Source organism: Lemur catta, chromosome 12 (genome assembly GCF_020740605.2).
Source record: "Lemur catta isolate mLemCat1 chromosome 12, mLemCat1.pri, whole genome shotgun sequence".
In the NCBI taxonomy this organism is placed as follows: domain Eukaryota; kingdom Metazoa; phylum Chordata; class Mammalia; order Primates; family Lemuridae; genus Lemur; species Lemur catta.
The window spans coordinates 79,905,101-80,049,279 of record NC_059139.1 but is presented as its reverse complement, the minus strand read 5'-3'; the positions used below and the strand labels follow the sequence as shown (position 1 = coordinate 80,049,279).

Genomic DNA, 144,179 nt, shown 5'->3' with positions numbered 1-144,179 from the left:
AAGGTTGTCTAATTCACAACAATGTGGTAAGGATTAAATGAGATCATATGTTACATTACTTGGAACAGAGTTTGGTTAATTGATTTTATATCAGGTGCTCAATAAATGGTGGTTAACAACAATAAGAACAACAATAATATTGCTGTTGTCAGGAACTATGAAGGAAGTGTCTAAGATTTTATACCATTTGCAACTTTGACAAGTCAGCCTACCGTGGTTTAGTAGATCCATTCTGGAAAAAGACATAACACGCCTGGGTCAGAGAAAAAGAACTTTATTACTCACAGCACTAGCAATAGTCAGAATATCAGTATTTTTTGAAACCAGTTCCTTGAGCCCCAGTTCCCACAGGGTGATTCAAAGAGGGCAAGGTGACACCTACATATGCAGTGAGTTGCATTACTAGAAAGAATCCTGCAATGACTGAGTTTATGTCTCCCCCAAAATTCACGTGCTGAAATCCTAACTCCCTAGATGATGATGGTATTGGGAGGTGGCGCCTTTGGAGGTGATTCTTTGGGAGGTGATTAGAATGGGATTAATGCCCTTATAAAAGAGACTCCAGAGAGATCCCTCACCCTTTCTGCCACGTGAGGTTACAGTGAGAAGACGGCCCTTTATGAGGAAGCAGGCCCTTCAGACACTGAGTTTGCTGGTGCCTTGATCTTGGGCTTCCCAGCCTCTGGAACTGTGATAAATAAATTTCTGTTGTTTATAAGCCACCCAATTTATAGTATTTTGTTATAGAACGCCAGGCAGACTAAGACAGAAGGAAAGTTTAATTTTTACTTGGAGCATTTGTGTTGTAAGATTTACAGTATCTGTGATGTGTTGGTGGGGAACCAAGTGTTCCTGGGCCCACATATGCAGAGTCTTAATAGATGATGTGCAATTTATTATGTATAATCATTATCTATGTCTTACTCACAGTTAAGTGTTCCCTGATAACTGCGGCAGCTCTAACTCGAATGTCTGAAGAATGATACAGATTAGTATAGATTCTACCACGTACATGTAAAACCCAGCACAGCTCTCCACTGCAAGAAGATAATGTCTCCTTACCTTAAATTAAATGGATATTTAAGGCTCAAAAGAATAAGGAGAGGCCAGGCGCGGTGGCTCACGCCTGTAATCCTAGCACTCTGGGAGGCCGAGGCGGGTGGATTGTTTGAGCTCAGGAGTTCGAGACCAGCCTGAGCAAGAGCAAGACCCTGTCTCTACTAAAAAAAAATAGAAATTATCTGGCCTACTAAAATATATATATAGAAAAAAATTAGCTGGGCATGGTGGTGCATGCCTGTAGTCCCAGCTACTCGGGAGGCTGAGGCAGGAGGATTGCTTGAGCCCAGGAGTTTGAGGTTGCTGTGAGCTAGGCTGACGCCACGGCACTCACTCTAGCCCGGGCAACAGAGCGAGACTCTGTCTCAAAAAAAAAAAAAAAAAGAATAAGGGGAAAGGAGGATTTGGGAGTGTCCAGGAAGAGAGAGAAAGAGAATATACAACAGGAAAAGAGCCAAAGTTACTAAATCTTGTTTATTTAACAATAAATAAAGAGACATAAAGTTTCCTCTAAATGTGCAACAGCTCTGGCTCTCTGCTCAGGTCTCATGGCATGAGCTGAACTTTGCTCCGTCAATTGCTGTGCGTAGAATTACAGTGAACTTTAGAGCCAAACAGACATTCCAGCCTTGGCTGCTTACTCAGCTATGTAAATGTACGCAAGTTTCACAACAGTTTTGTTCCATAACTGATAAAATAGAGATAATAATAGCACCTATCTCACAGGGTCATTATTAAGAGGAAATTCCAAAAAGTGCTTACCGTAGAGTCCCGTACACATGGTCAGTAAATGGTAGCTGTTAAAAAAAAAAAAGACTTTGGTAATGATTGTCTTAATGAAATATGGGGGGGAAAAAACATGCCCTGTCCTCCATCCGTATTTCTCTCCAGACACATGTGGGGCACAAGGCGACTCCATAAGCCTTGTGGCGAGCTTAGACTTGTCATCATAATGATGTGGCATTGAAGACAAAGTGCCACCTCTGTAAGTAATGCATCTGCCCATTTCCTGGACTCTGTATAGCCGTAGAGATGGTTCCCAGCTCCAGGAGATGGGTGTAGAATGCAGCAATCAAATTACAGAAAGTCAGATATTCATCTTGGTTCCCCCTCTTACGATGCTGACTCTACACGTCAACAACATCTCAACAAAAAGTTACAATATTTAAATAAAGCGTGTCTATAAATTTCCTAATGAGCACAGTTCCTGGCACATGTTACATATTCAATAATTATTCTTTTCTTTCCCTCCCTATTATGTTAAGGTGGAACCGCTGTGTTCTCCAGGTTATTGTCAAGCTGTTGCTTTTGGGGGGCCAGAGAGGAGCAATTATTTCAGCAAACTTTAGTCTTTAAACTTTAGTGAGCATAAGAATTACTCACAGAAATTGTTAAAATTGCAAGATTTCCAGGCTCCACCCATAAAAATTTTAGCTAAATAAATCTGAGGTGCTTAGTAATCTGTATTTTTAACAATCTCTCCAGGGGAGTCTTCAAATGTAGGCAATGGGGTGACCACACATTGAAAATTGCTGTCTCAAATGTATCAAGTTGTTTGGAACTAAGCTATCTCCTATCCCTTATTTCTATTTCCTTTTTACAATTTTACACAATAAAAAAAAAATTGCTTTTAAAAATGAGATGTAGGCCAGGCACAGTGGCTCACACCTATAATCCTAGCACTTTGGGAGGCCGAGGCAGTAGGATCACTTGAGGCCAGTTCAAGACCAGCCTGAACAAGAGCGAGATCCCTGTCTCTAAAAAAAATTAGAAAAATTAGCCAGGCATGGTGGCGCATGCCTGTAGTCCCAGCTACTCAGGAGGCTGAGGCAGGAGGATCACTTGAGCCCAGGAGCTTGAGGTTGCTGTGAGCTATGATGATGCCACGGCACTCTAGTCCAGGTGACAGAGAGAAACTCTGTCTCCAGACAAAAGAAAAAAAAGAGAGAGAGAGAGAGAGGAGACATAGAACAATGGCAGAGAGGATCATGGTTGGGGAGAGGAGGGCAACACTTCTACTTCAGAATCCTTATTCTGTCATCAGGGCCTAGAGCTGGCACTGCAAATAAAAGACGAATTTTCCAGTGATTAGGGGATCCATCTTGGCTTGAGAGAAGAGAAATGGAGGAATTTTCTGACTGTAAAGGCACAGAAACACATGAAAGAAAAAGTTTGTCAAAGAATAATGAAAAAGACTTTCTCCAAATAAAAAGAACATATCCATTAACATGGTCAGCAAGGATTCAGGTAGTTATACAGATAAATTCAGAAGTGGTTTTTATATGTTTTCAGGAATGAAAATTGACCCTCAGGTTCTAACTGTGTTAAACCACCTCAGTAACACCTGAACTGGGGAAGAGAAAAATCACATGCAGATAAAATTGACAATGCTTCGTTCGCCCTCTTCCATGGTGGCATATTGCACGTGGAAGTGCCTGGTGGGGAATGACTGTCAGTTCTTTTCTACAATGCAGGTTTTGGAACAAATGGAGTATTGTGGCCTGTGCCCAGCTGCCGATTTCTAAGAAATGAAGTATTTCTATGACAGAGACTCTGTTCTTAAAGGAAGTTCCCTGTTCATTATTCAGATCCATGCACATCCCTGGAACAGGTTCAGCAACAGAAGTTCCTGTACTTTAGGATGGGGAAGTATAAATAACCTTGTAAATCTGAACACCCAGATCATCTCACAATATTGAGAATGTTGCAGTGTAGCTGGGAATCAGGTTTCAAGTTGTTGTACCATTTATTGGGGAAAAAAAGCATACTTCTTTACTAATTCATCCCTCAAAGGTCTAATGAATTTAATTGCTCCTATTTTGAGCCTGGCTTCACACAGCACACCCAATTAACCTGGCTATATTGAAGGATTTGGGGCGAGGGGGAAATCGTTAAATCAAATAAGAAGGCAACACTCAGGCAACACAAAACTGAAAACATTGTTACTTTTTCTGGAGTCAGCTTTTGAGAGAAGTGACCTGGAGGCCTGAAGTCTCCAGTTCATCCTGAATTTGGAGATGAACATGGAAACAGGGATATGGAATGAATGACTTCCTGAACCAGGAGGAGAGAAGCTGATCTACAGCCCAGAGAGGGGAGATAGTCTTTCTACTCTGTCTCTGAAGTAGACAATATCACACTGCCCCTACCTTCCTCCGCAGCCTTCCCAAATTCCATCACAGAGGACAGTTTGTGCAAGATAAAATTCAAAGTTTCCTACAATATTTTTAAATGAAGCAGAATACCGTTTGCCAATCATTGTCAATCTATAAAACAGTTGTGAATTTCCATGCATACCTATTCTCCTTTGCCCTCACTTAGGTGCGCTGTCTAGTCATCCGTCCACCTCTCTCCCACTCTCAGACTTCTCTGAATAAGAGGAGATCACTCTCCCAACCCTTTCCACCACGGTCACTTACACATCTAACTTCCTATTCCCTCCATCCAAAAATGATCAGAGGAGAATGTTGAAACTCAGAAAGCTGGAACTGCATCTTTGAGGTGCACCACAATTACTCTGTGTACTCACGAAGAGCCCTGGGTGTGAAAAAACCAGACCACAATAACCAGCTGAGACTTCAGAAGTGCTTATCACAAGCTTGGTCTCGTTCTGACTTATTTAATCCTCACTTCAGGCCTATGTTTATTATACCCATTTTGCAGAGAAGTAAATCAAGGGGGAGAAAGGGTAAGCAACTCGTCCAAGGTCACAGTAGCAAGGATCGGGGCCTGAGAAGTATGGTTATAGACTCTATGTTTCTAGCCACTATCTAGACAAGAAAATTAACCAACAGTGTACGCTGGACCCCACTCTCCTGGCCAGACCTTAAACGGACCACGTGACTTGAATAAAAGGGGAGGCACAGAGCACTGCTGTGTTACTTTGTCAAGAAGACTAGCCTCTCCCCGACCTGAGAACATTCAGAAGTAGCTGACAATAATGTGTGACTCCTGTCAGACTTGGGCTCTGGAAAATGGGCCTCATTCTCTTCTGAAACCATGGGACTGTAAAAGAACAATTGTCGCTGTGATGAGCAGGCCTACCTCTAAGAAGAGGAAAGCTTCATTCCCCTTTTAGGTGTCAAGACCTCTATCCCGTGTGTCAGTGGGGAGAAGGAGTCACTGTTTTCTGTCCTGGCTCTGTGGTCTTGAGCCTGCTCAGCTTCAGTCCCCAAAGGATGGTGCCAAAGCCCCAGCTCCACCCCGCTCTGGGTGGGCAGTGGTCTTCCTAAACTGAAAGGACTTGACACAGATGGACGAATTTTCCTCCTATGAGCAAACAAGACCCTCAAGGTCCTGGCTGCGGCAATGGGAGCGGCTTAGCAGAGAGAAGGAAGACACACCTGTTAGGACCTGGTCCAGATGGCTCTTGGGCGCTCACCTGGTGACATTCTCAATCTTCTTTCCTATAGTCCATTCGCTGGGCAGCTCCTGAGCCATGGGTTCCCCTTCTTTGATATATCCCAGGGTCACATTCCACGTGTAGGAAAGTGTGATAGGCTGTAAGTTAGACGGTTTTAATCACTTCAGAGATATAAACTCTCAGAAAAAATTATCAGTTGTTGCTTTCCCTTCTCCTTTTCCTCTCTCTTCTCTGTCTTTTTTTCTCCCACACAGTGAAAGCTCAGGGCAACTTCTGCTATCTGAGATAGCAATTCACTTTGCTTGTCCCTCCGCCACAGTCTTTTAAGAATAGTTCTTCTGATAATTTTTAAACTTAAACACAAGGCAAAGTTTGCTTATATTTGACAAGTAGAAGACCATTTTTTGCAAAAACAAAACCAAACAAAAAAATGCATATTTATGTATGTTCATGTTAACATGGCAAAGAAAGACGACAAGAACACGCCCCAGGCCAAGAACATTTGTCATCTCAGAGAGGGGAAGGGGGAATAATAGCAGGGGAATGTCAGAGGTGGCAATTACATTATGTAGATTTTATTTATTCACCTTTTTATTATTTCATTTGTTAGAGTAAACATATTTTATAAATTAAATCAAAATAAAGAAGGAATTTTAAAAGGAAAAATTGGACTTCCACTTCCAGGAAGCTGGAGTAGATACACTTTTCCCTATTTCTCTAAGTTCAACTAAAAACCCTAGACATTATCTGTAAAATGAAAATAAGTAGACTCTGAAAGGCAGAGAGAAAAGGCAGACCGTCTAGGGACAGCAGGAACCCAAGGAACAACTTAGTGTTCAATTCCCTGGGTTTCTTTTTACCTCGGATATCCCAGAGTTGGAGCTGAAGAAGTTAGCCGCCCAAAAAAGTCACTGTGTGCAGACAAAAAAGACCCAACAAAAGCCTGCTCTCTCTAGCCAAAGGTCAAGGAAAAGGACAGCACAGCAAGGCAGAAAACTGCTCTCTTCTAGCCAAATGCCACAGAAAAACTGTGGCCCCAGCCCTCACCACACCAGCTAATGTCGAGTGGGGAGCCTAGACTTCCATCCTCACCGGGCTGTAATGGGGTTAGACTTCATTCCTGCCAGGATGTAACAAGCCCCTCCCTATATGATGTCTGTTGGGGCCACATGGGGAGCCTGGAACCCTACCCTCAAAGGACAGTAATAAGACACTCCTCCTCCCCCCAGTGGCTATGAGGCTAACCCCCTTCACAGCGTCAGTGGGGCAGTATCAAGGGAACTTCCAACCCCTCTCAGGCAGGGAGGTATCAGTGGAGGCCAAGTGGGGAGCCAGAACGTCCACCTCTACCCAGCAGTAATGAGGAGCAGCCCTAGGTGTCAACAAAGGCTAAGCGAAGAACCTGAATTTCTAACCCTACTCAGCAGTAACAAGATGGCAAACCCTTTCTACTTCTGGAGCAGTGTCAGAGAAATCCAGATAAAATGGAAGGTTTAAATAAGATCCAAAGCCTCATAACAAAATACCCCAAATGTCCAGGTCTCAATTGAACCAGGAGGATCTCAAAGTGAATGAAAAAAAGCACCAAACATGAAGATAACAGAGATGTTAGAATTAGCTGATAATATTTTAAAGCAGCCACCATAAAAATGTTTCAGCAAGCAATTACAAACATGCTTGAAACAAATAAGAACTTAGAAGTCTCAGCAAAGAAATAAATGATATAAAGAAAAATGAAATGGAAATTTTAAAACTGAAACGTAATGACTTAAATAAAAAATTCAGTGAATGGGCTCGGTGGCAGAATGGAGGGAAAAGAAGAAAAAATTAGTAGGCTGGAAAATAGAGCAATAGAAATTAGCCAATCTGAACAATGGAGAGAAAATAGACTTAAAAAATGACATTTGAGGTGATATAGATATCCCAGTTACCCTGATTTGATCACTATGCATTGTATGCATGTATCAAAATATCACTTGGGCCCCATAAATATGTACAATTATTATGTATCAATTTTTAAAAAGAGAAAAAAATGAACAGAGCCTTCTCCTCTTGAGTTTTCTAAATTATATTTGAGAGTTAAAACAAAAATTACAACACTGGTATGATTCCAAATGTATTAGAGGAAATACTTAAAATAATTATAAATGAGGAAGGATAAAGTAATACAAAGTTTCTATACTTCACTCAATCTAATAAAATGATAGCACCGATAGACTGTGATAAGTTATATATAAAATGTTAATACCTATAGCAACAACTGAAAAAGCCATACAAAGAGGCACACTCAACAACACTATATATATAGCAAAGTGGAATTCTAAAACTTATTCAAGTAACCCATAGGAAGACAGGGAAAAGAAAACAGAAACAAACCAAACAAAAACCAGAGAGAACAAAGAGAAACCAGAATATAAGATGGCAGACGTAAGCCTTAACATATTGATAATTACGTTAAATTTAAGTAGTCTAAATATATCAATTAAAAGAGATTAGCAGAATAGATTTTAAAAACATGACCCAACTATATGCTTTCTACAAGATGCTTACCTCAAGTATAACAATATAATTAGATTGAAGGTAAAAGGAAGTACCATTGAAAAAGATATATCATTTAAACATTAGTCAAAAGAAAATAAAAGTGACTCTATTAATGGCAGATAAAATAGACATCAGAGCAAAGAAAATTCTCAGAGAGAAAGACACTTTATAATAATAAAAGGTTAAATCCACAAAGGAGACATATCAATCTTAAATGTGTGTATATCAAGAAACAAAGCTGAAAAATACATGAAGAAAAATTTACAGAGCTGACAAAATAAATAAACAAATTCACAATTATAGTGGAAGACTTAACTCCCTCCTCTCAACAACTTATAAAGCAGCTAGACAAAAAATCAACAAGGATTTGAGGAGAACCCAACAATACCATCGATCAATAGGATCTAATCAGCATTTATAGAATACTTAAACTGGCAACAACAGAATACACATTTTTTTCAAGTGCCCAGAGAACACATACTAAGCTAGAGCATATCAGTGGAGGCCCATGAATGTACTCAGGTTCATCCTGAGTCATACAAGAGCCCTCAACATATTTAAGAGGATGGAAGCAGAATGTATTCTCTGTTTACAATGTTATCAAATAGAAATTAATACAGAAAGGTCTCTAAACACTTGGAAACTAAGCAACATACTTCTAGATAATCCACAGGTCAAGGAGGAAGTTTCAAAGGTAATTTTAAAAATACATTAACCTGAGATGGGCATGGTGGCACATACCTATAGTCCCATCTACTTGGAGGGCTAAGGTGGGATGATGCCTAGAGCCCAGAAGTTTGAGTCCAGCCTGGGCAACATAGCAAGACCCCATCTCAAAAAAAATACATTGACCTGAATGAAAATGGAAATACAATATACAAAAATTTGTAGGACACAGCTAAAGTAGTGCTGAGAGAGAAATGTGCAGCACTAAATGCATACCTTAGAAAAGAAGATCTCAAACTAATAATCTAACTTTCCCCATTAGGAACCTAGAAAAAGAAGAGTAAACAGACCCAAAGCAAGCAGAAGGAAGGAAATAATAAAGATATATAATACCTAATCTGGTAAAAAAAATTGCTTAGTTTTTTGATAAGGAGAAAAATACTATTTTTGAAAAATGAGATTAAACTGTAACATTGAAATTTTGGAATGAACTTAAGCCAAATTCTGAGGATTTGGGCCTGGCTTCTAAATTTATATATACATTTCTAATCTCTATAAAAGCTCCAGCATAGAGCCATATTGGTTAAGGAAATCAACAAGTGCCAGGCAAAAAACTGAGTTGTTCTCATTTTTTGTTCACTCTTATACATGAAATTCACCATATGGTTACTATATCTTACTAGGCCAATCTGTTTTAAATGATACTTAAGTCAAAGGAACCATCATATAAATTTTTTTAAACTATGATATATAATGAGACTCAGAATAAGCATGAGAAGTAATATATTTACCTGAGCTCTATTAATCAGAAGTTTATTGGATCAAACACCTTGGATGTTTGAAACATCTGTTTTCCTGTCTGTCCTAAAAACTTTAATTTTTTAAAGAAATTGCACAATACATGAATATATTCTAATTTTTTTCAGTTCAAACTATATAGAAATATGTAGAAGAAGAAGGTAATCATGACTAACAGTTTGATATATATCCTTCCAGACAATTTTATATCTATTTACATAAATATAAACATTTATGTTTACAGATCTACATATAGAAAAATAACCATTGGAATTTTTTAACATAAATGGAATTAGGTTTTTTGGGTTAGTTCTACTACTTTTAAAAAACTTTTTGAAAACTTCACATAATATCATGGAGATCTTTACATTGCCAGTACAGGATATTTACGTGTTAGTGTAGTTTTTTTCACTATTTAAATATATCACATGATTATCTCATAATCCAATCACTCCCTTAATGAATATCTTTTCGTACTTTTTGTGCATGTGTATGTGTATTTTTCTAGGAGAAATATATAGAAATGGAATTTTTTGGTTGAAGACTATACACATTTAAAGTTTTGATGCATTGTCTTTAGTCAATCACAAACTCTCAATAGCGTGTGAGCCTCATTTCCCCGCATCTGGAATCCAGCATCGCTAAGCCTGGACCACACGCCAGAACATCTCCCACCTCCGCAGAGTCCTCTCAACGTGGTCTGGGGTGTGGTTTCCTCTACCGACCCCATCTTGTCCTCCTTCGGTCTTTCAGGGAATTTTCAAAATTTCTTGTCCATTAATGGAAGTCGTTCTTGTTTTCCAACTTTACTATGCATTCATTTATTTTAAAAATACGTATTCTGTTATCTAAAAGGATTTGGAAAGGTAGGCATCTGTGCTCAGTCTGACATCTTGTTCTGATCTCTTTTTGCTCTACAGAAAAGGGAGATGAGTGGTTTCGAAGAGTCACAGGAGAGAGACTAGCTAAGAATCTTTACACAGAAACTCTCTAGGAAATTTTCCTCTTTTGGAAATCTCTGAACCCGAAATCTGCCTGTGGGCTCTGTGAAACATCATCTGTAATGTTAGTTTTTCTGTTGGACGCCTCCAGCTGTGGGTCATGGGGCAGAGGACATGGATTTTTATATCATCCCAATGGATTAATGGCTCAAAATCAAATCCTGGCAGAGTATCAAAGGCTCACATCAGAAACAAAAGGGTGAAAGTTCCCTCTTTTGAAAATGTAAAACTTTGGGTTTGTTTTTTTAAATGCTGAATATATTTATCATACTCTTTTAGTCTAAAAATCCAAAAGAAAACCACATGGTGTGAAAGTAAAAAAGAAGGCCTCCAAAGAATACAGAATGATTTTGGAAGCAATAAAATCTACTTTAAAAGATTAGCCTGTTTAAAGCAGCGAGATGACCTCATGTTTCATATCAAATTCTCAAATCTGGACGTGCCCATTGTGTTTTCTATTTAAAGCCCTGTATGAGAGTTCAAGTAAATGTTTTGTCCAGCTGGTTTGTGCCTTGAACTGCTTCTGCTCTGATATGGTTTCATCTACTTGAATCAGGCAGGAAGGTTTTTGGCCACAAACTCCACATTGAAGGCTAGAGCTCAACAATGTTGTAAGCCCAAGGGACTCTTTTTCTAGCTTCCTGGTTTCCCCAGTTTGAGCAATCTTTTTCTTCTTTCTCCTACCTATTGAAAACTTTCAAATTATTTATTTAAATTTAGGCACAAATGGCTGACAGTAGCTTAAACTTTTGTTCCTTTCAAAATACCTGCACTTTAACATGGATGCTCTAACTGTGGAACCCGGGTGTCAGTGAGTAGGTAAGACGCAGATGAGATAGGACTCCTTGGGCACCCGGACCTCCCAAGTACTCAAGTAGGTGTGGTGTAGCCTCCTTCACCTGCTCACTTGGGCACCACTTCCACCTTCTCTGCAGGACTCTCATCCCATTGCAGCCAACTGGATGATGGTTTGGAGCCTCTTAGGTTCAGAGAAGAAGTAAGAGTCACCAGTGCTTGGTGTATTAAGTTCTTACCTACAAGCTCCTCAAGGGCCTGCATGGGTGGAAAGTGTTGAGAGCAGGTGGGACTGACTCCCCCATTCTATTCTTCAATCAAAGCCATTCCTTGTTTTTCCTTTTCTTTTTTTCAGTTTAAAATGTTTAAAAAGGGGGTTTTGTAGTCAAAATAAGGATGGAAAACAATGGTGAAGGAGGTAAAGTTCTTTGGAGTGGAAAAGATCTGGGTTCTAATCCACGTTTTCTGGAGCTCAGATAAGTTCAATGTGCAGTGGCTAGTGTAAGTCTCAGTGCCACGTCTAGCCAGAGAATATTGCATCCTACAGCTGCCTCCCAGCTCAGGCTGCACATTTGTAGGAGGCAGGACCTATCAATTCCGCCCTCAGGGGAGGAAAGATAATGAAGATGAGAAAGACTCTCAGTGAATATGGAAAATCAGACTGTTGTAAATGACATGTTGTATTTCAGCTAACTCTCCAAGCCTCAGCTTCCCCATTTGTAAAATGGCAATGCTGGTGGCAACCTCACAGGGTAGTTGTGAGGACTGAGTAACTAATGTCTGCAAAGCTCTGCCCAGTGTTTGGTCCAGGATCAATGTAAGCACTGGCCGTTATCATGAAGTATGTGCCATTCTGAATCTGTCTCCAGTCCCAGCATGCATGACCCACTTGTATCCCAGCTGGACAGGAAGCATTTGGATGGCATTATATTTCTTATCCTAAATCAATAAACTCCCATCTTCCTGCAGCACCCCCTACAGTGTCTGACATATAGTGCAACAAGTTCTTGTCAACTGAGTCACAAATATGGCAGCTGATCATGGGCTCTTTTCTTCTGCAATCCATGAAATTGTGTCACCCGTTGTCCTCGTTTCTGTTTGCTCTTTATATATATATAGAATGCTACCTTTACTTCTAAGTACTTTTTGATTTTTTTTAAAGAAGTTTCTGCAATTTGATCTTTTGATCTACCTACATAAAAACATAAAGGTAAAGAAGGAACAGAAATCAAGTTCTTTTGTGGTTTTTTAAAATTTATTTCAAGCCAAACAATAAAAGCTTATATTTTCTGCTCTTCAACTCTAGGATATTGGAAGAATCTTTTGGTTTCATTTTGCTTTTTTTTTTTTTTTTGGTCATTTTGCTTTATATTCACTAGTTATGAAGAAAGGAGAAAAACACATTCTGTATATCCCTGAAGTGCTGCAGAAACGGTCTTATTTTTATAAGATTAAAGAGGTAAACATCAGTAAAGATCAACTGCATAAAGTGTATTCAGTAGCGGAGGGACATTAAAAGGATTGCATTATCTTCCACCAGTGGGTTGATTTTGAGTTAAAAATAGATCTGATATAAGACTATTTGTAATTTACCAGCTGGTAAAATAAATAATTTAATTAAAATTTTGAATGTGCATAATAAATATTGCAATTAATACTCAATAACAAAGGAGTTTTCTTATTTAACATATACTTTAAAACAAATAGAAATAAAGTGGTACAGTCACTCTGGAATACAGTTTGGCAGTTTCTTTAAAACTAAGCATGTACTTAACCACGTGCTCTGGTTTGAACGTATCCCCAAAATTCCATGTGTTGGAAACTTAATCCCCAAATTCATATGTTGATTGGAGGTGGGGCCTTAGAGTGGCGATTAGGATTAGATAAGGTCATCAGGATGTGGCCTCCATGATCGGACTGGTAGCTTTATAAGAAGTGGAAGAGAAACCTAAGGTGGCACCTGCGCTTGCCCTCTCACCATGTGATATTTTCACCATGTTATGCCGTTGTAAGAGGGCCCTCACTACATGCTGGTGCCATGCTTTTAGACTTTCCAGCCTCCACAACTGTAAGAGATGAATTTTTTTCTTTTTATAAATTACCCAGCCTGAGGTATTCTGTTATAGCAATAGAAAATGAACTAAGATACCATACAACCCAGCAATTGCTCTTTTGGGCATTTATCCCAGAGAAATGAAAACCTATGTTCAAACAAAAACCTGTACATGAATATTCATAGCAGTTTTATTCATATCCTCCAAAAACTGGAAACAACCCAAACATCCTTCCTTGAGTAAGTGGTTAAACAAACTGTGGTACATTCATACGATAGGACACTGCTCAGCAATTAAAAGGACAAACTATTGATACAGGCAACAACCTGGATGGATCTCACAGGCATTAAGCCGAGTAAAAAATGACAATCTCAAAACATTACATAATGTATGACTCCTTTTTATGTAACACCCTTGAAATAATAAAATTATAGAAATGGAGAACAGATTAGTGGTTGCCAGATTAGTGGGTAGGGAGGGAAGACATTGCTATAAAAAGATGGTACAAGGGAGCCTTGTGTGGATGAAATAGTTTTGTATCTTAATTATGGTCATGGTTACACTAATCTACACATGATAAAACTGTATTAGAAATATGTACACACACACAATTAAGGGCATGTAAAACTGGTGAAATCTGAATAAGCTCTGTGTAATTTACCATGGTCACTTTTTTTGTTTTGATACTAAGCTATCATTATGCAAGATGATAGAAATGGAAGAAATTGAGTGAAGGGCACCTGGGACCTCCCTGTATATATATATATATATATATATATATTTGCAACTTCTTGTGCATCTATAATTATCCATAATAATTATAACAGTTATAATTATTTTAAATTAAAATTTTAAGCAAAAACATAAAGAGCAGTAAATAAATAGAATTTCTGCACAAAATACATCTCCATTGTATCCATTAGTTTTTTCTGGTAGACATATGTAAAAAGGGAGCTGTATGGCACTGCAAATGATGTGCAGAGAGAGAGATTTGAGGGAGCTTTGGGATTCAAAAGAGTAACCCAGAGGACTTTCTGTTTGACTTAGCTTGTTAACACAGATGGAGTGGAGTTTATCGTAAAAACTGTGTTCTCCAAAATAGTGATCAAACTTTAACTCCAAATATCTTTATTTATCTCTTGGACATCTAAGAGAGTTCCCCAGCACAGCTGTTAAAGAACACACATGCTTATCTATACTTTTAGAGAAAGAAAATGAAGCATAAAAGTTCTCACTATATGCGTACTATATCCTACAGAATTTCTGTTATCCCAGAAATTCTTAATTCTCCACAATTCTCGGTATTTCTTTAGCTTCTATTTGGTCATCAAAATAATCTCATGAAGTATGTAGAGGAAAAAAACAGAAGCAGAAAAGCCTAAGGCTGGTGACACTACTACTCTTCTGTGAACTGCCAGCAACAATGCCCAGGTGTTCGGCATGGCCCCGGGAGCCCAGTTATCCCTCAAATATTAGACCAAGTGGACCCACAAATATGGAGTGACTTGACAACTCCTCCAAAGCACTGTGCTGATACAAGCATTGTGTTGTTGGTTCATTTCATCTACCAACATTTTATTCTGCAACAATCATATGAGGTCGGCATTTTATAGATAAAGACTTCAGATAACTTATACATCTGTCCATGAAGTCCATGAAGTCTATAGATGACTAAGCATGGGGCCACCCCTGGCCCGGCCACAGTCACAGCCAGTCGGTCCTCAGCTTCTGGAGCCGCACTGTGTGGGTGGGAACCTCAGCTCTACAGTAGCTGTCCAGGGCCTGTCACATGCCCTCTCTCTGCCACAGGTTCCTCACCTGTACATTAAAGATAATAATAACAACAATCAGGATATTTTGAGAATCAAATAAGTTAACATATGTCAGTCATGTAGATCAGATCATCAAACTACCTCCTGTGGGCCAAATCCCACAAATCCCCCTGTCTGTTTTGGGAAATAAAGTTTTATTGGAACACAGCCACACTCATTCCCTAAATATTATGTGCGGCTGCTTACTCATTCCTACAGCAAAGTTGAGTACTTGCAAGAGAGACCATATGGCCCATAACACTGAAAATATTATCTGGTCCTTTACAGAAAAAGTTTGCCAACACCTGATTTAGATGAGGACTTGGCAAAACCTAAATGCTCAGTAAATATTGACTGTTGTTGTTACTGTTATTATTGAAGTTCACCCTGATGTCTTGGAGAATAGACCAGTCCCATCCATTAAGGGCTGCTGTAGTTCATACTTGGGATAGTTTATCCCTCAGTCATAATTCTGAAGCCTCTCACTTAGAAGATCCATACGTGTTTTAGGTCTGTGTCATGAGGATAGCGGCCTTGTAGAATAAGGTTTCTACTTTCAGAGAAAACTACAGTGTCACTTTAATTAATCATGTATAGCTGACCTATCAAAAAGTCTTGGGTTTGGCATAGTTGCAGCACGGCTTTTCTAGGTCAGACAAACAAATGTGTTTGCTAGGAACCCATGAAGCAATGGAGTGATTTCCCCCGATCCTAGGTCATTATGGGCATGTTCTCTGGGAATAGAGAAGGTTATTACCTAAAAAGGCTTTGCTATTTCTGGAGGCCAAGTCTAAAGATAAGGAAGAATAATGGGCTGGGCTCGATGGCTCACTCCTGTAATCCTAGCACTCTGGGAGGCCAAGGCGGGTGGATCCTTTGAGCTCAGGAGTTCGAGACCAGCCTGAGCAAGAGCGAGACCCCTGCCTCTACTAAAAATAGAAAGAAATTATATGGACAGTAAAAAATATATATAGAAAAATTAGCCGGGCATGGTGGCGCATGCCTGTAGTCCCAGCTACTCGGGAGGCTGAGGCAGGAGGATCGCTTGAGCCCAGGAGTTTGAGGTTGCTGTGAGCTAGGCTGATGCCACGGCACTCACTCTAGCCCGGGCAACAGAGCGAGACTTTGTCTCAAAAAAAAAAAAAAAAAAAGAATAATGGCAGATACCATAAACTAATCTGGATTTTCAAAAAAATAAAAGTAATAATCCTTTCACTGACCCAGGTAGAACTCATGGTTTAATTTGTGTCAGTCCAAAATACAAGGGTAAAATGGATCTATTCTCCACCAAGCACACAGAGTGATCTTTGAAAACACAAATCAGATTGAAAATACAAATCAGATTAGGTCCTTCCCTTGACTAAAATCTTCAAGCAGCTTTTCATGTTAACATAAAATCTAAATGACATGATCCTGCTCTGCCTATTCTCTGACCTTAATCTGCCGCCATTCTCCTCTCGCTCATTTGGGCCAACTGCATAAGCCTTCGTTCATTCCTAGAACATGCCAAGCATGCTCCTGCCTTAGAGGGTTTGCACCTGTTTTCCTCTCTTTTCTCTCTGCCTGGAATACTGTGTTCCTCCATCTTCACAGGGCTGGCTTCTGCCCGTGTGCTGGGTCTTTGCTCAAATGGCACTTCCCCGGCCAACTTTTTCTCAAGATCACACACTCATGTTCTCCATCACATCTTCCTGTTTTACTTCACTCATAGCCCACATTGCTAACTGAAATTATCTTGTTTCTTTATTTGCTTACCTGGTAACTGTCTGTTCCCCTCCACTAGTAGTACATAGTTCTGTGAGAGTCTGGAATTTCCTCTCATACATAGTAGGTAGTGAACAGAGTTGAATGAATGAATTAATGAATGAATGAATGAACCAGCAAGGGTTTTATGCACTAACTTAAACAAAAGTATCTGAAGTAGAAAATAAGAAATCTTTAGGGAAAATTAATTTAGGTCAAGGAGCAGTATGTGACGAGCTTGCAATAAGGTGACGGAAAGACTGTCAAACAGAACTATTTAGAATGTGCTAGGCATTCTCCTACGTGGGTCCTTTCTCCTGCCATTTAGGCAACCTACTTAGAAAGTCTGCGGAGGTACATTTTAACTAGCAATTACATTCTTCCTTCGTCAAACTGCCTTCTAGCAGACAACTGGAATTCCCCTGAGTGCTGCGGTCACCTAAATGCCCGGGGGCAATTGTTCTTTTCAGCCTCTTTTGGATCATGGTCAAAAGGTGAAGTCCCTCTTTCAAAAGAGAGCAAAAATCACATAAAAACACTGTCTGAACCCTCTGTTTATAGTTCCATTTTTAGCTTTTTAAAACACATGAAAAGTTAGTAACATACAACAGCTCAATAAGGAAAATGACCATGCACCTAAAAGCAGTTCTCCAATATTTTCACAAAAAATAAAAATAGACTTGGTATGTGGAAGAAATGATGCCATTTGTCCTTGGAAAGACCTCTAACAGGAGTTCCTTTGTACTAGTACTAAAATTAGACAAGCATTCTGCAACAGAAGGACAGCTCTAAACAGCCCCTTAGATTACCTGCACAGGTGAGCTAAGGCTGCTGTTAACCAAGCGCTGGGCTCTTCCAGGCAAAAACTGTCTGGCACATTAGGCAATAGCACATGGATGTTATAATTTAAAATGTATTTGTATTTGCATACAATGTAAAATGTATACAGTTTATACACGCGAAAAGTTCTAGATTAGCTTTAGAAATGATAAAGAGGTGAGAATTAAAATAATTCATTGAATTTAGGGAATAACTACATGTAATACATTGAAATGAAAGATGCCTAGCCTGAACACAAACCTTAGTTTCTAGCCCAGACATTATTTTTTCAGTTGTAAAGTCAAAACCTGTTTCATCCATTTACTCAGCAATGACTTATTAAGTACCTATTATGTACTAGGTGAAATTCCAAGTTCTCACAGAGCTTAGGGACTAGTGGAGGCAGACAATTATCAAGCAAGCAAATAGATTTAATTGCAGATTAAATCTGGAAGTTCCAAACATCAAGAAAAATATTTGAAATAATAACAGTCTTGACCAATCTTTAGTATTCTTCGTGTATATTATTTAACATCTATCTGGACAGACCTAGGAAACATTAGTAAGAATTCAGAATCTCACATAGACACAGATTTGAGTGAGAATTTGAATGTGGGGCACAGGAGAGGTGTGTCTTCCAGTAGGATTATGGTTTTTCTGAACTGAAAGAGGATTGGGCCCAGATTTTATGGAAGCAAAGTAAAATATTGGACGTTTGTTCTAATCAGGTAACAAAATGCATTTTTAAATGGAGTTTTATAAAACAAAATAGCTTTGATCTATTTGGTGGATTAGAAAGATTAGTGTTGATGGGGCGACGTGTTGTGTCGTTCTCCACAGAGAGCAGGTCCTGAGAGGATGTCTGAGGAAGGGCACACACATGCAGGAAAATTCTGGGCCTCATCTGCTGACTGCCGTTTCTCCCCAGTGCTGGGAACCTTGCTGAGGGCTGTACATGTGTTACCTCATCTAAACCTTGCAAACAGCCTGACCAGGCAAGAAAACAAACAGAAAATCAGAGAGTTGAGTAATTTGCTCAAGGTTCACACAGCTAGTAGGTCAGTGGGAGAGCCTGGATTTGAATTTAGATCTGACTCTGGATCCGTAAGCACTTAACCACTTCCCTGCGGCCTCTCTCCGCTGCGAAATGTCATTTACATATGAATCCGAATCTAGAGGGTGTTGTGGTCCATTTGGCTGATTTCCTAAAGCAAAGTGCTGGGAGCCAGGCAGGAGTGGGGAACCTGCGGCCTTTTAATTTCAAGATTGTTCTTTTTTAAGCACCAAAGGAGGGAAGAAAAGCTTCATCTTTCTCTGCTGCACCCCTGTTAATAAAAGGATTTGTTCTTAAAATTTGGATTCAGTCAAAACGCTGCACTTAAGGACCTAAAAGGCCACAGGCATTTGATGGGCTTATTCTGACAATGCCTAGCAAAGACATCTGGTCCTAGTGCTGATGTTTTTCACTGTAGGTCTTACTGCAAATGAAATGTCACTGAAGAGCATTCCCTGTAGCCAAGGAGGGCTTAAGGGCAGTTAGGAGGCATTTACACTAAGGAGTCTTCTAATTTAAATTTTTCTAGTAAATATTTTAAATAAACAGAAAAGTAAAGAAAAATAATAGATGGCTCTGTGACCACCTCCAAGATTAAGGAGATGCTAACTGTTGGGGTGGGGTGCATTTTTATGCATTCTAAGATTTCTTTCTCGTGAAGGACCTCAGCTATAGCTTCAATCCTGGTCTCCAGCTGATGTCTCGGTTACTCTTGAAGAGTCTTCCCTCACAGGCAAGCTTGGGAACTGAAACTACTCATATCCCTCGCTCTCTTCTTCCTGTTGAGAGCATGCTGTGCATGCTCTCAGTTGCTTTCTGCATTTCAAAGGCCCCTGTGTGGGAGCCCCGTGGGAGGTCCAGTCCCTTTGGTGACTACATGAGCACTCCTGTCTATTTCTGTGGCTCCAGTATTTAGAATTACAGATCTGAGCCACATTTTCATCATCTATTTACCTAGTAATAAATGTGATATTTTCTTGTCCATCTGTCTGACTCTGACTTTCTTTTATTTGGTACAGAACTTAGGTGGAAGTTCCTTTTATTAATAGCACATTGGGAAAAATCTGGTAAAACTTTCCTTTGATTTGGTTTAATTTACATCTTGAATGGAAGGTTATAATGGCCCAATGGGCTACCAGTTTGAGCTTTGGTTTGGACCTATTTATTCCCCAAGAATGGCTGAGTGAGTGAGGGGGTATGGGTATTAAGTTGGACTTGTTATCAGAATCACTATAGGATAGTGTCACTCCTTTCTTTTACTAAGGTTTTTATATGCTACCTTTTGGGTTAGGAAAGGAACCAAATAGAGCTCTTAGTGTATTTGGTGAGGCTGATAGAAACATTTTAATGCAAAATGGATTAGCTGGCAAGATGGCCCTAGGCAGAAAGTTGCAGGTGGATGGCTCTTCTTGGAAAGAACTCTGTAAAACTCCACAGACACAACATGGGACATTCAAAAGGAGAAGGTGATTGGGGCAGTTCATTCAGCAGGATCGAAGGGATCTGTGGGGAGACACCTACACATGGGGAAGGGCAGGAGAAGGGAGCCCTGGGACTCCACGCTTACACCACAGACACTGCAGCCCAAGCTGTGAGGGGGGGTCCCTCCACCACCGCAGACCTCTGGACTGATCAGGCAGCTGCTCAGAGTTTGTGCAGAGACATTGCACTGGCGAGCAGGTGCAGCAGGAATCTGGTGGTTGCCAATCCCAGGTTTCTGCAGCTGACGTCATCCTGAGCACTCAGGTGCACAGCACCAGGTCTGCTCAGGACTCAGCTTAGCAGCAGCAGCCTTTGCATCACCCCCACTGGACTGGGCAGGGAGCAGGCAGGCCAGACACTCTCCCACGCCATGCCCTGTGACTGGGAGCCAAGCACCCCTCCCCCTCAGCATGGGATCTTAGCAGAGGAGCTGCCTCAGATGCCACAGGCACCACCTGGGAAGCCTTGGGTGACTGCCTCAGCAGGACCTAGGTGGGCAGAAAACCCCACCAGTCCGATGGCCCAGGTCCACCTCTGTAATCCCTGGGCCTCTGGAACCAACTCACCTGTGCAACTCAGCATCCACAGTACCCACACTGTCAGGGCAGCCCCATCCCTCCGTGGCTCTCCCTCCATGATCCCCAGATCCAGCTCTGAGGCTCTTGCTGCATCTGAGCCCAAGGCTCTGCCCCTGTGGTTCCAGAGCTCCCACCAGACCTGTAACATGGCCCCCAAGATTCTAGTGTTGTGCCTAGACCCTAAAACCCCACACTTGAGTCTCCACCACTGCTGCTGGGCCTGCAGAACCACCTTGAGGTCCAGCACCCCTTCAGGGACACCCCCCACAAGCCTTAAGCCGCCATTATTCCTGGGCCTGGTTCAAGAAAATGCCCACAGCCCTGACACCCATGACCACTGCCTAGACAGCCTCACCCAGCTGCCACTATCACCACTGTGGGGAGACCCTGGGCAGAGCAATCCCACACAATGCTAGCCTCTATGGAGAGGGTCTCACCCAGCCCCCAACTCAAACATCCGACAGTCTGGGGAAAAATCCACCACCCCACACAAAGACTATCCAGCACCGGTTTAAACTGTGACAATCACAGGGAAACAGGACAAAACAGAATAGCTGCACTACAGGCTCTCAGTGTGCCTGCCTCTCCCCTGCCAGATCTGCATTCCAGAGTAGGACATAAAAGCACCATCCAGGGACCTCAACTTCTTCTCACTAAGCAGGAGAGTTCCCAAAAAACCTATTAGCCATGAGCCAAGAGACAAGGATTCATATGAGAAGAAACCAATAAAAGAACTCTGGCAACATGAAAAAATAAAACAGTTTAATACCCCAAAGGGATCACCATGGAGCTACAGTAGTGGACTCCAACCAAAAGGAAATTGTTAAAGTGACAGAAATGGAATTCAGAGTATGGATGGCAAATAAGATGAATGGAATTGAAGAAAAAGTTGAAAACCAACAAAAAGAAGCCAAAAAATTTTTCAGAAAATCAATGAAAAAAAGAAAAAGTTGTTAAAGAGTTAGACAACATAAGAAAGTATACAATAGAATTTAAAGAAATGGACAAGAGATTTAGGGAATTTCAAAACACAGCAGAAAGCTTCAACAACAGACTAAACAAGGAGAAGAAAGAATCTCAGAGCTTGAAGACAAGGCTCTTGAGCTAATCCAATCATTCAAAGAAGCAGAAAAGAGAATAAAAAAGTCTCAGCAATCACTTAGACAGGTATGGGACTATGCCAAGCAAACTAATATACAAATTATAGGCATCCCTGAGGGAGAAGAAGAAAGAGCAAAAAGCATGGAAAATCTATTCCAGGGCATTATTGAGAAAAACTTCCCTGTTATGACCGGATATCCAGACATCAGATACAAGATGGTCATCAAACACCAAGAAGATTCATAGCAAATTAGCCATCTGCAAGACAAATAGTAACCAACCTGGCCAAAGTCAAAATGAAGGAGAAGGCCGGGCGCAGTGGCTCACGCCTGTAATCCTAGCACTCTGGGAGGCCGAGGCAGGTGGATCGCTCAAGGTCAGGAGTTCGAGACCAGCCTAAGCAACAGTGAGACCCCGTCTCTACTAAAAGTAGAAAGAAATTATCTGGCCAACTAAAATATATATAGAAAAAAAAATTAGCCAGACATGGTGGTGCATGCCTATAGTCCCAGCTACTCGGGAGGCTGAGGCAGTAGGATCACTTAAGCCCAGGAGTTGGAGGTTGCTGTGAGCTAGGCTGACGCCAAGGCACTCACTCTAGCCAGGGCAACAAAGCGACACTCTGTCTCAAAAAAAAAAAAAAAAAAAAAAAATGAAGGAGAAAATTCTACAACCAGCACCATGAAAGCAACAAATAACCTACAAAAAAAAGCCCATCAGGCTAACTACAGACATCTCAGTGGATGTCTTACAGGCCAGAAGGGATTGGGGCCCCATCTTTAGTTTTTTTAAACAGAACAACTACCAGCCTAGAATTTTGTATGCTGCAAAACTAAGTTTCATAATTGAAAGAGAAATAAAGACTTTTCTAGGCAAGCAAACACTGAGGGAATTTGTCATGACCAGACCTGCTCTGCAAGAAAAACTCAGAACTCCATTATACATGAATCAGCACAATAGATATCCACCAGTGTGAAATCACCCTATAGCTAAAGCTCACAGCTCATATAAAACAATGTGGATACAACTGGAAATCATTATCCTAAGTAAAGTATCTCAGGAATGGAAAAACAAACACCACATGTACTCTGTAATAATTTGGAACTAATCAATGGGCACACATGGGCACAGAGAGAAGTAAAAGGCACTGGAAATCAAAAAGGGGGAGAGGGGAGGAAGAAAAGGGGAAAAACCTGCCTAATAGGTACAATGAACACTATTCAGGTGATGGGCACACTAATAGCCATGAGTTAAGCATTATAAAAGCTTCCATGTAACAAAAACATTCATACCTCCTTAATATTTTGAACAAAAATAAAGTCCAGTGAACGTAGACTTGATAATTATAATTTGAAATTAAGGGGGAAAGAAAAGCCAAATATGGTAAGACCTAGCCTCTATTTTTTCTAAGTTAATGTTCCTCAGTTCAGTTTTGGCCCAACACATTCACCTCCTGTTAAAGAACAGCCACTCCTCCTGAAGGTGACGCTCAGTTTAGGGCCAAATACCTCGTAACAGGATAAGTGACATTCAACTTAATAAGGGAGCCATTGGCAGAGAGGAATGGGAGAAGCAAAATATTCCCCAGAAATGTAATCACACGATGGTTTGCTTTAAAGAAACATATCCTTATAAAACTATTAAACATGCTTTTGCAACCAAGATTGGCTTGTAATTTGCGATCACCATTGGTGTGTAGGCCCTACATATTCTGCATAGGGCTGTCTTGGTAGCTGGTGCATTTTTCATTAAAATATTTCTGATCAGCCTCACCTAAATACACTAAGAGCTCTATTTCATTCCCATCTTAACCTAAAAGGTAGCATATAAAAACCTTAGTAAAAGAAAGGAGTGACACTATCCTTTAGTGATTCTGATACCAAGTCCAACTTAATACCCACACTACTCACTCAGCTATTCTTGGGAAATAAACAGGTCCAAATCAAAGATCAAACTGGTAGGCCATTGGGCCATTATAACCTTCCACTCGAGATGTAAATTAAACCAAATCAAAGGAAAGTTTCATCAGATTCTTCTTAATGTGCTAAAAGGAAGAAAAAATACCATAACAATTCTAATAACTTATTATCCTATTATAATATTGCCTTTGTATGCCTGGGACATAGTGAACACTGTACACAGTGATACTCTCCAAAGATTCCTGTGAGTTTTGACTTAGTATTTTTATCTTTTCCTATAAATTCACTAATCAACATTATCAAAAGGAAATACATGACATTGCTCAATGCTAAGAGTCCAGGGAGCAAAGTTAGGGCTGGAAATAGTGACCTGGTTTCACTAGAAATTGTAGGAAAGTACTGGTTTATAGGTCACTGTTTTTTGAACCAGAAGCGTCTGACTAAATTAGGTTACAGCCTGCAGGCCCTTCACCTGTCTCTCACATAAATAGCATTTCCCAAGGGTGCCCCCAGCCCCACTCATTGAATGACCCAAAGACATTTCAGGCCATATAAATTACCTTTTTTTCTGGTTTTGTGAGAAATTTAGTTCCCTCAAGTGGGTTTGATATGAAAATTTACTCAAAGCCAAAGATGAGTAATAAAATGGCCTCTAAAAGGATGCTTCTATGTCTGAGATTCCGGAATTCTATGATTCTGGAATATGGTGTCAAAATTAATGGATCTGTTTCACACAAGCAAGCAGATCTAGGATTAGAAGTTTGTCATAACTTGAAGACAACCCAAAATTTATTTTCAGGCTACATGGATCTTTCGGAGTTCTTGATTTCAGACAACAAAACTCATTCAAGCTAGTGTAAGCAGAAAAAGAATTTTGTTAAAGGTTTTAAGTAGTTCTCAGAATCTCAGTGAAGGGTAGAGAATCAACCGTGGGTGCTCTAGACCAGGAGCCAAGTGCAAGTTACACAGCAGGATGGCTCCAGGGGACACCCCCATTGCTGCTGTCCCTGGGCATAGACAGCCCAGCTTTCTCCCCCAGTGGTAGACGCTAGAACCTACTGCTAGACCCCCTGGGACTGGTGTCTGAAGGGTGCAGCTTCTCCCTCTAGTTGCCACAATGGATTCTGCAACGTGCCCCACTTACCTTCTCATGGAGTTCTCAACTAGTGGATCTAATTGGCAGAACCTGAACCCTAGATCTTCAAATCTAAGATGTCAAGAGAGTTTGTGACTTCTTTGGAGAACAAACTCTTAGAAATTAGGACATGCTACCAATATAAAGTAGGCTCCAAGGTGGCCAAAAACACGACAGTGGCACTTCAGAGAAGTAGTATGACCCCAGCTTCCCCTAGGTGCCTGGAGAGCCTGGGTCACATCTTTCCAGGGGAGTTAATGCCCATGGACTGACTCTGACCAAGGGGACGTGGGGAATGGGAGGGAGGTGGCAGATAAATTGTTCTCCCTTCCTCTCCCCTGATGGGCTGCCTTGAGATGCAGTAGTTCATTTGGCCTTCCTGAGCACATCCCACGAGATGGCGCATTAACTATACTTGCTACCAACAACAGGCTGATTCCCTCATGTATGCCCCTGCCTTACTTCCCATTTCTCTCACTTTTGCTTCCTGGGAATTGCACCTTCCCCCAAAATGGCAGCATATAAGCCTTTCTCTTAGGCTCTGGTCTCTAAGGGTACAAGAGCATCATATTGCAGATGCAAGGTAATCTCACTAGAGCTTTTGCATGGTCTCTGTGACCAACTTCAATTATTTTCCCTAGAAAACTAGTTATAGAAGTTCATACCGATTTGTAAGCCCACATTTGCCATCACTGTCACTCATGCTAAAAACTTCTTTTCTACTATCTCTAATTTATTTTTGCCTTATGCGCAAAAAAAGAATTATTCATTGGGGGATCAGGCTGTGAGAGTGGGGCTGGATGAATTAACTTGTCAATTCGCTCAGATTCACTGAGAGTCTCCTAGATGCTTTAACAAATAGCTTCATGCTTTGTTATAGACGTGCTGAAATTTCTTCCAGTTTCTTTTGCCGTTGTATCTAGTTTCTCTGTGCTCTCCCTCAGGTTGTTTTCTTTTTTAAGAAGCTGTTTCCCCTTCCATTACTATTACAATTAATTACCTGTAGTCCTTAAAAACTAAACTTGGGTGTCACCCTTTTAAGGAAGCCCTCTTAAAGACCCCCTACCACAACTCTAATCTATACCAAACTGTAAATTCCTATAATACTCTGTGCATTGTATTAATACTTACATGGGCCACACTGGACTCACCTATTGATCTGTTGGCCTGTCTTCCCTAAGAAGATAGTAAGCTTCTTGAGAGCAGGGATCATGTCTCATTCGCCTTTGGAGCCCTAGCATTAAGCACTGTAACTGGCACATAATAATCATTCAGTAAAAAGCTGTTGAATGAATGAATGGATAATGTTTGTGGACTAACTGTCTGAACCATTCCAGTCAGGGTCCCTGTGCCGTGTTGTGGCAGTACTTGAAAAAATCCCCCATCCAAGCCTTTCCCTGGGTGGAAGGGCTGCTCCATCCTTCCACCCACCTGCGAGACACAGTCAATAACTGCACTGAGCCATCCCAGTTGAAAAACCCTGTAATTTCCCTAGGAAAGGAATAGCCTATGAAAGAATTCAACATCATGTTTTTTGTTTTTTTTTTTTTTTTTGAGACAGAGTCTCACTTTGTTGCCCGGGCTAGAGTGAGTGCCGTGGCATCAGCCCAGCTCACAGCAACCTCAGACTCCTGGGCTTAAGCGATCCTACTGCCTCAGCCTCCCGAGTAGCTGGGACTACAGGCATGAGCCACCATGCCCGGCTAATTTTTTTGTATATATATTTTTAGTTGGCCAGATAATTTCTTTCTATTTTTAGTAGAGACGGGGTCTCACTCTTGCTCAGGCTGGTCTCGAACTCCTGACCTCGAGCGATCCACCCGCCTCGGCCTCCCAGAGCTAGGATTACAGGCGTGAGCCACCGCGCCCGGCCAACATCATGTTTTTGATTGGTTCCTGAGTGAGTGAATGAGGGTGATGGGACACAAAATTGCTACTAGAAAAATAATAACAATAGGTGAAATGTAATTTCAACTAGGACTTGCCTCATAGATAACCAGTGTTTTTGTCATCTCCGTCCCATTTCACCAATGGATAAAAATAGTTATTAAGAAATGACATTTAAGGCCGGGCGCGGTGGCTCACGCCTGTAATCCTAGCTCTGGGAGGCCGAGGCGGGTGGATCGCTCGAGGTCAGGAGTTCGAGACCAGCCTGAGCAAGAGTGAGACCCCGTCTCTACTAAAAATAGAAAGAAATTATCTGGCCAACTAAAAATATATATACAAAAAAATTAGCCGGGCATGGTGGCTCATGCCTGTAGTCCCAGCTACTCAGGAGGCTGAGGCAGTAGGATCGCTTAAGCCCAGGAGTCTGAGGTTGCTGTGAGCTAGGCTGATGCCACGGCACTCACTCTAGCCCGGGCAACAAAGTGAGACTCTGTCTCAAAAAAAAAAAAAAAAAAGAAATGACATTTAACCACTCCCATATTTGGCAGTTCTCTGTCCCACGTGTCTGAAGTTGGTCCTTATTTTGAACTTGTCCAAATATGTCCTAATTTTTAGTTTAGAAAATATATACTCTTTTATTTGTTCATGGATCCATCTAACCAGTATTTACTGATGCCTACAATGGGCGTGTCTCAGACATAGGGATGCAACAGTGAACAGAACAAAGATTATCTCTAGTGGAGCTTGCGTTAGAATAGAGGGAGTAGTATAAATATTATAATCTGTATTCAGTAATTCTTTCCCTGAATAAACATTTGTTAAGTGCTCCTGTGGACTTGGTGCAGGATAGCAGAGATACAGGGGTGCCCCATGGAGCTTACTCTCTAGAGGGGAAATGACATTGATCAAATCATTGCACAAATAGGTAACAAATGGTGACACCTGTTATGAAAGAAAAAATAAAATTAGAGGGGATCCAATCTAGATGGGGATAGAGGTGGCCGAAGAAGGTTTCCTTGGGAACTGACATTCGAATTGTGTTTGGAAGGATTATGACTAACAAGATGAAGGGAGGATTAGAGGCTCATTCCAGATAAAGCTACTAACATGGGCAACGGGTGTTCTGGGAGCTGAAAGAAGCCCAGGGTAGCTGGCGAACCAGCAGAAGAGAGAGAAGCAGGAGGGTGGTCAGGGACCAGATCACGCAGGGTTTTGTAGGTCATTTAAGGAGTCTGTTCAAACATGTTAGGGAGTAATTAATTACAGAAGACTGAATGAGGTTGTTGGTAAAAATTTGTTCATGAACTTCAAAGTTAGTAGTCTCTATTCTCTTACATTCTCGTATAAGTAATTGAGGTTTGTTTTTTAACTATTTGTACAATATAAAAACTGGTAGTATTAAAAACTATTCTAACAATTTTCACTAAAAAGGAGTCTTAAGTTTAGTATAAAATTCTGGAAACTGGAGTCTATTTAAGAACTAAATGTCAGTTGAGTACATTTGAGAGTCATAATATGAAAGTAAATGTTTTTATTTATCTTCCACGGTTTCAATTGGTATGCTCTTTCCTACCCCTATTGCTGACATATCATAGCAAGAACGTTCTAATTTTCATGCATAAAAGATGAAAATTGTTTTCATTTGCAAAGAATCAAATATAGACCTGTACGTTTTTTTACTGTTTCTCAAGTGACATCTGGTGGATAAAAACTGAAATGCAGTTTTATGTAGTTTAAGAAATGTGAGATTCTCAAATTCCATTGGTAGGAAATCATTAAAGAATTTGAACCGAACTGGTTGAAGATTAATTTTGTTATATTTTTGGCACTACATTATTCATGGTAAGTAGGCGATATGATGTGGGATTTAATGGAGAGAACTCTGTCGTGTTGTAGTAAACTTGATAGGTTTTGCATCCTGCTCAAATCTTTGGTAATCAGTAGCTAAACGGCCTGAATTTGTTTTTTAAGAGCCTCTGATATGGTATGGATGTTTGGCCCCTCCAAATCTTATACTGAAATTTGACCCCCAGTGTTGGAGGTGGGGCCTGGCGAGAGGTGTTCGGATCATAAAGCTTGGGGCCCTCCCCAAGGTAATGAGTGAGTTCTCCCTTTATTAGTTCACAGGAGAGCTGATGGTTTAAAAGAGCCTAGCACCTCCTCCTCCCTCTCTTGTTCCCTCTGCCTCCACGTGACACAGCTGCTCCCCTTCACCTTCCGCCTGGATTGGAAGCTCCCTGAAGCCTTCACCAGAGCAGATGCTGGCACCAAGCTTCTTGCACAGTCTGCAGAACCGTCAGCCAAACAAACCTTTTTTCTTTATAAATTACCCAGCCTCGTGTATTTTCTTTACAGCAATGCAAATGGACGAACACAGCTTCCAAAGTGACAAAAAAAATAGATTAGCTACCGATGGGACAAGATCAGATTAATACCTAACTTCTCAGTGGTAATATCATAGGTACAAAAAACAAGAGAACAATATCGTCAATGTTCTTAGGGGAATTTTCTTTCTGTCTAGAGTTCTTTGCTGAGCCAAAGTCTACTTCAGATGTGAGCAAAATAAAAGCATTTTCAGACATGCATTAAAGTTAACCTTGCATGAGACCTCTCTGAAATACTTAGTAATTAAAATGCCATCTTTATCATACAGTAATTTGTCACATGTTTCTGTTTATGGATGGTATGTCTGTATGTGTGTGTGTGTGTGTGTGTGTTCTGATACATATTTAGTAGAACATTTCCTTCATTGTTATTGGTTTATTTTTCCTGAAATTTTCAGGATATTTTTATTTTTTTTATAAGCTATAGACTAGCTTGTCTATTTAAAATGCATATTTATGTTTTTGTTATATTCTTTCACATATTCAAAAAAACATAACAGTGATCAGGCAGACAAAATCCTTTCTAGAATGCAGCTTACATTTCAGTTTTAGTTCCAATTTTTTTTGTCATGTCAAATTGAGTCTTTATTTCTGTTATGTTTTTTAATTTGTTTGTATAAGATGAAGGCAATTGATTTTTGCACAATAATTTTGTACCCATCTATCACACAAGTTCTCATATTGTTTGTAATAGATTTATAATGAGTTTCTTGGGTTTTCCAGGTGTAAAATTATATGTAAATAGTGATCATTGTACCTTGTTTCCAATGTTTATACCTCTTTCCCTTGCATGATTGCATTGATTAAACCTCCAGAACTATGCTAAATAATAGTGATTGACTATAGACATAACTGTCTTGCTGTTGATTTTAATGAAAATGCTTTTAGTGTTTCCTCATTAAGCAAAATGCTGGCTCTGGGGAAATATCCATCTTTCCTCTTTTATTAAGATTTTTAAAAAATCAAGTATGGATGTAGACATTTATTGAATGCCTTTTCAGCATATTTAGAGAAAATCATACATAATTTATTTCTCTTTTAATCAATTTTATTAGTCAGAGTTTGGTTGCAGAAAACAGAAAGGGATTTAATATAGAGAATCAACTGCTTATAAGTCAGCAGAGAGCTGGAGGAGGAGGCCGTCTGCTAGTAACTCCCAGAACCACACTGCAGAAATGGCCCACCCACTGACCCGTTCCCTCTGTCACATGCAGGAAGTCATGCTCTCATTCCATAGCTCCTGAGCACACCATCTTAATGTGGTCTGGGAATGAGAACCAGCCACCACAATTCTTAGCTGCAGGAGCACACCTTATCTGTCAACTCTGGGTCAGGAAACTGATACAAGGATTGTCAGCTCCAGAGTCTCACAATATTTGCTACAAGCTACTCCAGCAAAATGGATGCTTCAGTTGTCACATGAGATCAAGTTTCACACAAGTGCATCTGTCTGATTGGGAAACAATTCACGTTGAGGACCTTTTGAACCTTCCAGCCTCTGCAGCATAGGATGGCACACTAAAGAGAGATCGGGATAGATGCTGAGTGAGCCAGCCGACTGCTCCCAACCCTGATGTGATGAATAATGTTGAATCACTCCTGAGATCCCAGGGGAAAAAAATCTTTTTCTCTTAATTCTTTTAAGATGCTGCTGGATTCAGTTTGCTTAAACTTTGGTAAACAGTTTTTTGTATCAATATTCATAAGTGATTTTTGTCAGTAGTCTTCTTTTTTGTGCTATTGCTGTCAAATTTTGGTAACAAGTGTATGTTACTTTCATTATAAGAATCTGGAAGTTTTCCCTTTTGACTCTGCTCTGGAACAATGTAAAAAGCAATGGAGCCTATTTATTCCGTAAAGATTTGGTAAGATTAGTCTGCAAAGCTCTCTGGGTCTGATGCTCTGTGGAAGACTACCTCTTTGACAGCTTTTTCCTTTTTCTTTTTCTTGTGTTTTTAATATTAAATGTTTGATGTTTAGATTTTTAATTTACCAATTTCAATAAATTGTATATTCTTAGAAAAATGATTTATCTCATCTGGACATTCAAATTTATTTGCAGGCAGTTGAGCAAAATAATCTCCTATGATTCTTTTATCTTCTTTAATTATTGATCAGGTTAGCTAGTAGTTTATCTGTCTTATTTTGTTGAATTTATTCATTGGGGTCCTCATTTTTCTGGTTTTGATTTTATTATTTTCTTTTGTATTTCTTAATTCATTTTCCTTCTCTTTCTTTTTTTGTGTTTTTTTCCTTCTATATTTTTGAGCTGGGCAGTTAATTCTTTTATTCTTATTCTTTTGTATTTATTAATATAACTATTGAAAACAGCTAAATTTCTTCTGAGGATTGCTTTAGCCTATATTCCAGGGATACTAGTATGTAGTATTATCAATGTTTTCTAAGTAAACTGCAATTTTACTTTTAATAGCCTCTTTGACTTTAGAATTTTAAGAGCGTTTTAAAATTTCAGGTAAATGGGGGCTTTTTGTCTTCTCTGTCAATTTGCTTTGTGATCAGTGTGTTGTATCTGCATTATTTCTGCTTTTTCACATTTACTGAGGTATTTGTGGCCTAAATATATGGTCAATTTTTATGAATGTTGTATGAGTGTTACAAAGAAGTCCCTGTTTTTAGTGCATAGAATCAATATATGTAAATTGGTTCTACCTTATATAGCACATCATTTAGTCTACTCTTATAGTCTCCCCATTGCTTGGCAGCCTTAAAGGAGAAGAACAACAATCCTGTGGTAGGTGTCTGAAAGCTACATTTCTAAGTTCTGCCAAGGAAGTGAACACCCTGCCTCCAATATTAAGAATCCTTGCAGAAATGTTGATACGGAGAGAAAATAAATCAAGGAGGTATTATTTCTTATTTGTTTACACTGACTGGCAGCCAGGTCAAATACATGCTTAAATTTGCATCTTTATACAAAACCAAACCCTTTCCCCCACCTTTTTTCTTTCTCTTTGATTCCACTGAGATTTCTGCCAGGTACCTTCCTCAGACTGATGTATAACACCCGCTGAGCAGTCTCTCAATACAACCGACTTCCATGCCCAAATCAGGGTGGGACATTCACTTCCTTGTATTTCTCTGTCCTAGGCAACTTGGCTTGGTATCTGCAATTGTTCCTTAATAACAGCCTAAAGCTTGTTGATCTTTCTTCCAATATGAGCCAAGCCGTAAAATATTGCTGTGTTCCAAATTGTGCCCATCACTAGACATTTACTTTTTGTTATATTTTATAGGCATCAGTTAATGTTAAACTGACAGTATCAGTTGGGATCATCTTAGCCTACACATAAGAAAAATCCAAAAAGAGTGGTTTAAAAAATAGTTGATTGTTTTTCCCACATAAAAAGCAGCTCAGAGGTAGCCAGTATAGCTGTTCAAATTAATACATGATAATTGTAAAAAATTCCCAGCATTACAGATGTCACAACCATTCATTGGTGTTTTATCATTTTCTTGATGTACAATGCAACTTCTATATTTATATATGGGCATCTGATTTGTATTTAAAATTCTCAACCAAAAGTAAGTATTTAATTAAAAAGTTATTTTGTATGTATAAGCTAGAACTTTCTGAGAATTTTCCTATAAAATCCAGGAAAATAAATAGATGATATTCTGTATGCATTTAATTTTCTAAATGTAAAATAAATAACCCTACAATAACTTTTCTGAAATTAATTTTTTTTTTTTTTTGAGACAGAGTCTCACTTTGTTGCCCGAGTTAGAGTCTGAAATTAATTTTTAAATGAAAGGTTTATGTTCATCATATGGGTTGGAATTCTCAGAGAGAATTGCTCTATTGGGACTAAGTGGGGTAGTCATAAAACTATCTTTCACAATGAAGATTTTTTTATTTCCTCAAGGCTGGTCTCAGGGATGTAAACCTGCTACTACCAGCAAGAGAATAATCAGCATCCATTCAGACACAATTGATTGCCTTCTTTGTTCTCTAATGGCCTCTAAGAAATAATTATTTTTCACAAAATAAAAAATAGAGGTTTTTGTGGTTTAGGAAAATAAGTATTAACTATAAAGGCGGATTCAGGCTTGATGGTTGGCTCTGCTGTGTTATCTTATAAAGGTCATTAACTAAGGCTCTCAAACATGATTTATTTATGTACACCAAAAGGAAATTATGCATGTTAATAGGAATGCTTGGCACACAATAGGCAATCAAAAGAGATTATTATTTTTTAAATAAATATTTACATTTTTTCCTTTTATCTAAGCCTGCTCTCAAATTGTCTTAACAGCTACATTTGAAGTAGATTCACTTATGTTGCTGCAAACAATCGATCTTCTAAGCCGATCCTTGAGGAATTATGGTCTGTTAGAGAATATCTGGTTAGGAAACTCTTATTTTACCAAGGAATTGTAAAATAAAAGCTAATGACTAGGACCTCTTTAAATAACTCTCTCTTCTTAGTATTCAGAAATATAGTTTAGTTTAAACAATAGAACATTTTGTTCAGAAATAGTAAAAGGTTAATAGGAGTTCGATTATTTTTATTTGAGGGAGAAAATTGTGGAGGGAGCTATCATTCCATATATAAGTTCTATTGGTTAGCTTGTGCTGTGATTTCAGTAGTCAGTATTACATAATTTAGTCTTGCCCTGTCAGTTTATACTAGTGAATTCTACAGTGCACTATAAAATCATCCAATTTTTAGTGTGTTTGAAAGAGTAACACAAATATTTTGTTATAATTAAGTTCATTTAAAAGAATAAATCTGGTGGCCGCAGCTCTGTTTCTGGTGGCTCGTCCCACTCGCTCACTCCAGCGCAGCCACTCTCGCCCTTGGCTGCTTCCTGGATCTTGGTATTTTTTGTAGCCTCCATCCTGGTTCTTCCAAAGTGCCTGTACCCAAAACAGGAAAGAAGGGACACGTGAATAGAGTCATTGGTCACCAATTCATCCCACATAGAAGAAAAAGCTTCAGGTGAGGAAGCATAGCCCAGGTGAAATACTGAGGGGAAGGTGCCAGAACCTACCCTTACCAGAGATCCCGTGGGAAGAAGTTGTGGAGCAGAATAAGAAGAAGCAAGCTTTTGGCAGAGACTGCCCACCCCCCCAGGGATTTGGAGCTGGCAGAAAAAGCAGGTGGGAGTGTTTGCTTTTCCTCCCCTCCCACCTGTGAAAGTCTTTCTACCCTGAGGAATCCAGGTGCTGCTGCCATCAGCGAACTGAGAGGCTCCTGGAAGCAGAGCACTGAGCTGGGGACTTGCTTTCCCCCACCACAGACCTGAGCTGAGATGCCAGGCACCGTGTGGCCTGTGCACACACACAGGGTGCCTCTGTGCTCCTGGGGAAGTCACAGCCCATCAGTCTCCCGGTCACAGGATCCCACACTAACATTCCCCAGCATCGGCTTGGATTGTCACAACTGCAAAGGAATAGGGAGTCGCTAAGAGCGGCAGCATTCCTGGAGTTCTGACCTGTGGGCCAGGCTGCCCCAAGGGGACTAGGAAGTGCTACAAATGCTTTTTAGGACAGAGGAAGGTGGAACATAGACTCTCCTGCGCCAGAGAGCCCCTGGCTCGTGATCCAAAGTTGTCTGCGCCCCTTGCACCATTCAGAGACTTCTCCTACTCCCCTTCCCTGCCTACGGCTGCCTGAGGCTGTGGGTTCCACGGGGGATGATAAAGCCGAGGCACCTGGCAGTGGTTGCCCCACCTGTGAGAGAGCCCCTGTCATACCCAGGCTTCCATGGGGCTTGGGGGTCAGGTCTTTCCCTCTAAAAAGCCACAAGTGCTTTCATGCGCCCCAAGGACAAAATCTACCACCTCCTCTGAGGAGGGCAGGGCAAGCAGTCCTTTCCCTGGGCTGCCTGTCCTTTCTGGGAGGAGCCTACCCTACTAGAAGGCAAGTCCCTGGCACAAACACACTTCCCCTGCTGGACCATTTCAGCCACGGCTCACACAGCCAGTTTAGCAGCCCTGCACACAGTGCTGCCTCTGCCACACCTGCTGCAGCTGGGCCAGGGTGGGAGCTAGGATCCGAGCATTTTTCTGCCCCTAACGGACAGAGACTGCTGTCATTATTGAGAGAGGGAGATGGGAACAGCTTGTGTGTCCCACTCCTGCCTACCTCTGCCAATCTTGTCACAGGCTCACAGTGCATTCGTCCTTCTCCTGCCTGAACATTCTTCTAAAGCAAGAGAGCACCCCACCCCTCACTATCACAGCCAGCGCCTGAACCCAGAGATGTTTGGGGGCAAGTTTGCCAGCTGAGTCTCAGTCTGGTCATCCAGGGGCCTGGGAACTGGAAATTACCTAACCTACTCCACCACCACTGACACCTGAATACTCTTTGGGGTTCTGAGGTCCAACCAACCCAAATTGCCAGCAACACCACAGTGGCTACCTACCTGCATGAGCTGAGAGGCAGAGTACCTCTCCCTCTCTACAATCATCAGCAGAGTTCCCGGCAGAGGAGAACAGGTAAACCACAAAGCTATCTGTTTTGAGCTAAGGGAAGAGGTTCCAGACAAGAAAGAATCAACATAAAAACTCTGGCAATATGACACCCCACTAGCTCGCTAGCAATGGGCTCCAACCAAAAGGAAATTTTTGAAATATTGGATGCAGAATTCAAAATATGGATCACAAGTAAGCTCAATGGGATTGATGAGAAAGTTGAAAACCAATACAAAGAAGCCAAGAAGATAATTCAGGACATGAATTCACTAAAAAGATAGATACCTTTTTAAAAATAACAGAACTTCTGGAAATGAAGGAGTCATTTAGGGAATTTCAAAATGCAGCAGAAAGTTTTAACAACAGAGCAGGCCAAGCAGAAGAAAGAATTTCAGAGCCTGAAGCCAAGGCTTTTGAATTAACCCAGTAAGTCAAAAATAAAGAAAAAAATCAAGAGAAATGAATAAGTCTCTGAGAAATACAAGATTATGTAAAACACTAAAACATAAAAATCGGAAGTATTCCTAAGGGAGAAGAAGAAATAGCAAAAAGCATGGGAAACCTATTTGAGGGAATAATGGAAGAAAAGTTCCCTGGTATTGCTAGAGATTTAGACATCCAGATACAAAAAGGTTACCACATTCCTAGAAGAGTTAGCCTGTCCTTTGAGGTTTTGAAGCCAGGCATTGACTTCTCTATAGCTTATGAAAGTCTTCAATGGCATCTTCTTCTGACTGAAGGCTGTTTGAAAATCTGTTGTTTAAACTGGGTGCAGTGGCTCATGCCTGTAATCCCAGCTACTTGGGAGGCTGAGGTGGGAGGATTACTTGGGGCCAGAAGTTTGAGACCAGCTTGAGCAACATAGCAAGACACGCATCTTTAAAAAAACAAAAAAGATGAAAAAAATTAGCTGGATGTGGTGGCTCATGCCTGTAGTCCCAGCTACTCAGGAGGCTGAGGCAGGAAGATTGCTTGAGCCCAAGAGTTTGAGGCTGCAGTGAGCTATGATCGTGCCACTGCACTCCAGCCTGGGTGACAGAGCAAGACAGGAAAGAAGGAAAGGAAAGGAAGGAAAGGAAATGAAGGAAAGAAAGGAAATCTGTTGTTTAGTGTAGCTACTTTCATCATTATCTTAGCTAGATCTTCTGGAAAACTTGCTGCAACTTCTCCATCAGCATTTGCTATGTCACCATTCATTTTTATGTTATGGAAACAGCTTCTTTCCTTAAGCCTCATGAACTATCCTCTGCTAGCTTCCAACTTTTGTTCTGCAGCTTCTTCACCCCTCTTAGCCATTACAGAATTAAAGAGAGTTAGGGCCTTCCTCTAGATTAGGTTTTAGCTTAAGGAAATCTTGTGGCTGATTTGAGCTTCTACCCAGATCACTCAAACTTTCTCCATATCAGCAATAAGGCTGTTTTGCTTTCTTATCATTTGTGTGTCCACTGGGGTAGCACTTTGAATTTCCTTCAAGAACTTTTCCTTTGCACTCACAACTTGGCTAACTGGCACAAGAGGTCTAGCTTTTGGCCTCTCTCAGCTTTGAACATGCTTTCCTCACTAAATTTACTGATTTCTAGCTTTTGCTTTAAAGTGAGAGACCTGCTACTCTTCCTTTCACTTGAACACTTCAAGGCCACTGGAGGGTTATTAATTGGCCTAATATCAATATTGTTGTCTTTTGGGGAATAGGAAGGTCCATGGAGAAAGAGAGAGATGAAGAAACTGTGGGTTGATGGAGTAATCAGGGCACACACAACATTCGCCAATTAAGTTTACCATCTTGTGTGGGCATGGTTCATGGTGCCCCAAAGCAATTACAATAGTGACATCAAAGATCACGGATCATAAATCGCCATACAGACATCATGATAATGGAAAAGTTTAAAATATTGTGAGAATTACCAAAATGTGACACGAAGACACATAGTGAGAACATGCTGTTGGAAAAATGGTGCCAATAGACTTCTTTGATGCTGGGTTGCCACAAACCTTCAATTTGTTAAAAAAAAAAAAACACAATATCTGCGAAGTACACTAGAGTACAATAAAATGAGGTATGTTTGTACTTAAATTACTGGGAGATACCACTTTTCACCCCTCTAGATTGTCAAGAATCCAAAATCTTAAACAAATACTGTGCTGGTAAGTAATAAAGAAATAAGCACCCTTACACATTGTGAGTGGGAGTGCCATATGGTACAACTCCTATGGAGAGAAATTTACCAATTTCTAACTGCGTTGCATTTGTATCTGTCCTTTGACTTAGCAATTCCACTGCAGATATATTTCCCCAAATATGAAATACTTATGAATCATTATTTGCAACAGCAAAAGATTGGAAATAACCCAACATCTATCAATAGGTGGTAGTTGAATAAAATAATGGAGTATTATGCATCATTAAAAAAATGAGGAAAAGTTTTGTGAACTAATATGAAGCAAGTTACAGGATATATTGTTAAGTGAAAAATTTGAAGTATATTACATATAATATGTGTTACCAGTTGAATTGTGTTCCCCAAAGAGATATGCTGAAGTCCTAATCCCTAATACCTGTGAATGTGACCTTATTTGGAAATAGGGTCTATGCAGATATAATCAGGTTAAAGTTAGATCATACTATTAATAGATTAGAGTGGGCTCAATCCAATGACTAGCATCCTTAGAAGAAGAGGGAAATTTGGGTCAGGCTCAGTGGTTCATGCCTGTAATTCCAGCACTTTGGGAGGGTGACACAGGAGCATTGCTTGAGGCCAGGAGTTTGTGACCAGCCTGGGCAACATAGCAAGACCCCATCTCTACAAAAAATAGAAAATTTAGCTGGGCATGGTGATACACATTTGGAATTCCAGCTACTCAGGAGACTGAGACAGGAGGATTGCTTGAGTCCAAGAGTTTGAGGTTACAGTGAGCTATGATCATGCCACTCCACTCCATTTTGGGTGACAGAGCAAGATCCCATCTCTAAAAAAGAAAAAATAAGAGGAAAATTTGAACACAGACACACAGATATGTGTCATGCAAACGAGGAGGCAGAGATTGGAGCAATGCTTCCACAAGCCAAGGAATATCAAGATTGCTGGCAACCATCAGAGGCTATGAGAGAAGCATGGAACAGATTTTCCCCTCTAAGCCTCAAAAAAAAAAAAAAAACAAAACACCAAAACTGGTTTTGGACTTCTGGTCTCCTAAACTGTGAAAGAATAAATTATAAACCACCCAGTTTATGGTACTTTGTTATGGCAGCTGTAGGAAACTAATAAAATATGCTACATATGTTTGTAAGAAAAAAGGAAAAATAGGAATTTATATGTATTTTTATTTTTTTGCAAAAAGAAATGTAAAAGAACAAAGTAGAAATTAATACAAATGGCCACCCATAGAGGATTAGTTGAAACGGCACAGAAAGGATATGTTTGAGAGCAAGACTTCTACAAACATATTTTGTCATATAGTTTGTACAATGTTTAACATACTTTTATAAAGTCAACCAAAAAGAAAAGAAAACAAAAAGGAAACCCTGAAATTGAACACAAACATAACCAAAAGAACTAAACTGTATATCAAATTGATTCCATAATCACACAGAGGTAAGGGTGATTCCAGAAAGTTTTTGAACACAATATTCTGACTTGATATCCTGTGTAGGATATGTTCTAAGGACCAAAAGAACTGAAACATGATCTTAAACTTCACCCAGTAGGTTCATTTTTAATGATAATATTAGAATATTTGAATTTGAAACTACATGATTGTTCCAAGAGGAAGCAAATAAGTAAATATGTTGATATTCTATGGAAACAAGATTTTCGGTGTAAAAGAAATGCAAATATAAAGGAAGTTAAGGAAAGCCAAACCTGGGATGTTAAGTTAGAATTGATACAAAACATCAAAAATGAAACTATACAATAAAAACATATTTTGTAGCTCTGACCAGTGAAAGGGCCTAGCGGTGAGAACACAGGCAGCTGCCTAATCTACAGGTCACAAAGGCTTGCTCTGGTTTTCTGCTTTTGAGATTCTTCACTATTTTTTGGAATTTTCCACCCTAATAAATCATTAAAAGCCTTAAACGTAGTGGGTATCTTGCCTGTTGTTTCTATATTCCCTTACAGTATCTGGTCCTGTGTTGTCCTTTACAGAGACCACTCACTTCAAATTATTAATTGATTTATTTTTTCCAGAGGCTGAAAGATTATTCTGGACTAAAAATTATAGGAATTCAAACAGTGCTGTAGCCACAGGGCTCACTTTGGGTGAAAGGTAAATATGTAAATTAGAGAAGTTTTACCTTCTCAGTAGACCCAGGCAACTTACTTCCTCCTTTTACACAAGGGGGTGGGTGGGAGGAGAGCAGCCATCTTCTCTTTCCTAATCTACCGACCACCTTGGGCTGCAACCCACGTGTGCAGGACTTTCCGGCCTCCCCCATCTCCCTCTGTTAGGAAGAGTCCGTGGCCCTATCAAAGACCAAACCTTCGATTCGCCCTGGACCCCAACAGTCTTGCCTTCAAAACGGCTAGGCTGCCTCTCTCTTCTGCAGCATCAATCTTTTGCTCTCCGCTGGAACATTCTCAGCAGCATAAAAACACCTTCTACTAGTCCCCACCTTGAAACACAACCCAACAATAACAAAGACCCTTCTTTGATCTTGTTAGAACCGGTTCCCCGTTCGGCCCCAGGAACAGAATGGCAGAGTCCAAGGCTGCAAAAGGCAAAGGAGTTTATTGGCTGGCTCGAGTCAGGGTCCAAGTCCCAGAGCACCAACGCAGTGGTCTCTTTACGAACTAGGACCCCGCTCAATGGGACATATGCCCTTTTATACTCTTTGCTACAGCTTGTTACAAAAGATTGTCCAATATTGATTGCCCCAACCCCCACACACACACACACCCTGCACAAGCCCTTTACGTGCGATTAGGAATGTTGCCCTGGCTATTAGGCTGTTTACATGCTGATCATGCCTCGGCCCCTTTATCAGTAAGTTACTTTGCAGTCACCCCCCCAGGGCCTGGGCCTTGTTTACCAAGCATTTGAGCAAGCAAGCACCATTCACAGAAGCGGAATTTGGCCGTTAGCTATAAACAAATTGTTTTGCTTTTTAACACACTTAGTTCAATGAAATAGCACAACACATTTGAAATAGCACAACACACTTGTAGGGGCTGCAAATTATTTCTGCTCTTCAATCTCACATCTTCCTCCAGCTACCACCCTCATTTCTCTGACTACCTGCTCCACTGAATCCATCAAGATCACTGTTAAAAGATACCATCTCTACCTTCTCACCTCCATCATGTCTTCAGCACAGCCAGCCAGGCTTTGGTCCTCCCACCCCATGAGCACTTGCCAAATGCAGCCCTTATGTCTTTGTTCTCCTCTCACTCAGCCTCTGGACACGGAACATTCTCTCCTTGAAACCCTTTCTTCCACTGAGTTCTGGTTTTCTTCCCTTCTCACAGACCTCTCTTAGTGCCCTCGTCTTCTTGTCTGTGGTCACCTATTTGAGGGCCCTAGTCCTAATTCTCAGATTTTAATTTACACTATCCCTGGATGATTTCATTCAGTCTTATTTCAAAAATCTTCTACATGTAGATGCAAGCCAAATTCACATCTTTAGTTCCAATCTCTCTCCTGGGCTTCAGAGGCATTTATCCAGCTGCCTATTTAATATCTCTGCCAGGATGGTCCTACCTTTGTGATCTTGTGTTAAGTTTATCCACGAAATGGAGATGATAATAGTACCAACTTCACTGTTATTTGTGAGAATAAAGTGCACTCAAAGCGCTTATAACAGTGCTGGCACAAAGTAATTGCTCAGTAAATATACTACGTGTTTACTTGTTTAAATTCCCTACTAGAAGTCACGCGAGAAGGAAATGCGTGTGTGTGTGTGTGTGTGTGTGTGTGTGTGTGTGTCTAAGTCAACAATGAATTCCCAAGGCCTAGAACAGTGCCTGGCGCATGGTAGGAGCTCTATATTGATTGAATAAATGAATCAATTCCTTTAAAGGAGGAAAAGGAAGTACCTACAGAAACCAGCTCAGCTGCCCCAGGTTGCCTTGACTGGAGGAGTCGTCAGTGGCTTTTTTCCAACTTCCCAACATTACCTTTGCAATCTCCCTTCTTATTGACCAAGCCCTAGGAATGTAACTGTGGCATTCCTGCCTCTAATGTCTGTTCTGTGGGGCATGCTGGTGTATTTTCTTTGAAGATGTAAAATATAGGGTTTTCTGGAACTTAAATTGATAATGTTTTTTCATTTAGACTCAGTTTCAGCAGCTCTTAGTGGAAACCTAGAAAGCAGTTTTATCACGTAAAAATATATAGATTGGGTATGACACGAATAAAATTTAAGAAAGACAATGCAAGACAATAAATTTTCTTGGCAGATATGGGACTAGGAGGGCAGAGTAGGCAGCTGCCAGCAAAAATGCACAAAGCCCTGTCGGGGCCGAGCGACGCCCCCGGCCCGGCCCCGCCCCGCCGCGCCCGGCCCCGCCCCGCTGCGCCTCGCCCCGCGCCCGGCCCCGCCCCACATCGCGCCCCCTCCCGCGCCCGGCCCCGCCCCGCCCCACATCGCGCCCCCTCCCGCGCCAGGCCCCGCCCCACATCGCGCCCCTCCCGCGCCAGGCCCCGCCCCGCGCCCCCTCCCGCGCCCGGCCCCGCCCCGCTCTCGGCCCCGCCCCACATCGCGCCCCCTCCCATTCCCGGCCCCGCCTCGCGCCCGGCCCCGCCCGGCCCCGCCCGGCGTCCCGGCGGAGCCTCGGGGAGCGGTCTGCGGAGGCGCAAGCGAGCCGGGCGCGAGCCCCAGGCCCGGGTGGGCGCCGCGGCTGGGGCGGCGAGGCGAGGAAACATGGCCGCCCTGACGACGGTCGTGGTGGCGGCGGCAGCCACCGCGGTAGCCGGGGCTGTGGCGGGGGCGGGCGCGGCCACCGGGACGGGCGTGGGAGCTACGCCGGCGTCGCAACAGGTAAATCGAGGAGGGCCGGGAGCCGCTGTGGCGGTGGGCGTGGGGCCGCGGGGGTGCAGGCCCCGAAGGCGGGACGGGTCCGGCCCCGCTGAACAGGTGTTCCCGGCGGCGCCGCCCGGGGGCGGGAGGCGCCGTGTCAACCTCCCTTTGCCCGCGGCCTGGCGGCGCCGGGCGTTGCTCTTTGTTGGCTCGTGCGTTTGAGAGCTTTTACAGAACCACCTCCATGTGGGTTTGGAGTCGAGGAAGACCTGCGTGGAAATCCTGGCTCTGCCTCTTCCTAGCCGTGTGATAGGAGTATATCCTCCCCGCGACTCCATTTCTTCTCTAAAAATTGGGACTATTGACGCGCACCTTCCCGAGCCGCGACCGGGTCCGGGGAGCGCCCGGCGCAGTGCGTGGTTGGAGAGAAGACTCGGTGCTCAGTCATTGGTGGCATCTCCGTTATTGTACCGGCTCTGGGAACACAGGAGCAATAAAATATGGGATGGTACGAGGCAGAGGTGTTTCCACAGATCGGCTTAGGACCCCCTTCTCCGCGGTGAGGACCAGATATCTTTGTTCAAATGCCTCAGCTCAGTGAGACTTTCTGTCATCTCCCTAAACGGAATCCGGCTACCCAGCACCCCTAGACTCCTTTTCTGATTTTATTTTTCCCCATAGCACTCATTACCATATGATACATTACATATTTTATTTGTATTTTTTTAATTGTCCTTCTCTTCTCATCCTCCACCCCATGAGAATGTAAGTTTCATGAGGGCAGAAATTTGGGTAAGTTTTATCCAGTATTGTATTCCTAGCAGCAAGAACTGTGCCTGTTGTGTAATGCCTGCAACATAGTAGCGTCTCTGAGTATTTGCGGGTCAGTCCAAACCCGAAGGAAGGCAGGTGTGAGCTGGGTACAGGCTCTTTTTCCTCCCCTAAGGGAACATAGTGTCTTTACAGTTAAGGAAATAACAGCTCAGGCAGGTTTTCTCTCACATCTTCTGTAATTCTCTTTATTATGCTAACTCTGGCCAAGTATCTCAGGAAAAAATATAAAATGTATAAAAATACGTAATATATAAAATATTTTTTTAAGCACCATATTTAAAAAATGTGTGACCCCAGTTGTTTAGCCATCTTGTTGGCTTTCTCCATGAAACCTTACTGGCTTACTCTAGTTCAGACTGATTTGTTCCCTAAATTCTTATAGCCGTGTTTACCGCCTGACTTGCATTTCTTACACGTTGCCTAAAATTGTTATTGGTCTACCCCTTTATCACTCCACTGTGGTGATTCTCAGAGGTGGTTTTTGCCCTTCCAGGGTTTGGATCAGAATCACCTCTGGAGCTGTTTGAAACATAATGTCAGTCCCCTAGACCTATGGTCCCCAACTCCCTGTCTGTGACCTGGTACCAGTCCACGGCCTGTTAGAAACTGGGCGGTACAGCAGGAGGTGAGTGGAGAGGCATAGCAGGAGGTGAGTTGAGAGCCAAGCTTTGTCTGTGTTTACAGCCACTCCCCATCGCTTGCATCACTACATAAGCTCCACCTCCTGTCAGATCGGCAGCAGCATTACATTCTCATAGGAGCACAAACCCTACTGTAAACTGCACACGCGAGGGATCTAGGTTGCACCCTCCTTATGCGAATCTAATGCTGATGATCTGAGGTGGAGCTGAGGCAGTGATGCTAGCACTGGGGAGCAGCTGCAAATACAGATTACCATTAGCAGAGAGGTTTGACTGCGCAATAAATGTAATGTGCTTGAATCATCCCAAAACCGCTCCCCAACCCCCAGTCTGTGGAAAAATTGTCTTCCATGAAACCGGTCCTTGGTGCCAAAAAGGCTGGGGACCACTGCCCTAGAGAACATTTAGCAACGTCTGGAGACATTTCTTGGTTGCTACAGTGGCATGGGGCCAGGGTGAGATGCTGCTAGCATCTCATAGGTAAAGACCAGAGGACAGCCCTCCACAGCAAAGAATTATCCAGTTCAAAATGTCAGTAGTGCTGAAATTGAGAAACACTGCTTTATACCAACTCACCACTTTAGTAGAGAAGGCAGGAAATAGCTGAAAATCACAACAGTAGTGAGGTAGAATTCCTGAAATGTGTTTGGGCTTAAAAAAAAAATTAGGATCACCATCTGCTATATTGTGATAATTTTGAGGAGTTTACGTGTTATCCATCTTTGTAATTCCCCTGACATACCACATACACTTATACATACAAATACTACAGCCTAACACCAAACTTGAATATTTGTCATATGACTAAATGAATGAATATTCTTATTAATTCTTAATACTGAAACCAACTTATGTTTTCTTGAGAAGAGATTAATTTTCTTGATGACAATTAGAAATGTCCACCAAAATATCTAAAATTTCTGTCATCTAGGGCTTCCATAACAAAATGCCACAGATTGGGTGGTTAAAACAACAGAAATGTATTTATTTTCTCATAGTTCTAGAGGCTGGAAGTCCAAGATCAAGGTGCTGTTAGTGTTGGTTTCTGGTGAGGCCTCCCTTCCTGATTTGTAGACAGCCACATTCTCACTATGTCCTCACATGGCCTTATCCTCTGTGTGCATGAGAGAGAGATCTCTGGTATCTCTTCCACTTTTTAATATTGGTATATTATTTGTTCATAATCCCTCTTAGCTATTGCCCTTTAAGACTGATGACCACAAATCTCTTTACCCTCCTCTTAAATGCCATTTCCCTCTTTTTTTTTTTTTTTTTTGAGACAGAGTCTCGCTGTGTTGCCCGGGCTAGAGTGAGTGCCGTGGTGTCAGCCTAGCTCACAGCAACCTCAAACTCCTGGGCTCAAGCGATCCTACTGCCTCAGCCTCCCCAGTAGCTGGGACTACAGGCATGCGCCACCATGCCCAGCTAATTTTTTCTATATATGTATTTTAGTTGGCCAGATAATTTCTTTCTATTTTTAGTAGAGACAGGGTCTCGCTCTTGCTCAGGCTGGTCTCGAACTCCTGACCTCAAGCAATCCACCCGCCTCGGCCTCCCAGAGTGCTAGGATTACAGGCGTGAGCCACCGGGCCCGGTTGCCATTTCCCTCTTATTCCCAGCTACTGTTGTCTTGATTATTTTAGTTGTTGAATTATGACTTTTCTGAAGTATCTCTACGAGCATCATACCAGTGTAATGCTGGTATTGTACCAGGATAGGGCTGTGTTTTCTGTTTAATTTCTAATGACCTTCTGTCTGATGACCTGAATTGTGGACTTGGCTGCCTGGAGTAGCCCTTCAGTAATAACTACATTCCTTCTCTGACTGATCACTCAACATGGTTTTCCTCTAGAAGGTCATGCACATGCATAGAGCTGTGTGTATGTCCAGGTGTGGAAGGCTGAATATGGTTTCCCAAGGATATTTACTGCCTAATCCCCAGCACCTGTGAATATGTAACTTAGCACAGTGAAAGGGACTTTGCAGATATGATTAAATTAAGGATCTTAGGGAGATTATCCTGGCTTATCTGCGTGGACCCAGTATAATCACAAAGGTCCTTATAAGAGGGAGGCAAGAAGATCAGAATCAGTAGTAGGACATGTGATGATGGAAGCTAGAGGATGGGGTGATGTGAGGAAGGGACCACGAGCCAAGGAATAAAGGTGGGGCCTCCAGAAGCTGAAAAAAGATAAGGAAGTGGATTCTCCCCTGATGCCTCCAGAAGGAATGCAGCCCTGGTAACACCTTGATTTTATTTATTTTTTAATTAATATTATTTTTAATTGATAAATCATAATTATATGCATTTATGAGATACAGTGTAATGTTTTGATATATGTATACAATGTGGAATGTTTAAATCAAGCTAATTAACTTATCCATCACCTCACTTATTTTTTGTGGTGAGACATTTTAAATTCAGTTATTTTGAAATATACAATACATTATTATTGATTGTAATCTACGTGCTGTGCAATAGATCTCAAAACTTACTCTTCCTGTCTGCCTGAAACTTGGTATGCTTTGACCAGCAACTGCCCATTCCTTCCCTTCCATCCACCTTCTGGTAACCATCGTTGTACTCTCTAGTTAATTCCACATACAGTATGAGTGAGATCACTTGGTATTTGTATTTCTATGCCTGGCTTATTTCACTTGGCATAATGTCCTACAAGTTTACACCTTGATTTTAGACTTGACCTCCAGAACTATAAGAGAATAAATTTATGTTGTTTAAGCCACTAATTTCATGGTAAACTAATTTGTCTACAGCAATAGGAAATACTAGGAACGACCTGAGACGCCCTTATGCCCTCATCTTTGGCTGACTTTGAAACTCTGTGCAGGTAAAAAGAAAGAGCTAAGGTAGAATTGTAAACTACCTGCCTGAGTGTTGGAGGTGTGCCTTAGCATGCACAGATCCCCTTTCCTAAAGGTAGCAAAGGTTAGGAAACTTACTGGTTTAAGCATGTAAGGAAACCTCTGACCAATTATTAGCCGACAACCAAGCCAACCCAACTAAGCTAACTAAACAAACAGCAACAATAATAAACAGCAGCAAAACAAATTCTGGGGAGTAGAGAGAATCTTATTTTCAGAGTTGCCACATTATATTATTTTAAATGGTCAGGTTTTAACAAAAAAAAATTATGAGACATGCAAAGAAACATAGTATGGTTCACACAGGGGGGAAAGAGCAGTAAAAAGACACTCTCTCTGAGGAAGACTAGATATTGGACATACTAGACATAGACTTTAAAAGTTATTTTAAATATGTTCAAAGAATTAAAGGAAACCCATTTCTAAGGAACTAAGAGCAAATATGAGAATGATATCTCACCAAATAGAAAATATTGATAAAGAGACAAAAATATAAAAAGAATCATATAGGAATTCTGGAGTTAAAATATAAGAACTCACATAAAAACTTTATTAGCCGGGACTCAATATCAGATTTGAGCTGGTAGAAGAAAAAATTAGCAAACTTAAAGATAGGTCAATTCAGAACATCCAGAGTGAAGAACAGGAAAAAAAAAAAAAAAAGAAGAAAAATGAACAAAGCCTCAGAGATCTGTGGACATCGTTAAGCATATTAACATATACATAATGAGAGTCCGTTAAGGAAAAGAGAGACAAAGGGGTGAAAAGGACAAAACGATTGAAGGAATAATGGCAGAAAACTTTCCACATTTGATGAGAAACAGTAATCTTCACAGTTTTGGAGCTCAATAAACTCTAAGTAGAATAAACTCAACTTCATATCTAGACACATCATAATGAAATGATCAAAAGGCATAGACAAAAAGAAAATCTTGAAAGTGCCACTAGAGAGGTGATTAATTACATATAGGGATTCCTAGTAAGATTAAGCAGCTGATTTTCTATCAGAAACCATGGACACCAAAAGGCAGGGGGATGACATAGTCAAATGCCAAAAGAAAAGGACTGCTAGCCAATAATTCTTTGTCCAGCAAAATTATCCTTTAAGAATGAAGGAGAATTTAAGACATTCTGAGATAAACAAAAAACAAAGAATTCATCACCAGCAAAACTGCCCTATAACCAATATTAAAGGAAGCCCTTCAAGCTGAAATAAAAAGACACTAGAGAGTAAATCCACATGAAGAATAATATGAATAAGGAGTACTGGTAAAGGTAAATGTATAGGTAAATCTAATGGCCAGCATAAATGTAATTTTTTGTTTGTAACATTTTTCAGAAAATAGAGGAGGAGGGAATGTTTCTCATTAGAATATTTCTTATTCTCTAAGGCCTTTATTACCCTGATACCAAAATTGTATAAAAACATTCACAAGAAAGAAAAATACAGACTAGTATCTATTGTGAATACAGATACAAAAAATCCACAACAAAATATTAGCAAAGTAAATCTATCAACATATGAAAAGGATTATACACATGATCAGTTGGGATTTATTGCAGACATGAAAAGTTGGTTCAATATATAATGTATTAATAGAATCAAGGACAAAAACCACATGGTCATCTTAGGAGAAGCAGAAAAAACAGTTGACAAAATCCAACACCCTTTCATGATAAAAACAGTCAAAAAATTAGCAAAAGAAGGGAACTTCCTCAACCTGGTAAAGGCATCTGTGAAACAATTTCAACTAACATAATACTTAATGATGAAAGATGGAAAGCTTTCCCCATAACATCAGGAATAAGACAAGATTGTCCACTCTTGCCAGTTTATTCACTGGAAGTTCTAGTCAGGGAAGTTAGGCAAGAAAGCAAATAAAAAGCATCCATATTGGAAAAGGAGAAGTAAAATGATCTTTATTCACAGATGACATGGACATTATCTTATTTATAAAAAATCCCAAAGAATCCATAAAAAACTGTTATTAATAGAACTAATAAATAAGTTCATCAAGGTTATAGCATACAAGATCAGTATGCAAACATCAATTGTATTTCTGTATACTAGCAATGAACTATTCAAGAATGAAATTAAGGAAATAATTCCATTTACAATAGTATCACAAAGAATAAAATACATAGGAATGAATTTTTACAAAAGAACAAAATTATACTCTAAAAACTTCAAAACATTATTGAAAGAAATTAAAGGAGATGTACATAAATGGATATTTCATGTTTATGAATTTGAAATTTTAATTTTGTTAAGATGGCACTATTCCCCAAAACTGATTGACAGTTTCAGTACTATCTCTATAAAAATTTCAGCTGACTTTTTTTTTTTTTTGCAGAAATTTACAAGCAGATTCTAAAATTCATGTGGACACTGCAACATACCCAAAATAACTAAAATAGTCTTGAAAAAGAACAAACTTGGAGGGCTCACACTTTTTAGTTTCAAAACTTACTTCCGGCCAGGTGTGGTGGTTCACACCTGTGATCCCAGCACTTTGGGAGGCTGTGGCAGGAGGATTGCTTGAGCCCAAGAGTTCAAGACCAACCCGGGCAACATAGCAAGTCCCATCTCTGCAAAAAAAGAAAAATTAGTCAGACATGGTATAGCTGTAGTCCTATCTACTCAGGCGGCTGAGGCAGGAGGATCACTTGCGCCCAGGAGTTTGAGGTTACAGTGAGCTCTAATCATGTCACTGCACTCTAGCCTCGGCTGCAGAGCAAGACCCTGTCTCAAAAACCAAACAAAAAAACTTACATCAAAGGTACAGTAATCAAACGCTGTGGTATTGGCATAAAGATAGACATATAGATCAATAAGAGTCAAGAAATAACCTACACTTACGGGCAATTGATTTTCAACAAGGTTACCAAGACAACTCAACAAGGATAAAGTACTCTTTTCAACAAATGGTGTTGGGACAATTGGATATCCACATGTAGAAGTTGATCTCCTACCTCACACCATATATAAAAATTAATGTGGATCAGAAACCTAAATATAAGATATAAAAGTCTTGGGATAAAAATTAGGCTTGAGTCTTCATAACCTTTGACCAGGTTGGGTTCTTCTATATGACACCTATAGCACAAGCAACCAAAGATCAAATACATAAATTGGACTCCATCAAAATTAAAAACTTATATATTTCAAAGAACTTTATCAAGACAGTGAAAAGACAAGTCAGAGAATGGGCAAAAATATTTGCAAATCATAGATATGCATTTTTTTTTTTTTTTTTTAGGCAGTGTATCGCTCTGTTGCCAAGGCTGGAGTGGTACAATAATACCTCATTGTAGCATTGAACTCTTGAGCTCAGGTGATTCTCCTGCCTTAGCCTCCCAAGTAGTAGCTGGGACTACAGGCACATGCCACCATGCCCAGCTGTTTTTTGTTGTTGTTTTTTTATTGTTGTTGTTTTTGTTCCTTGGGGGGGTAGAGACAGGGTCTCTCTCTGTTGTCCAGGCTAGTGTCGAACTCCTGGCCACAAGTAAGTGATCCTCACTCCTCAGCCTCCAAAGTGCTAGGATTACAGGCATGAGCCACCATGCCTGGCCTGGAAATCATATATTGAAAAGGATCTTACATTGAAAATATACATTAAAAAACAAAATTATACCAAATTTAAAGAACTAATTGGCTTTTATATGTGATTCATGAATTGGGTCAGCATCCCATTCTATAAAATAGAATAACAGCTCCCACAGGGCATGGCAGAACAATGGATTTTGTAAGATAGGAACAAAGAAACAGAACAATAGAAAAAAGTGATTGGTTATGCTGTCTGTGATTGGGCCCTTTCTGATTAGTTGCTGTCAATCTCCTATTTTCAGGATAAATTGGTCTGTTTGGGAACCTACCTCTTAATGTTTCAGTTTGATTATGTGTTACTTATCATGTGACTCTGTTTTGATTGGCATGTCTGTTGAGGCCTAGTTCAGGAGCATAGTCCGAAACAATGGCCTCCCATAAAAACTCTTTAACATATATTAATAACCTTTAATAATTTAACAATAAAAAGACAACCCAATTTTAAAAATTAGAAAGGAGTTAAATAGACATGCCTGAAAAGAAGTGGCCAATAAACACATGAAAAGATGCTCAACTTCATTAGTCATTATGGACTAATGCAAACCACTGTGAGATACCACTTCACACCCGTTAAGATAGCTATAATAAAAAATAGATAATAACAAGTATTGATGAGGGTGTGGAGAAATTGGACCCTCCGTACCTTGTATAAATGCAAAATAGTGCAGCCACTGTAGAAAACAGTTTGGCAGTTCTTTAAAAAGTTAAGTGCTTGAAAGACATTATCAAGAAAGTGAAAAGGCAACTCAGAGAATGGGGGAAAATATTTGCCAATCATATATTTGATAAGGCAGCAGTCCCCAACCTTTTTGGCACCAGGGAGTGGTTTCATGGAAGACAGTTTTTCCACTGAAGTGGGTGGGAGTAGAGCTCTGGTAGTGATGTGAGTGATGGGGAGCGGCTGTAAATACAGATGAAGCTTCACTCTCGCTCCACCACTCCCTGCTGTGTGCCGCCCCCCCCCCCTTTCCTAATTTTCATGGAAGACAATATTTCCCAAGTGGGGATCGGGGGGTGGAGTTGGCAGTGGAGCTCTGTGGCCCATCCCTAACAAGCCACAGACTAGTACTGGTCCGCAGCCCAGGAGTTGGGGACCACAGTGATAAGGGACTTGTATCCAGAATACATAAAGAATGCTTCTAACTCAAGAATAAAGGGGCAACTCAGTTTTTAAAATGGTGAAGTAAAAAAATAGAGTTACCTTATGATCTAGAAATTCCACTGCTAAATATATACCTAAGAGAATTGAAAATACATGCACACTAAAACCTGTACATAAATGTTCATAGTATAATATTATACTATTATGCATATTGGCCAAAGAGTGGAAATACCTCAGTTGTCCTTCAGCTGATGACTGATGAGTGGATAAACAAAATGTGGTAGATCCATATAGTGGAGTAGTATTCAGCCATAAAATGGATTGAAGTATAGATTCACAGTACAGCATAGATGAATCTTGAAAACATTATGCTAAGTGAAAGAAGCCAGACAGAAAAGGCCATATATTGTGAGAGCCTATTTTTATGAATTCTCCAGAATAGGCAAATCCATAGAGTCAGAAAATAAATAGGTTAATGGTTGCCAGGAGCTGGGAGGAGGGCAGATGGAGAGTGACTGCTAATGGGTACAAAGTTTCCTTTTGATAGGGTGAAAATATTCTGGAACTAGATAGTGGTGATGGTTGCACGACTTTGTGAATATACTAAAAACTACTGAGTTGTATACTTTAAACAGATACATTTTATGGTATGTGAATTATATCTCAACTTAAAACATGATCTTCTTACTTTTAATTCCCATCATCGTTGTAGTCCTGGACACGATCATTTTTTGCCTGTATTGCTGTACCAGCTACTTCACTGATCCTCCTGTCTTACCGTACCCTATACCCACCCCTCCCACCAATTTATTCTCCAAAACACAGCCAGAAAATTTTTCTTAAACAATTAAATGTGTCATGGCATTGTCTTGCTCAAAACCCTTCAGTAAAATCCAGATGCTCTCTAGATGACCTAAAATGTCTGTGTGATCTGGCACACCTCTCTCTCTACTTTCATCTCCTACCAAGCTCCCCACCTTTACTAATGTCACCTCACAGTTGCCCTTTCTCTGCTTGAACTAGCCAAAGTCTTTCCTGCCCTCCGGCTTTCGCATAGCCTGGTCCCTCTGCCTGGAACAGCCTTCCCTACTGCTTCTGTCATGGCCTGCTCTCCATTCTTTCTTAAAGTCATTCCTCCAAGTAAACCTTCTGGGGCCATTCTAACTGAAAAAGCAAACCTTTGACCCACTTTCTCCATCTCAGCAGCATTGTTTATTTCCTTAATAGCACTTACTGCAGTTGATAGAGTTTTTGTTTGTTGTATTGCTTGTCTACTTCTCTTTAAATCTGTTTTCCCTCACTAGACTTTAAGGCAGGGGACATATCATTGTGGGTCATCATTGTTTCCCCGGTATCTAATGCAGCTCCTGTCACATCAGAGTGTTCAACACATATTTGTTAGATGACCAACTGAATGAATTAGATTATTTTGTAGATAATCCCTGGACATTTAACATTTCTTACTTAGTTTAACATTTTAAGATAGATTGTCTTTCTTTCAAAAATGTGCTTTTAAAAATGAAATAAGATTGGCCCCAAAATTATCTTCCAAGAAACTCCAGTATTGACATTTTATCTCTCTAAAAAAAATTCCATATTCATCTGTTTATTTATCATTATTGATGATAAATTCTTTTTTGCTCTCTATGCAGAATGATGGCTGTTTTAGTACTTCAGGTGGAATTCGTTCTTTTCACCTTCAAAATTGGAAGCAGAAAGTTAATCGAACTAAGAAAGCAGAATTCATACGCACAGCAGAAAAATTGAAAAATCAGTAAGTATAAGAATATTGTTTTCAAATAACATTGCTAATCATTATATAATAGACAATGCAAAATTAATTCCATTCCACTCTACCATATCAAGTTACGAAATTCTAGTCACTAGCCTGTCAAATATAACAAGAAAAATGTGGGAGATGTGAAATGGATGGTTGATAATAAGCTATTTAATATAAAGTTAATTATGAGTAGAGTTATTTCAATTTTATTTTTACCATTTTGAATCTGTGTATTTCAAGGGAAACAAATCAGCTATTTCTTTGGATTTTGTGTATCAAAAACAGATTGAGTACATTTTCATTTTACAACTGTATATAGTTCAGTATTTGGTATATGTTTTTGAGTAAGTGAATAGTTTTTTGTTTTTTTATTATATATGTATGAAAGTGCTTTACAAATGATGTGCATATGTATTTAAATTGTTATTATTCCTATTTTACAAATGAGGGTGTTGAGGATCATAGAGGATAAATATCTTTCCATAGGTTATATGATTAGTAAATGGTTGATTTAGGGATCTTAGGCTGCCTCTAACCACTGTGAAAGCCATTGTTCTTTTTATTAACCAGTGCTGCTCTTCATTAAGCCTGTTTGAGTACGTAGATATGATCTCACTGAGGAAAGCAGCAAATAGTTTTAATGAAAAGGCTGTACTCTTGAGATTTTTTTTTGAAATGGCTCCTTGGTTTTTGCCCTTCTCAGATCCATTTTGCACATTATGTTGAGGCTAATTGAGAACTTTCCATTTATTTTAAGTTTTTAGTGTATATGAATTTTTTTCTTTAAACAACAAGTGATATTTATGGAATGTTCAATGTTGTCTGCAGCCCTATGATATGATAAATGAGGAATGATAAAAAGAATTAAAACTCAAAGCACCCCACTCTAGCCCACAGTTGAGAGCTTTATAAAAACACTTGTTGAACTTACGAAGAATCAATTTGCCAGAGAACTCAAGAGAAAAGGAGCCTATTGTAAGGAATGGTCTCTGGACCAGAATTACTGACAGTTCTCTGTTTAGAAATTCTACCAATAAAAACGTGTACTGTTTGAATTTTGAAAAGTCATACCATATTGTAGCTTTTGGAGATTGAATTCTCACTGCATATGGATAATATTTATATCTTTTTTCCCAGCTTTATTGAGGAATGATTAGCAAATAAAAATTATATATGTTTAAAGTATACAATGTGATGTTTGGATCTATATACACATTGTGAAATGATTACCACAATCAAGCTAATTAGCATATCCGTCACCTCACACAGTTACCTTGTATGTGTGTGGTGAGCATGCTTAAGGTAAACTCTCTTACTAAAGTATTTTCATTATGCCAAGTAAAATAAGCCAGACACAGAAAGATAGACACAGCGTGATCTCACTGTGCAATGTAACTCAGAAATACAGAGTAGAAAGATGGTTACCAGAAGTCTTGGGGTAATGTGGTGGGGGTGGGAATAATGAGGAAATGTTGGTCAAAAAGTACAAGTTAACAAATTATAAGATGGGTAAGTTCTCAAGACCTAATGTACAGCATGGTGACTATAGTTAATAATAATGTATTATATACTTGAAATTGCTAATACTTACATCTTTAATATTTAGAATGTGAGAAAACACAATTTTGTTTTAATTTCCAAAATGCATTACTCTAGATAGAATTAGACTCTAGATTTAGGGATTCTAGTTTATGTTTCTTTCTAGATAGGGTAATGTCCACCAAATGGTTACTGTCCATACATACAGCAAACCAATGTGTTTGTTTTACAATTCTGATTAGGCTTTTCTTTGTTAGGCACTGGAAAAATTCACTGAAAGAATATTAGAAAAACCCACTGGGGCTGGGTGTAGTGGCTCATGGCTGTAATTCTATCACTTTGGGAGGCTGAGGTAGAAGGATCACTTGAGCGAGGAGTTCAAGACCAGCCTGGGCAAAATAGCAAGACACTGTCTTTACAAAAAATTTTTAAATTAGCAGGGGATGGTAGCATGTGCCTATAGTCCTGCCTACTTAGAAGGCTGAGCAGGGGGAGAACCACTTGAGCCCAGGAGTTTGAGACTTCAGTGAGCTGTGATCATACCATTGCACTCTAGCTTGGGTGAGAGAGTGAGAGAGACTCTGTCTCAAAAAAAAAAAAAAAAAAAAAGACATTGGAAGAGTGTATCCAGCAATTCTCATTAAACACAAAGGAAAGAACACAATTTGTAAAATTTATAATATCATTTTTAGGGCAGGTAATATATTCACATGGTTCGCAAATCAAAACATGTCAACTGGTACCCAGTAGAAAGTCTGTTTCACTCCTGACCCCAGCCACTCTTAGTTTCTTATGTGTCCTTCCACAGATATCTTGTGTGTTTATAAGGAAATAGAAATACGTATTCATATTTTCCTTTTTTGCATAAATGGTAGCACACTGTACACCCTGCTTTGCATCTTTTTTTTTTAATTTAAGAGTATATCTTAGATACCAAGGAATTGTTGATTTTGTCAGCATGATTAGTGGCATTGTAGTTATGTAAGTCAAATATCTGTAATCTCTAGAGATGTACATGGAAGTATGTTGGGGTGAAATTGCATACTGTGGTGGATTTACTTTAAAATACTAAAGCAAAGCAAAGAAAAGATAGATGAATACATGAAACAACAGCCAAAATCGAATCAGGGTGATATGAGGGGCATAACATATGAGAGTATATGAAAGGGATCAATTTCTCATTCTCTACTTTTGGATATGTGTAACATTTTCATACAAAACTTTGTCATCAAAAGAGAGTTATTTCAGGGATCTTTCCCTATCAGTACACAGAACCCAGTACCACTGCATTGTATTCTAGTGTATGAATTTAACATGATTTATTTAACCTGCCCCAAATTGATGGATATTTAGGTTACATTCAATCTTTTGTTATAACAAACATTGCTGTGATTAATTGCAGTATTCACATAGGTCCACATTATTTTGAACATGTGTGAGTATATCTTTAGGATGAATTCCTAGAAGAAAATGCTGGGCCAAAGGTACATGAGTTTGCAAACGTGATAAATACTGCTAAATTTCCCTCCATAGACAATTTACAATTCCACCAACAATGTATGAGATGACCTGTTTCCTCACAGTTTTATCAACAGCATATGTTATTTAAACTTATTTTTTTTGTCAATCTGATAGGTGTACAATGTTACTGTGGTATAATTTTAATTTGCATTTCTTCTGTTCTGAGTGAAGTTGAGCATCTTTTGATACATTTGGCAATTTGTTTCCATTAGTACATTTTGAATGTCTTTATAGGTTAATATTTTTAATCTGGGAATAGTGACTCATAGCTTACTGTCATAGCTTATTCTGTGTCCATGCAAACGTTTGATTTGATCATTGTAATTTCCCCTACCCTGACCAGAGCCTAAATGGGCTTCCCAGTTCTCAGCACAGGACCCCAGGAATCACCCCCAATCCATTAGAGTTGCCAAGAAGGCTGAAATCTATTTGACATTTCATTTTACCCCTCACTTCCTTTCACAAACAACACAGCTTCCTAAACACACATACTAAAATATGAGCTCCTCAGCTTTTGAGGCAGCCAGGTAGTGCCTGAGGCAGTCTCATCTGTTTACCCCAATGTGCCTTATAGATACCAAATTTTTCTCTATGTGTGACAAAGTGAAAAGGATTGGGAAACTCTGCCTTAGATAGTTGCCCTTCTGGTTGTATGAAATTAAGTTAATGGCCAGAGACACTCCTCCACTCATTAAATCCAGTATTAATGGAGAAGTATTCATATTAATTTCCACCTTCTGGGAGAAGGAAAAGGAGGGCTGAGAAAATTAATTCCTTTGCCTAACCAAAAAAGTTCCTTAATAGTATTTTGTTTTCTTTTGTTTTAGCCAAGGACTTAAACTAAAACTTAGAACTCCTTACTGGTGGATGGACTAAATCCAAGGAGCAAAGTTGAGATGAAAGAAGCTTTGAAGTAAATGTAGACAATATCTCTTAAATATACTAAATTTCCTGTCTTTGTAGCTAGTTTGCTTTTCAAAGTTTTAGTTTTATTAATAACAGTAATTTGCATTTCCATAGCACAGTTGTACTGTGCAAAGATTCATCTCATATATTATCTCATTTGATGTTAATAACAGCCCTTAGGTGGTGGAGAGCTGTTATTTTTCATATTTTAGTGATGAGGAGGTTCACACCAGGAGGGGTTGAACATCTTGACTGAGGTTACGAAGTGAACGGTATCTACTACTGAGAGCAGTCATCAGCACTGATGGCCATTTCAGCCTCCAGTGAGACTGAGTTGGAATTGATAGCAAAAGACTTACACATTTTCAAAGCAAGTGCATATCCGCATTTTCTTAAATTAACATTTTATAATTAAAATAATAGTTCAAATTATAGTTGATTTTAGTTGAACTTAACTCTTTTCTAACTACTATTTTGACTAATATTTTGACTCCTTAGCCTTCTTAATCTAAGTAATTTTATTTCTTAGGTGAATTAATCCAAATATAAATATACTTATTATGAGTGTCTTCATATTTTAAACAATTAGAAACATATTTAAATTATATTTATACTATCTGTTTCTTTTCCTGAAGAGTTATTAACATAGAAAAAGATAAACACAGTCATTTCTACAACCAAAAAGGTGACTTCAGAATGGAGCATAGTATGCTGGAAGAATTGGAAAATAAATTGATTAACAGCAGGAAAACAGAAAGTAAGTGGAGTTCATGATGAACTAAATACTGTTGAGTGATATAAGTTGTAGTTTTGCCCTGTGCTTTGTCTTTGTGTATTTACTGTGTTATTAATAGATACTGTATTAAGGTATTTTAGTTGGTAATAAATTTGTCTTTTAGGGACATGTGTTTATTCTTCAGATCACTATTTAGTCACCCTAACCAGATTGTTTTCTATTTATATTTCCTCCAATTTAGTAAGAAAGGGTTTTGGTTTTTCGGTTGACAAACCAGTAAATGCTATTAAAATTTCTTAAAATAAAAGCACATTGACTTCTGGGCAATCTGATCTTAGCTCATCACTCTGGCATTGTTGACTGAGCCCTGCACTCAGTAAGCATCCGTAGATTCAGAGCGTGTACTTAGTAGTTGTATGAAGCAATCAAGTCACATAATTGCTTAAACCTGAGTTTCCTTGTCTGCACTTTGAAACCTACTATTTCTACCTCAGGAGAGCTGTACTGTGCATCTGATGAGATAATATATAAGAAAATGCTTTATAGATTGTACAGTGAACATGTTTAGTTTGTTATGAATACTAATTAGTGTCAACAGTGTATACTAAATGTTAACCTTAGTGAATTCTATGAGAATACTTTGTTTCATTATAGAGTCAGATTCTCTATGCTGTAAAATCCTTCTTATAATGAAAAAGCTACTTAGCATTACTTAAAGGAAAAATAATGGTTATTAACTAAGATTTATAAAATATTAAGACTTCTTATGTAGAGGTTATACTGCTTTTGGTACTCCCTTATCACCAATTAAAAGAAATTCCTAATAATTTTTTTCTTTCAGAATATAAGGTTACACTTTTTTTTTTAAAGTCGTCGTTTTCCCTCTTCTATTGGAATAACAGCAGATCCTAATATGAATACCAGATTTGCAGTTCTTTCTTCTCTTTGATTCATAGAAAAATCTAAACATCCCTGATGTAATATTTCTCAATTTCCCTCAGTTCTTTTGCAGACAGCTGGGAGGCTGATCATTCTCTCAGTCATGCAATTAAGTAAAGTATCTTATTTTTTTTAGGTCACTTGATTTTCCCTTTATTAAGGGAACTTTATTTTTACCTTTTTATTGCCCTTTGTTCTCCAGTTTTACCTTTCTTTAATAAACTTTATGCCTTATCTAGGAGAGGAAGGAATGCATTATCTTAGCATAAAGATATATGCTTTATATATTACAGCTCAGAAGTAATAAACAACCTATTCATTACCTCAGATATCATGCCTCAATTTTAGCCTGCATTTATGTCATAATGTACTTAAATGGTTTGTCTATACAGAGTGTTTGTTCTAAGTGAATAAATAAAATAAAAAGATTATTTACTCTGTAGTGATATTGCTGTAGCTGATCAAACTAAAGCAAAAATAAAACAACAAAAAACTTTGCTAATTTCTTAGCTTTACTAGAGAAGTTTTTTGACCTAAAGTTTCAACAGCCAGCAAGATGCTATAAAATAAATTGAATAAAGTTTCTACTTCTATGAAACTCTTGAATTTTAATTTTTAAAAAAACAGAATAAGCCAAAGTCACATATACATATTTAGAGGTTTATTTTGGGTATTAGCACTGGCTGCAAGCCTGTAGGTAAACTTTTTTTTAAAAAAATAATTACTTTTAAGGACTTTTGGACCAAGCCTGTGGTGCTTCACACTCATTTGTGGAAAAGTTGCAAAACCAAAAGAGAGAAGGGTGCATAAAATACTCAAAGATTATAAAATAATAATACTATTATATGAATATATGTATGAATATTTATATCAGCCTAATAAGTTAAACAAATATTAAAGTAAGATTATTACATCAGAAAACAATATGAAAGAAGAATCTTATCTTTCTGCTGCTGATAAAGACCATCTAAAAATGCCTTTGAGACTCTCATCTGTTTTTCAGGCTTTTATTGTGGGACTAACATTTCACTCCAGGCTGGTCCTTTGGTTGAGCTTGGCATCCTGTGGCATAGATACCATTGAATGGGACCTGATGATGTTACCAGAGGGTATCACTTGACCCTGTCTTAGAGGATGTGGTTAGATGTAGTCAATGGGAAGTTTTTCAGTATTTATAGAATTAAATAGTTAGTTTTAGTATTCCCACAATGAAGATAAAATTCTATTTCCATAAATTATAACAAATTAAAAAGAAAAGAAACACTGATAAAGACCAAAACAGACTAGGCTTAAACTGCTAATCCATGCATTTAAAACAATGTCGAATAACTCATTCTCTACATGAAAAAAACAGACATTTCCTTGGCACAGGTTATAGTAAGATTTAACCCATTGTGCTTTTAAATACTGGAGGAAATTGAGAGATGCTTTAACTAGAGCAAGGGTACTTAAAGTATTGTTTTGACATAAATAACCATCTTTTGTTCATTTTGTTGTTCTTGGTGGTCTTTTGCTAAGTGATTGTGATCAGTCCTATGTGTAGAATTCTGAATTGTAACCACATTTGTCACAGAATTATTTTAAAAGTACATACTTCTTCCTTATAGGAGCAAAAATCCAGCAACAATTGGCCAAAATACATAACAATGTAAAGAAACTTCAGCATCAGTTAAAAGATGTGAGGCCCACACCTGACTGTAAGTAAATTTAAATGTTACAGTCTTATGTAATAATGTTTTCTACGTGACATTAATAGAGCTAAACCCTACTGTATTGGATAGGGCTTAATAAGGATACATTGGAGAACTGTAATATCTAGCATTCATATTGGGTTTTTTTAACCTTTAAAGTGCTATCAAATCCTTGCAAATTATAAGGTAGGCAGAACAGATACTAGTACTATTTATGGAATGGGGAATCTGTGTACAGAAAGGTTCAGATTCAGCTAATTAAGGAGAAAAAAAGACTTATTTCCTGATTCCTAGTCCAGTGTTTTTCCTATCATTTGCTTTTTGAAATAATTACCTTTTAGAAGCAATTCTAATACATAGAGAATGGTTAAACTGATTTGGAGAAAATACTGTTTTTGGTGGGGGAAAAAGACCTAAATTATATCCCTACCTCCTTGCTTACACCAACATTCATTCCTGAAGGATCAAAGCAATAAAGTGCTGAAAACATATGGACTTAGGATTCAGACAGATGAGTCAAACACTTTATCTGTCACTTGTTAGTTATGCAATTTTAGGCAAGTTACTTGATCTCTCAAGCTTTTGTTTCCTCAGCTCTAAAATGGTGATAATCATAGGACATATTTCATAGAGTTGTTGAGGAGATGAAGTGAAACAATGTACATAATATAGCACTTGTGCAGTGCTTCTAACATAGTACTAAAAATGGTACATATGAATATTATAACTGTTCATAAAATTAATAAATAAAACCATAAAAATAGTAGAAGAGAATATGGGTTTATATTTTATAACAATATTATATCCTATAAGAATGATAAATATCAGAAACCATAAGGGAAAAAGTGGACATATTTGACTACTTTTAAAAAAACTTAAAAACCACAAGCTAAGTTGAAAGACAACTTAGGAATGTACATAATAGCAAGGTATATGTAATTTTAAAGTGTAAAATCCATAATAATATAAGAGTGCCTACAAATTAGAGCAACAAAAATAAATAATAGAAAAATGGGCAAAGATCATAAGGTATACATTGTAGCAAAAGAAATATGAAACACATATAAAAAGTGCTCAACATTATTAATGATCACAAAAACATCAAATTGATGGTAATAAATATTTGCCTCTCATTTTGGAAATAGTTAACAGTACGTGGGAAGGGGGCACTCTCAGGAACTGTAAGTTGGTAGAGCCTCTTTTAAGTATAATATGACAGTACAGCATTTTGTAAGGTGGGCATACTTTTTTATTTAGCACTTCACGTTTTATAAATTATTCTCTAAAATACTTGTTTGAGCATATTAAAATATGTATGCAAGAATATTTACTACATTATTGTGCATATCTAAGGCTCATCAATTATTACAGAATTAATTAAAATGGATTAGGGCAGATTTAGACAATGAAATACCATATGTAGGCATAAAAAGAATGAGGTGTAGTGCTATATTATAGCTATGGAAGGTTAACCACATTTTTTTTTTTTTTACCACATTTTGTTAAATAAAAGCTGCAAGTCACAAAACAGTATGTTTAGTGTGAAACTTTTCTGTAAAAAATAATATTAATAATACTTAATGATATGGGTGCATAGGAAAAAATCTATAATCAGAAAAAAATTATAATAATTCACTTTTGAGTATACTTATTTGTTAGGGCTAAGAAATGTTTTAAAATTAGGGGAATAGTCCACTTTTTTTCTTAATATTTAACTCTTAGTTATGCTGAAATATGACATAAAATAATTTTTCCATGGATTATTTTTTTTTTACAGTTGTTGAGAAACTCAGAGAAATGATGGAAGAAATTGAAAATGCAATTAACACTTTTAAAGAAGAGCAGAGGTTGATGTATGTTTTAAACTCATTTTAAATAAAATTATCGACTTTTATTTTTTAATAATTCTTTGCTTGGTTGTACACAAAGCATTTTATTGTTATGTAGTTAATGAGTCTTGCATAAAAACAATATAATACCTCTTTTCTTTTGTTTTAGGGTTTAGATGGCTTTTCAGGTTTAAAGTGAATTTTTATTCATATTTAGATACTATAAAATCCCAAATAAGAATTTGAAAGATTGTTTTTTATCTCTGAGGAAACTCTTTTAGGATTTATAAAATGCTAATAATGTTAAGTGGAGAAGATGATGTGAAGAATCAGGTATAATTAACCTTGAGGGAAAATGAAGAATTAGTATGGATTGGTTGCTATCTTCTTATTTAAACTTTATTTTTTAAATTTTAGATACGAAGAGCTTATTAAAGAAGAGAAAACAACTAATAATGAGCTGAGTGCCATATCAAGAAAAATTGACTCCTGGGCTTTGGGTAATTCAGAAACAGAGAAAGCGTTCAGAGCAATCTCAAGCAAAGTACCTGTAGACAAAGTAGCACCAAGTACCCTTCCAGAAGAAATATTAGATTTTGAAAAATTCCTTCAGCAAACAGGAGGGCGACAAGGGGGCTGGGATGATTATGATCACCAGAACTTTGTCAAGGTGAGAAACAAACATAAAGGGAAGCCAACATTTATGGAAGAAGTTCTAGAACACCTTCCTGGAAGAACACAAGATGAAGTTCACCAGCATGAGAAATGGTATCAAAAATTTCTGGCTCTAGAAGAAAGAAAAAAAGAGGTAACAATAATTATAATAGCTATTACATGTGTATTTCTATGTTCTAGGCACTGTACTAAACTCTTAACATGTATTATTAACTTCACAACAAACCCAAATTCCATGAAGTGTGTTTATAGTTTTTTGTGGGCTTTTTTTTTTTTTTTTGGAGACAGGGTCTCGTTCCATTGTTTGGGCTGGAGTGCAGTGGCATTGTTATAGCTCACTGCAACCTCAAATTCCTGGGCTCAAGCGATCTTCCTACCTCAGCTTCCTTAGTAGCTAGGACTGCAAGTGCTCGCCACCACACTTGGCTAATTTCTAATTTTTTGTAGAGATGAAGTCTCACTATGTTGCTCAGTCTGGTCTCAAACTGCTGGCCTCAAGTGATCACTCCAAGGTTCTAGGTAGGATTACACGTGTGAGCCACCGCACCTGGCCTATTTGTAGTTTTTTTTTTTTCCCTCTATTTTGTAGAAGATGAAATTGAGGCATTGAGAAGTTAATTAAATTTACCCAACAAATGGAACTGCAGTTGGGCTTCCTCAAGGCCAAACATTTCTACCCCAACAAATTACACAGTGGGTCAGAAAACTTATGATTGTCAGCAGAATCCTCCGTGTCCACTTCGCAGAAATAAGGGTAATCCAGATCCACTCAGACTTTTGAAAAAAGTCATCTTGGTGGCAAAGGATACCTTATTTTGAGTAGAAAATGAAGAGGCAGTAGAAAAAAATGCTTTGACTATTAAAAGTTTCCTTGAGATTTTTGAACTTCAGGCTCATTGCTTATTGTAAAGACTCAAAATTTTGATTACCCCTGAGAAACACAATAACCCTTGATTGTAGTAAGTGCCTAAAAAGGTCCACTTTCACAAAAATATTATTCTGGCTTTGGTTAGGTCAGGATTTCTCAGCCTTGGCACTATTAACACTTGAGACTGGATAATTCTTTGTTGTGAGGGGCTGTTCTATGCATTCATGGGTGGTTAGCAGCATCCCTGGTCTCTAGTCACTATATGCTCATAACACCTTCTTCATTATGATTATGAAAAATGTCACCAGACATTGCCAGATATCCCCTGGGGGGCAAAAATCGCCCCTAGTTGAAAACCATGGTTTTAGATACTAAGTCTGAGTCATTTTTTTTTTTTTGTAGACTTCAGCTGTGACTTTAACTTTCTTTTTTTAACAAGAAAGCCTTGCCTATTCAAGAGATGAGATACCTAAGGAGCATTAAAGATTGATTCCATGTTTAATCTGAAGTTTCAGAGGGGGCGGCTGGGTTTGTTATTGTCTTCATTGTTTTCACTTCTCTGAAATAAGTTAAATGTAGGGAGATTGACTTTTGGAGCTTTGAGAAAAATTGTTGAAACATAACTAATTTTTAAAGACTCAAAATAACAAGCTATTACGAATTATTTGGGCTCCTTTCTCAGGATACTGAAAGCATGGGGTTCTCAAAGCGGTCCCTAGACCAGCAAACTCAGTATCACCTGAGACCTTGTTAGAACTTAGGCCCCAACACCAAACCTAATTAGATCTCTGGGAGCTGGGTGCGCCAATCTGTGCTGTAAGAGTCCTGTAGGTTATTCTGTTACAAGCTGAAGTTTGATAACCACTTCTCTAGGGAAAAAGAACTGACACGGTGCTTCTTGTAATAAAAGTAAACACAGATTCTATAATAGCTTACTCATCTTCCCAGCTACTCTATTTCCTGATATTTGATGATTGATTGGATATAGGGGTGAGGTAGAAGTGGTTTGAAAGTGGAGGTGCAATTTACTGAAGTAGGACACACTAGAGGAGAGGGAAGTTTGGGGAAAATATTAACATCAGTAATTTAGTTTTAAATCTACTGAGTTTAAGTTGTTGAATAGGAAATTTACCATTTTTATCTCCAATTCCTTTAATATATCCCATGTTTTGTGTAAATGAAGATACTTATCATTTTCAGACATGCCCTGGACTTTCTGGCCTGAGTGCCCTTGTTTATCTTGTTCTCACTTTCTGCAACCTACATTCTTTCTTTTCCCCTCTACTTTAGCTTATCAAAATCTGCCCAGATCAGATGTTGCCTCCTTCTTGCCCACCCAAACATAAGTAGTCCCCCTCAGGATTTTACTGCCACTTTGTCTATACCTTTTTTTACGATGTGCTGTGGCTTGTCCATGTTATATGTCACCTTGATCAGTGCTACTCAGACTTGGTCCATAGACTGGATATTGGTTTGCAAACTGTTAGTTGTCTACAATGGAATAAGATGATATTGCATCAGAATTAACTGTCCAGTAAGCACAGTTTAGCTCAGTTGACTTTTTTCCATAGAAAATTTTCTCATTGAAGGAAGCAGTGCATTGATTTTACATTTTGACATAAATTCCTGATATTTTTGTGGACTAGTACTTTGAATAGCACTGTACTAGATGGCATTTGGTATTGTTTTAATCATCTGTTGTTCTTGTCACATTGCCTTGTATACAGTATGTGCACATACCATAAGGATATATTAAATGAAAGAATGCTACACCATAAGGAATAAGGAAATGGTTTCCTGACTTGGGGGGAAAGTAATTCAGTTAACATGTCCTATGTGGCATAGAGAAGGCTGCTAGAATTTTAAATGCTTTTTACATACCCATAATAATGCTATTGAGCTATTTTTTATTTTATTTTATTATACTTATGGAGCACTATGTGCCAGGCATTAACTCATTGAATCTTCACAACAACCCTGTGCAAGAAGTACTGCCTACCACTTTATAAATGAACAAAATGAGGACAGAGAAGTTTGGTGACTCCTCCAGAGAAGTTTGCCATGTACTCTTACCTAGTAAACAGCAAAGCCAAGGTTTGTTCTCAAATAGGTTTCACAGCTGTGTTTCTTAACCACCCCACTTTCAATTCCTCTTCTGATATTTGACCAAATAAAGATCACTTGGAGAGCATTCTAAACCTAGAAAGAGAATTTGGAAGCAGAAGTGAAATGATTGGAGGAAAGGGGTGTTGCCCATTGAAGACAAAAGAAGCAGGTGAAGAGGAGAATGCTTCATGAGTTGCAGTCCTTGTGAGCCTGGGGATTAAGAGAGGAAGACAAAGGCCAAAAGAATAACCCATTATTCAGAGTTTTAAAAGATAACAGTAATCTTTTTAGAAACAGAAGTAGAAAAAAATTGCATTGGTTAAAAACAAAACAAAACTTAAAAACCTAAGCATCCAGCATCCTCCATCGGTTTTTTCTTTTCAGAAAGATAGAATTAAGGTTGTATTTTAAAATATTTTTGGTTATTAAAAAATTTTTTTCTCTTTTGTAAATCATTTAGTCAATTCAGAAGTGGAAAACTAAAAAGCAGCAACAAAAGGAGGAAATTTTCAAGGTAAAGGAAAAGGCAGACAATATACCCATGACTTTTCATACTAAACAAGAAAATAACCAAAAGCAAAAAGAGGAACAAAGAAAGAAACAGAAATTGGCAGTTGAAGCTTGGAAAAAACAGAAAAGTATAGAAATGTCAATGAAATATGCTTCCCAGTTAAAAGAAGAGGAAGAGAAAGAGAAAAAACAGCAGAAAGAGCGCCAACGCCAGTTTAAACTGAAATTATTACTAGAAAGTTATACCCAGCAGAAGAAAGAACAGGAAGAATTTTTGAGGCTTGAAAAGGAGATCAGGGAAAAGGCAGAAAAGGCAGAAAAAAGGAAAACTGCTGCTGATGAAATTTCCAGGTTTCAAGAAAGAGTGAGTAAATCTATTTCCTAATTTTTAAATGCTAAACATGGAGGTATTACTTCTAGATTCAGTTCAGCAAAAATTGAATGCTTCCTACATGTTGTACCTACACCTAGTATTAGTATACCAAAATGGGTAGTCCATGCTCCCTAATTTCCAGTAGGTCATAGTCTAGTGGGAAACATACATGGATGTAGGAGATTTCAGTATAATGTGGTAAATGCTGTGGTGAGGAACGGGCAGAGTACTTTAGGAGGAAGATATACAGGGAGGGATGCTTACCACAGCCCTGAGTGTCAGAGAGAAGATAATACTTGAGTCTCGAAGGACAAGAAAGGGGAAGGAAAGGGGAGATCCTTCCTAGCAGAAGGAATAGCATGAGTAGCAGCTTGGAGGAGTATGACAGTATGATTTGTGGAGGAACCTATAACCACTTCAGTATTCTCAGGGCAATAATCGGGGGGAGATGGAAACCAGCAGATGATGAGGCTGGAAATGGAAAAGTAGCCACCAGCAAGGCTGAGTGTCTTATCTTCCCTGCAATTGTCTTTCCTGCCAAACTGGTTGGCTTTACCCAATAGGTGATTTGCTTATTTGTTCATCTTTCCACCATAATGTAGGCTCCATGAGGACAGAGGTTTTGTGTTTTTTTCATCCCTGTACCCTAGGATCAGGTGCATTGTAGATACTTGATGTATACTTAAAGGAATCAAGGTTATTGCTAGGTGGTTGGATTATAGGTGATTTTAAACAAATTTATACAAGAAAAATACTAATAAAGACAAGTGGAATTCAGCCGAAAAAGCATTAAACAAGACAAGGAAGGGGACTTTAAAATGAAAAAGGGTACAAATGATATATAATTTTTATGAATATAACTGTTATGACTGTCATATGCATCAAATATATAGCAGCAACATTTGTAAAGCAAAAAATAAGGGAGATACAAAGAAAAATAATAGATAAAAACACATTAATAATGGAAATTTTAGTTCATTTCTTTCAGTCCATATATAAAAATCTTCCTAAATAACAAAAATAGCCCATGCCTCCTCACTCCCCCAAAAGATAAGCAGGCCACATAATAAAGGACTTAGAAAAAAGAAAACCCATAAAACAGAAAATGTAAGAGAGATCTAAAACCAGACATACCTGTATTGATGAGTGAAAATGGGCTTAACTCACCCATTAAAAGAAAAGGAGTTTTAGATTTTACTTTAAAGTAAAATAAGAAATAACCTGAAAGAAATTGATACAGAAAGGATGTGCATGTGTTAACATTTTATATTCAGAGAAAATAAAGCTCTTACCCTTGGTTGGAAAGAGTTAATATTGAAGGAGTATTGATAATTAAGGTAATTTAATTTACTTGCAAACAACAAAGTTTAAAACAAATTTTAATTAATTTTACTTTCTTTTTTGTTGGGTTTTTTTTCCTTTTTTTTAGGATTTACATAAACTTGAATTGAAAATTCTAGACAGACAGGCAAAGGAAGATGAAAAAGCAGAAAAACAAAGAAGACTGGCAAAATTAAAAGAAAAGGTATTCTGTACTGAGATTAATTTTTTTATTGTTATTTTCCTAATTCCTTGATTTGTAAGGACACTGACATAAAATCTATTTTCTTTATATCTTTATTTCTAATAACATCTACTTTAAATTTCATATTTATTTACATATTAAAAAGCATAACTAAGCATAATTTAAGTAACTATTGTTTGAATTCTGCCATTTTACATTATAAGCCCTTTTTTCTTTACCCTGATTTCTTTCTCTTCCTATTTGTTACTCTTTTCATTCTTTCTATGTGAACCTCTCTTTTAAAAGTGACTTCGAGCATTGCTTAATCTCACTGTAATACTCAGAACTAAAGATGTTGGTGACCCTCATGGATAAAGCAAAGAACTTAACTGGTGGTTACTTACCCTAAATTTATTATCTGGCTATATCACTATCATATTTAGCCATATTACATTTCTCTCATAATAGATATAGAAAAACAGAAATAAAATAATAGAACTAGAGAAAATAAATAATAGTTTATGGATAGATTGATATAGTCCAAATTTTATTTGAGCTATATGAGCCCAATTAGAAGTTTACTGAAGAGGTTTATTAACAGTTTTATTACTGTTTAGTTACTATCAACTATGTTTTTTGAAACTGTTTTAGTAAGGATATTTCTCGCTTACTAGTATAAACTTAGTTCATATAAATTACACTATTTTACTTCTATTACAGGTTGAAAACCATGTTAGCAGAGACCCCTCTAGGCTTTACAAACCTACCAAAGTTTGGGAAGAACGAACCAAAAAAATAGGACCAACAGGCTCTGGACCACTTCTACATATCCCACATAGGTAAAAAAAAAAAAAAAAAAGAATAACTGTTCACTTAATAATAATTTAATATCTGCATGTCTATATTTTATATAATTTCTATTTGCATATTATATTTTATAGTAATAAGTTGATAAAGCAAATCTATAAATCATTTTTAAGTTAACATTTAATCAGATAGGTTTCTTTTTTTAATTTTCTATACATTTATAATTGCTCTTTTTTCTCTTTAGGGCTATTCCAACCTGGAGACAAGGAATATAAAGAAGAATATGAGATAATGAAGTTGCTATTCAGTTGATGAAAATGTTAGCATATTCAGTTATACCAGGAGAAAGTGACTAACCATGTTCTTTCAATACCACTAGCCTAGTCAGATTGATTATTGTCTGTGATTGAATTGAGAGGTATTAAGTTTCATGAGGCTTTGTCATTAGTATTTCCTGTTTCTACTAAGAGGGCATATAACATGTATATGTTGGCCTGTTTTTGATGTAAAAGTTATTTAAATTTGTTTATGTTACAAACATTCCATTTAAGTACTCCAAACATTTCAAAGATTTTTGTTTTTGTCATGGCATAGCAAAATAAATTGGGACAATCATAGAATGACATTTTTTAAACCAAAATTTTGTAACTTTTATAACTTGGAGCTAAGTTAGCTTGAGTAACAAAAATGTAAAGTGTTTTTTTTTTTTAGAGTTATGAAATGTTAGTACCTTTTCTAAGTTTAACAAATTGGTGGTTTGTCAGTTATTAATTTTTGTGTAATAAATATTTTGTATTTGTGAAGCATGCTTTGTTTTATATAGAGAATATTTTTAAAAGATACCTGTCATCTCATATACTCCATTAATTGTATTATTGATATAATCTTTTTAGTTTCCTTCAGCTATTCCAAATTTTCCTTTAGCCTTTCTGGACTTCACACATTTATAAAATCTTTGTGTCTTTCACATCTTCCTGGCTAATGCAGTTGTCTGTTCTGCTTCTGTTTGCTTCAAAATAGGAGAATTCTTTGTTTTGAAACATCTGAAATAAGCTAGCTTTAGAATACTATGATTTCTCTTGGTGGCATTTAAAGTGTTTTAAAATTGCTAGACTAATATGTTTGGTCAGAAGTTAAATTTTAAAACTTTTAAATTTGTACATAAAAACACAATTTAACTTAATTCATTTCAACTTTTCATATTATAAAATCTTAGTTTATAATCTTGAGTAGTTCTCATTTTATGGGAAAGTTGCCATATATATAAAAACATAGGAAACTTTTTTCTTATAACTTTCATATTAGAGTATCTTTAATTATAATTTGATACATTAAGGTTAAATGACTCAGTTAGAAATTTACTATGAGTAGTGGTCAAAACCTTTTCCTATTTCACAGTTAATATTCAAAGTAGATAGCTTCCAAATTTTGGAAAATGAATTCTGATTGTACAGTTATTGGTGCAGAATGAGAAAATTGACATTAAAAAAAACCCTTAATTAGGAATGCTTATTTGTTACTTGCTCTCCATAGCTTTTTTTTTTAAAACAATTTGAAGCAGTTTAGAAATAAAATATAGAGCAAGAAGAAGGAATTTAAAAACAGTACTGAATAGCTACAAGATACAGAAAAGTAAATGTTTTTTATGTGTTGCTTTTTTACATGTTGCTTTTTGTTGCACACAAATGCACCTTTCAATTTCCTGCATCTAAGGCATCTAAAGGTAAGCATTCTGGGTGATACGATTCTTATGCCTTTTATTTTTGGTTTTGTTTTCTTTTCTAATAAAGGAAAGTATGGAAGTTCCTCTGAAGAAATCAGTCTTTCTAACTGAATCTGAAATGAGGAATTTATTATATAGTTCCTTTATATAAAGGATGTAGAATAAATGTAGTTGATAATGTCTTTAGTTATGGGTTCATAGAAATGATGTCAAATAAACATTTCTTATACTGGTTTAAAAAGTACATTAATAAGAAATTTAGGGAAACAAACACTAAAGAAATGTTATAGAATGCCTATAATTTCAGGGTAACTTTTTCCAAAAATGTACCTATATATTTTAAAATAGGTACAGTCATAGTACATATTAATTACTATACTGTAATCACTTTTCATTACACATGTTTTCCTATGTTTCTACATAATTCAAACATCATTTAATGGCTAAATAATATTTAATTATATAAATGGTCTATCTTATACTTTGAAGCTATTTTCACATTTTAGCTAAAAATGTAGAGTAGTACTTTATGTGGAAGTTATTAATAGATTCTGTCATGCATATGCAAAAAAGCATGTATGGTTAAAATCACTCATGAAAAGCTTTTTACTGACCTAGGAGGTATATTATATTATCTCTCAATGAGTCCAATGCAACAAGTTTTTCCTCCAGCTTTACATCAGACTGCTGGTCCTGGAGCTGAAAATTGGATTAAATATTTGGCTTCCCTACTTTAAGGACCACGATTAGAATTAATAAGAATTTTCTGAGCACATATAGTGTTCATAGTTGACTCTAGTAGCTTAAATGTGTGTGATATGACTCCATTTTGAACATCTTCAGGCATTTGAGGGTATCTGTTAGAGAGCAATCTTAATTGTACCAATGAAAATAACTCTAGACTGAGCATACATGAAGGGCAAGGACTGTGAGCCCCATATTTACAGGGAAGCACCAAAGATAGCCTTCTTCCATACAGTGCTGTTTGTTAACACGGTATTTGTTAAAAGACATGCAAGAATACCTTGACTAAGTAGTTACTAATACCAAAAATTAATTCAAGGTGCTTTGGACTATTGGATAAGTACAAGATAACTCCAGCCCACAGGGTACATTTTCTTAAGAATTACATTTTCTAAGAAAGCTAACAATTAAAATTATACCCAAACGTGTTAGCTAAGTTGATTACAAAGAACCTAGTTTAGGCCCATCCTTGGGTGGATTTACCCCCTCCTGGCCAAAAATGCCTCATGAACCTTTAAAGGGAATAGCATATGGCTAAAGCAACTTAAATCCATATTTTTGGAAAACAACTAGAAGCATGTTATTTCATTTTTTTAGTATGTTGGAGAACAGGTAGTTGGAGAACATGTTGAGTTTATTTTGCTGCCGTATATTGATGCATTGTTGATTCCTGATGACACATCGACGCAAGCAAAGAGTAAAGTCTGTAAGATGTATAAAAATAATGCCAGTAGTTTCACCCACGTATGAATATGTATGTTGTGTGTGTTGCAAATATACATATATTTCAAAGTGATTCCTGGTATTCCAGAGAGAATTAGGAAAGTCTCTGAACTTTTGTAGTGTCAATGATTAATAAATTTTATTTCCACATTTTGATTTGTAGGCTTAGCTCCCTATCCATTCAGTTTAAAACTGTGGCTCTCCAAAATTCACAATATTAGCAAGTTTATACTGATCCAACCCCACTTTCAGATATACCATGCTCACATTCTTTAGGGCCAGAATTTTCTCAAAGGGTACAAGAACCTATTGACCTTGCATTTCCTCTCAAATACCGGATGAGGGTAATACTTCTGACAGAGGGATTTGTGGACTCATTTTATGATACAAGGCCTGTGAGGTGTTTCCAAACCTCTGGGGCTTAGAATAGAAAAGGTTGGGTATTGCGCTAGGTATGGAAAAATCAGAGAAAGTGTTGCACAAGACTTTCAGCTTATAGTGGACGGTTTCAATCACCGGATCGGCCTGCGACAGGCGAACATCCCTTCCCGACCTAACACCTTCAGGTTCCCCGTTGGGGTTGTTCACGCCGCCCGCCAATTGCTTCCGGGTTGCGGCGGACGTCGCTTCCGGAGCAGCATGGCGACCACTGAGGAGGAGAGGCTGGCGGGGAGCGGTGAGGGAGAGCGGCTGGATTTCCTGAGGGACCGGCACGTGCGGTTCTTCCAGCGATGCCTCCAGGTCTTGCCAGAGCGCTATTCTTCGCTCGAGACCAGCAGGTAACTCGTCGCCACAGTTAGCGGGGCCGGCACAGAGCCAGGGCTCCGGCGCCAGCGGAAGGGCGCCGCGTAGCCGGACAGCACACTGGGCGCCCGCGGGGGGCTGTGCCGCCGCCCACCCGGCTGTGACCGGTTCCTGCCTCTTCGGACGGGCCTGCGGTCACCCCACTCCCCCGAGCTACGGTGGGAGGGTCTGAAAAGCTATCAGTCGAGGGCTTTTGGAATCTTCGGTTTCCGCCTTTTTCACTTCCCAACCATTTTCCTGTTAACTCGGAGCTTCCTTTTTACTCCTCTCCCAGAGCCCGTGAGTCACTTTGCCTCATTACTTCCGAATATAAAAGGAAAAAGACAAAGCGTTTGTCTTCGGTGCTTCCCTTTCTTCTCTAAACTCATTAACTCTTAATTGAATGCCTGTATGATGTTTGATGTGTAAGAGCGGCAGAGAGCCTTTAAGGGCTGAGTAGAAATTTACTTTCCAGGAATTACAAATTTAATGGTAGGCGAAAGAAGTGTGGTGTTGCTTGAAGCAGTTTGTTTAAAGTGTTTTGCAATAGCTGAGGAGTGTGTTCTGGCACATGAGACTGTCATTCAGCGAAGACACTGTCATTCACCATGAAATCGGGATGAAAAGAACGAAAGGAGGCGGCGATCTTTGCTCCGCATTGCCGTGTTTTGAAGTGAGGCTCCAAAGCAGCGTGAGACAGGATGGGAGGAAACAGCAGATTGTTTTTGCTCTAATCTCACTCCACGTTTTCTGAACTCTGAGCTTCTGTTGTATTTTGAACACTGCGTGAGTGGGTCAGTTTTAGGAGTTTTATAGATTTCTTATGCACACGTGGTCAAGAAATATATTTACTATGGTGTGTGCTGGAGTACAGCTGAAGAAGACAAGCAAGCATTTTCATAGAGTTCTATGCTATATGTTAGTATAGGATTCGTGGGACCAAATAGAAAGGGCATGTACCTAATCGAGATTTCTTTAAAGAGGCCTTCCTTAATCACTCTTCCCAAAGGGACCACTTTCAGTCACCACCTAATGTTACGTATTTATTGACTTATTTGTTTAATATCTTTCTATTACCCTGGATTGTAAACTTCATGAAGGCAGGGTCCTTGTCTATCTTGTTTACCTCTATAACACACAGTAGGGCTACCCTATCCAATATGGTAGCTACTATTCATATTTGGCTATTTAAATTTGAAATAATTAAATCAAATTAAAAATTCAGTTTTTGTTTGCATAGCCACCACATTTCAAGTGCTCAGTCACCATATTGACCAGTGGCTATTGTTTCTTTCTATTTCAGCATTTTCATCATCTCAGAAAGTCCTATTGGACGGCATTACACTAGGACCTTGAATAGTATCTGGCATATCAGAAGCACTAAGGAAATATTTGTTGAATAATGTGAGCAGAATCCTGAAGGATGAACAGATTCTTACAAAAGAAGGAGTAAAACAGTATTTATATTTTTTCCTCAATTCATAGGTATTGATTGACTAGCAGAGCTCATACCTTCACCTAAATTAAGATTTCCAAAACTCAGTCCATTGATTGTAGTGACATGGAATATTTTAAAATGTTGATAAATCATATTTATATCATAGGGATTAATTTTATTTGACTTCAAAGCATTTGGGTAAAGTCTTCCACCCTATTTTTTTTATTGCTGATACATAATAATTATACATATTTATGGGGTATATGTGATATTTTGATACATGCCTGCAATACCTGTGTATGTCCTATTGTTAAATCATGATTGTTAAACAGTTGAACTTTGCTTGCAGCCATTGTTATAGGTCTGTGGTTGCACTTTCAAAATGCCAACGTATTTGGTCTATTGTATAAAATTACAGCTTGGACAAAACCATATAGACTAATGCACGTTGGCATTAAACTCTGTAATTCTGCTAACAGCGTAAGTAAAACAAAAAATTGTCTGACTTATTTAACAATTGATTTAATAATTTTAATATCGTAGAATTTACACCAGGCATTATATGCTAGGTAGTAGATATGTAACATCTTGGTGCATTGATTAAGCAATATTAATTATATCCATTTTCTGTCTAGTGGTTGACAAATAGAATTTTTGTATCATTTTTGGTTTTTTTATGGCTCACTTACTAACCACACTTAAGATAACTGCATGTGACAGTTTTTGTAGTGAGTTTTAAGTTTTTCTCTTTCCTGAATCACAGTCTTTACTTTCCTTAGTTTAGCATTAATTCCTTTTATGGCGTATATGATTCATAATTGACTTTAAGATGCTTGTGAAGAAGTTCCAATCTTTTAAGCAAAGGTGACTGATCACAGAATTTCTACTGATGCCAGTTTTAAGACAAAACAATGGATTGGCTAAGTCACAGTTCTTACCCAGTATTGCAGTTGAATTCCACAAGCATTTATAGAGTGCATACCTTATGTCTAGGTACAGGTATATAGTGTAAAACCAATGATTCAGGTGTTCCTCTGTTCATTTCTTTTTGCGAATATGTATGGAAAAGCTGACAAGAATGCTAATATTCAGTAGCTTAAAGAGTTTTTTGTAGGTATGAGTTATTGTTGCCATTTGTATTTGGGTAATGGAAAATAGAGTAGGCTTTTTTATTGAGAACGAAATAGTGACCATTTTCAAATGTTGTTTTTACTAATCCAACTGTTCTAGAAGAAAAATTTAGGCAATTTTTATTTCACAAGACATTTACATATACCTAGTCTTTCTATTCTCATGTTCTTCCATCTTTCCATATGTATTCTGTGTTGTAACTTGTTTCCTCCCATTCCATAACTATTTTGTCCTTTAATTTCCTCCCTTATCTCAAGTATATCATAGTCTGGCAGTGTATCTCTCAAAGTAAGTGGGTGGGAGGCTCTTAATTAGTGACCTCAGGGTGCTTATAAAAATGCACATACTTGGACCCCTCCCCAGATCTACAGGGTTGAATTCTCTTTGTGGGCCTGGTAGTCTGCCTTATAACAAGCTTCCCAGGTGGTTCTGATGCTCACTAAACTTTGAGACTGCCTGATTGGAGAAACAAGTATGCAAATAGTTACTACAGCAGTGCTTCCCAACTGAAATGTGCATGTGAATCACTTGGGAGTCTTGTTAAAAAGCAGATTCGGATTGCATACATCTTAGGTAGGGTCTGAGATGTCTTTCTAACAAGCTCCAGGTGATTCTGATATTGTTGATCCCTTGACCACAAACAATGATTAAAATAGTCACAGGGCATTATGGAAGTAATTAGCTCAACCTGAAGAGAGATAGGGACTCAGAGAAGGCTTCTTGAAAGAAAGAACCCAGAACTAAATCTTAAAGAATGTGCTCCAGGGTTGGGTTTTTTTGTTTGTTTGTTTTTTTTTTTTTTGCAATTGGGCAATAGTAATAAAGGTAGATAAGTGAATGTTGAGCAGAGACAGAACTTCAGTCATTTCTCTGATAGATCAAAATGTCAGGAGGTATTCTGGCAGGAATTAAGAGGTAGATGTGGGTCAGATCATGGAAAACTTTGTGTGCCTTGTCAAGAAACTTGAATTTGATTTGATGTAAGTGACCAGAAACAGTGGATCTTCATGGTTAGATATGCATTTTAAAGTGTTCATTGGATTTGAGAATGATCTTTGTATTGGGTGGGACAGGACCAGAACCAGGAAGACCAGTTAGGAAACTGGTGCAGTAGTTCTGGAGAGAGATGCTGGGACAGTGGAAGTAGGGATAGAAAAGAGGAGATGAAGAAGGAGTCCCAGCATTCCAGGACTGGAACTACCATCTGGTCTGGAGAATATGAGGCAAAAGGAGCAGGTTTAGAAAGGAAGATGATTTCAGTAATAGCACTTATCATATAACCTGCTTAAGGTTAGGAAGCTTTATTCATTTTTGTCATGACATCTTGTCTGTAGTAGATGCTCAGTGGGTGCTTCTTGTTGAATAATTCTGATAGTAGGAAAACTATTTAACAAGTTAAATAATTCCAAAGATGTATACTGTACTTAAAGTATTTACCAGGTGAGTCAGCCGTTGAAAAATATTATATTCTTAGAATTCATGCAGTCTTTCATTCATTCACTCCAAAATTTTTATTGGGGGATCTGTGTGCTAGTATTTTAACTTCATGATAAATTCTAATGTGTCTTCTAAAACTCTCTCTTCACTTGACATGGTTATCAATTTTCTTTGTGTTCTTATTTCTTAATGTAGCTGCTTGTTTATAAATAGAACTATTGACCTGGCGCAGCAGCTCACACCTGTAATCTAGCACTCTGGGAGGCTGAGGTGGGAGGATCACTTGAGGTCATGAGTTCGAGACTAGCCTGAGCAAGAGCAAGACTGTCTCTACTAAAAATAGAAAAAATGAGCCAGGCATTGTGGTGTGCGCCCCTGTAGTCCCAGCTATAGGATCACTTGAGTCCAGGAATTTGAGGTTACAGTGAGCTATGATCACGCCACTGCACTCTAGCCTGGGTGACAGAGCCAGACTCTGTCTCAAAAAAAAAAAAAACAACTCTGCAATATGATTTAGCCACAGCCCCACCTGAGGTCTAGGCAGGAATGCAGTCCATTCAGTCCATTGTTAAAGACACTTACAGATGCCACTAAAGACAGGGGTTGTCCCAGAAAGGGGCAGGACAAGTGATCCAAAACTCTAGTCAGCTCCCATAAATCAGTGTTTCTGATATATTCCCAAATTGTCACTCACTGCTGTAGCCTGACAGTACACTACTCATTGGTATCATATCATACAGTATGACTAAATTTTTTGTCTATTGCCCAGACTGTAAACTGTGTTTATTTCTTCTTTCCTTTTTTTTTTTTTTTTTTTGGTTCATTTGTTCTTATTTAATTCTTGGTTGTGATTTTTTTGTTCTTGTTTTTTGTGCTGCCTCTTAACCCTGGAATATTTGAGATCTTTAGGAGACGTTTAGTTTGCCCCCTCCCATGTGTGAATTGATGCACTGGTAAAGCAACTTAATTTACGGGGAAAATGTTACTTTTTTATCCATGTAAGATAAATGTTTTATAAGCATTGTTGAGAGTAGGAGAAGGGAGTAAGCAGGAAGACATGGCTTACTTCCTTCAGCTTCTCAGGCTGACTCAGAGATTCAGATCTAGGGAAAAAAAAGAAGAGAACAGAAAAATGTTCTCCAAAAGGAGTAATAAGGTAAAAATAACTTTATTGGCCTGATTTTAGGTGCATGTGTTGGCAAAATTACCCCTCTGTATTGCTGCACTGAGTCAGGTTGCCCATTAGTTTATACTCCAAGCAGCATAAAACCCTACATTATTTCTCTCAGAGGCCCTTAGCCCAAAATTCTTCTGTATGTCTTATGGCTTATTTAATTTTCTCACTCTCAAAGTTTTAGGAATACTTGAGAATTCTGGGGCGATCAGAAAAAGAGTGCTTTGTCAGCTTATCTTAGAGGGAGGTTGGACATTTGCCCTAACATGGCTTGTTAGTTCTATCAGCCATTGCTGGGTGCTTCCAATAGGGCCTTACTTTATAAACATATTCACCATACCTGTGTTAATCCCACAAACCTTACAGTCTCAACCTCAACTCTGAGTTGAAAATGCTGGACTTTCAGGAACCCTTAATAATTAAGTATGCAAGATTTTCAAATACTTTATTGATTTCTTGTGTTTGATACTTGTAAATGAAATGCATTCATATCTAGGAGCAAGTAACAGGACAAACAGATCATTCAGATAACACTTAAAGATAGCGGTGTAACTTTAGAGCAGGGTTTCTCGACCTCAGCACTGTTGACATTTTGGGCCAGATAATTCTTTGCTGTATGGGCCTTTTCTGTGCATTGTAGGATGTTTGGCAGCATCCCTGACCTTTACCCACTAGATGCCAGCAGCACCTTCCTCAGGTTGTGACAACCAAAAATATTTGATTATGATGTGTCCCCTTGGGGGCGGGGTTGTCTCAGTAGAGAACCACTATTATAGAGCAATGCTTCTAAAGCCTGCCTGCACATTAAAATCACCTGGAAAGTTGAAAAAAAAATAACAAAGACCCACATACCCAGACCACACCTTCTACCCAGAGATTCTGATTTATTAATAATTGTGAAGTAGGACTTGGACCTCTCTAGGTTATGTTGGACATTTGGTTTTTGTTTTTGTTTTTTTTTATTTTCGGAGTATAGACACTTTGGTTACATAGATTGCCTTTGCACTGTGCAACAAGTTTTCCCATCCCCTAGAGAATGTACTGCATCCATTCAGTGTGGATTTACCCATCCCCTCCTCCCACCTCCCATCTGCCCAACACCCTTTGAATGTTACCTTCCATATGTGCACATTAGTGTTGATCAATTAGTACCAATTTAATGGTGAATACATGTGGTGTTTGTTTTTCCATTCTTGTGATACTTCACTTAGAAGTATGGGCTCCAGCTCTATCCAGGATAATACAAAAGGTAGTTCATCATTTTTTTTTTTTTTATGGACTGCAAACTAGTATAACTTCTATGGAAAGTAGTATGGAGATACCCCAAAGAACTAAAAGTAGAACTACCATTCGATCCAGCAATCTCACGACTGGATATCTATCCAAAGGAAAAGAAGACATTCTGTAAAAAAGGTATCTGCACTCTAATGTTTATAGCAGTACAACTAACAATTGCAAAAGTGTAGAAACAACCCACGTGTCCATCAATACATGAGTGGATTAACAACATGTGGTATATGTATACTATGGAGTACTACTCATTTGTTTTTAATCTGATAGTAATGTGCAGCCAGGTTTGAGAAGCACCCCTGTGGAGGAGAACACCACACTGGAATTCAGACTTCCTGAGTAGTTTTGATTATCCAGTGTTGAAATCACAAGTAAATTCCTTGAATTTTTTGTACTATGTTTTCAACTAGAAAATTAAAGAGATGGACTATATAATTTCTGAATTTCTTAATTTAGAAAAGAACACCAACTTGTTTTTATAGCCTTTTGGATATGTTTTCTTACTACACGGTTTGTTCTGACAGGAAGCTCTTTATCTTATTTAACCTCAAGTCCTTCATGTTTTTCTCCACTTGTATCTTTTGCTTTTTTCTGTAATAATGCTTTAATAAACTAAGTTATTAGATGCTTAATTTTTTCTGACTATAATCATTCACTTGATGGATTACACCAAAACTAAAAAGCCTGTTTGAACTTTCCAGGAGGGTTAGATGTAGTATTGCAGGTCTTTTATTTGTTAGTTAATTCAATAAATATTTGAGTACATATAAACAAAGGAGACTTATCTCATGAGACATAAATACCACCAAGAACAGTGATTTTCAAACTTTGCTGCTGTGATGTAGACTTTTTTCCCATGTCTGAAGTATTATTTTGGAGAAGAGAGTTCCCATAGGGAAAATGGTTGCCAACCAGTGGCCTGTATGTAGAAAAGGCCATTGTTTTACAGAGTATTACAGAGTGTGATTAGATCCTAAGGTAATTGTTACTCTTGTCCCTCTAAATCAGGACAAATACCAATAATAATGGCTTCCATATTTTGAGTGCTTGTTGTGAGCAAATAAGCCAAATAACTGCGTGAAGTGTAATTGGAAGCTGTGAGTTAGTAAAGTGTAGGTATCCTGCCTAGAATCCTGTGGCTAGAAGTTGGCCAACTTAGAATTTGAACCTAGCTCATTTGGGAAATCTGAGCTCTGGACTACTGTGCAACACTTCTTCCCGCATGAAGGGGTTCCATGCTCTTAATTTAATCCTCATCCAGATAAATCACCTCTCTAATTCAGGTAGATCTCACTGGGTTGCTAGAATTAAATTGAGATAATATAGGAGAAATTATCCAGCTCAGTGTTCAGTACATGATCATAGTCTCTCAATAATATGTTTCTAAATATTTATTGTTCTAAAGTGTGCCAAAATCTCCTTAGTTTTAGTTTTTGCCCTTAAGCTTTGGTGGGAATGTAATTACTCTCTCTGGTTTTTCCTCCTGTTACCTAATGTATGGGAGCCTTTTTCCATCTGGGATCATAGAATTATGCTTGAAAAAGAAAAAAAAAATGAATGACTGTTTTCTCATTTCTCCTAAAGTTGGTACAGGTTGAGCATCCTAATCCAAAAATCAGAAATGCTCCAATATCTGAAACCTTTTGAGCACTAACATGATGCCACAAGTGGAAAATTCCACACATAAGTACTTAACACAAACTTGTTTTATGCACAAAATTGTTAAAATATTATATAAAATTACCTTCACACTGTGAGTATAAGGTCTGTGTGAAATACAAATGAATTTCATATTTAGACTTGGGTCCCATCCCTAAGATATCTCTTGTATATACAGATACTCCAAAATTCAGAAAAATGTGAAATCTGAAACACTTCTGATCACAAGCATTTTGGATAAGGCATACTCAACCTGTAATATCGTTCTAGATAATACTCTTCTAGATGCACAGGGGAGAAGTTAATTTATTATATACGTTAATGCCTTAGGGCATTAAGCTTAATTCTCTTTAGAGACCCTCATTGAAAAGGTTACTGAATTCATCAAGTGGCTCTGCTGTAAGATTTTAGACCAGATAATTTGAAGTATTAATTTATTACTATTAGTTATATGGATTATTAGATTATAGAAATGAAGTAATAGTGCTCAATCAAGCAACATTATAGAATGCTTTTCAACATAAAAAGAATTATATGTAACAAATTCTTTATGTTTAAAGCAACCACTAAGATATTGATTTTTATATGAATGCACAAGGTTTATCTTGGAGGGGGAGAGTGTTGCCTTATAGCTTTTCATTCCATCAAAGAATGCTCCTCTCTGGGAAAATGGAGTTGAAATGTATTTGTATTTTTTGTAAGTGTTTCTTATTTCACGAAATTCATTATATTAATAAATTTTTTTCTAAGGAGTCATATTATTATAACAGATTTGAATAAAGATAAATTTATTCTAACATTCCTCAAGAGTTAAACACAAGCTTTAAGCATAATTGCTCTTGGAAAATTAGTGAAAATTGACATTTTTAAAATATTTCCCAGTCTTTTGTGCTTATTTGTACTTATTAGATGCAGAGTATCCTCTTTGTTAATCTACTTTTAGCCTTCAGGTTGCTGATATACTGGCCTCTGTGGATTCGTATATGCTTCAATTGAGTAGGATTTTTTAAAAAATAGAAACAAAAATTTGACTGATACTATTAAGTTATAAGAATAAATTGTTGTGGGTTTTTTTTTTATTTTTGTAAGGTGGGAATATTGTTTAAATTATTGTAAAAGTAGAATGAGTTTATTATTTTTCTGATCCAGAAAGAGCTCAGTGGTTTGATAGTTAAGATGGAATTTTACATTTTTTTCTTTTAGGTTGACAATTGCATTTTTTGCACTCTCCGGACTGGATATGTTGGATTCCTTAGATGTGGTGAACAAAGATGATATAATAGAGTGGATTTACTCCCTGCAGGTCCTTCCCACAGAAGACAGTGAGTGAGTTTTTAGCATTTTATTTTTAGTGTGACTAGTTGTACTTGGCGTAACATGTGGTGGACTAGCAAATCTTAGTATTTATTCATGTGCTATTAACATATTTTATTCATCTATGTTTTCCTTGTGATATATTACTCTCATTCTGCTCAAATACAACACTTAACAAGTTGAATCATAAATCTCTAGAAAAAACAATTTAGAGTTGTCTGGGATTAAATTGAAATTCACAGTTGTAGCACCATACTGTGTTGTACACTTCCACATTGATGACTGCTAGTTGATTATTTGTAGTTGATATTTATGTTTGATTAGTTTTATAACATTGACTCTTTTTCATTCCCCACCATTCTTTGGTCCCTTCAGTGAAAAGCTGTTTGCTATGGAAAAGTTTTATTTCAGTCTCCTGGTTATTTTCCCACCAGTGTTTAATTAGCATTTCTTTAATGGTTTTGTAGAGCTCTTATGCTTCAGTCATATTTAGACTTTTTAAAACTTTAAAGTGTTTGATTAATTCTCAAAGTTCATAAATTACATGATCAACTAAATATACAGGCATTCGCCAGGTTGCAGACGACGAGACTTATGGCGTTCCATACTTATGAACGGGCTCTTTAGGCTCCCCATAAAGATAATTTATAATGAAATAATTAAATACATAATTCAGAAACTAGTTTCCTCCATGCATGTGAACATAACCGAGTTGTGTGAGTGGTTCGTTGGCATAGTATCTTTACGCTAGTGGCTAATCTCGTTTATATGGTCACTTACACACAGCATCACTTTTGGTTTAACTTTTTTATTTGACTTTATGTGTCTGTGTTTATCCTTATGGCCATGCCTCCAAAGCAAAAGTCCACTGCAAGTTCAGGTGAGCCTGCAGAAAAGAGAAAGGTGATTATAGTGGAAACAAAAGTAGAAATAATTAAGCGTTCAGAGAAAGACCAGATGCCATTATTCACTGGAAAGGCATTAGACTTCAGCCACTGGACCATCGGAACAATTATAAAGGGTAAAGTGAGAATAATGGAACATGTGAAAGGCAGTGCTCCAATGACAGTACCAGTTGTTACTAAGCGTAGTGGATTAATTATTGAAATGGAAAGGTTATTGATTTTGTTAGAAGATCAAAATAAGCATAGCGTTCTTACTAGCCTAGTGTTGATGCAACGTTAGGTGAGTGTTAGCCTTTAATATTCTGTTTAAAAATTTCTCCTATCTAAACTTTTTGTATTTGTTTGTTTTTATGTTTGTCTGAATTGAAAGAGCACAATGTTTCTGTAACTAATTAGTACAGTATTACACTGTATTAGTGTTACCGTATATGAGCCATTATAGTATTGTTATCACCGTATATGTGCTGTTCATCAGAGATCTGAGTTACATACAAATCTAACATAACGACATTGTCAGGAACATCTCATCCATAACCTGGGGACCACTTGTACACAAGTTAGATAAACTCTGTTATTCACTCTGTTAAGTATAAAATACCTAACATAGATATAACTTACACATGTTAAAAATTCTAACCTTAAAAAAGTCAAGCAAATAAACTCCTAGAAAATCCTGCAATTTTTATCAGTGGTCACCATTTATCTGTCTTAAAAGAATCAGAATTTATAAATTAGCAATATGGTTCATTGGTTGGAGTAATCATGTGTAAATCTCACCCAACCAACTTTGGAGAAATAACAAACTAAAACTTTATTTAGCAGGAAAGAAAGAAAGATTGTCTCTATTAACAGATGATCTTGGACATAGTTTGTGGCTTTCTACTTTGTTCTTGGAGTTCATAGTGTTTGTTTTTATGTAATTTTTAAAATCTATGCCTGTTTACAAATTCTTGTTAAAATGATTAAGCATTTTGAACTAGGTCTATCAGAATTTAATATGTAAATATCTCATCACTTTTCACCAGCAACATGAAGAAGCATATATGATAATTTGGTCAGTAGTTATAGATTCTACCATGTTGGTGAGAGGTTTATTGACTTCTCTGCTAAACTTGTGGCTAAGGGTTGTGATACATTACAAGGTACGGTCCTCATTCTCTAGGTACCTGTGGCTGAGGCCAGGTCATAGTCCTAGTCAGCTGCAAAATAGAAGCTATTTATGGTTTTCTTTTCTTGCCAGGATTTTTTTTTAATAGTTTAAGTCTGGGATTATTTTAAAAGTTAAATATTAGACAGATATAAGGTAGTATTATTATAGATTCTGCTTGATTTTTTTGCTTTTATACTAAAAATACATGCCATGATCAAATAATGGGCTGCAGTTTCTTTGAGAAATGTATCTCAGATAGGAAATTATACACACCATGGCACATAGAAAAGCTATTTTATAAGTTTTTGCTGAAATATATTTTTATATTATTTTTATTAAAAATTTGCTGATACTCATTCTCCTGAAATAAAATAACCATTCTCTCTGTAAAAAAGGATAGACCATAACATTCTAGTGAGAGAATTTATACTAGAGGGTGTAGTTTCCAGAACATTGGTCACTTACTCACCATGCTTCCTACTTTGTCTTTTCTTATATTTTCCCCCACTTTTAAGGACTATTTGGTGGCTCCATAATTGAGCTGTTTTGTGATCTGTTCTTTAATATTTGTTTACTTCCCCTTATCATTTTATTAGCAAAATGAGTTTTTTTATAACACTTTAATACTTGTATTCTTTTTAAAGGTTATATATTTTTTATATTATTTAATCTTTTGTTATGAGAGATTTGCTGTCATCTGAAGTTTCCATAATCCATAATAATTTACCATAATTATCCATAATAATTTTGTTTGCTATTATACATATGCACTAGAATGGCTAAAAATGAAAAAGATGGAAAATAACAAATGTTGACAAGAATGTAGCAAACTGGAACTCTCATACACTACTGAAGGAGTTTTACAACTACTTTGGAAAACTATGTGGTGGTATTTACTAAAGCGAAACATATGTAAATTCTATGACCCAACAATTCTCCTAATATATGCCCAACAGAAATGAAAATGTGTTCACCAAAAGATATGTACTAGAATGTTCACAGCAGTTTTTTCATAAGAGCCTAGAACTAGGAGCTATACAAACTACTCATAATTAGTACAATGGATAAATTATATATTAGCTTATTCACACCATGGAAAACGATACAGTAATGGAAATGAACAGTCTATGCAATCATTTGAGTGAGTTAGACATGTTTTGAGAGAAAGAAGGACTTAGTATATTATTTATATAAAACACAAAAATAAGTAAAACCAGTCTGAGCTCTTGGGAAGTGACTAAAAGGAAGTGGGAGGGGCTTTGGAGTGCTGGTTATGTACTTTTTCTTGAGTTGAATCCTGGTTATATAGGTGTTTATTTTGCAAAAGTGTATGGAGCTGTTTAATTATTATAGGTGTACTTTTCATTTTATTATACTTTGATGAAAGTTTCAAAATTTTTTGGAATTAAAGTTGCAACTCACCATATCTTTTGAGACCCATCAGCATTCTCTTTCCCATGTACTGTCAACTCCATGGACTTTGTTGGTTTGAAGCTCATTGCTAGTTTTTTTTCTTCAGTCATTGAAGCTTAATGACTGCTTAAAAGCTGTTTTTAAAATATTTTGACTTCCATCTGAATTGTAAACTTCTGGAAGGCAGAGAATGTGAATGTTTTACATTTCTTTTCCCTCTCAGTACCTAAAACGTTGTTGTATATCAGGGGTTCTAAGACTGTTAAATCACCTGCACCTTCTCCAACTTCTGTCTTCTTTTTTTTTGTGCAACAGTCTCACTCTCTTGCCTGGGCTAGAGTGCCGTGGCATCAGCCTAGCTCATGGGAACCTCAAACTCCTGGGCTCAAGCGATCCTCTTGCCTCAGCCTCTCGGGTAGCTGGGACTACAGGCACACACAACCATGCCTGGCTAATTTTTTCTATTTTTAGTTGTTTGGCTAATATCTTTCTATTTTTAGTAGAGATGGGGTCTTGCTCTTGCTCAGGCTGGTCTCTTCCTCTTTTCTATATTTTTACAGTTAGTCTAGAGCATCTGGCTCCTCAACTATTTTCTCATTCGTGAAGCATTTGCAGACTTAGTAGAATATCCTTTTTACAATTCATAGGTCTATATTTGTTCAACTTCAAGATTTCACATAAAATCTAGAGAATTTAAAAATCCAAAAATGGGCCAGGCGTGGTGGCTTACACCTATAATCCTAGCACTCTGGAAGGCTGAGGCGGGAGGATCACTTGAGGTCAGGAGTTCGAGACTAGCTTGAGCAAGGCAAGACCCTGTCTCTACTAAAAATAGGAAAATTAGCTGGATGTGGTGGCATGCGCCTGTAATCCCAGCTAATGGGGAAGCTGAGGCAGGAGGATTGCTTGAACCCAGGAGTTTGAGGTTGCTGTGAGCTATAATGACACTACTGCACTCTAGCCAGGGTGACAAAGCGAGACCCTGTCTCTCAAAAAAAAAAAATCCAAAAATGTTAAATAAAACCTGTAGATTATAAAGGAAAATTTTGATAGATTTGATTAAGTAAATATTTTAAACTTTTATGTAGTGAAAAATAACCAAGTTAAATAAGTGATAGACTTGCAGAAAATTGTGGATATATATAAATATATGTATATATAATAAAATATTAGTATCTAAGGAATTGTTAAAGATTAAGAATATTAATATCTATGGAATTAAATATTAAATAAGTTAAATAAATAATTAAATATTAATATCTAAGGAATTCGTAAAGATCAAGAAGAAAAAGATACATCATCCTTTAGAAAATGACAAAATTTATAAGTAGTTAAAAGTACTGCAGATAACCTGTAAATACATGAAAAGATTAGTAACCTTACTAGAAATCAGGGAAATTCGATCAAACAATGGTGTTAAATTATTTTTTTTTTATTACCTAACATGTCAGTTTAGCTAAAAGTTGGCAAGGATACAGAAGAAAGAGTACTTAACATTCTGTTGATGGAGGTGGGAATTATTACACCCTTTTGAAAGACAATTTAGCAGTATAATTTTTTACCCTGTCTGATATATTCTGATGTGTACTGTAATGGGTTGAATAGGGGCCCCGTAGAGATATGTTCACCCAGAACTTCAAAATGTGACCCTGTTTGTCATAAAGGTCTTTGCTGAATAAAGTACAGTGTCTGATTTGAAGAAAATGGAGAGTGAAAAGCAGTTATAAGGAATGAATCATGTACAGTCAAAAGAAATATTAAGGGAATTCTTCATATCAGAGCCTTTTTTTTTTTAAACCAACTTGATTTTTTTTATTGGCAATACACCTACAGTCTGATACTACATTCTTCTGCATCTGTCATGCTGATTTTCTAATATTAAATAGCTATCAAAACCATAATTATTGTGGAGATGATTATTTTAAGTTCCCAACTTATAGTCCATTGATATCTTAAAAAATGAAAATTTTTGGATAGAAGAAAATGTGTGAATAAACATATTTTGATTGAGTAGAAACTAAGTGCTAACTTAAAGTGTTCTATTTACTTCAAAGACAAGTGGGTTATTGGATGAGCGAAGGTCTTTCTAATACTGAAATATGAAATACTTAATTTCTCTATGGTTTTATGCTTTTAGCTTGCTCGCATGTAAAGAAGCAATGAGCTAAAGTGAAAGGACACTAGGTGAGAAGTTAGTATTTTAGACCTTACTGTGTTATTAACTGTTACCTTGAACATGTCACTTAACCTCTGGGCTTCTGTTTTCTGTTCTATAGAAAGCAAGGTTGAATATGTTGATCACATGAAAAATGGTCTTATAGAAGTATAAGGCATTCTGTAGGCAGTGAGGTGGGGTATAAATAAAAGGTACATGGTAAGAAATCATTATTTTGTCTATGCCTGGTATGGAAATTAAATGAGATTCCTATAAAGCACCTAGAACAGACCTGGCACATGGTGAACATTCAACATTAGCTAGCATGAAAATGGAGACAGTGACAAAACTTTGGTACTAAAAACTCTGTTTCTGAAAGATTGTATAATTAAACTGCTCTAGAGTCTGTATAAAAATAAGATGTATCTTAATTAAGCATGTTTTTATTTTCTAGGATCAAATCTAAATCGTTGTGGTTTCCGAGGCTCTTCATACCTGGGTATTCCATTCAATCCATCAAAGGTTAGTTTTTTGGGGGTCAGAAGGAAGGAGAAGGGAATATGGAGAGATTTTAGTAAGAGAGAAAACTGAGAAGTTATACAGAAAGAGCCAGGCTTCCAGGTTTCAATTCAGCTAAATACTGTCAATAATGTATATTATAAACTAAAACCTCTTAAGGGAAACATACACTCACTGTACTTCCTAGAAGAAAGTGTAGCACGTGATACACACAGAAATTTCTATTAATTGTTATAAAAAATATCTCACTCTAGTATGTGTGTGTAAACATTATTGGTGATTTCCTGGAGAAAATGGAAATAAAGTACTTGATACTTGCTGGCTAAGAAGCTAGTAAACGTCTGTGTTATAGAAGGACATTGGCTCTCATTTCTTAGGAATAAATGAAAACCTTTTTTCAAGGCAGTGATTGAAGACATGTGTAATGGTTAATTTAATGACTTCTATGGCAATAGGCAAAACTTCCTCGGTTATGGGCAGAGGCTTTGGTACCAGCACATGCTAGTACAAAAAGCAGTGAGTCCTAACGGAGTGAGAAGGTTCGTTCTTCTTCAAAGAAGCAGACCCAGAACAAACTTTGTAGGTGGTTCCATCTGTGCACAAAATATCAACATTTTTCTATAGTATAAAGTGGAGAAAAACTTCGTTTTTTTCTAAAGAGGCCTCACAAAATAAAAACTTTTTCCTTCATGGAGTCAGTCTGCTTATATAATGGTTACAAGCCAGTATCTCATTGTGCTGAGTATATCCAGATTTGTATCCACTTGCAAGCTAAAGGTAAAGGAGTGCTGCCAGTCAGAATTTTGGAATAAGTTGCAATGATTTTGGAGATGGCATGATTTTTTGATAGAGGCACTACTTTACCTTTTCTTCCTCTTCCTTAAGCTATAGACCGGCTTGCCTATGTCAAGGTCATATAAATTCACCAAGGTGTCTCAATCATGTGTGCTCATTGAACTTAGGGAATATAAAAACAAAAGATTCATAAAATTTGTCCCCTTTTTTCATACGTATGTTTTCCAACTGAGTAAATGTATCATCTTCCTTTAGTCATAATGAACAGATTATCTGGACGTCATAACAGTGGTAATGATGACCATTATACAGTATTAGACCACATACAGATTTATATCTACAGGTATTGGAGAAAAAACAGTGCTTTAAATTATTTTTAAAAGGCATCTCCTCCCCTAAAACATTTTCAAAATAGTAAAAATAAAATTGAAGAAGAAACCATGTTTGCCCTTGGTTTACAGAATCTCCTGAAACCCATTTTTGGCCCTTCATTCACCTGTACCCTGTCATCTTCTGGGGAAGCTAGGTCTCACTCCATGCTGTGTTGCCTTCATCTGAATGCTAAGGAGCTAGAGACTGCAGGTAGAATCAGAGTTGTCACTAAGGGTGATGGCTGAGAGTCTAGCAGACGTTGTAAGGCCAAGAGAATCTGAGGAGGCACATAAGATTGTCTCCACCCTTTTTGGCATCAGGGACCAGTTTCATGGAAGACAGTTTTTCCACTAATGGGGGTGGAGTGGGCTCAGGCCATGATGCCAGCAATGGGGAGGGGGGGGCTGTAAATACAGATAAAGCTTCTTGCTCACCCTCCCTCTGCTCACGTGCTCTGCACCCAGTTCCTAAGTTTTGTAGAAGACAATTTTCCCATGGAAGGGCATGGGTGGAGGTTGAGGTGGAGGGGAGTTTGGGTGGTGATGCACGGTGAGCCCGGGTTCCTAACAGGCTACAGACTGGTACTGGGCCACCGCCCAAGGGTTGGGGACCACAGCAAGACAGTATATAAATAGAATGGTGTCATTGATTTTTTCTTCCCCCCAAAGCACCAAACTACCTATAGGTCGTTGACTTACCTGACATATGCTTGGTACCTTCAGTGGCCTTAGAGCACTTTTTGAGAAACACTAATGGATCCGTCCAACCCACTTTTCGTACTGCTTTCCTTCGTGAATCCCATCGTCTCTATTAAGTTACATATTTTCCTTAATATATACCCTAGAATTTTCCTTCTCTAATTTGCTTTTATTTTTTCTTCTACCTATAATGCCTCCTCTTCTTCTATACTTGCCCAAGCTCCTCTTCTGCAGAAAGGAATTCCACTTTAAATCCACGTGCTATTATATCTCCTTTATGACTGCTTATTACATTCTACTTTGTATTGTAATTATTTGAGCAGACCTCTCTTGTGCCCTTAAGGTCAGGGTCCACATTTGATTTATATATGGATTTTCTACAGTTCTTTTAACATAGCAGATGTTCACTTTAAGTACCAGAAAATGAAATATACTATAGGAATTCTAAACAAATGTGAAATAGAATACTTAGAGCTTGAGTTCTAAGAAGGAACTTAGAATGAAAGATGTCAAGATGAAAATTTGCCTGGTATGTTTGTGAGACTGTATAAAGAATTATGTATCTAAGGGTGGATACTTTGGTGGGTTCAGATTATAAAAGGTATTGAACAGCATGCAAACTCATTCTGTGAGGAATGACAGGTTAGTACAGAGGAAAATTATTTGATGAAATCATTGATGGTTCCAACACCCCTGGGTCATGGCTCTAAAGAAGTGGTGGCCCTTTTTATATTTGCCTTGCACTTAAATCATCGTTAAGATAGCTAACATCTTTTTAGACGGTAATTTATTTAACCCTTAAAATAACCCTATGAGGTAGAAACTAATATCTTCAGTTTTTAGAATGAGAAAAATTAAGCCAATAAGGAGAGCTAGAATTTGATACCTTTCGATGATTGTAGAAGTTTACACTCAATATAAATAGAAGGCAGAGGAGCTTATTTTAGCCAAAACCTTACACAAATTTTATTATATCTTTCTAGTATTATGAGCAGTTATTCTAGTATCTGAAGCAGTTATTGGTAAACCCAAACTGAAACAGAAGGTAAACTTACCTGAAGGTGCGTTAAGAATATACTCTTAAGTACAATGATGCATGTGTGTTATCCCAGCTACCAGCCTGGGCAACATAGTGAGACCTCATCTCAAAAAAAAAGTACACACACACTCTCTCTCTCGCTCTCTCTGTCTTATTCTTGATCTCATAGAAAGTAGAACAGTGGATACTGGAGGGTGGGAAGGGGAGGGGTAAGAGGAAGGATAGGGAGAGAAAAGGATACAAAATTACAGCTAGATAGGAGAAATAAGTTGTAATGTTCTATAGCACTATAGGATGACAATAGTTAATAATATATAGTTTCAAATAACTAGAAGGAGGATATTAAATGTTCCCAACAGAGAAATGATAAATGTTTGAAATGATGGATATGCTAATTACTGTGATCTGATTATTATATGTATATGTATCACAGCATCACTATGTACCCATAAATATGTACAATTATGTCTATGAAAATTTTTTATATTATAAAACATAAAAGGTACTTTTATTCTTTCAGAAGTAAAACTTACTTAAACTGAGAAAGCAGTACAGTATGAAATTTGACATTTTTCAATTAAAATCATTTAAAATAACCAATAAATAGGATCATTTGAAATTGATTTTTAAAACTTTAAATGCTTTTTGTAGAATGTAAAATTATTTGGCATAATAAACCATTTTTAAATTCCAGTTTTATCTATGCCTGTGTCCAGAAGGATCTTTATAGGATTTCCTGCAAGGAGTCACTTATTTTATAAAACTTAAGAAATATTTGATATTTATTTATGGTTATCTTTTATTGAAATAGTCAAGTCAGTCAAATAATCTAACTTACATTGTGATAATATGAGTTTCTAGTCTTCCTAGTTCTGCCTGGAAAATTGCTAGTCTCATAATCTTTCTTCTATAAGAGCATAGCCTTCATAAAACATTTTTTTTTGCAAGCAATATCCATTTGGGTTCCAAATTTTAAAAGTTACACTATTTTATTTCTAGACAATTTTTCATATTTAGTATTTGGAGTCCTTCATATTTTTTGGTTTGTATTTTTCTATTCTAAATGCTAATGTTTATTAGGGACTCTATATGAGAACAGAATAATATGGTTTTCAACTGTATAGTTTTTAAATTTATTGTATGGTGATTACTACTGTGGCATTTTAGATTTGTACTATATAAAAGAATTATTTGTTTTATAAATCTTGTTTGAAAGGCTATATGCTTTTCTAACTTTATAGGTGTTAAATTATAAATGATAGGGTTGATTAAATATGAAGATCAAATAATTTGGTTTACTTGAATATCATGACTACTTTTATAAAGCTTGAGATCTCTAAGATAAATTTAAAAATTATGTAGCCTGAAATGTATGCAATCATACTTATCTTGAGACATATATGTTAATAAAAATGAAGGTTTGTTTTTCTCAATTAGATTTCTATACACATCAATACAAGCAGCATTTAATTTTATTATTTACTAAAATCTCATGTCTGATTACTTAAATACATTTTCATTTCACTTCATTAATTAATATTATATCAATTTTGAATTTAGAATCCTGGAACAGCTCATCCTTATGATAGTGGCCACATAGCAATGACCTACACTGGCCTTTCATGCTTAGTTATTCTTGGAGACGACTTAAGCCGGGTAAATAAAGAAGCTTGCTTAGCAGGCTTGAGAGCCCTTCAGCTGGAAGATGGGAGGTATGAGTCATTCTTTGTTTTGTTTGTTTTCTTAAAATAAAAATATTTTGGAACCAAAAAAAATGAATATATTACTATACTAGATCTTTAGAGGACCATACACTTACTAGAACCACCTAAAGTTTACTATATACATAGTTAAGTGCTTAATCAAAAAAGTAATCCAGGGCCAGGCATGGTAGCTCATTCCTGTAATCTCAGCAATTTGGGAGGCCGAGGTAGAAGGATCCATTGAGGCTAGGAATTTGAGACTAGCCTGAGCAACATAATGAGACCCCATCTCCACAAAAAATAAAATAGCCAGATGTGGTGGAACATGCTTGTAGTCCCAGCTACTCAGGAGTCTGAGGCAGGAAGATTGCTTGAGCCCAGGAGTTCAAGGTTGCAGTGAGCTATGATTGCACCACTGCACTCTAGCCCAGGCAACAGAATGAGACCTGGTCTCTCTAAAAAGATATATTATAATGATAATCCATGCTTTCTTCTGTGAATGAAAATTAAATAGCAAAACTCCTTTCTCTTCATTTTTTTCAAAACCAGAGGATAGATAAATAAATGGTTGAATAGTTTCAGGATTGGGGTCTACTTTAACTTGCCTTCTAGATGAAAAAGGGATTTGGAAATGAGAATACGTTTAGTCTGAACTTTAATTCCTTAAGACATATTGTTTAGAGGAGAAAGGGATGAACATTGAATGTTATATTTTAGTATAGGTAGTTTCAGTGACATTTTTAAAGGATAGAAAAGGAATATGTTCATTAATATTTGGTGGTTCATGTGGTATGGCTAAAGAAAATTCTTCCTAGAGTTTTAGGGTAAAAACTTTTAAATCTGCGAAGTGATAAAGCAGAAGTGATGCTGTCTAAGGACAAGACTACAGACAAATCCTATGTTGTTACATCTTTGTGCTCCATCTACTAATATCTTCATTTTCCTATTAGTGTTTTCAAAGCCCTGCTCTAAGTGAGGGAAAAATTAAACTTACTTACAGAATAAATTGAGATTAATTAGAAATACTATAAATATCTACCTCAGCCAGTACATGTGACTAATGTCTAAATATTTCAGTGTAGTCTTTGATTACTGCTGCCTTATTCTTAAGTAAAGAAATGTAATAGGCAACACAGAGTGTAACCTAAAACTAATTAAATATGTAAATTTTTTTTTTTTTTTTTTTGAGGCAGAGTCTTACTCTGTTGCCCAGGCTGGCATGCCGTGGCGTCAGCCTAGCTCACAGCAACCTCAAACTCCTGGGCTCAAGCAATCCAACTGCCTCAGCCTCCCGAGTAGCTGGGACTACAGGCATGCACCACCATGCCCGGCTAATTTTTCTATATATATTTTTAGCTGTCCAGCTAATTTCTTTCTATTTTTAGTAGAGACGGGGGTCTCGCTCTTGCTCAGGCTGGCCTCGAACTCCTGAGCTCAAACAATCCGCCTGCCTTGGCCTTCCAGAGTGCTAGGATTACAGGCGTGAGCCACCGCGCCCGGCCTAAATATGTAAAAATTAAAACACAATATGATTGATCAATTAATGGAGATATATATTTTTGGAAAAAATTTCACACAGAAAAACTTAGGCTTGGGAATGTCTTACTGCCCAATAGGTCTCAGATTTTACCTGCTATTAGGTTGGTGCAAAAGTAATTGCAGTTTTAGGATTGTTGAAATTTGCCATTTGATATTGGAATACATTCTTAAATAAATGTGGTTATGTTATACATCATTTTAATGTGCATTTCTTCATTTTTTTTTTTTTGCTAATGACTTTTTACTTGCTGTTTATATTTATCTTAGACTATGGAAATGATGTTAGACAAAAAGCAAATTTGAGCTTGTTTCTTGTTCAAGTTAAAAATGGGTCAGAAACCAGTAGAGACAACTCCCAACATGAACAATGTATTTGTCCCAGGAACTGCTAAGGAAAGTACAGTGCAGTGGTGATTCAAGAAGTTTTGCAAAGGAGACGAGAGCATTGAAGGTAAGGAGCATAGTGGCCAGCCATCAGAAGTTGATAACAACCAATTGAGAGCCATCATTGAAGCTGATCCTCTTACAACTTCACAACAAGTTGCCGAAGAACTCAATGTCAACCATTCTATGGTCGTTTGGCATTTGAAGCAAATTGGAAAGGTGAAAAAGCTCGATAAGTGGGTGCCTCATGAGCTGACTGAAAATCAAAAAAATCATTGTTTTGAAGTGTCGTCTTCTCTTATTGTACACAACAACAACAAACCATTTCTTGATCAAATTGTGATGTGCAAAGAAAAGTGGATTTTGTACAACAACCAGGGATGACCAGCTCAGTGGTTGGACCAAGAAGCTCCAAAGCACTTCCAAAGCCAAACTTGCACCAAAAAATGGTCATGGTCACTGTTTGGTGGTCTGCTGCTGGTCTGATCCATTATAGCTTTCTGAATCCCAGCGAAACCATTACGTGTGAGAAATATGCTTAGCAAATCAATGAGATGCACCAAAAACTGCAGTGTCTGCAGCCAGCACTGGTCAACAGAAAGGATCCAATTCTTCTCCATGACAACACAGCCAGTGCTTCAAAAGTTGAATGAATTGGGCTGTGTTTTGCCTCATCCACAATATTCACCTGACCTTTTGCCAGCCGACTACCACTTCTTTAAGCATCTCCTCCACAACTTCTTGCAGGGAAAACACTTCCACAGCCAGCAGGATGCAGAAAATGCTTTCCAAGAGTTCATTGAATCCCAAAGCATGGATTTTTACACCACAGGAATAAACAAACTCATTTCTCCTTGGCAAAAATGTGTTGATTGTAATGGTTCCTATTTTGATTAATAAAGATGTGTTTGAGCTTAGTTATAATGATTTGAAATTCATGGTCCAAAACCGCAATTACTTTTGCACTGACCTAATACTTTTTCTGTCATTAATTCTCAAGCCAGTGTACCACAGCTATCCCTGGCTGGGAGCAAATAAGCTCACTCTGAGTGGTAGTATCTGGGTAGGATTAACATGGTAGTGTGTAAAACTACGCAGAATTCAGAAGTTTGGAGTAGAGTGATGATTTAGAGATAGTTTTGTATTATTCAAGTTAATAGTCTTATTCTTTATTGACTAATCCAAGTAGAATATGGTTTTAAAATAAGTTATAGATTTTTTTGTGAGTAAAGACACAAAAGAGGTGTTTCCAACCCCCCTGCAAAACAATTATAGTCCATTGTTAATAGAAAATCATTATTATTATTATTTTTAGTTTTTGTGCAGTACCCGAAGGCAGTGAAAATGACATGAGATTTGTGTACTGTGCTTCCTGTATTTGCTATATGCTCAACAACTGGTCAGGCATGGATATGAAAAAAGCCATCAGCTATATTAGAAGAAGTATGGTGAGTTATGTTGATAAAATTGACTATTTAGGTTGTTATTGCTTGTATATGAGGGCTATAGTATAGTGCAATGGTCCCCAACCTTTTTGGTACCAGGGACTATTTTCGTGGAAGACAATTTTTTCCACAGATTGGGGGGGTGGAGCGGGAATGGTTTCAGGATGATTCAAGCACATTACATTTATTTTGTACTTTATTTCTGTTACTATTACATTGTAAGATACAATGAAATAATTACACAACTCACCATAGGTTGGGAACCCCTGATAACAATGTATGCCTCATTTTTTCCACCAAGAATTTGTAAATAAGGACAATAAGATTGCTTTTTTGGTAAATCATGTATCAGAACACCATATAGAAATAATCTTAAAGGGTAGATCGACTCCTTGGCTATTAAAATTTAAATGTAATCTTATTTTATCTAAAGAAGCAATGTCTTTATTAGAAAGGGATTGGTCAACCTTAGAAGAAAAAAAAGAAGTAAAATCTGAAAGGCAAATGTTGAGAGCCTATCCTAAGGAGTTAGTGGAGAGTCCTGTTCAAATAAACTGGAAAATTACGGTATCTTTGATGAGACTATTCCTATAATCTTTTTATTGGCAGTAGTAATGAAAGCTTAGTCTCAGCCAGCATTTTTCATTGTTCTACTGTTTCATCTCTATATAAAACAGGAAAAATAGAGGTGCTGCTTCCCCAGTTTATTATTTACTAAATATGAAGTTTTTCGTTTTATAGATTAGAGTATTTTAACTTGTTAATTCAACTTTTCATTTCAAAATGAAAATTTGTTAAGTTCTTTAGAGAAATGGAGTTGTTCATATTAACTGAATGTATCACTGTGGGTCAGATTTTGTAGAATCTACAATAGCATAAATTTTAAAAAGCCTGTGGATACAAGAAAGATGAGATCCTTAAAAGAGTTTTAAGAGGAAAAAAGATTTATATTAGATAAGGTGGTGGTATGTGTTTTTGGCATGAATAGTACAGAAGTAATACTGTCTTCTCAGTGCATCGTTTGTGGAGGTACAGCATATTGATTTGCTCTGTTTCTGCTCACTTGGTTAAGGTGGTGTATGTCAGAGTTTTCTCTAAATTTAGCATTCTCCCCTTCGTAATTATTCAGTATCTCATGGTGAGATATCTGGAGACCATGTAAATATTCTGTCTATCATCAAATGTTTATCCACTAGTGTTGTTAGTATGCATTGATGATTTTCCAGCTCTAGCATCTCTCAAATAAATATTAAAATTCTGTTAGGAAAAGCTTTCTCTCTGCCTCCATTCATTTATTTATTTACTTATTTATTCATATCACTATGGACTCCAGATTTTTATTTCATTCAATGAATTGAATAAATTCAATTCAGTTTATTTCATTCATTCATTTTATTTTATTCATTCTATTACTATCATTTTTTTTATGTTCTAGATTCGGCCAGTGAGAACCCCTTTGAGGAGGCTCTGTGCCCTTTTGACATGTTCCCCTCATTCTTTGAGGATTTCCTTGCTTTCTGGCACAAGATATTCTAAGTTTATCTTCTACTTTCTCATCTTGAACCCTGAAATCAGTCATTTCTATGTGAAGCCCTTGTTATTCTTATTGGAGGATGATGGTGTTTAAAAACTAGGACCTGGGGTACTAGGTGTGTTTCTTGGTATTGGGATGTCATTACTTCTAGGCCCTCTCTCAGCCCGTATGTATACGCAGGCACCACCACCCTTACAGACACAGATGCACACACAGTCTATGTTTCTGTATCTGTTTATCTTTGTATCTATTAATATGTAACAAAAACTGTGAGTCTATACTGATACCTCAGATTTCAGTTTAACACTGTCGGGTTCATTTTAACTTTCCTCCTTTCCTTTGTCACTCCATTCTCTGATAGTGACAAACCTGGCTGCTCTTACATTGGTTCTTTTTGTTTTGAGTCTGTGGGGATATAGTCAGAATTACTGTATTTAAGAAGTACTTGGGTTACTTCTTTTATTTTCCCCCTTTAATATGGTTATGTTATTTATTTGAAGTACAGGTAGGTTACTTGTTTCTGTTTGGATTCCCCTATTTAGGTCCCCCCTCAACTTTGTTGATTTGATTTATTTACTTAATATGTGAAGCATTAACTTGATTCTGAATGTCCTAAGTATGCAGAAAGATACATTCATGGAGTGGCTTACACCTGTAATCCTAACACTTTGGGAGGCTGAGGTGGGAGGATTGCTTGAGGCCAGGAGTTCAAGACCAACCTGAGCAAGAGCGAGACCCCATCTCTACAGAAAATAGAAAAATTAGCTGGGTTGGTGGCATGTGGCTGTAGTCCCAGCTACTCGGGAGGCTGAGGCAGGAGGATCACTGGAGCCCAGAAGTTTGAGTTTGCAGTGAGCTATAATGATGATACCATTGCACTCCAGCCCAGGCGATAGAAACCCTGTGTCAAAAAAAAAAAAAATTATATATATATATATATATTTAGAGAAATGTGACTCCTCGCCTCTCACCCTTCACTCCCCCTTTCTATCTTCTACCCCTTTTCTAACCCCCATACTTAACCATCTTATTCCCATTCACTCTGTAAATGACCCTTCTTCTTAGATTTTGGTTTATCTTTCTTATATTTCTTTTTGATGAGAAGATATGTATAATTTTTATTTTTCCTTTTTTATTCAAAAGGTAGCATACTATACTTTTTTTTGCAATTTGCCTTTTTTCATTTAATGTTACAGCTTGAAAAGTCACTCCTTATTAGTTCAGAGAGATTTTCCTCTTTTTTATTGTTTCATATTACTCCACTGTGTGGAGGTGCCATAGGTTTTTCAACTATTCTATCTATAGAGCATATATTTTGCAATTACAGTGCTGTAAGTAACGTGCATATATATTTATGTATTATAGAGATATATCTTCAGGGTAAATTTCTGGCAATGGAATTGCTTTGACTAAAAGGTAAATGCACATGTAATTTATTAAATATCGTTCATTTTCTCTCCAGAAAGGATAGACCAATTTGTTTAAGAGTGCCTGTTTCCACATAGCCTTGATAATGGAATGTTATGCTGTTTTTATTTTTGCCGTTTTTCTGGTGGTTGAAAAATAATATTTGTGTATTTTTAATTTACATTTCTTTTATTATTGAGTGAGATTACCATTTTCTTAACTCAGGGTCCATACAAAACCAGGCTGCAGGCCAGATTCAGCCTTCAGGCCATTGTTTGCTGACCCCTAATTCTATTTTGGATTTTCTTTTTTTTTTTTTTTTTTTAGGTAATTCAATTTTGTGGCTACTTTTTCTCTGACCTTTTTTACTTCATCTTATTTTTAGTCTCTTGGCTGTTTTCTTCATTGTCCCTTACAGTATTTTCATCTGAGATTATTATTCCTTAGGCATCCTATAGTTTAGTCTTCATTTCTTAGATTATTTTGTCTTTTTTTCCCCCCATATCTTTCTTGAAATTATTTATTTTTATTTCTTTATACTGTTTGCCCATTTGTATTTAATTTTTAATTTCCTTTTTATATTCCCATATGCTTGTTTGAGTATATGTAGCTGAGTTTGGAGTGGTTTATTACAGTTTTCTTCTGATTTATGCTTGTTTGCGGGAGATGGGGACAGATTTTCATATACATAAGTGTTTTCATTCTGTTTGATGTGTTTTCATCTCAGAGTTACTTTGTATATAGATTTGTCTCTTTTGTTTAGAAATTTCATGGATTTTTTTTTTCCTTACAAGAATGTGTAGTTTAAGGATGCTGTCTTTCCAGTGCAACAAAGTATGATTAATGAGTGGCTTTTTTAGTGGTCGGGGAGTTGTGTCTTGTATGGTTTTCTGCTAGGAGAGGGATTGTCTTGTTTCTCAGGTCTCTAAATTTTGCTCTTTTGAGTTTTCCACTATTCCCTGATCTTCAAAGGGCCCATCTTCCTTCCTTCTTCACCAGAAGTTATACCCTTTGAGCACTGTCCACTTGACTTTTTGCAGTCTTTTAAGTTCCTTCCCTATAGTCGGTGCTGTTTTACTAGGCCTCTCTCAGTACAGGCTAGCCTCACTTTGCATGGTAGTGCTGGACCATAATGGTAACCATGCAAGCTGAAATGATGCAAAGGGATTTTAATGATCAATGGGAAAAATTATGATTGCTCTGTGACATTTAAAATTTTTTGCCAAAACATTAAAAACTCTTCCTGTCAGTTGCAAATGTATAGAGAATTTTTTAAATAGTAAAATCAATATTTGGTACACTGTTATTTAAAACATTAGAAATATTGAGAATTAAAGTTTCATTTGTTTATACAATGCTTTGGCTTCTTCTCATCATATGACTTATGATGTGGAGCGAACATCTTTTCTGTGTCTTGGCAAATGATCACTCTTCTTAAGTTTGTATCAGCTTCCAACATTTTATCCTTTGTGTTTTCAATGTTGTGAAATATATCTGAAAATTCCTTTTATGTGAAGTTTTTCTGCCAGTAGCAGTTCTCTAGCACATCTTTATCCTTTTCATTACAACCCCTTCCTTTGTTCATTTTATTTTCACTTAATTCTTTTGACTGCGTATATCTAGAGTCTCTCAAACAGCAGCATTGTCAACATTCCTATGATAGCTATTTCTTCTATAACTCTGTTTGACTTGAATTTCATTTCCAGTGTTATGGTTTTTATTTCTTTACCGTACTTTCATCTTTGGTGGCTAGTCCCCTCTTTTGGTTATACCTTTTTATAAAACGTCATATGGGTTTATCACTGAGAGACGCAACAGCACAACCACACCCCTTTGCTCTTTGAACTGAATAACATGTGCAGTGACCAACTACTAACAGACTTTGCAAAAAGTTATATAATTGGTCACGGATAGTGATGCACATCTGTTATTTATGAAGTGATTTGTGTATTCAAGAGCTAGCAATGAAGTTTTGTAATTTATGCAATTACTGTTAATACATCATGGTACTGAAATTTGAACCGTTTTCTATTATTTAAACCATAGTAACTGGAATTTGTGCATGTCAGAACTGTGCAAAACAAGGACTGCCTGTATTTTCACACTAAGGGTGAACTTTTTCTTTTAGGCATTGATTTTAGACCCATCTAAATTTTAGTGATTTTAGATAAATCTAAAAATCTAGATTAGCTCTTCTCTGCCTTAAAGTTTTTCACAAATCACCCTTGCTCTCTGCAGAGGTAGTCAGAGATGTGAGAGATGGCTTGCTGGGATTTGATGTTTCTTTTTCTGTAGACAGGTAATCTGAAGCTTGAGTGCATCTTCTTGTGTTGCTAAGGTTTGAGTTTTATAAGTTTTATTCTTACTGTGTTTTGATTTTGATTTTGGAGGCTATGTGGGGAGATTCAGTTTTATTGTTCTTATTCCTGTTTTGATTTTGCAGGATATGTGGGGAGATTCAAATTTATAATTTACCGTTATTCTCAGTGACCCTAAACTGCCTCAAAATATTAATAGATTTGTTTCATGTTTGTAAAGTTCTGTAAGTGCAAAATCCTTAAATTTTCCCTGAATTCATATATTCTTGTGATGGGAGAGAGGAGTAGAGTCAGAGCTTTTTATTGGGTAGAAATTGAATATGTAGGTACCAGAATATGTAGGTGCTATCTTTGAACAATCTATTCTCAGAATTTGCCTAGTATATGCACTTAGTGATTTGACTTGGTGAATAAGACAAGAACGGGTACTGGAAAATCCCTAATTCTACTTCTCCAATGAGGAAGAGTGCATATTTTGGAAGATTCAAAGGAGAAATAAAATTAGAAAAGAAAAAAATTAGTGCAATGGCAACTAATGTATTCATTTGTGTCATTGTTATCTTCCTATTAAACTGAACAGTGTTTTTCTTTTTCAGTCCTATGACAATGGGCTGGCACAGGGAGCTGGACTTGAATCTCATGGTAAGACATCTTAAAATAAATGAACATGTAGTTTCTTTTGTTCCTTTAAACAACAGCTTGGTATTTTCAGTGTGGAGAACCTCAGAAGTTTTTTTCAACTGTTGGTGCAGCCTGATTATCTTGTTACTCTCCTGCTTCTCTCTTTTGACAGCATTTTGTCTATGTGAATCCTCTTAGGTCAGTAATCATTCAGGAATCATTTAGGACAGAATGTTTATACAATATTTTCTAGTAATTTATTCAAGTGTTAGCTGCATGAAAATATCTTGGGATTATTTCTTAAGCCATTATTAGAAAACAACAGGTTTTCTTCTTTGCCATAACACTAAAAGGTTAGACCAAATAGATGCCAAATATTAAATATGAATCAATAAATTCATGAAGAAATGAAAATTTTTATTTACCTTGCTTAATATAATTATCTTTGGCCATAGTCTTAAAACATAAAACATTAGCATATGTTCAGTACAAACATTAATACAGTCTCTTTTTTCACATTTTTTCTCACTTTGGGCAGAACCAGAATAGTAAGATGATAGTCACTAAGTTTGTCAACACGTCAACAGTCTGAACTCTCTCAAATTGAAATTTCCAGTCAAAAGTAAATAAGCTTCCATTTTCTTTTCTAAAAAGAAAGAGCCCAGACCATGGAGGCTCTCTGAATGAACTTCAGTTTCTTCTTCATCACAGCAGTTTTTTGTGTGATCATCTGTTATCACCACCTCCGCTAGTATAATAAAATAGAACAGATAAGCGTTCAGGTTTCAGCCTTGATAACCAGCTGTGTTACCTTGGTACCTTGCTTAATCTCTCTGAAGTTTTCCTCATCAACACAGCAGAAATAATTACATCTTTCTTTAGCATCGTTGCTAGGATTAGAAGAGATATGGGGGGAAATAGTTTGTAAACCATAAAACATGTATGAAAAGATATTTTTAACATGTATGCCTTGACCCCATATCCTTGTATTTCCCCTAGGACTTTGTCCTATCAAGTATTTCCTCCTCCTATCAAGTATTTCCTCCTCCTCTTGCATATTCACTCCCTCCTTCAATTTAGATTATTTGTAGAGTGTGTGTCTCTAACGGGTATATAGAAGACTGTCTTGGATTTTCCACTGAAGCCATACTATAATTACGTTGCCATAATTCTTGTGTGTGCCTGAGTCTATATGAGATTGAGGGTGGGAGGAGCTGGCGATAGCAGTTCTGTTAGTGGTCATGACCAAATGATCAGGAAGGATATAGTTGTACAAAGCGGAAATCTGGTGGCTGTAAGAATTTGTGAGAAGACAGGATCCTGGTGCTCACTATTGTAGATGGTATTAATGTACACTCTGGCTGAGAAGACACCTCACCTCACCTGCACAGGAGACCTGTGGGACAGGAAATTGGGATTATATTCTCTGGGATAGAAATGGAGAGGGACTACCCAAATATGTTACTAAGGAAAAAAATCTTCCTGAGTCATGTAGTTCATGATTTTTAGTTGGTATGACTTGAGTAGATTGTACCCATCAGGATCATAAATGATGAACTGCAGTTCATGCCCAAAAGCCTATATCTTTCTTTTATTTGTGAATTTTGCATGGTAGATTTTGAGGCCCAAAGCCCTAGAGGAGGGCTTTTTAAGATTGCCAGAGTATTGGTATGCCTCAAATAGGTTAAAGGTATGCCAAAATATTGCTCCCTCAGCTTTTGGAACAACCAAGCAGGACTTGGGGTATCTGGAGCCCCTGGTAAGGTTGCCTGTGGACAGAAGCAGCTTCTTAGTATACCACATTATGCCCTACAAATATCAAATATTATAAGTTTCTTTGTGTGCTATGAGGTTATATAGGCTGGGAAGTATTATACCACCCTAGAAGACTTCAGAATAGCCTTTCTTCTCTCTCTGATCAGTATCTACACTAGCAGGCGAAACCTCTTCTTAAAAAGTAGTGCTGCAGTTTGGCCATCCTATCAAGTCATTGTGTTCTCTCTTTTTCTTCTTTTTATTAATCTTTTTGGAAAAGTGGTCCAAATATACTGTTCGCCTTTCTTCACAAATGGCTTGTTCTTTGATTTTCTATGTAAGCCTTCAGCAACTTACAAAGTTTGTCTTTTAAAGTCATGAATAATCTACATTTCAATACAATGTCTCTTCTTTTTTTTTTTAGTAGAGATGGGTTTTTGAACTAGTTTTTTAAGAGTTTTGTGTGAAACAAGGAACTCTAGGAGCAATGGACAGTTGGCAAATGAATTTTAAAGCATAAACTTTGTAATAAATGTTTTTAGTTACTTAGAGCTCAGACTTACTTCTGTAGTTATTTTCAAAATCAGATAATTTGGACAAAGTAAAGAATGTTTTTACTTTGAATTGTGCCAGTTTGCTTTAAAGAATCCTAACAAGTAGTTGGAAGAGTAATACTTAAATGTCTCTTTTCACTTTTTGGTAGTTTTAAAGATTATATGCTGTCTATTAGAGGCTTTATATTTCATGATAAAATAATACTTGAAGTCATGGCCAGGTTTTCATGAAAGAGGAACTGAAACTAGTGAGTTGTTGAAATGGAAATAAGATTGATAGTTTTTGTTTGTTTACTTTTCTGTTTTTATTCGCTCAAGACTAACATAGAACTCCCAACTAATTGGGAAAAATTCTGAAGATTAATAGCTCTTGTTGACAGTAACACTTTTAATGTGATGGCTGCCTTGAGTTTTCTAGAGGGAATGCTCACCTTTCCTTTGCCAGAGAATACATTCAAGATTTATAGCACCAAAAGAAAAGTTAGGGCATAAGGTATATTAGGAACAAGCCATTTAAACTGCTGAAATCAATAAAAATCATTAGGTAAAGTTATAATTGGAAATAAAAGTGTTTTCAAATTGTTTAGAGTTGACAACAAATAGTGTCAGTGGAAAGTGTTTCTTATATGGAAAAATACTGACTTTTTAATTTACTGATTGAAGTACTTACCTTTGTGAGTGTTCCAGTTTCCTATTGCTGCTGTAATGTTTTACTACAAACTTACGGGTGTAAAACAACACATTTATTCTCTCTATAGTCTGGAGACCAGAACTGTGAGGAAGTCTGAAGTGAGACTTACAGGGCTAAAATCAAGGTGTCAGCAGGACTGGTTCCTTGCCTACAGAGGCTTAAGGAAGAAATAGTTCCTTGCTTCTTCCAGCTTCTGCTGACTACTGGCATTCCTTGCCTTTGGCCACAACACTCCCAATATCTGCCTCCATAGTTATATTGCCTCCTCCTCTCTTTTAGTCTTATCTTCTTCTGCTTTCTTATAATGACACTTGTGAGTACACTTAGGGCCCACAAGATCATTTAACTTAATCAGATTTACAAAGCTGCTTTCTCCATTTAAAGTAACGTTTACGGCCAGGCGCAGTGGCTCATGCCTGTAATCCTAGCACTCTGGGAGGCCGAGGCGGGAAGATCAGTCAAGGTCAGGAGTTCGAGCCCAGCCTGAGCAAGAGCGAGACCCTGTCTCTACTAAAAATAGAAAGAAATGATCTGGACAGCTAAAAATATATAGAAAAAATTAGCTGGGCATGGTGGCACATGGCTGTAGTCCCAGCTACTGGGGAGGCTGAGGCAGAAGGATTGCTTGAGCCCAGGAGTTTGAGGTTGCTGTGAGCTAGGCTGACACAATGGCACTCTAGCCCAGGCAACAGCGCGAGACTCTGTCTCAAAAAAAAAAAAAAAAAAAAAAAAAACGGTAACATTTACAGGTTCTAGGAATTAGGGTTTGGAGATTTGAGGAAGGCATTATTCAGCTTACCACAGTGAATGTGGATACATTTTAAAGTCATATTGTGTATCTACTTTCGCATTTGGTTTCCCTCTTCTTCTCTCTCCTCCCCACACCCTTATACTTTTTATTCCTTAAAATTCTTAAGCTGACTAGATACCATATCTGCATATCAGCTTCTTACTTGTTTATGTTACATATGAGAAAATTTGTTCATAGCTTCAGGCAGATGGGACCTCAGTTTATAAGCGATATGCTCTTTTTAAGGGACTTAAAACCACACTCTCATGATTGTGTCCTGGACAGAGAGTTGGTAGTCCTATATTTTAGTTCCAAATCTACCATTAACTATGTAATTTTGAACAAGTTCCTTAATCTTGTTCCACATCTTACTTTGTTTTTTAAAGTAAAATGTTTCTTATGGATTTAAATTATTTTAAATTCTGTTTTGTCAAATTAATATTGAAGACTTGTGCTTAGTGGTTATTTTTAAATTACAATTGCCTTTTAAATTTAAATTTTATTTCATTATTTTCTAGAATTATTTAACCACTTTTTTCCTCAACCATTTTGTACTGTTTTCATCAGTGTCGAATTTGAAGTTTAAAGCATTATGTGGTTTGATTAACAGGAGGATCTACTTTTTGTGGCATTGCATCACTGTGTCTGATGGATAAACTAGAAGAAGTTTTTTCAGAAAAAGAATTGAACAGGATAAAGAGGTGGTGTATAATGAGGCAACAAAATGGTTACCATGGAAGACCTAATAAGCCTGTAGACACCTGTTATTCTTTTTGGGTGGGAGCAACTCTAAAGGTAAGAGAAATATTAAAAATGCGAAACCTGTATTCTGTGTTAATATAAATTGTGCTAAAGAGTTTTAGTCTTCAGAATATACATTAAATATTGTTAGGTTTAGGCTACAAAGTTTTTTCTGTTGCTCTGCCAAAGCAAGTCTATATGGTTTTTCCATAGAATTAAATTATCTCTTGTGCTATTTGAAAGTTTCCGTTGTTATAAAACTCAAGTGACCCAGAGCTTGAGTGTCATACCTACATATAACTTATGCAGAACTTGTTATGTATCTACTTTCTTGTAGGTATATGGTCATAAAAAACTTGTTACTGATACTGACTAGTAGTTCATGTAGAGCAGGGTATACTTACTGTATGATAGTGATACCAGTAAAGGTTTTATGGAAAAGTATTAATCTTAAAAAAACAAATCATTGGTCACCCCTTTAAAAAAACATGTAAGGTTTTTATTTATTTGCCTAAACCTTCCGAAACTCATTCATTGACATGCCCACATGTTTTTCCCTGTCTCTACTACCTTTTAATATACCTAAGTCTATAAGGTTATTTAATCACTAAATAACCACAAGTTTTCTCTATCTAAAAATTGCCTTTTCACCTTTAAGAATTATCACCTAGTTCTGATATTCTGGAATCTAAGAGGAGTCTGTGTTCATCTTCCATATAATATCCTAATTTTTTCTCTTAACATTCATATATGAGGTTGAAACAATTTGGAAAAGAATGATGTAAAACAAAGGCAATAGTCTGTTTCTACTCACTTGTGGTGCCATTTCTTAGGTGCACCATTTTTGTATGTGTAAGAAATTTCAGACATCTTCAGAAGCAGGGAGAATGGTATAATGAACCCTCATATGTCCATCAACCAGCATCAACAGTTGTCAACCCAAAGCCGGCCTTTCTTCATTCATATTACTGCCAACTTCCCTCCCATTCGCTGTATTATTTTAAAGCAAATTACAGATGCCATCTTTTATGTTATCAGGAAATTTTTTAATATCTCTAAATGAGAGATAACTTTTTGAAAAACAGAACCTTTGTATCATCACACCTAAAACATTACCCACAATTGCTTATCATCATTAAGTATCCAGTGATGATGTGTATTTCCCATGCACCACATTAACAGGCACATAATATATCGTTGTCTCTCCTGTTGATCAGAGGGCTCCAGAGCTGTCAAACTGATTTTTCCCATTTTAAAGTTCCCATCAGTGTTTTTTTTAACTTTTAAAAATTGTGGGAGAATATTCATAACTTAATATATTTATCAGTTTAACCATTTCTAAGTGTACAAGTGGCATTGATTACATTCACAATGTTGTATATCCATCACCACCATGCAAAACTTTTTCATCATCCCCAACATAAATCCTGTACCCATTAAGCAATAACTCCCCTTTTTTCTCTCTCTCCAGCCCCTGGTAACCTCTCTTCTACTCTATGTCTCTGAATTTTTCTATTTTAGGTACTTCATGTAGGTGAAATCATACAGTATTTGTCCTTCTGTTTCTGGCTTATTTCACTTAACGTAATGTTTTCAGGGTGTATCTTTGTTGTAGCATGTATCAAAATTTCATTCCTTTTATGGCTGAATATTTCATTGTGTGTGTGAGATATACACATACACATACACACACACCACATTTTGCTTATACATTTATCTGTTGATGGCTTCTTGGGTTTTTTCACCTTTTGGCTATTGTGACTAGTGCTGCTGTGAACATGAGTGTTCACATATATGTTCAAGTCTCTGCTTTCATTTTTGGAAGGGCACTGTATATACCCTAGGAGTGGAATTGCTGGGTCATATGGTAATTCTGTGTTTATCTTTTTGAGGAACTGCCAAGCCTTTCCATAGCAGCTGCACCATTTTACATTTCCACTAGCAATGTATGAGGGTTCCAGTTTCTCTACATGCTCACTAACACTTCTTTTTTGTTGGTTTTTTTTTTTTAATAGCCATCCAAATAGGTTTGAAGTGGTATCTCTTTGTGGTTTTTATTTGCATTTCCCTAACGATAAGTGATATTTAGTGTCTTCTCATGTATTTACTGGTTATTTGTGTATCTTCTTGGGAGAAATGTTTATTGAAGTCCTTTGCCTAATCAGGCTTGTTGTTTTTTTGTTATAGAGTTGTAAGAGTTCTTCATATATTCTGAATATTAATCCCTTATCAGATAAATGATTTGCAGTATTTTCTCCCATTCCTTGAGTTGCCTTTTCACTCTGTTGATAGTATCCTTTAATGTACAAGTTTTTTTAATTTTGTTGCAGTCCAATTTTATCTATTTTTTTTCTTTTATTGCCTGTGCTTTGGTATCATATTCATAACATTATTGCCAAATCCAGTGCCCTGAAGATTTTTTCAAGTGTTTTCTTCTAATAGTTTTATACCATTAGGCCTTAAATTTAGGTCTTTCATCAATTTTAAGTTGATTGTTATATGTGATGTAAAGTAGATCCAACTTTATTCTTTGACATGTGGATATTCAATTTTCCTAGCATCATTTGTTGAAAAGACTGTCCTTTCCCATTAAATGGTCTTGGCACGCTTATCAAAAATCAATTGACCATATATATGAGAGTTTATTTCTAGACTATTTTATTGTATCCTTCTGTATGTCTGTCCTTGTGCCAGTACCACACTGTTTTAATTACTGCAACTTCGTAGTAAGTTTCAAAGTCAGGAAGTGTGAGACCTCCAACTCTATTCTTTTGTAAGATTGTTTTGGCTGTTTGGGGCTCCTTGCAATTTCATATGAATCTGATGATTGACCTTCCCATTTCTGCAAAAAAGGCTATTGGAATTTTGATAGGGATTATATTAAGTCACTTTGGGTATTAATTGAAACCTTGACAATGTTGTGTTTTTTGTTTTTTTTGAGACAGAGTCTTGCTCTGTTGCCCGGCTAGAGCGAGTGCCATGGTGTCAGCCTGGCTCACAGCAACCTCAGACTCCTCGGCTTAAGCAATCCTACTGCCTCAGCCTCCCTGGTAGCTGGGACTACAGGCATGCGCCACCATGCCTGGCTAATTTTTTTTTTCTATATATATATTTTAGTTGGCCAGATAATTTTTTTCTATTTTTTTAGTAGAGATGGGGTCTTGCTCTTGCTGAGGCTGGTCTTGAACTCCTGACCTTGAGCGATCCACCCGCCTCGGCCTCCCAGAGTGCTAGGATTACAGGCGTGAGCCACCGCGCCCGGCCAAAACCTTGACAATGTTAAGTCTTCCTATCCATGAGCACAGGATGTTTCCAATTCTATAGGTGGTCTTTAATTTCTTTCAGCAATATTTTGTAGTTTTCAGCATGTGTCTTTCACCTCCTTGGTAAGACTTATTTCTTAAGTAGTTAATTCTTTTAGGTGCTATTATAAATGAAATTGCTTTCTTAATTTTCTTTTGGATTATTAATTGCTAATGTATGGAAACCCCAGCAACTTTTTATGGAATAGTTTTAGCAGCCATTAACTATCATTGCCTAAATCAGTTGTCATTAATGGGTTGCAAAATGGTGGTATTCTGAATTTATTTGATGGCATTCTTACATAAAGAAGAATTTTGCCTTATCCTGAGGTATAGTTTGTACTGAGAAGGTCAGATAAATACTGAGTTCTTTCTCTTAATTTTAATAGTGTTCAGCAAAATGAGTTGGTTCCCTAGCATCCCCTTAAGTTTTTCAGTGAAATGTTAGGTTTTAGGGGTTTTTTTTCTTTGAGAATCATTTGAACTTATAGATTTTAACATTTTATATGTTTTAGTTCATTACTTTTTTTTTTTTTTTTTTGAGACAGAGTCTCACTCTGTTGCCCAGGCTAGAGTGCCGTGGCATTAGCCTAGCTCACAGCAACCTCAGACTCCTGGGCTCAGGCAATCCTCCTGCCTCAGCCTCCCGAGTAGCTGGGACTACAGGCATGCGCCACCATGCCTGGCTAATTTTTCTATATATATTTTTAGCTGTCCGTATAATTTCTTTTCTATTTTTATTAGAGACGGGGTCTCGCTCTTGCTCAGGCTGGTCTCAAACTCCTGAGCTCAAATGATCCACCCGCCTTGGCCTCCCAGAGTGCTAGGATTACAGGCGTGAGCCACCGCGCCTAGCCTACATTTTTATTTTTAATGCTCAAATTGTGCAGTCTTTAGCCAGTAGAAGCCCCTTTAAGTTGGCTCTTGAGTCTTTTTGGTATGACCTTGGTAGTCTTTGACAACTTTGGGAAGGCAATGACTTTTTTTTTTTTTTTTTTTTTTGAGACAGAGTCCCACTCTGTTGCCTGGGCTAGAGTGCCATGGCATCATCTAGCTCACAGCAACCTCAGACTCCTGGGCTCAAGCCGTCCTCCTGCCTCAGCCTCTGGAGTAGCTGGGACTATGGGCATGCACCACCGTGCCTGGCTAATTTTTCTATATATATTTTTAGCTATCCATATAATTTCATTCTATTTTTAGTAGAGACGGGGTCTCGCTCTTGCTCAGGCTGGTCTGAACTCCTGAGCGCAAACAATCCGCCCGCCTCGGCCTCCCAGAATGCTAGGATTACGGGCGTGAGCCACCGTGCCCGACCAGCAATGAGTTTTAAACTTTTTTTTTTTTTAATTTTAATTCTTGTGGACATTACCATAACTTTAAATAATATACTGATTTTTTTATCTTAGCACCTTTTAGGCATTATCTTTGATTCCCAACTATGAAAATTTAAGATTTAGCTTCTCCTTTTTTCCAGCAAATTGTTACTTATTATTTTTAATTCTGAATCTTTTCTCTTCCTCTTCCACCTTCCAACACTGTAAGCTTACCTTTACTTTTATAATGTCAAATTAGCTGGCATTCATATTTTGTTGAGTAATACTCAAATCTTTCATGCTTTGCTTATGGATTGTTTCTAAAATTTGAAAGCTAGGAATCAACATTTATTATGATATTGTAAATATTGTTCATTGCTAAACTAAACACAGTGTTAAGATTATAATTTCTTCATTTTAAGTAATGACCCATGTGCCACTTGATGGAAAATGTTCCTAGCATCAAGATTCTAAAGAATCTCCATACGTTCTGTTAATTACATCAAAATAAATAAGTTTATTTCTTATTTGTACCATAACTTTCTTACAGGTTTAGCTTTCTTTTTAGCTTTTTTTTTTTTGGAGAAATAATGTTTCTTCATAAATCACTGATATCTTCTGTAGCTCTCTTTAATTCATTAACACACTTTAAACCACTTTGTATCCTCAGAAATTTCTTGAACCCTCTTAACTACTGTTCACTCCACCCTTGTTCTCTTCAGTTTGATTTATCTATTTTTATTTTTTTTCTCTTTAATGAAATTTTGAGAGAAAAGACAAATGAGTTTTTTTATGTTGTAATCATATTTGTCTTACCTTTGTCTTTCTTGATTAAAGAGCTATACTTTTTTACTATTCTCAAACAAAATTGCCTCTAGCATTTGGTTAATAATTTTTTTGTTCTTTTTTGAAATATTTTTAGTTTCAGTTATTACCAGTTTATAACTAATAGCTCAAGAGTCTATAATAAGAGTTAAAATATAGGTAGATAAAATTGCACTTCTTTGAAATGACTGAGTATATTGGAGAAATTGTCTTTTGAATCTAGCTTAATGTGATGCAGAGTTTAGATGGGCCTGGTTCAGAAGAAAGAAATAATGAATGGGTCAAGAAAAGGAGAGTAGATGTGATAAGAAGATAGGCTGGGCACGGGTGGCTCACTCCTGTAATCCCAGCACCCTGGGAGGCCTAGAAGGGATGATCACTTGAGGTCAGGAGTTCGAGACCAGCCTGAGCAAGAGCGAGACCCCGTCTCTACAAAAAATAGAAAAATTAGCCAGACATGGTGGTGCATGCCTGTAGTCTTAGCTGCTCAGGAGGCTGAGGCAGGAGGATTGCTTGAGCTCAGGAGTTTGGGGTTACAGTGAGCTATGATGATGCCACTGTACTCTAGGCAGGGCAACAGAGTGAGACCCTGCCTCAAAACAAAACAGATTTGATAAGAAGATAAAAAAAGATAATGTGGTTGACTAATTGTAAGTGCTAAAGTCCCCAAAGACTGGCTCTGAGCACCTTGGCTAGGAAAAAGCATATCTAAATGATACATATCTGAAATTTGAGCCAAAAGTCAATATGAAAGTTATATGTCAATAAATTTTTGTCATGTCATTTCAGCTTCTGAAAATTTTCCAATACACTAACTTTGAGAAAAATAGAAATTACATCTTATCAACTCAAGATCGCCTCGTCGGGGGATTTGCCAAGTGGCCAGATAGTCATCCAGGTAATTATTTTCTGTATGAATCTGGAACAACTTTTATTTCTTCACGCATCTTTATTAGAAAAGGCATATGATAGAAAATATAGCCACTGTTGTAAAGTCACTTTAAATAATATATGTTTCAAAAAGTAGATTGTTTAAACTTGGGATAAATTTAGGGTGTTGGGGAGTATAAAGGAAAGAGTTGTTTATCAAGATGTATTGGTATAGTGTACATTTTTTCCCAAATATTTCACTTAGCAATGTCTTAGTTCATTTGCAGCAATAAGGCAGATGGTCTGAATGGGCCCTTTCCAAAATAGGGAATTATTTGGCCCATCCAAAATCATTAGGATTATTAGCTATGACTTGAACTAAGTAGTCTAAATTACTCTCAACCCCGAAGGGAACCAGTTTATTCTTTTCAGAAGTCGTTAAATTAAAAACATCTCAAATACCAAATAGAGGTGTTTCTCACTGCCCCATACTCTTGTTCTCTAAATTTCAGCAGATTCAGGTAGCTTTTTTAGATGACTGCCTTGCTGTTTGAACTTTCACCATTCACTGTCTAAAAATCAGGAACCAAAGAGATTCATACAATATTAATGGCATGACACTCAAGGTTCTCCCCCAAATTTGGCTCTTCTCCCGCCTCTAGCATCATTCTCGTCTACAGTGCCCCCCCTTATATTTTCACCTTCAGTAAAATGAGTCTATTTACAGTTTCCTCATAAAAATCAATATGAAAGTTTGTTAAAATAATTCAGAACACTGACATTTTTGATAAGCAAGTTGTCAAGGAATTAGCTATAAATATATGAAACTAGATGCAAAGAATGATTGTTTTTGCAGCATTGCTGTAGAATCGTGGCTTTTATTATTAATCTAGAAAATACCTCTTCAACTTGTCTACCATCATAAAACTGCTATGGTTGGATGTGTACTTGAATCAAAATATAAATAAGGGGCCCATGAAATCATATTTTTGTACCTGAAATGAGCAGAAATATTCCCTCACACTCATATTTGCCTGTATTTTCATGTAAAACTTACTTAGAAAAAAAAGTTTAATGCTTCAAAGTCATAAGCCAAATTATGTTTTCACAAATTAATTTCTAAAGCAAATCATATTTTGAAATTCTTGGTACCTATAACACATAGCTTATAAATATGATAGAAAAATGCCTCAAGAAAACAGTTATTTTGTTCTTGATGCCATATTTTTATCACTATTTTAACAAGTGATGAGAATAGGGAGATAGAAATCTTAAAAAGCATTGCTTGTATAAACCTACTTGAAATACGTTATTTCCAATAGCTTTTTTTTAAAGAATAATATATCTTTTTTTTTTAATTCCAAAGGATGTCTCAGTGTTAGTAAATATTTCCATTTCTTGTCCCTTCTATGTCTATATCCAATTACAGTCATTGTTCAGTACAACACACTTGAGGTATTTGAAATTCCTCAAATGTCAAGAAACGCTAATTTATCTCTGGCATACCATACTTTTTAAGGGCAGAGTGTCTTCTATAATGGTTACTACAGAATGTTTGCTGATTAATTTTTAGTTAACCAGAACCACACACTCCATAGGTACTCCAGGTAGCTGAGGTTTACATCCATAAGGACATGATACCAGCAATAGAAAACTTTCCCTTTTGAGACCTCAGGAATCAACACACCTGACTACCTTCTTGAAAATGTAAAGTGAAATATTACTTTGAATGAAAATTTTTTATATCCTAATTACTGTTATTTGGAAAAATTCTTTTTAACTTGATACTTAAAAGAATTTTGATTTTTAATCATCTTCCACGAGTATTTGATATACCTTTAAACTTAATTACACTTAAATTTTTTGTAAGAGTCACTTTCAAGGGAAAAAAATGAATTTATTTTATTTATATTAAAAGAAACTTTGTCCAGTAACTTCTGAGAGAAAATTTTTAAAGCTTTTTTCTAGGGAGATCAGTTGCTAACTTTAACATTTGTGTAAATATTTGGATGTAATACTGACTTTTTACAGATACATTAAAATGTTTTCAGAGCCTATATACTAAAAAGCATAGAAAGTCTTTGTATGATAAACTGAATTTATTTGGAGAGACCTATTCCCAGAGCCTTTAGAAAAATCATTTTAAGCAGATTGTTTAAAATGAGTTTATTCTTAGTTTTAGTAAATCCAGTAGTAGATCTGATAGAGATTTTATATATATTTATGAAAGAAACTTCAAAAGAATAATGTTTTATGGTGAACTAAAAATATATTTCAACATCTAAAGTGCTTGAATACATCACCACCTACAGATAAAAGGGTTTTTTGGAGTTTTTTGGTTTTGTTTTGTTTTGTTTTTTAACTATTTGAGGTTTAAAACAATTTAGTTCTAATTCACTGGCTTTTACAAAATTCCTTTAGAGAAAAAAATAAGTTTTATTTTTACTTTATCCAAAGAGATTTTAATCTTACACAGATTCTATTTTGTTATTATAGTTGTATATTATATTTCTTTACATTGCATTTTTTCCCTAGAAAAGTTTCCTAGTTTCTAGAAAATAAAGCTTAATGTTGCTTTGTGTTATTTGTAATTTTAGAATAACTATATGGAATGATGTAATAATACAGGGGAAATTGAATTTATTTTTTGTAGTCTAAAAATTAGAGGAAAGTGAGCCAGAAGAAATCTAAGCATTTTCTGAAAAGGCCTAAAAGGGGATAAACAAGGACCTCTATTAGTGAAATAACTTTATCAAAAATAACACAACTATTTGTCATTTCTTTTTGGAAAAGTAAAAATACTGAGGTAAATAAAACTTTTTCTTTAACTCTTTTGACAAAGTTTGACTTGGTAAGATGTTTTGAACTTTAAAAGCTCTTGAGGGCATAAATGTTGGCCAGTTCAAAAATAGAAAAACTTCTTGACTGCTATAAAACTTTGTGTGGTGTTTCTGTAACTACATAGCTCTGAGCTCTTCAGAAGTCTATATAAGGCTCTCAGACAGGCAATGGCCATGTGATTAGTGGCCACTTTAATAGAAGAGGGTTGCTACCCCCTGAAATACGGGAAACCAATGAGACCAATGCAGAAGTGTTAGGGTATGAGCACTCGTATATTATTATAACCAAATAGAATGTGAGTTTATTTTTATTTTCAGATAGATATTTTTAGAATGACTGATATTACCCTAAATAGGAGAATTGAATATGGTACAGCATTCCAGAATGGGTTATTTTTATTTAAGCTCCTTTTATTTAACACAGTATTTAGGATAGTACTATATATGGTTTAGGAACTGTCAGAGGTAAAACTTGGCAGGAGGAGAGGAGTATTGCTACTTAGATTGAGAGTTTTGTTTTCATTTTTAAGAAAATATTTTCCTTTAATGATATAAAGTTAAAGCTGTTTGTTTCCATTTTCTGTAATAAGCAAAAGGGAAAATTCACTAAAGAGAAAAGTCTTTTATATTACTGCTACTCTTCCTCCCTGTTCTTTAATCACAGAATTTGTTGGCAGAGTTCTCTCTTCAGCTGGGAACTGTGTTCCTTTGTTAATACTATTTTCATGAATAAAAGATTTTATTTTGATCATCTGATTTTTTAAAAATTGGTGTTTGAGACTTTGAGAAAGCAAATATTTTAAAAACCATATTTAGCATTTTTCTAAGTTTATTTTTAATGTAGTGATGGACTATTGATATGTAGTTAAAATATTTCATACATGTATAAAAATGCCATTATGATTTTTTTTAATGCCTCATTTTCAGATGCTTTGCATGCATACTTTGGGATCTGTGGCCTGTCACTAATGGAGGAAAGTGGAATTTGTAAAGTTCATCCTGCTCTGAATGTAAGCACACGGACTTCTGAACGCCTTCTAAATCTCCATCAAAGCTGGAAAACCAAGGACTCTGAACAATGCTCAGAGAATGTACATATCTCCACATGACTGACTTTAGATTGGGAGGGTGGGGGGATTTGTAGCGTAACTGTAGCTCCAGGTGAAAAGCCATGTATAACCACCGTGTGCTCTTTTTTTAAGAGTTAGAGTCTTACAATCAAATCTTGTACTGATGTCACTTTGGGATATAGTCTTGAGCCAGTAACTTTTGTACTGGGTTTCAAGAAAATCTTTGTTGAAGTTTGAACCACGACTCTGTAATGGTTCTTAAATGTTTATACTGTATTTCTAAGAAGTTCTTTGAGGCAAATTAACTGTATGTATGTAGGTTATCTTTTTAAAAATTCTTCAGTACAAATTGTATCTTCTTATAAAATGGACACAAATCTTAAAAACAAGTTTACACTTCATACAGCATTGATAATCTTCAGGTGAACACTTAGTGATCATTTAAAAAGCTTGACAGCTGATGGTAGAAAATTTGCTTTAATGAATTATGTATCTAGGATTATTCTTTGGAAACAGATGATCCCATAATTTTTTTAAAGAAAAGTGAATTATTTTGTCTTATTCTTAAGTAAAATGTGCCAATTAAACTTGTGTGGCCTATATAGATGAAATTATTGACTTCATAATAGGAATAAATAGGCTTAAATAATATGATAGTTTTCTAAAGGGAGATTGTTTTACGAGGACTATTATGAGGGAATGGTAACTTAGCTGTATGTGATTGTGAATGAGCAAGTTTTATACTGTGTGGGTCATTTATTTAGACATTGCTGTGGTGAGTACCAGTTATGTTTGATTTTAATTTCAAATCATTAGTTGCCTTTTATTTCCTTTTTCTCTTTTGCTTTCTGAGAAGAAAACAATCTTATCTAGAGGAAAAGATATTTAGTGTTTTTATTTTTCTGAGATACATGATATTGTAAATTGTACTTTCATAACTGAGTTATTTTTAGTCATTTGGATTTTTTCTTTTTTAGTTTGTTGCCCTCACTGTGATATCTGCTCTAATTTCAAACTAATAATTTTGTAAGTTTTTTCAAATTAAATACAAAAGTAGAACCACTCAAGTAAATTCAGTGTTTCAACTCTATATATGGTCATTTATATTTTTATATTTTCAGGTAAGTGGGAGGGAAACATAACCATTTAGAGGGTAAGAACTGGCATTTTGTTTTTGTTCTTTGTTTTGTTTTCTTAAGTCTATGAACTAGCTAAGTATAAAGGAGATAGTGTCAAAACTCTTCATTTGTAATCAATTTATCAATAAATCACATCTATCACTTGCTCAATGACATTCAAAGATAAGAGTCTAGTACTAGAATGGAGAAGGAAATCTCACTAAAGGTGTTGGGTTTAAGTTAGTCTTGGTGGTAATAAATGTTGAATTATTCTACAGGCATCAGTATAAAAACTAAATTACTAGTATCACTGTTTAGGTATTGTAATATTTTAAATTTATTTTCCTTTGCTAAATTAGAGAAAAAATATTGTAAAATAACAGTTTTTCCCAAGGGAAACCCTACCTACTTGGAGAAACAATTCATTTATTATTGGTATGCTTAGTTTTAAACCTGAGTTTGCCAAAGTCAACTGTATTTTTTTAAATTAGAAATAAAATAAATCATCTGATGGTGGGGGGAAAGTAAGCTTAACAATAGATGTTACCCTTCTACGAGTTATTCCAGTTGCTTCTGTTTAAATCCTGACAAATTAAGACATCCATATCTCAAACTAAGTCATCTTTTAGACATTGGGAGTTAAAATAGCATATATGTAATGGCTTTAGGACTTTCTAAAAAGCCTAAACTGTTTTTCCTAAATGACTATCAATTGTTAGAAGGTGAGAAAAGTAGTAGTAATGACTATATTCAGAGATGAAAGAGAAGAATTTCTATCAAAAACTATTTCATAAATATTTTCTAACTCAAACAATAGCATAAGAATATAAATTATAGTATGATAGCATGATTCCAATTGATATACTTGTGAGAGACCTTCTTGTGAAACTTTGTGGACCAGCAAATGTTCATGTTCCACAAGAACATATTGACCAAAAAATAACAGGCCAGTGTGAATTGTGGAGAAACTATTCCTAACTTTTCTAAATAGTTACTTATAAAAAAGTATTTATTAATAAAGTAAATTATAAGCAATATTTCACATATATATTTTGTTCTTTAGCAATAGTGATATAATGAGAAAGGAAATACAAAGTCCAAAAGCTCAAATCTATTTTCTACTCTCTACTGTTTCCCTCAACACCCCCATGGTATTTTTAGGAGATAGGAGAAGCTTTGTTTTGAGTATCTGCATAAAAACAAGGTTAATCAAGTCATACAACGTCATTTAACCAATTATTCATCAACATGTTTTTAGATTTGGCCTATAATATATATGTTTTTATTAGCTCTTTAAATGGTTATTTATAACTATTAATCTAAATTCAAATTGAAATTTTACTGACAGTAATACATAGTTTGAAAGCTGTTAGACCTGATAATATTTAAGAGGCAGTTAATGAACAGATGCTCTGGAATCAGATGACCTGGGTGTAAATCCCAGATCTGCCAGTTCAACAGCATGATCTTGGATTCTAACTCTCCCATTGGTAAACAAAAAAAAAAAAAAATGAGGCAATTAGGTTTCCTCGTGGGATTGAGAATTAAATGAGATAGTACATATAAAGCACTTAACATAGTGCCTGGAATACAGCAAATTCCTAATTATAGTTTCTGTTATAATCATAAGATTGTCATTTTAATTAACCTGTTTTCTACGCTAGAAAGAGTTCTTAACAGAGATTAAACTCAGGGAAGGTGATGACAGCAGTGTAGTTTTTGAATCTTCCCCATAAGAATACACAGCAACTAGGATAGCCACAGACACTATCTGCAGAACTAGATGACAGGGTATCTCCGTGAACCTCAATATACAAGTGAGAGCAAACCACTGACCGACATAGTTTCAGCATCTGTGTGGGAGGAAGTGGAAGGAAGGCAGCTGGTTTGTGACAACCCTGCAAATTGGAAAACTGTAACACCGCCCACAGTTTCTCACTACTTCAGTGCAGTGGGCCAACCTGAGGACAGAAGCTGAAACTGGGAAGAGTTTTACAAAATCCCATTTGCACGTGACTGGTAAAGCAGTATGATGAGGTCTGATGATAGTGCTAGAGCAGATGGGCCTTACACTGTATACCTCTTGAAGCTAATGAGACAAAGCCTTGCGCTAAGGAGAAACTGCTAGAATTAGAATCCAAATTGGCCAGGTTGGGTATGATAGGACAAAAGAAAGGTTCAGATAAATATTGCTAAGGAAGGCAATATACATAGACATTATGTGTGTGTATATATATATATATATATATGTGTGTGTGTGTGTATGTATATACATATATATGTATATACATACACACACACACACACACACACATAAATCACTGTGAAAAAGAAAAGAGAGCTTTAGGGACACGAAGCTAGAAAAGTCATCCACCAGCCACCCCTCCTTCACAAAAGTATAGGCAAACACATTTCACTTAAGGTGAAAAAAAAAAAAGCAACTGAGCCAGGATTACAGTCAAATTCCATTCAAAGTTAGTATAAGAAATAAGAGAATGAGTAAATCAACATCCCCACAGACAATGATAGCACACCAGAGAGACATGACCACAAGACAGATGAAAACCTAATATTTCCAAAAAAATTAAAAAGCAATTATGACAGGAAATGTATTTAGTACTATATCAATAAAAGTAGGGAAAGATGAAAATTAAATGACCAAGTCTTAAAAACTGGAGTAAAAAGCAAATCAAAAGAAAGCAGAAGGAATGAATTAGTAAAGATAAAAGCAAAAAGTAATTAGTAGAAAGACAAAATATTGTAGAGCCAATAAATAAATCCAAAAGTTGGTTCTTTGGCAGAGTTGGTGGTGGGAGGTGCAGGGAGCTCAATGAAATAGACAAACCACCAGCTAACCTATTTAAGAAAAGAATGAAGCACACATACAAAACTTTAAATGATGGGGGCAATCAGAAAACAGGAAATTTTTAAAAACTGGCTGCTTTGAGGAATTTTGTATAATCAGAAAATTAACTTTTTTGAGAAAAATGCAGATTGCCAAAATTTGGTGAATACAGAAATTCAAAACAAACCAATTAACCATAGGAAAAAAAAGTAACCCTTACAAAATAAAATATGAGTGTAAAAAATAAGTAACATAAATAAATAAAGGAACCCTTACCAAAAAAAGTATCAGGCGCAGACTGTTTCAAGGGAATTTCCAAACCAAACCTTTATGATTAAATAATCCCACTGTTGCTTAATTCTAGGAACTGGAAAAGGAATCTTACACCTCAAAGTGCCAAAGGGAAAAAAAAAAAAAAACTTCCAAATTCATTTTGTAAAGTGAAGATAATAGCATTGATTCAAAAACCTGACGAAGACTGGACCAATCTCACAAATATGAATGAAAGTTTTCATGATATATTAGCAAACAATCCAACGGCACTTTCAAAAGGTAATAAATCATGATCAAGTTGGGTTTATCATAGGAATTATTATGTTTCACCTTTGCAGAAAAGGCATAGGATAGAATTGATCACTCACTTCTATTAAATATACTCAGTAAATAGAAATTGATGAATAATTCATTAACATTGTACCTCTACCTAAAAGCCAGCATCTTAATGCCAAAACAAAAGAGGCTTCCAACTGAAGTCAGGAACAAGACATATGCCCACTATCTCCTCTACTAAACGTTGTGTTGGGGGTTTTCGCCAGTGAAGTTAGACAAAACAGACTTGTGAATTGAAAAAGAAGAAAGAAAACTATATGCAGATATGAATATCTAGAAAACCCAAAGGAACTTGTTGAAAAACTATAAAAGAACTTAGTGAAGTAGCAGTTAAATATAATTAACGTATAAATATTCATAGCCTTCACCAGACACAAAGGAGTGCACACTCTGATTCCATTTAGAGGAAAAGTTCCAAATAGGCGGCGTTTATGCCTGATGTCAGAAATGAGCACCCTCTTTCAGCCACTACCTCTCTCCTAAAAGGTAAGCACTGTCATGACTTCAATCACCATCAGTTAATTTTGTCTGGTTTCGGACTTTATATAAGTGGAAACATATTGTATACATTATTTTCCAACTGGCTTTAACTCAGCAGGAGTGGACAAGGGGGCTGCCTGGTGCTGGTAACGTTCTGTTTCATTATCTAGGTGCTGGTTACATAGGTGCATTCACCTTATGAATATTTATCAAGCTGTATACTTACGATTTGTGCACTTTTCTGTATGTATAATTATAGTTCAATAAAAATGTTTACTCAAAATAAAAAGACTTCATATATATATACAAACCTGAACTAGAAGAGACAACCGCTTTTATGTTAGCAAAAGTAAAAAAAAGAAACTCGTGTAAACTTAATAAGGCATGTCTAAAACCTGTGTGAGAAAAACTTTAAAAAAAAAAAAAGAATAAAGCTCTTGGAAGACAAAAAGGTACTCAAACAAATGAAGATACACCATATTCTTAGGAACTGATTCAACATCAAAACATGCCTTTCCCCTTATGTTAATTTATACATTTTACATCATCCCATTAAAAATCACCATGTTTTCATTTGAGAGAACATACTAGAATAACCATGAAAATTGAAAAGAATGAGAGGGGAGCAGCCCTACCAGACATTAAAACACTAAACCTTCCCTGGCAAAAGCTATCAGAATTTAAAAGTGTGCACGCTTTTTGGCCCAGCAATTCCATATCTATAAATTTAACTTGAAGCACACAAAGAGGTAATGACACCTTTTCAAGAATCTTACAGCAATATTTTTGTAATTGGGAAAAGTCACTGATTATGATACAGTTATGCAGTGTAATGCTACGTAACTGTTAAAGTATGGATATTGAATGGTGTTCATAATGTTGAATGAATGAAAAGTTTGGTATTGACACATAAATAGGCGGTCCAATGGAACAGAAGTTCCAGAAATAGATTCAATGGCATATTAGAACACAATAAAGGCAGCATCTCAAATTAGTGAGATAAACTTTTAAATAAGTTCTATGGGATTACTAGTGCTTAATTCAGCTATTTATGTATTTTTGAAGGGTATATAGTTTCTTTCACTTTAAATCTTTTTATAAGCGATGTTTATTTTTATAATTTAAAAGAGTCCTCTCCCCACCCCACCTCCCTTTCTACAGATAACCACCACTGTTGCATAAATCCTTCTGACCTTTAATCTCTATGTGTATATGTATAAGTAGAGAATATGTACGCTTTATATAAAGAATACATATTCTTTAAATGTATTTCAGCATTACTTATACCAATACGATACACATGCTTACACAAATCCACATAGATAGACGTATGTATACGTGTGTAAAGATCAGAGTTACTCTATATTCTGTAATGTAAATTTTTTATTCAACAAAATATTACGAATTTCTTTCAATATCCATACTTTAACAGTTGCATAGTATTGCATTGCATAAATGTATCATAATCAGTGCCTTGTTTTTCACAATTACAAAAAAGATTGCTGTAAGATCCTTGAAAACATTGCCTATGTGTTTCTTTAAGCGAAATTTATAGATACAGAATTACTGGGGCAAAAGGTGTGCACATTTTAAATTCTGGTAGCTTTTGCTAAGGTGCTTTCCAAGAAGGTTGTACTAGTGCACACTTCTACCTTGACTTCTACCTTGAATGCTCTTCTGATAATAAAATGCCACCTACATGTAACTCAAAGTTGTGACTTTGGAAAAGACTTTCGTGGCTTAATTCCTCACCCTCTTTGCAGATGATAAGCCTATACATATTCTGCAACTAGAGTGTACATTGTCTTTTTCCAGAAGAGAGTTCTTTTCATGCCACAACATTCCTTTGAGGTGTTCCTACTCCATCTCTTGCCTCTTTTAACATTTTTCCATGTGCTTAGTTCTACTAACTTTTTGTTAAAGCTCTTATTAAGGCTCTAACGAAATTAAAGGTTGCCATTAAAAGTGTATGTGGGATTTCCTGAACTGACTGATAATGCACTACACATATCACTGGAGAAGCTGGTGATGAGTACCTGAGACCTCACCAAAGTATGTTTGTAACTTCTTGTGAGTCTATATTTCAAAATAAAAAGTGTTTTTAAAGTGTGTGTGGGAACATGAAAGCCATGGAGAAACTGAAATGAAAGTAAAACAAATTTAGGCTCAAAGCCAGTTTCCCTCTTACTTAATCATACATGAGCAAGTCAGGGAGTTTGGTAGAGCTTTTTGAAGTCTCTAATGAGTGAGGGAAAATAATCAATTTGATAAAGCACACTTAAGTAACTTGCTAGAGTGTTAATGGATTTTCGTCTTGTCATTTAAATTTCAGCAATTGAGTACCACACTAGAATATCCACAAATGATACTCTCTTACAGAATATCTTCTTTTGCTACAGAACACATTATAGAAAATTATTCGGTGGTTAAATTATATAAATATATTGTTCTGTCAATGCCTTTTACTTTTATGTCTTTTGATACTCATTTTAATATTTCTCATATTAAGGAACATTTAGGTTATTTTTAATTCATAAATGTTACTATGAACATCATTTATTCACTTCTGTGGGGGTTCCTAGAAGGAAATTTCTGGACTAAAGAATTTATGCTTAAAAAATATTGGTAGTTACTGCCACATTGCCATCCAGAAACAGTGTGGTTCATTCATAAATTCAACAAGGTCTTAGAGTACTTGTTTCCTCATATCCTCAGCAGCACTAGATTTTATCAATCTTAAAGTTTTTCCATTCTGGTTGGGAGAAAAAAATGGTATCCCCACACTGATAAACAATTAGAAAAAAAGTTCTGGTAAGTTTTGGGGGAGGTTCATTGTTGGTATGTGCTGTATGAGGGAATACCAATACTGCCTGTGACAGTGAAATCAGAATAATTTCTCTCCACTAACTAGGACTTGGAATACTAGTTTTCCAAGTGTCTTCTGCACACAGGAGCATTAACATCACCTGAGAATTTGTTAGAAAGTATAGATTCTCTGGCCCCATCTTAGACCTCCTGAATCAGAAGCTCTGGAGGTGGGCCTAGCCATCTGTGTTTTAACAAGCCCCCCAAGTGGTTCCAATGCACACTTATTTTTGACAACCATTTACTGATTTAGAAAAAAGCAGCTTGGGTAGGAGAAGCAGTTGAGAGCCCCATGATTATTTGCAAATTTATATTTTTTAAAAATAGGGATTTTAGTCAACAATAAGTTCAGTATAATTCAACAATGGGATATTTACTCTCACCCCAAAAATATCTAATATGATCTCACTCTGTGGTAGTAGGATTGAAAATTTAATGAATGCTCAGATATGCAAAGAAAATATGACATTATTTTCTCAAATGTTTTCATTTACCCATATCTTTGGATAGCAAGGGATGAGGGAGGCTAGGGAGAGGGACCATTTGGATTTAACTATCCCAGTCTCTTCTGATTTCAACAGTGTTTTTTTTTTCCCTGCTCCTTGCAGTCTGGGTGTATGTGGATTCTTGGAGGATAGAGGGCCTCTGTTGCAGGTTGCCGATGTGGTCTGGTCTGGTCCCTGGACTGGTGCATGCTGAGGTGTCTGCTCCTGGTCTAATGTGGACTACTGAGGTGGGTGCTGGCTCTTTGCCTCTGATTTTGCAGCCCCTGTTCTATGGCCTCTTCGCTCTAATCCCAGGCCTCTTTCAATCCAACTGATTTTAGTGATCCATCTCTGTATCCGCCACCCTCTGTCTGCCCCACATGCACAAATTCACTGCTCTCTGGCATATGCAGAAACTCCTAGATCTTGTTTATGCCTGAAGCATCATCTCCTATTCATATATCTAGCTCCCTCCCCTCCCACTTCAATGCTACGGAGCCACCTTGGATATGGAAATAAGCCTAAAGGCTGTTTCTCTTAGGACTGCTGCTGCTTCTAGGCTGTGCTTGGAGAAGCAGGTCGCAGGGGCCACCCCATATACCACATGTACAACATGTCTAAATATTTAAATGTTGTCAAATCAAACTAGCAAATTATGTTCTGTCTTCTATATAGCTTGACAAACATACCTTCAAAATGACAGAATTGGAAAAAATAGCGAGTCATACCAAATACTTGTGAATAGCACAACTCTGAAATTAACTGCATTTTCCACCCCAGGCCATGATTTGGCAGTGGCTGCTGCTGGGCTGGAGCAGAGTGGACAAACGGGACAGATTTCTCCCTGGCGTGGTGGCTTGCCAGCCCTGGCTCCAGTACTCGCTGGAGATATCCATAGGATAAACATCCGCTTTCTCTTCTTGGGGAGGGAGCCGTGATGTGGTTCTTTAATCCCTGCTCAGTCTCCTTTCTACCTACCCACACCCTCTCCATCTGAGCACAGGTTTCTCTTTACTCCCCTCAGCCCAAGTCAGGCAACCTTTGCTCACAATGTGTGTCCAGCCTCCTACCCCCACCAGACACCCTTTCAGATGCCTCAGTGGAACCTGAGGCTGGAAGACCAGGTTCAGACTTAGAAATTTTGGCCTTAGGGTTCACAGCCCACTGCCAGTCTTCCTGTTCGTACCCCAGGGACTCTCCCATACCTTGAGGAGTTCCCTTACGCGTGTGAAGGAACTTCAGCCCTTTTGTCCATGCTCCACATTACCCCCAGCTCTCCCAAACAGCTGGGCCTTCATCACACCTTAGACCTAGGCATGCACACCCTGGCAGCACAGTCCAAAAGTGGCCCAGGGACGAAGCCCATGCAGGCTCTGTCAGTGGGCTGAGGGAGCGAATTCTAGGATCTCCGGGACGTGGGGCATAGTCTAGAAAGGGGCCCCACTGATTCCTTACCTTGTGGAGACAAGCATCCGAATGGGGTCCACTAAACTGCAGGGGCCCCTCTTTCCCAGAGCCAAAGGCAGTGCTGGCAGGCTGCCAGCCTCTGTGTTCTCAGTTTCCTTCATGCCTGTTCATTCCTTGCTACTGCCACATACCTCTCTTCTCTACCCATCTTCTATCCTTTCCACGCTTTCCCAGGGCTGGGAGTAATGCAGCCCTTTTCATCTGTGGCAACGACCTTTCTTCATTTCCTGAGTTCTCTCTACTACTGTCCTTCACGATCATTGGAATTTTAAAAATTTAGAAAATCCTCTCAAGTGACAAAGTTTTACTTTATGATTCTTGTTTGGCTGCAAACTCAGAAGCTGTGTATGTCCTCCCTTTATCCTGGTTGTAATAGTCTAAATGTCTCAAGGTAAACGAGTACCTCTGATGGAATAGGAAATGCAAAGGCAAAAAACATTAAAAATTTTTCACATTTAGTGTCCCTGCCAAATGACTTTGATAGAAGTAGCATAGCTAAAATGAAGGAGGTGATGATGCCGCTGCCCTCTGTGCTGTCGGGATACCACAGCAGGTTCACAGTTCACACGTTAAAAAGGGCAAAGGTGGGAAGCTCAGGCTGTCAGAGGGGCAAGGAGAAGTGACTATTTTTCATAGTCAAATATATAAAGGCCTGTTCTTTAGAAGAAGGTTTAGATTCAGTGGCCACTCCAGAACTCCTGTTCAGGAGGGCCTTAGCCGTGGCCTTCAGCGAGAAGATGAGGCCTAGAGGACTTGCTGTGAAGGTGATTTGTGTATCACTACACTCTCGATTGTGCGTTTATTTCTGGTGGCTTTTGAGAAAGCAGGTCTCTCCTTAGCCACACTTTTCCTTCACCAGTAACTGGACTTCTCAAAACTTTTAGCATGGACAACAAATAACATTTGTTGAATAAAGGAATAAATAAATTGATATTTGAGAACCATAAAGAAAAATTCTGCAACATTAGAGCTGTTTAAGGCTGAAATGGGGAGCCCCAGTAAGTTCCCTGCTCCTGCTGCTGCTGCTGCTGGAGAAGGTGAGACTCCGGCTGAAAATCGGGAAAAGAGCACCGGGACCGAAGGGTGGCAGTCCCTAGGCTAGACCCACTTTGAGATGGCATTTGCTGTGGGCAAGGCAGTGTTTAAAAACACACACACACTTATTTTAAAACATCAACTCATTTGTCTAAAAAAGTTTATATTGCCTGTTCTGAAGAAACTGCATCTTCAGAGTAAACAAATTGTCTTAGTTGATAAGGGAAAGTTCTCTCTTCCAGAAAAAGTCTCAGTTCCTAAATGGAGAAGCAGTAATGGACTTAGAAAATAGCTATATTGTAAGTGCTAATAGATTCTAGTCGAACAATGGATACTGAAACCACGAGGAGAAAAATTTTTGTTGAAAAACAATTAAGAAGTAGTGGTTGGTTCAATGTTAGTTATATTGAAACCATTTATGTTTTATCTCTACATTCTTTATAGATGAAACCTTAAAAAGTAAGAATTTCTAAATGTAAGGCCCATCATGCATAAGTAGACAAATGAGTTTCAGGAAGCACTGCTTTTAAGTCTTTTTGAACAAGACTGTACTATCTACTTGGAAGCAAGGAAACAGGATACAAAACTATAAAGCTCCAACCCAATTTATTTCAGCTCTTATTTCTACAAGAGGAATATATTAACATAACTTTAGAGCCTAAATGAATTCATACATCTCAGTCCAATTTATTAAAATGGGATTTTATAGGCCAAGTGTGGTGGCTCATGCCTGTAATCCTAGCACTCTGGGAGTCCAAGGCAGGAGGATTGTTTGAGGTCAGGAATTTGAGACCAGCCTGAGCAAGAGGGAGACCCTGTCTCTAGAAAAAATAGGAAAAAATTAGCCAGGCGTGGTGGCACGTGCCAGTAGTCCCAGCTATTCGGGAGGCTGAAGCAGGAGAATCACTTGAGCCCAGGAGTTTGAGGTTGCTGTGAGCTATGATGACACCACTGCCCTCATGCCCAGGCAGCAGAGCAAGATTCTGTCTCAGAAAAAAAAAAAAGATTTTATATAAGTCATAGGAGATTGCAAACTGGGTTATAACTGTTGAATGTTTAATACCCGTAGTATTTATGGAAGACAATATGGCTTCTATGCTTATAAATATATAATAGCATAATGGAAGTTATCCATTAAATGTTATTAGTTTATATAGCATATATCTGGGATGTGCTTTTCCCCAGAGTTCTATGATATTATAGTTGTGGGAAGAAAGAAGGCAGAGGGAAGGGCATCAATGAAGATGCTTGACTATATTAAAAACAAATGTCTTTTCATCCACTTCCTTTTTATTTGTAATTCTGCATCTCATTTTGATTATGTTTCACCATTGTCTGAAGAGAAGGCAGAAATTGTCAACTGAGGAAACAACTGAAAAAAAATTCTGACTTGTGGAAAATTTTTATTTCGAAGATTGATTTCCTTACTAACAGACTCTAGGTAATTTAGCAACCTAGGTTTAAACTTCAGGGCACCTAAAGACACTAATTGTTTCCCCTTTGACACACGGTATAAAAAGAGTTTCAGTACTAGATGATACAGGAGGAAAGATATTATATTACCCAAACCTGCAAGTATCACCATAATTTTCAATCGCTGAGACAACTCTTTCTTTTTTATTATATTTTTTTGATTTAGCAGGATAAAAGCAGTACTGCTGTCAAGAAGATCCTCTCCCACGGCCAACCCTTCCCCAGTCCCCAATTCTCATCTTCAGAGGCAGCGAGTACGACCAGTTTCTTTCCTAGGAATTGACCTGTAGATACAATCACGTATGTGTGAATATGTTTATACATACACAATGATAACACTTGATTCCACAGAAATTTAAATTCTCATTCTTTTGATACAATCTGACATTTTCCTGTTCCAGATATCTATTATAGGTTATTAGGAAAAATGGCCAACTTAATAATCTTTGTCATATTTGGAGAAAGGGCTAAAGATTAACTTGACAAAATAACTTATAAACTCATGAAAATAATAATTAATAATAACTGAAAGGTCATAGAACAAGATTTTTATTTTTTAATTCTGCCACTCCTTTGTTGCTACGGCACACGACAGAATCTTTTAACTTTGAGCCTGATAGATTTGAGCTGCTGCAGAAACCAGCACAGGCTGAGATGAAGTCAGTCCCACTGCAGAGAGGAACTGGAGCCAAGATTTCAATCTCCAAATGCTTAATGCTGAGGAGGAAAGGCTCTGGGCCATGCTGACAATGAATATCAGCTGCTTTGGGTAACTGGGACTATTTATGGTACCAATTAAAAAAAAAAAGAAAAGGCCAGATTGTGTTCTTTACAGTGCAGACTGAATTACTCGTACTGCCTTGCTTCCCCTATTTTCTTCATATCATAGAACATGTAGAAAGTATTATTGTATTTGTAGGGCACCTGTAGTAAACCCAAGAGGCAGCTTTTGGGCAGAATCCACCATCCTGGAGGCTGCAGTTGACCCATGTCCCACTCCCCACACCCTTCCTCTCAAAGGGCTAAAGGTTGTCTTAGCACACAGGTGACCCACTCCAGGTAATGCAATTTGTAATTATTTGCTACCTAAAGCATGCTCTGCAGACCACACTTTTTTGCAACAGCAGCATTACCTGGGGATTTTTTAAAAAGCAGCTACCTTTTTTTTTTTTTTAAGAGACAGTGTCTCACTATGTTGCCCAGGCTGAAGTGCAGTGACTATTCACAGGTGTGATCATAGTACACTACAGCCTCGAACTCCTGGGCAAAAGCACTCCTCCTGCCTCAGCCTGGGACTACAGGCACGGGCCACCATGCCCAGTTAGCATCTGTGTTTCAACAAGATCCCCAAGTGAGTTATATGAACATTAAAGTTTAAGAAGTGTTAGTCTGCAGGGCAAAGTCTACCTCCTTAGCATGCGATAAAAGGCCCTTGGAGATCTAAGCTCTGCCCACCTTTCCAGCCTCCTCTTTGCTCACTCCATCTCTGCAACCCAATCATAGTAAAGTATCTAAAACACCTGAAGACACTGTGCTCTCACTCCCCTCTTTGCAGAGGTGCTTCTCAGCCTCGAATTAATTCCTTTTACCTGCCCTTTTGAACTCTTACTTATCCTTCAATTCTCCATTTAAAAGTCAAGCTTCCCCTGCCCCAGCAGATTTGGAGTGAGACACTGGCCCATGATAGTCTTACATCCACCCTGTTGCCCCCTAGGTCTGATGATGCGCTTCTGTTACAGTACTCACCACATTGTAACGTAAGTAATTCTCTGTTCATTCTCTATTTTCCCAAGCCAACTACTGTAGGCTCTTGTACAGCATCTTAGATGTACTCACTTTTTAATTTCTAGGAGATAAACACGGCACACGGTAGTTGTACAATTCATGCTCATTGGACAAATCAGGGAATCGTGCTGGCCGCTTCTGCCAGAAAACTATTTCCTCTTAAAGACAATAGTGTATATAATATTTATAAATCATTTCAAAATAATTCTGTTTGTATTCTTCTGATTTGTGGCCAGTTTCATAAAATGCAGAATAGCATGTAAATCCCTTTTTTATCCCTCAGGCTAGACGTAAAATTATGATTTATCCTTTCAAGATTTAATATATTTTAACTGTAATAAAGTTATTGCAAGGAGAAATCATATCTAAATAAGTCACAGAAGAAAAACATCTTCTGTTACAAACACTGTCTACTAAATCATTGTTCAGTACACTTTTTTCCCCCCAGAATATAAGCCTAATATTGGCTCTCTGTCTTCTTTAAAGATACAAGAAATCCTTCACATTCCTAGCTGATCTATGTCCACTTTAACGATCATGTTCTCTCATTGTATCCTTTTTCTTCCCCAAGCATTTTAAACTTACCTCCACATACCACTTTTTAAATCCTCACCTGGATGCTGGCTTCTTTCTACTGCGTTAGGGAGACTCATAAAAGGAAAATGTTATAAAGACCAGTTTTCCCCTGGTAGCCAAACAGTGGCATAATTTACCAAAGAATTGCAGCCCCTGAGACTACGCCAGGTGCTGAGTAAAGCCAAGGGATAGAATTTCTTTTCTCTTCTGAGCTTAAGAAAGTGGATATGGCGGGAAGGATGGTAACTCTCTCCGGATGTGATTGGGCATCTGTCTTGGAGAGAAGGAGCTTCTAGGATGAGGGGAGGGGAGGTGGTGCTGGCATCAAGCAGGGAGAGAAGAGGACTCAAGATTTGGCTGCTTTTCATCTCTCAGGAAATGACCGGGAAAGGGAGCAAATAATTTCAAAATATATGGAATAAAATTTAGACAGCATAGACAATTGATTTGAAACCTCCAGGTAGGAAATTGCTTCTCTAATGCAGTCACTTAAAACTAAAAAGAAAGAAAAAAAAATCTCTCATGCTTGCAAAATGGGCTTTACTCAGTGCCTCAAACTGAGACCTAGAGGCCTAAAGAAAATATGGCTTATTAAATCTCCCACAGGGAGGAAAGAGGCCCAAGTGTCTCCCAGACCTGGCACACAGCCTAAGGAAAAACTGCCTACGCCTTACTATAAAAAAGTATAAGAAAATAGCATTAATCTCCATTGTCCTGATTAGCTCATCACTCCTAAAGGCAAAAACAGAAAACTCAAGGCTGTCGCCACTCCCCTAGGAGTGACAACATATTTTACAGTACAGAAAATCCTGCACAAATCTCCCTTCTCCATTCATAGCTCAGAGACATAGGAGTAAGCCAAGCTACTTGGTCCATGGTTTTGCTACTGGTATGTATCAAAGCCCTTTCATGTTCTCACAGAAACTGAGCTGCTGAATGTAAGATTTATGCCCTGCCAAGAGAACTGGCTTTAGCATAGTCCTTTACTGCTACCATGTAAACCCTTTGGAAGAGCCCTGGAGCCTATAAGAAACCGGACACAGCAGAGCCCCTGCAGAACTAAGACTTATTTTCCCCCAACCAGGATCCACCTGCACTTCAGGCTGAGATGTTTTCCACACCGGGCTAAATCGCCACATCCTGCCTGGTGAGGTGTCTTTCCTTCCAAGCTCCCTCAACACTTGTCACACATCTGCCATGGCACTTGGCTTCGTGTACCTAAATTGTCTATAGGTATATGTCTCTCCCGACTGCACCAAATCATCCTTGAGCAGGAAAATGAATCTCTTTCAGTTTTAGATTCCCAGTGCTTACAATACATCGTAAGTGCAAATTCAACATTTGTTGAATTGAATGGACTTAAAATCATCTAAGCCGGTTTCCCTGCCTGGCCTGGACCGGCACTGGGAGAAGTAAACAAACAGGGCTCCACACCCAGCTCAGCACCCCCTCTGGTGACCTTCAGCAAGCCTTTCCCTATGCCAGATCTCATTACTGTATAACCCAGGAATCATAAAAGTTGCCACCTGGACCGGTAGAAACAATAAAAACTGATGTGTCCCTGTCTATAAAGTGTCCAAAGCTCTTTAGAGGAGAGGAGGGAGTGTTTGGTTCAAAGTGTCTGTAAAGAAGGAGACAGTGTATCAGCCAGCCCAGTAGAACCTCACAAATGGGACAGAATTTGACTACATTGCCTATGCATTTTTTTTTTTTTTTTTTTTTTGAGACAGAGTGTCGCTTTGTTGCCCGGGCTAGAGTGAGTGCCGTGGCGTCAGCCTAGCTCACAGCAACCTCAGACTCCTGAGCTTAAGCGATCCTACTGCCTCAGCCTCCCAAGTAGCTGGGACTACAGGCATGCGCCACCATGCCCGGCTAATTTTTTCTATATATATTTTAGTTGGCCAGATAATTTGTTTCTATTTTTAGTAGAGACGGGGGTCTCACTCTTGCTCAGGCTGGTCTCGAACTCCTGACCTCGAGCGATCCACCCGCCTCGGCCTCCCAGAGTGCTAGGATTACAGGTGTGAGCCACTGCGCCCGGCAGCCTATGCATTTTTTATGGGAACTTTTAAATTTAGGACAGTTTTAGATTTACAGAAAAAAGTGCAAATACAGTACAGAGAGTTCCCAAATACTCTGCACTCAGTTTCCCCTATTACATTAGAATGGTGCGTTTCCTATAATTAGTGACCCAATATTGATACATTACTATGAACTATGTTCAGATTTCCTTCGGTTTTACCTGGCGTCCTTTTGATGTTCCAGGATCCCATCCAGGATACCACATTACGTTTAGTCTCATGTCTCCTCTTGGCTGTGACAGTTTCTCAGACTTTTCTTGTTCTTGATGACATTTTAGGAGTACTGGTCAGGTATTTTGTAGAATGCCCCTCACCTGGGATCTATCTGATGTTTTTCTCATGATTAGACTGTGGTTATGGGTTTGGGGAAGAAAGATTACAGAAGTAAAAGGGCATTTTTCTACCTTTCTACTTTTTAAAAATCCTGCGTCAATTTCCCCCATCTTCTTCCCCCCACATCCCCCTCAAATTTATTATATTGATTATGCCTGCTAGGATTATAGAGGCATTATGCTTGTATGTATTACAGGAAGTCACTCTTCCCGATTGGGTATCACTAGCAGGAATGGACTCCAAAGAAAAAATTCCCCTGGAGAGCTGGTCTTAGAGTCATAGGCCAGAGCTCTCTTGGGCTTTTGCTGGTGAGCTGAGATGAAGGAAGGACCACCCACAAGCAACAAGCCTCTGGCATGCAAGACAGAACTATTCGGGTAGCTAACTTAGTAGAAGACACTGCCTGAGGGATTTTATAATCTTTTGTGAGTAATGTAAGACTGGAATGCAGAATAACAAGTGATGCAAATACGGCCACCATCAAAGGCACCTGGGCAAGGAAACATACCAGGTGCTACCAAGTGGCCGAGGCTTGGAAAGTAAAGGCAGAAAGTAGAGCCTTTACGAATATAGGACGGGGCAGTAGGTGGAGTCTAAGGGCATGGCTCTCGCCTAGCTCTGCCTGTGCCCCCACCAGTGACTTGGGCAGGTCACTCCACTGTCTGTGCCTTGGGCTGGTCATCTCTGAATATATAATAATCTCTGGATATATGATATATAATCTCTGGATATAATAGTACCTCATGGAGTTTTGTGGGGATCAAGTAGGGTAATATAAGTACTTACAATGGTGCCTCATGGTGAGTGCTCAATACATATTAATTATCATCATTATTATATTAGAGTGGAGCTAATTGGGGATTCATCCTAAAGTTAAAACCCTAAGGCTCAGAAGGCTTCAAAATAAATTAGCTGGGGAAAAAAATTCAGATTTACTGAAAATAATTCAGGAAACTTTCCTTTAAAAAACAAACAAAAAAACCTTATTTACAACCCACACACACCTGCTGGCAACAACCCCCACACACCTGCTGGCAGGTGCAGTCAATCCCAGCAGGAGAAGGCAGATGCTTGGAGTTTCTCAGGAGCGTGGCTGGTTATACTTCCTCATGTCTCCTCCCATGTGATTTAAATTTGGACTCATATTCAGAGGGCATTTAATGGAAGCTAAGTACGCTGTACTGTCTAGGGTCATGACTAGAACCAAGCCTACTTGGCCCTTATTGGAACAGGGAACTTGGACTCCAGCTATTGAGCCAGTGATCGACCTGCCAACACAAGCAAGCTTCAGCCTTCACCCTCGTGTCAGAGCTGGTATTACAGCAACTCAGGTATCTGAAAGTGTTTTGCAATCTGCAAAGTGCTTCTAATTGAGAAATACCATGTGTTCAAGCTCTCTCTATCTGTGAAGAAGGTGATAAGAAACAAATACAGTGATTTCTCCTCTTCATACACCTTTTCACATTTATATAGTATGAAGGGCAATATGAGAGTAAGTGCTTACAGTGGTACCTCACCTATAGTGAGTGCTCAATACATATTAGTTATTATCACCATTATTATATTAAGACTAGAGTGGAGCTAATTTCTATTTTGCCACTATCATCTATTTTAAAAATCTTACAGTGCCAGGGTTCCTTAACAAAAGGCACAGCTCATATCTCCATTAAATTGAAATTAAGAATGTTAATAACATCAATATAGGGTACGGATTTGTTGCTTAAACTGAGCATTTGGTAGGACTTGAGTACTGTTGTTCTATTGTATCTATTATATTCTGTTGTTCTATTGCATTACAGATGGTGCAAGTGAATAATAATAACAGTAACAGAGAGGATTCATTGAGCCCCCAGTGTGTGCTGGTTATAATTCTAAGCTCTTTGATCCTTGTAATAACTCTCTGAGTCAATACCATTATTATATCCATGTTTACCGATGAGTAAACTGAGGTGCAGAGAAGTTAAATGAATTGCTGAAAGTCAAATAGGTATAATGTGACTACATCAGTTGGGACTAGGTGTGGTTGCACGTAACGGAAAACTCAAGTGACATGGTTTAAACAAATTATGGTTTAATTTTCTCATGAGTAAAAGAAGATGGGAGGAAGGTATAATAGTTAAGAATTATAAGGGAAGCTCCACAGTTCTTAGCCTCCTGTCTCTCTCCCCTCTAGCCACCTTAGTGCTTGACTTCCACCCTCAGGTGTTGCTCAGCAGTGCAGGACGGCCGGAGTGCCAGGCAGCAGAACTGTGCTTCAGTTAGAAGAAAAGGAAAGAGGGCCAAGGGGCTTTCCCAGCAGCCCAACCTCAAAACTTGCATTGACATCCCCCTGGTTACCCCGTCTGCAAAGAAGGCTGCAAAGTGGGTTTTTCTTTCTTTTTTTTTTCTTCTTTCTTTAAGTTGGGCACATTTCTCAAGGTTCTATATCAAAGTAGGAGCAGAAAGTGAATAGTGGACCCATGTGCCATGAAATACAGTTGTTCAGATTACAACTGTGCTGTTGGTTGGCAGGTGAAGAGAAAACTGTATTACTGTTTTTACTTCCCACTTGTGATTATTTGGAAAATGCAAAAGTGGTGTACATGATTAAAAAAATTAGAACTTTACTAAGATTCCTAGGTTTCTCTTATCCACAGTTTATTTATAATTGATGAAATTCTGTAACTTTGTAGTATTTAAATGGTTATTTTAGACTCTCACAACCAAGACTAAAACAAAGACAGACATGGTGTTTAGGTAAAATAATTTTCCTCATTTTTTTTTTCTGAATTTTTTTTTTCTTTTTCTTTTTTGAGACAAAGTCTTGCTCCGTCACCTAGGCTGAGATGGAAGTGGTGTGATCACAGCTCACTGTAACCTTCAACTCCTGGGCTCAAGTGATGCTCCCTCCTCAGCCTCCTGAGTAGCTAAGGACTACAGGCATGTGCCACCATGCCTGGCTAATTTTTTTTATTTTTTGTAGAGACAGGGCCTCACTATTTTGCCCAGGTTGGTCTTGAACTCCTGGCCTCAAGCTATCCTCCTGCGTTGGCCTCCCAAGGTGTTGAGATTACAGGCGTGAGCAGAGTACTTGGCCTCATTTGTCTTTTTTTTTTTTTTAAAGGAAAAGTATATTTGAATTAGATGTTTACAGAATTTTTTAATTGCGTTATACTATACTTGATTACGGCTAAAACCTTTCTTTTGACCTCAGTTGTAAAGTAGATAAATTCATTTGTTCATTCATTCATTGAATAAATACTTGTTTTGAGCTGGGTGTGGTGGCTCATGCCTGTAATCCTAGAGCTCTGGGAGGCCAAGGCGGGAGGATCAATTGAGCTCAGGAGTTCAAGACCAGCCTGAACAAGAGCGAGACCCCGTCTCTACTAAAAAAAAAAAATAGAAAGAAATTAGCTAGACAACTAAAAATATATACAAAAAATTAGCCGGGCATGGTGGTGCATGCCTGTAGTCCCAGCTACTCAGGAGGCTGAGGCAGGAGGATCGCTTAAGCCCAGGAGTTTGAGGTTGCTGTGAGCTAGGCTGACGCCACGGCACTCACTCTAGCCCGGGCAACAGAGTGAGACTCTGTCTCAAAAAAAAAAAAATACTTGTTTTGGACTTAATGGGTGTTGGATAGTTTGCATTTGATAGTCATTTCTGTTTCATTGTTAAGAAAATGTTTAATGTGTAACAAATCGTCCAACGTTTGTTACTCAATGAGTACTTTTACAGTTAAATAGAAAGTATTTCTTTTCATAAGGGTAAACCAAATTTGTCTTAATAGTATATTGAAAAAAGAAACTTAAAACTCCTTTTGGAATTATTTTGAAATTATATGAGGTACAAATAGTTCAACTAAGTACATATTACACAGAGCAAAACATCTTATGAGTCTTTACATATAAGGATATTGGAAGATAAATATCAAAAATGGTTCTTTTTAAGAGTGAACAACATACTATAAAATGCCTTGGTGAAATACAAAGCTCTCCCCTAGCAGCTGATGCAACACTAAAATAGATATATTTCCAGAAAATATTCTTCTCATTTATATTAATAGAGTCATATCATTTCTCCAAAGAAATAGTTATAAATACTGCTACTGTGTTCCAGAAATATATTGAGAAGAAAATCATACTTCTGGAAAATACACTAAAAATGTTTCCTCTGATAGAATTAAAACTGTGCATATGACAGTAAATAAAGAGGTACAACTTCAGAATCAGGGCCTCAGGCTGTGGCTGGGGTGCTGTGGGTTATATTCAGTTTGTTACTAATTTGTTACCTTCTGACACTAGGCAAGCCATCTGAGCTCTTAATTCTTTCCCTTTCGTTTGCCTTAGTGCACAAGCCACAGTGGCTGTGGGAGGAACTGCAGGGCACCTGGGAGCTGCAGCACCAGTCAGAGATCTGTTTAAATGTGGGCATGGGGCAAAGGGGCCACAGAAGTGGTTTGCATTCTTAACACAGAGTATATTCATTTCAAATTACCAAAGACACAGAAACCTCCATTTCAAATATGGATTCAAAAAGGGAAGTTAATGAAGTAAAATAGAGTCGATGAGAAAGAAAGCATCAAGAACAGCAGGACTCAGGAGAGTGTTCTGTGGAAAGGTAGTTATTTTTTAAAAAGCAGAAAATCAGTTAATAAATACAATTCTCAACACACCTTCCCCTTTGTGTCCTTGATCTTACTCAGAAAATGGTGATTTTTTTTTTTTTTTAACATATACCATAGCTCCTCACCTTACCTTGGCTGACCTGTATGTAGTTTAGGGACAGGTGAAAATGTGTCTGCCTCTTGGCTAAAAGCTTGTCCTTCCTGCTCCTCAAAGTCAGTGTTATTTTTATAGTATGATGCTTATAGAATCCCTTTCTTAGCACTTTTTTCTATTCTGTGCATTTCTTCCCAGATATTTCCCTCCTCTATAATAGAACAACAGTGCTCAAGTCCTACCAAATACTCAGTTTAAGCAATAAATCAATAGCCTATTTTGGTGTTATTAACATTCTTAATTTCAATTTAATGTAGATATGAGCTGTGCCTTTTGTTGAGGAATGCTGGCACTACATGAAGTTTTTAAAATAGATGACAGTGGCAAAATAGAACAATAGACATGATTTATCATTTTTCCCAGAGCCAATGAACTCTGATAATCAGATAGCAGCAAATCCTATACTAATTACTACTGCCTAATATACCCTATCTCCTCACTCACTGCCCCCTAAAAGCAATACTGGCGCTAAATCTGAGATCCTGAAAATTATCCCTCTTTCTTCCTCTCCCTAGCTTTCCTATCCCAAAACTCACAAAACAAACTTCTAAAATAAATGAAGAACTGCAGGAAGATGGCTCTTAGAACCAGTCCATTTATCTTATTACCAGAACTAATAAGTAACTTCATTTATCCTGACTTAGAACATTTCAAAGCAATAACACCCTTAAGATCCGTAAGAAACACATTTATGCTTAGCTACGAGGCAGAAGGTGTAACATAAAGTGGACCCTTGCCCCAGGAAGGTGACTGAGGGACTGCCGTAAGTCTCTTCAACCTCACCAAGAGCAAACTTTTGTGACAGCAACAACACAACCAGGCATGATGAGAGAAGCAGATCAAAGAAACTAAAAACGGAGTATGTGGTTAAATTATTTATGATACCCCTGCAGCTTTATTGATCAGAGGCAGTTTTCTTTCTTAACCCCACCTTTCCTGTACCTATAGAAGCTGTCACCACCTGAAGAATTATGCCCCAATGTGGAAGTTCAGGGGGTGGAGGGTGGGCAGCTAGTCAGGACCTTAGTTAAGAGAAGACTGGTTATCTAATATAGTTCCACCGTATCTAATGACAAACAAACTAATGATCTCTTCACATATCTCATTTCCTACGAACGAAATGGTGTATCATTTCACGGTGTACCCTGCAGGGAAAAAAAGGTTTTGCCCTACCTACCGAGATCATATTACCTCAGCATTAAAAATCCCAATACAAAATTGAAGCTTTCAAAACACAGAATGATAGTAAAAGGCATTTATATTTTAAGAATATGTTTATCTTGTTTACCACTGAATCTCCACTCCCAGAACACTGCTGGGCACACAGTAGGTGGTCAGTCATATATAATGGATATTAATGATTGAGTGTTATTGGTATTTTGGGATTCAGAAAATCAACTTGGGATTCAGGCACAGAAGGTCATGTTCTCAGCAGCATGTCTTGGGAGGCCACTGCCTCCTTTGATAGCCTAGTTTGGCCATCCTGGGCTTCCTCCTGGGTAAAGTCTTGCTAGAGAAATAAAGTATCCCTTGAGATTGAGGATGAATTTCGGATATGTGCACACAGTTCCAACTTTGCCATTTGGGAAACTCTAAGACCAGGATTGATCCTTTGTCCTTTCACAAACAATCCCAAGGCAGTTTGCTGCCTTCTTTGGGCCAAAGATTGTGTGTGATAAACTTCTCCAGAAAAGAAACTGTTAGAAGATACAATGTCCTTTTCACCTCAAGGGAAAAGGTACTTGAAAAGAAAACTCTGTTCTAAATGCTATTGAGGTAAGCAGTATTTCATTGGGATTGGGGGAGGAGGTTCCTGTTCTAATGTAGAAGAGGACAAAATATTGGTAGCTGATCAAGTTGGTTCATTTCAAGGGGAAATTCTAAGAATTTGTCCCAAATGGGTGTTGAAAAGCCACGCAGGAAAGGCATTTTGTGACATGTCTCCATTATAGACAACTTTGACTAATGTACTGCCTTTCTAATAGCAAATATTTTAAGAAATTAAATAAAAAACCACATTATTGAAAGAGAAGAAAATGTTAGGTGTGTATGCCTAGTTTTCTGGTAATATTTACTGTTTGGAGAGTACCAGAAAAATCAGGTTCCAATAAGAGACTAAAATGGCATCAATCTTGGATCTTGAATCAAGGTGGAGAGCAGAACTCATGTTAAGCCTCTGCCCTCCCATCCCTAATTCCTAAAAATAATGGATACTATTATTTTTAAAATCCATAGCAGGACTAGAACACAGAAATGGATACATTGGCTGGACCAGGAATTACTACAAGGAATACCTGAAATATACAATGCAGATGAAATAGTAGTAACAGAGAAAAGCTGCTACCTAAAAATGGAATGACTCCAAATGGGCTGGTGACTCAGAAGGGGCAGATACAGGGAACAGGAGGAGTCTCAGGCTGCCAGACTGTGATCTGTGGACATTAAAGCAAAAATGCTGAGGACTAGGTCAGTACATCAGATTCAGTAATGGATTACTAGAATTATGTATCATAACCAAGAAGGACCTATGCCAGGAGAGGTTCAACACTGGAAAAAAACATCAGTGTAATTCACTCTATTACCAGATTAACAATGAAGACCATACAATCATGTAAATAGATGCTCTAAAAATGGATTTGATAAAATTCAACATACATATCTAATAAAAAAGAGGTTTTGTTTTTGTTTTTTAGCATACTAGGCATAGAAAGAGACTTTCTAACCCAATAAAGTATATTTGCCAAAAAATCCTCAGCTACAAAGTTAGGCGTGTTTCTATTAAAGTCAGAAATAAGACAAGAAGGTTGCTTTCACTTCTATGCAATATTACATTGGCAGTTCTAGCAAATAAAATAAAAACTGATCTCTAAATATTGGCAAAGAAGGGGGGGAAATGGCCTATATGTCTATTCAGATAATATATCTTTTAAAAATTTCCAGAAGAATCAACTAACGAGCTATTAGAAATAATAAGACTCCAACATGGTGACCAGAAACAAGATCAGCAGACAAAATCCACCGCCTTCCTACTCCCTAGCAATACTCATGTAAAGGACTCATACTCAGAAAAACAACACAATATGTTTGTAAGAATATTTAAAACCTTCCCTGAATGATATCACTATAAAACATGACCTGAATAAACAGGCATACTATGTTATTGGAAGAGAATACTCTAAATTGTAAACACTTCTCTTTTTTTTCCAAATTAATCTATATCCAAAAAGATCACAATGAACATTTCAAAGATTGTCCAGGAACTTGTCCAGTCCTAAAATTAATTCAAAAGAGAAATGCACAAGAATGCTCAAGACAATCTCTAAAATAAGAATAATGCTCTAGCAAATACAAAAATGAAGTACATTTAATAATTAGAATAATCAGTATGGGAATAGACAAATAGATCAATAAAACAGAATAGAAAAATCTAGGTAAAGACTCATGATTTTTACATGATTTTATGTGATTTATAATTACTAAGTAATAAAGGTGCCATTTCAAATCAGTGGTGAAAGGATGAACCAATCAAATGTTGATAAAAAAAAACCTATGTACATCAAAAGACAACAAAGTTTAAAAAAATGAGATAGGCTGGGAGGAAATATTTGCAACATATACAACAGATAAAGGATACATATAAGAATGCATAAAGAACCCCATAAATCCATAAGAAAAAACCCAAATACCCCAATAGAAAAAGTATAAAGAATATGAATAAACTATTTATAAACAAGGGAAAACAAATGACCATTAAACATGAAAAGATGCATAACCACAATAGTAATCAGGGAAATATAAATTAAAATGAGATCCATCATTGATTCAGTAGAATGGTGTATTGAAAGTGTTGAAAAAAACCATCAGGCAAAATTTGCCTATCTAACAAAACTATTCTTCAGAAAAGAAAGTAAAATGAAAACTTCCCCAAGTGAACTAAGATTGAGAAAATCCATTGCTTACAGATCTGCCTTACACGATATACTAAAGGAAGTCTTCAGAATGTAAGGAAAAGACTACAGATAGCAAGAAAGGATGAGCGCCAGAAATGATAAATGTGTGTAAATAAAATTGTATACATATATTTTTTTCTCTTCTCTTAATTTCTTTAAAAACAGTTTTATGTTAGATTGTGTAAAGTAATAATTATAACATTGTACTGTTTGGTTCATAACATGTATAAATATGCATGACAATGGAGGGAGGAGGTTTGGAAGTAAAGTTGCTATATTTAACAGAATCAAGTTAGTATTAACCTGAAGTACACTATAATCAGTTAAGATTTGCATTATAATTCCTAGAGTAACCATTAAGAAATAAGAATTTTGTTAAAGATCAAAAGAATAATGAAACAGGAACACTAAAAGGTATTTAACACAAAAGAAGACAGCAGAGGAACATAGGAAGAACAAAGACATGGAACATACGGAAAGGCCAACTTTACCTGACATTTGTAGAACATTTCACCCAATAACAACAGGATATATAATACATTGTTTTTAAGCACACCTGGTATATCATCCAAAATAGATTATATTCTTAGCCAGGGGTCAGTAAATTATAGCCTAAGGGCCAGCTGTCTATTTTCTTTGCTTTTCTTTTTTTTTTTTTTGAGACAGAGTCTCACTCTGTTGCCTGAGCTAGAGTGCTGTGGTGTCATCATATAGCTCACTGC

General features: G+C 37.3%; 2 protein-coding genes across 2 annotated transcripts; both read left to right on the top strand.

Moving 5' to 3' along the window:
- Window positions 1-42,396: 42,396 nt before the first annotated feature.
- On the top strand, window positions 42,397-70,237 carry CCDC112 (coiled-coil domain containing 112). Its single transcript, XM_045565968.1, has 10 exons — window positions 42,397-42,604; window positions 53,303-53,424; window positions 58,032-58,153; window positions 60,679-60,768; window positions 62,540-62,615; window positions 63,009-63,399; window positions 66,701-67,114; window positions 68,553-68,648; window positions 69,348-69,466; window positions 69,679-70,237. The coding sequence occupies exons 1-10, from the start codon at window positions 42,488-42,490 to the stop codon at window positions 69,707-69,709; spliced, it is 1,578 nt and encodes a 525-aa protein (XP_045421924.1). The 5' UTR covers window positions 42,397-42,487; the 3' UTR covers window positions 69,710-70,237.
- Window positions 70,238-73,234: 2,997 nt separating this feature from the next.
- On the top strand, window positions 73,235-118,243 carry PGGT1B (protein geranylgeranyltransferase type I subunit beta). The gene is made up of 9 exons (XM_045565969.1): window positions 73,235-73,403; window positions 82,740-82,858; window positions 88,928-88,995; window positions 93,457-93,608; window positions 96,838-96,970; window positions 102,823-102,868; window positions 107,248-107,432; window positions 113,608-113,716; window positions 117,456-118,243. Exons 1-9 carry the CDS (start codon window positions 73,264-73,266, stop codon window positions 117,635-117,637), a joined length of 1,134 nt encoding a protein of 377 aa, XP_045421925.1. The 5' UTR covers window positions 73,235-73,263; the 3' UTR covers window positions 117,638-118,243.
- The last annotated feature ends 25,936 nt before the right edge of the window (window positions 118,244-144,179 follow it).

Bases quoted from the DNA above. Each gene is read 5' to 3' on its own strand.
- CCDC112 (XM_045565968.1), top strand. From the start codon at position 42,488: ATGGCCGCCCTGACGACGGTCGTGGTGGCGGCGGCAGCCACCGCGGTA. The intron at 60,769-62,539 runs GTAAGTAAATTT...TTTTTTTTACAG, and splicing joins TGTGAGGCCCACACCTGACT to TTGTTGAGAAACTCAGAGAA. The intron at 62,616-63,008 runs GTATGTTTTAAA...TTTAAATTTTAG, and splicing joins AAAGAAGAGCAGAGGTTGAT to ATACGAAGAGCTTATTAAAG.
- PGGT1B (XM_045565969.1), top strand. From the start codon at position 73,264: ATGGCGACCACTGAGGAGGAGAGGCTGGCGGGGAGCGGTGAGGGAGAG. The intron at 88,996-93,456 runs GTTAGTTTTTTG...TTTTGAATTTAG, and splicing joins TTCCATTCAATCCATCAAAG to AATCCTGGAACAGCTCATCC. The intron at 96,971-102,822 runs GTGAGTTATGTT...TTTCTTTTTCAG, and splicing joins GCTATATTAGAAGAAGTATG to TCCTATGACAATGGGCTGGC.